The sequence below is a fragment of the Microcaecilia unicolor genome, chromosome 12 (assembly GCF_901765095.1).
Source record: "Microcaecilia unicolor chromosome 12, aMicUni1.1, whole genome shotgun sequence".
NCBI lineage: Eukaryota > Metazoa > Chordata > Amphibia > Gymnophiona > Siphonopidae > Microcaecilia > Microcaecilia unicolor.
This window is the reverse complement of record NC_044042.1, coordinates 31,166,895-31,311,073: the sequence shown is the minus strand read 5'-3', so window position 1 is coordinate 31,311,073 and position 144,179 is coordinate 31,166,895. Positions and strand designations below refer to the sequence as shown.

General features: G+C 44.4%; 1 protein-coding gene across 1 annotated transcript; it reads left to right on the top strand.

The window, feature by feature from the left end:
- Positions 1 to 50,262: 50,262 nt before the first annotated feature.
- On the top strand, positions 50,263 to 120,577 carry USP2 (ubiquitin specific peptidase 2). Its single transcript, XM_030221301.1, is given in 15 exon segments — positions 50,263 to 50,359; positions 61,275 to 61,774; positions 61,777 to 61,880; positions 61,882 to 62,017; positions 83,653 to 83,703; positions 89,183 to 89,306; positions 90,333 to 90,444; positions 90,790 to 90,900; positions 96,370 to 96,434; positions 97,486 to 97,589; positions 97,710 to 97,790; positions 100,323 to 100,401; positions 110,225 to 110,332; positions 110,550 to 110,670; positions 118,346 to 120,577. Coding segments are annotated over 14 exon segments (1,743 nt in total). The 5' UTR covers positions 50,263 to 50,359; positions 61,275 to 61,315; the 3' UTR covers positions 118,434 to 120,577.
- Positions 120,578 to 144,179: the final 23,602 nt, after the last annotated feature.

Below are 144,179 nucleotides of genomic sequence, written 5' to 3'. Positions count from 1 at the left end.
TCATTCTGCCTCGCCTCACCCTATGCCTGGAACAACCTTCCTGAGCCCTTACGCCAAGCCCCCTCCCTGCCCATCTTCAAGTCTTTGCTCAAAGCCCACCTCTTCAATGCTGCCTTCGGCACCTAACTCTCACCTTTCAGGAAATCCAGACTGCCCCAATTTGACTACCCCTATCGGACTGACTATTCACTTGTCCTTTAGATTGTAAGCTCTTTGAGCAGGGACTGTCCTTTATGTTAAATTGTACAGCGCTGCGTAACCCTAGTAGCGCTTTAGAAACGTTAAATAGTAATAGTAGTAGTAGTAAGATGGAATATATTGAAATTAAATGGAAGTAAAATTAGACTCTCCTTTCATTGGGGCACTTGGAATCATATCTTCACTTCATCTGTTTTGTAGAAGTTTACATTTTAGATACACAAATGGATTATTCTGGTTTTTTGAGCATGCTTCAGGGACAAGTGGTTTTATAAGTCAAAATAATAAAAATAAATATTTTGTTTCATGCAGATCTCTCATTGGTTTAAACATAACTAAATGGACTTTAAGCCCCTAACGCAGTACACTGGTTTTCTTATGTTTTGTTCTTGTGATGACTTATACTGTGCCAAAACTGAAAACTCTTATCTTTCTTTCTGGTGGATAATAAATGGAGCTCATTGTGAACACTATCCACACCCTAAACGGTCGTTTTGTGGCTGTACATGAGGAATAGTGATGCTGCATAAGTAAATATGTATTTTTGTTCCTAGTCATGCATCCAAAGGTTATATAATCCTTTCATGAAAGACAGTTAATCATTTAACTTATTAATGAAACATAACCACAAAGGCATAGTATGGTCACATTTTCAATATGGTAATACTAGAGCCCAGCTAAGGAGCAGGTTATTTTGAGTTAGTCTTCACTTGACCAAACTTGCTTTCCTTGTACCATCACCATCCAGTTGTATAGGCAGTACCTTAAAAAGTGGAGGATAAAGGATTTTTTTGTACATGTATATCCCACATTATCCCAAGCAAACTCAGGTTCAATGTGGCTTACATTTGAAAAGACAATGAGACAGAATAATAGAATTCAATAACATCATGGGAGCAAGTCAATGGATGTGTCTGAAACATTTAACAAAGTTGAGATTAGCAAATATACCCACCTGGGCATTTAATAATCTGTCCTTTAATGATGCTGCATGTTCAGAAAACATAGACATAAGTATAGAAAGCTATCAAACATGATCACATTCACACACCTGAACAGGCATCCATACACACATTGCAAAAATAAACAACTTCAACAGAATACATCCAAAATTTATTTTTTATTTCCTCTTTTCCATCTTTCAAAATTCCAGACAGCAGCTATACAGATCAGTGGGACCCAACGCAGTCCAAAACTAATAATGTCAGAAACATCAAAGTTTATATCTAGTTGTTCAACCACCCTTAGGTTTCGTCCTTGGGTTTAAAAAGCAATACCGTGGGCATGTAATTAAAACCATCAAAGTTTCAAGCAAATGCCTCAAATATGTAATACTTGGTAGCAATAATGAAACAGGCAGCAAACAGATTTATTTTCCACTGAAAATAATTAATTTTGTATGAACTTGGCAGCTAATAGTGTGCAGCTTGCATTTACTTCCAAAATGGAGTGGAGGAGTGGCCTAGTGGTTAGAGCACTGGTCTTGCAATCCAGAGGTGGCCAGTTCAAATCCCACTACTGCTCCTTATGATCTTGGCTAAGTCACTTAACCCTCCATTGCCTCAAGTACAAACTTAGATTGTGAGCCCTCCTGAGACAGAGAAATATCCAGAGTATCTAAATATAACTCACCTTGAACTACTACTGAAAAAGGTGTGAGCAAAATCTTAAATAAATAAACCAAACTTTAAGTAGATATAAATGTATACAACAGAACTGGCACATTTAGACTGACTCTGAATTTCTGCATGAAGGTAGCTCTTCCCTTGTTGTTCAATACCTCTCTTTTAAATAGTAGTAATAAAAAAAATATCAAATGCATTTCTTTAATATACCACTGCATTTCACAAAACAAAAAGAAGCATGTTCCCACATACCACCTTTCTCTTTTGATCTAAGCACAGGAAAAAAAAAGATTAAAAAAAAAGTTTAAAATAAAAACTGTAGGTTGAGCACCTAATTCTCATAACATGATCTCTGTTTCGTTGGCCCTTTACTAGGTGAAAATATCTCTGCACGAAAACGCCTTATAGCGAATCCCTATAACCAATCCCTCAAAATGACACACTGATAACAATTTAGAAGTAATTACTACTCTAACCGATAAAAGGTTATTCTGTTCTGATGGTTCCTCTGTTTAGTGTATACCTGTATGTTGCACAAGCCGATTTGTTTCTGTAACTGAGATGAAATAAAAATGCTACCAAGCATGCGGCAGCAAATTGTTTTGGTGTCACCAATGTGATGGCTGTGGGGGTGGGGGGGAGCCAGCTCAACTTTTTAGCATAATGCCGTCTCCTGTCATAAAACCTCCTTGAGATGAGATACCAATGCATAACAAACAGGAAATGATGTCATCATGCCCAGTGTACTTCCTCTACTCAGTTCCAGATATGGCTGATATCAAGAGGAGGATCATGACCTTTGAACATATTATAATAGTCTGTGGTGTTCAAAGTACTAGGTCGAAGTTCTTAAGTAAAAGTAAAAATAAATGTATATTTTAATACTCAAGTAAAAGTAAAAAAAATACAGTGAAGAACACAATAAAAAATATTTACTTAAGTGAAAGTAAAAAAAGTTATTGCCTAATATAATACTTTTTGAGTAATAAGTAAAAGTACCACAACTACAATGAATGCAACTATTGTTAATGTCTTTATCCCAACCACTTTATTGCTCTACAATTCAATTCCCTTTGCTTTTAGTAAAACTAAGGACCCTGCTTACTAAGCCATGCTAGCGTTTTTAGCAAACGCTAAAATTAGCGCACACTAAATGCTAGAGTCACTCATATGCTCCTATGGGCGATTCAGTGTTTAACACGTGCTAATCATTAGTGCGTGCTAAAAATGCTAACGCGCCCTTAGCGCTGCTTAGTAAACAAGGCCCTAAATTTTTGAAAATGATTGTCACTCATGCAAGTGTGTTTGTGAGTCATTAATCCAGCACAGCTAAAAAGGTTCAACAACTGCACTAGCAGAAAGTGGATTGTTCAGTCTGTTATCAATAGAAATCAAACAAAATAAAACATGGGGAAAAAAAAAAGATGATACCTTTTTTATTGGACGTAACTTAATACATTTCTTGATTAGCTTTCGAAGGTTGCCCTTCTTCCTCAGATCGGAAATAAGCAAATGTGCTAGCTGACAGTGTATATAAGTGAAAACATTCAAGCATTACTATGACAGTAAAATAGATACCATTGGAGATTCTACATGGAATGTTGCTACTATTGGAGATTCTACATGGAATGTTGCTACTATTGGAGGTTCTACATGGAATGTTGCTCCTATTGGAGATTCTACATAGAATGTTGCTATTCCACTAGCAACATTCCATGTAGAAGGATGCGCAGGCTTCTGTTTCTGTGAGTCTGACGTCCTGCACGTACGTGCAGGACGTCAGACTCACAGAAGCAGAAGCCTGCGCAGCCACATTGGTGATCTACAAGGGCCGACTTCTACATGGAATGTTGCTAGTGGAATAACAACATTCCATGTAGAATCTATAGAAATCAAACAAAATAAAACATAGAAAAGAAAATAAGATGATGCCTTTTTTATTGGACATAACTTAATACATTTCTTGATTAGCTTTTGAAGGTTGCCCTTCTTCCTCAGATCGGAAATAAGCAAATGTGCTAGCTGACAGTGTATATAAGTGAAAACATTCAAGCATTACTATGACAGTAAAATAGATACCATTGGAGATTCTACAAGGAATGTTGCTACTATTGGAGATTCTACATGGAATGTTGCTATTCCACTAGCAACATTCCATGTAGAAGGCTGCGCAGGCTTCTGTTTCTGTGAGTCTGACGTCCTGCACATACGTGCAGGACGTCAGACTCACAGAAGCAGAAGCCTGCGCGGCCACATTGGTGATCCGCAAGGGCCGACTTCTACCTGGAATGTTGCTAGTGGAATAGCAACATTCCATGTAGAATCTATAGAAATCAAACAAAATAAAACATAGAAAAGAAAATAAGATGATGCCTTTTTTATTGGACATAACTTAATACATTTCTTGATTAGCTTTCGAAGGTTGCCCTTCTTCCTCAGATCGGAAATAAGCAAATGTGGTAGCAGGTAGTATATATGAGAAACAACAAAGCATTACTTTGACAGTCTGACAGAGTGGGAGGGTGGGGGTATGCATGGGGACATCAAAGCATTTCATTGATATTCTAACAGAATGAGTGTTGGTAGGTGAGAGGAGGGCAACCTTCGAAAGCTAATCAAGAAATGTATTATGTCCAATAAAAAAAGGTATCATCTTATTTTCTTTTCCATGTTTTATTTTGCTTTCTATTGATAACCTTTAAGAGTGGACTAACACGGCTACCACACCTCTCTACTTCAGTCTGTTAAAAAGCTCTTTAAAATCGGGACAGGTTGCAGTATTACTGATGTCTCCTGACTGGATCTGCAGGTTATGATCAAGGAAATCTCTGAAACACTTGACTTCCATATAGCAAAGAGTGCTTTATCATCATTATCGTCGTTATCATCTGCATTAGAAGTAGTGCTATCTAATTCATCACTTCCATCTTCATCTTTATTTTCATTATCATCGTCATGCTGCCCAAGTACAAAGAAGGCTTTCACAAAGTTGGAATCATTGTCTGTTGTCGTTCTAAACATTTTCTGTCTGATGGCAAACTCTATCTTCGAGAATTGATGCAAGAACATCAAATGTGTGGGAACCCTTCAGTCTTAATGCCAGACAAGCAGACTTCCTCCCTATCAATCCAGTGGACAGATACCCACGGGATGGCGAGCAGTCTGTTGTGGTAGTGACATGTCTGCTCACCAAGAATTGCTACCAGCTTCAACTTCATCTCCACTTTAAAGTGACCCAACTCATCAGTGTTCTGTTTGGCTGGAGACCACTAACCAGTTCAACAAGCAGGCAACGCCACTGTTCTTATAGGCTATACTCACTAAACAGCAACATTTCAGATGAGATGATCCACAGTTTGCGTGACAGGGTTTGCAATAACAAAATCCTGTGCCCAGTTTTGCTGTTTCATTTGGTTTACTGAGGAATCATTATTTACATCTCCCTTCCGCTTTTACTTTTTACTGCAAGCATCAGATATAACTGAGTAAAAGTAGTAAAAATTGATGAAATGATTACTTCAGTAAAAATAAAAGCAACAAATGTTATCTTGTAACAAAACTTTTACTTAAGTACAGTAACTAGTTACATTTACTTAGCCCCCCCCCCCCCCCCCCCCCTGCCGATATTCAAAAGCATTTTACTGGCCAGGATTAGCACCTGGCTGGTTAAATACCCCATTACTGGCTATCTGCCAGTTTTTTAGCCCCACTTTAGCGGCCATATTGGGTTGCATGAATAGGTGCAGTGGCGTACTAAGGGGGGGCGGTGGGGGCGGTCCGCCCCGGGTGCACGCCGCTGGGGGGGATGCTGCGGCGCGCGCCTGTGGGCTCCGAGTTCGCTATGCTAACTTCGCTGGTTCGCTGCAGCTCCCTCCCTCTGCCCCGGAACAGGTTACTTCCTGTTCCGGGGCAGAGGGAACTGCAGCGAACCAGCGAAGTTAGTGTAGCGAACTCGGAGCCCACAGGCGCGTGCCGTGGCACCCCCCCCCCCCAGCGGCGTGCACCCAGGGGGGTGTCATTTTGCTGGGGGGAGGTGTCATTTCGCAGGGGGGGGGCGCATCGGCAATCCGCCCCGGGTGTCATCGAGGGTAGGAACGCCACTGAATAGGTGGGATATCTTTGGCCAGTTAGAAGTTAATCGGCTAAGTCTGAATATCAACATAGCCAGTTATCTTCTAACCACCAAAGAATCAACCAGATATTCAACGCTGGTCACCGGAAATGGCCTGGCATGGAATATGTGGGTTTAGCCTCTTAGTTACTATACAACACTGTGTAAGTTGCTTGAAGACAGGGGCTATGTATCACCCCTTATAAAGATGGTTTCTTTGGATACGCAGTGCCTTAGCATTAAAACAAACCACAATAAGTTCTGTTCGGCAAAAGCAGTGGATATATGTCTGCTGGAAATTTGGTGTGGCTCAAATGTGAGTCCAAGTCATACCTGTAGGAGAAGGCATAGACATGATGAAAATGGGTTATGCAAAACATAGGAGACACATTTACACAATGACTGGGGGTGCTGAACCCATCAGAAATTACCCATACTGGCATTTGCTTGATATTGTGAGGATGCTCAAGCACCCACACCACTGTCAGAGTTGGCGCCTACGATACAGAACATCCTAAAGGCTGGCAAGGGGCATAGACAGCTGAACTGGAAAGGGAAGAAACAGGAGGAGGAGGCTAAAAGGAATGCCTAGTTTTTATTTTTGAAATCCACATAAGACCATTTTTGCTAGCTGGCGGAATATAAGTTTCATTTGTATTGTATTGTAAGGGCAGGAGAACCTGCTGCAGTTAGAAATAATAATGGGTTGGAAAATGAAAAATCTAGATGTGTGTTTATCTGTCAAACACTGTACTGCACAGAGACGCAGTGTCCGTGCCTCAAGACTCGTATTCTTAAACTGAACAAACAGAAGTTAAGTGACCGACCCTGCGTGATTAGGAAAATGAAAGTAGGCCTTCAGCCTGGCAGCCCTCTGCACCCAGCACTGTGACAGGTCAGGGGAGAGGAGATGAATTGGAAAGGAAAGGAAATAAGGCAGTGGGGAAAGTGCTGATAAATACAGTGCGTGTGCTTCTTAAGGACAGATTCTCAGATTAAACTTTAATACATAAATTATATGCGGCTCTGGAGCTGCAGTTCTCCTTCTCCTTTTCCTTTCTGAATCAATAAAAGATGGGAGACAAGTCAGTAGCTGCAAGGTAATAAATACAGCAGTGAATAAGGATCTGCACAAACACAGTTACAAGCAGACGCATTCATCCAAACTATTCATCCAAAAGTTTATAGACTCCCAGGAAGTACAGTCATTGCTCTGAACATGACACTGAACTAAACCACCAGGCAAGATGCAGCAGGGCCTTTTAATATTGCAAAAGATTGAAAAGGAAATGAGGAGAAGAGCTCAGAGCCAACAGTCCCCACCAGTCATGCTCCACACGTCCTTCTCACAGGTCTTTTTCAGATACTTCTCAATCTCTGTTTGGATTATACTTCTTCCATGTAGGGAGTGATTATAGGTAGAGAGCAGAGACAGCCTACAGAGTCCAGGAAAGAATCTTAATGGGGAGACTAGGAAACAAAGAACCATGGAGCACCACGGAAACATCCGTAAGAATATTTCAGGCCTATGCAGATATTTACCTAGGAGACTGATCAACAGATGCCATAAAGACAGTCCAGCTGATATTCAGCTGGCGGCAGTCAGCGTTTTTATGTCCACTGCTAGCTGTATTCCCAGATATTTAATGCCAGGCCATGTCCAGGCACCAGCATTGAATATTCACCAAAACTTATGTGGTTAAGGGCTGACTATTGCTTTTAACCGCATAGGACAGAACTTCTTTTTATGTGGCACAATTTACGCGGTTATTATATGTGGTTAAGGGCTGAATATTGACGCTTAACCACATAAGCGCCAACTCCACCACTGGAACGCCCACTAGTTAGCTGGTGTCGGCTCAGGTGCTAACTGCAGATATTCAGTGACACTAACTGGTTAAGTGCCACTGAACATTCGTGGTTAGCCTCAGACAAGTGATTTAAATTGTAAGCTCTTTGAGCAGGGACTGTCTCTCTATGTCAAGTGTTCAACGCTGCGTGCAGCTGGTAGCGCTATACAAATGTTATTAGTAGTAGTAGTAAATGACCAAGAGCCTCTCCGGACCATTTAGACTCCTCTGAATATCAGACAGAGTATGAATTGTAAGGAGCAGGGATGTATATTAAAGCACAGGAAGCCACTCTTCCTGCTAGGCAGCAGGACAGAGTGACACATAATGCCTTCCGACCAGGCACTTGAATATCTTGAAACCATATCCGAGATCACGTTGATGCACTGCAATATCCCCAGCCACTAAGAGTGGTGCACAGATGTGTGCAGAGGATAAGCACAGACTGTGCCGCTCCTCCACAGCTAGAAACTGTTTGGTTCTCAGATAACCAGAATAGGCAAATTAACTAAGTTCTTAGACCAAATGCATGTAAATATACCCAATACATAGTACTTAAAACCAGACCTATGTACAGCTCTTGAGTAGCACAGATGCCTAGCTCCAGTATACAATTTGTAATCCCACCACATAACATGTGTATTAGGCAAACACATCTGTCTAATGTTTATCTTTTAAGAGAAAATATATGTGCTTATTTGTATCTTTTTAAGGACCATCAGAGATGACTTGTGAACTCTTAAACACTGACAGCTCATGACCCACCATAGTTCGTCATTGGTCCATTATTCTTATTTGATTCTTGCAATCAAAACGTGGGATCTAATTTAGCACATATTACCAATCATTACATTTCTTCTTAAATAGCTCAACTGTATGGAACACTTGTCTTAGAAGATCAGGAACCAGCAGCCGACACGGTCCATGTTTCACCAAACTGCATCAGGGAGTTGGTTTTCTTAATGTTCCATGTATTTTCCTCTAAGCAGTGTAATGATCGATAATGGGGCTCTTTTTCAAAAAGAGAAAAATGTCTTAAAACAGCTTCAAATGTTATGACCAGTCCTATTAGAGCAGCAGGCAGGTCCCTGGAGTAAAGGCCTTTATAGTGGTGTAGAGTTGGGCAGAAGAAAGCCTCAGTGGGGTACAGTAGGTTTTTGGTGGGTTTTGGAGGGCTCCCCATACAACACTGGAGTTGCTGAAACGTCATCTGTCTGCCATTTGCGGGACATAGACCATAGAAGTCCTGTTGACCTTAGCTCCGATTACTCTTGCTCAACATAATACCTCGTCATGTTGTGCTGCCATCTTATCTCCATTTAGGCATCCCCTGTGTCTATCCCACACATTTTGTAATATGCTCACTCTTTTTGACCGTACCGTCTTTTCTGGAAAGACGTTCCAAGCGCTCACTACCCTCTCTGTGAAAAAGTATTTCCTGATGTTACCCTTAAGTCTACCTCCCTGCATGTCCTCCATTTGTACTGGTCCTATGTCTCTGGAAGAGGTTTGTTTATATAGTAATACCTTTCAAGTACTTAAATGTCTGTATCATATCACCTCTCTCTCTCTCTCTCCTTTTCTCTAGCGTACACATAGTCAAGTCCTCCAGCCTCTTCTCATACGTCTTACGGCACAAACCCTGTACCATTTTTGTCACCTTCCTCTAAACTGCCTCAAGTCTTTTTATGTCCTTGAAGAAATATGGCCTCCAATACTGGACACAAGATTCCAAGTGGGGCTTCACCGACGACTTGTGCAGAGGCATCAACACGTCCTTTCTTCTGCTGGTTACACCTCTCTCTATCTAGCCTAGCATTCTTCGGGCAACAGCCACCACCTTGTCACATTGTTTCGCTGCCTTATTTTATTTATTTATTTATTTTATTTATTTATTGCATTTGTATCCCACCTTTTCCCACCTATTTGTAGGCTCAAAGTGGCTTACAGAGTGTGGTTATGACATAATCATTTCGTGTTAACAGGTACATTTCTTATAGTTTGAATGTTGGTAAGAGAAGATAAGCATAGTCGTTTCATTATGACAAGTACAATTCTTGCTGTTTAAAGATTGGGTAAGGGAGGATAGCCAGGGAAGTGTTAGGTAAGTTAGAGGTGAGCTGTGGTAACTGTGTGATTTGTTGAAGTAGTTTGTAGGCTATGTATTTTCCTTGTAGGCCTTTTGGAAGAGATGAGTTTTCAGAGATTTGCGGAAGTTAGTTACTTCGTTAATAGCTTTCAGGTCTGTAGGTAGATCATTCCACATCTGCATGCTCAAGTAGGAAAAGGTGGTGGCGTGTGTCAGTTTGTATTTCAGTCCTTTGCAGCTGGGGAAGTGCAGATTGAGATATTTGCGGGATGATCTTACCGCGTTTCTGGGAGGCAGGTCCACAAGGTTTAGCATGTAGATTGGGGCGTCTGCATGTATAATTTTGAGGTCCTCAGACACTATCACCCCAAGATCTCTCTCCTGATCCGTATGTGTCAGTCTCTCATCCCCTAGCACATACCGCTCTTTTGGATTTCTACACCCCACGTGCATCATTCCCCCCACTTCAAGTTAATATTTGAACTTAATAAGAGAGTTATTAGTTTAGCTCCAGTATACAGCAGGCCTAGAGGGAATGGCTGGCTGGCAGTGGCTAGGAAGAGAGTTGCCACCTGACCTAGGTCAGCACTCCAAGCTTATCCAGTCCTGGCTTTGTCTTATTGTATCTTGGATTGTAATTACAATTTATTTGAAAGAGACAGGAATACAGATTCTTAGAAGCAATGGGCTAAACTAGATCTAAATTGACCTAGACAATGTGGCATCCCTAGCTGTAAAGGGAAAAGCCTGAAAAGTCAGACTCAAACCAGAAATCCAGGGCTGGATTTATCTGTAAACTAGGACCTCACACTTCATTAGCATGGGAAACTATTAATCTAATATTTACTTCCTACCTAATTTATGCGGTGTCTCTTAAATGTTACTGCTTAGGCGTCAAATACACCATCAATCTGGCCCTGCAGGGACCAGCCCTTTCCCCCCCAGGCCTGTGATATCTGGTGATGGGTGCTGAGCTGAGCCACTGTAATAAGAATATTGAAAAGTGAAAGCCAGATGGAATGCAGGGCTTCAGTATGACTGCAGAAGCATGTGGGTAACATAGGAGATGATAGCATGGCAGGGAGGGCATTGGGGTCACGTTGAACATGATAACAGTGTGGCACAGAGGTATGCATCAAAGCCCAGCCACGCATAGGGAGAGGCATGTGCCCCACAATCAGAGACTAATGTGCTGCTCTCTCAGGATGTGTAAGGAGCTCAGACTGCAACATGTTCTGTAACTCGGCGTAACCACTTCAAGGCTGCAAAAAGAAAGGAAATAAGAGTTCTGCATGTTTCACATGAGAAGACGCCAGTACCCCAGAGAGGGCAGAGCTGGATATGTGCTTGGAATAAAGATGGCAATCTCCCTGCAGCTAGCAGGGAAGAGTGGAGAAAATGCTTAACAGGGATTAGGCAAGAAAAGAATCAAAGTATTTCATGGCTCCGGGGGCACTTGAGAACAATAGAAGTAGACACAGAGAGCTGGACATCTATGCGTCTGCCCACTGCCCTATCATAGTAACATAGTAGATGACGGCAGAAAAAGACCTGCATGGTCCATCCAGTCTGCCCAACAAGATAAACTCATATGTGTATACCTTACCTTGATTTGTACCTGCCTTTTTCAGGGCACAGACCGTACAAGTCTGCCCAGCAGTATTTCCTGCCTCCCATCACTGGCTCTGGCACAGACCGTATAAGTCTGCCCTCCACTATCCTCGCCTCCCAACCACCAACCCCTCTTCCCCCACCTGCTCCGCCACCCAATTTCGGCTAATCATACTGCTAATTGCCACTGTGCTGCTTTTTCATAATCTGAACCTCTATATAGATTTCCCCAAGGGCCAACAAAGTACTGGGGACAGTGTGTATTACTGAAAAAAAAAAGTCTTTTTATCTTTTTCTTTGATATATTTCATTTTTGTTTAGGAAACCCTCGGTGTGTAACAGTTCTGTGGTGCAGCCCTAACTGGTGGAGGGGGTATTGTTTGAGTGGGAGATTAAGGAGATGCATCTACTGAAATGGAGCCTATAGAACCCGGTAGCTCTGTGTGATGATTGATTTATTATCCAGATAAGTAATGGACTCATATCCTGATCTCGCATTACCTTTTTGATTTATTGCTTGGAGTTGGAGTCACAAGAACTTTGAATGAAGACTGGAGTTTCAGTATTGTGCATAGTGTCTTTTTAGATCATCATTATTATTCACTGGATGTAGCACTTTGCACTGATCACACTGGGATGGTGTGGAGCCTGTAAGGCCTAGGATACACACAGGTATATGCTGAGGGCCCCGTTTACTAAGGTGAACTAGGAATATTATGGACATTTACATGGTTAGCGTGCACTAAGCATTAGTGCACGCTACAAGCTCTAGCACGGCTTAGTAAACAAGGCCCTAAGTAAATATTGAGCGTGGCTTTCATTATTTCCACGATATGACTCATGTTACACACTGAGGGTTTCCTGAACAAAATTACTACTACTACAAATCATTTCTATAACGCTACTAGTCGTACACAGCGCTTCACAATTTAACATGAAGAAAAGACAGTCCCTGCTCAAAACAGCTTACAATCTAAATCAGGACAGACAGACAGGACAAATAAGGGATAAGGGTAGGACAGACAGATAGGACACATAGGGAAGGGATTATTGAAGAGATGAAGACAAGATAAAGGTTACGAGCAGGTGACAAGTTAGGACCCCATGCATACCCCCACCTTCCCACTCTGTCAGACTGTCAAAGTGATGCTTTGATGTTTCTCTTATATATACTATCTGCTACCACATTTGCTTATTTCCGATCTGAGGAAGAAGGGCAACCTTCGAAAGCTAATCAAGAAATGTATTAAGTTATGTCCAATAAAAAAGGTATCATCTTATTTTCTTTTCCATGTTTTATTTTGTTTGATTTCTATAGATTCTACACGGAATGTTGCTATTCCACTAGCAACATTCCATGTAGAAGTCGGCCCTTGTAGATCACCAATGTGGCCGCGCAGGCTTCTGCTTCTGTGAGTCTGACGTCCTGCACGTACGTGCAGGACGTCAGACTCACAGAAACAGAAGCCTGCGCAGCCTTCTACATGGAATGTTGCTAGTGGAATAGCAACATTCCATGTAGAATCTCCAATAGTAGCAACATTCCATGTAGAATCTCCAATGGTATCTATTTTACTGTCATAGTAATGCTTGAATGTTTTCACTTATATACACTGTCAGCTAGCACATTTGCTTATTTCCGATCTGAGGAAGAAGGGCAACCTTCGAAAGCTAATCAAGAAATGTATTAAGTTATGTCCAATAAAAAAGGTATCATCTTATTTTCTTTTCCATGTTTTATTTTGTTTGAGTTCTATTGATAAGTTAGGAATTAAAAGCAGCATCAAACAGGTAGGCCTTTAGCTCGGATTTGAAGGCGGCCAGGGATGGAGCTTGACGTAATGGCTCAGGGAGTCTATTCCAGGCATAAGGTGCGGCAAGGTAAAAGGAACTTAGTCTGGAGTTAGAAATGGAGGAGAAGGGTACAATTAGGTGAGATTTGAAATGTATCAAAGAAAAAGATAAAAAGCAAACTATTTTTTTCAGCAATACACACTGTCCCCAATATTTTGCTGGCCCTTAGGGAAACTTTTGTAGAGGTTCAATCATTAGGGGTGTTTCCGACGGACTAGGTTTTTTTGCTAGTTTGAATCTTCATAATCTGAACCTGCCCTATTTACCCACCACTCCAATAAGCTGCTCCTGGGCACTGTCATCCCAGCTTAGTTGGACACGGCTGGGATTTGCTTTATAAATTTCCATTTACATGCAATCCCCATTTTTCTAAGAGTTAAGAGAGGGGGCTTACAGCCTCCGATTGGTAACTTAGAGAAGAGATACAATGTCCTTGGGATACAGTTCATCTCACCCTTTCCTTGGCTGCCCTCTAAAGGATGGTAACATGGAGACCAGTTCTCAGGCTTAACCCTTAGTTATATTCACAGATATCACATTCTATCCAGGCTCCATTTCAGCAGACCACCGCCTTAATCTCCCTCCACCATCAAGGGCAGCACCACAGAACTGGAGAGATGACATTTTATAACCAGACAAGGGTTCTGAATTCTTTCAAAATCTGCCCCAAACAGAGTACCGAGTGAAAATGATCCCAAAAAATCCACAATTTATTTTATTTTTATTTATTTATTGGCTCACATCTTTTTTCATTTGTAGCTCAAGGGGAGTTACATTTAGATACAAACATAACCTAAGGAGACTGAAGCATGGTCAGATTTCCCTGTCTCACACCCTAATATCCAGTCCCTCCTCCGCAAAACACACCCTATATCTGTTTCCAAGTACAAGTCCTGGGACTAGAATACAAGATATCATCTGTAGGCAGAATAGGGCTCCCTCCATATAATGGCCAATCCTAAATCCAAATAACTCTAAAAATGTTAAGCCTTATCCCTGACCTGGGGAGGAACTATCCTCTCTCATCAGTACAGTCTCCTCACACTCCCTGTACCATTGTTCACCAATGCCCCCCCCCCCCCCCGAAAAAACCCCCCCACAAAACAGTTATTTCTTGGTACAAGAGGGGAAGATGTCAGCAAAGGCTATTCAGGCCATTGTATTATTGTATGAATTCTTTTTCGATTGTCTCTCGGAATCTGTCTTGTAGCAGTATAAAGAAGAAAAGTTGTTTGTTTTATTAAACTTGTATTAGCAGTGCGACTGCCACCTCATTTTGAAGACGCTGTACCAACAAACTAGTCTCTCCAAGTCTGCAAACTTGTTTTTTTTTTTAATTCTTATTCTTGTCATCCATATGACAATAAAATCACTTTTTTTTTTTTTCCTTTTCTCTGAAAGAAGCCGAATAGCTTCTCAGTAAGTTCTGTCTTTAGCTTCACTTGTTCTGCCACTGCCACATAAATCTCCTGCAAGGAGACTGTATTGACCTGCAATCTCATTAATAACCAAAGAAGGCTTTTTTCCTTATAGGATTCATAAGCCTCTTTTACATTCCATGAGAATGGTTCAATGCCTGTCTATTATCATTGTTTTTCTCCTTCCAAAATCCACTTTCAGAGTGCTGTACCTATCTTATTGGCAACTGAGAACATTAACGTATCTCTATTATAGTATCAGATTTCATCAATTCCCATCCTCCATTATGTCATCAGAATACTTCCTGCATGCAACTAATTCAGGGCTCCTTTTACCAAGCTGCTGCAAAAGCGGTCCTGCACTGGCATCAGCGTGTGTTTTTGATGTGCGTCAAGGCCCCCCTTTTACCACAGCGGGTAAAAAGTAGAGCTTGCTTTTTTTTTAAGAAACGGCCATTTAGGGGGGAGCCCTTACTGCCGGGTTGGGGACCCCCGCCAGCAAAGGTATTTGTTTGTGAGGAGGCGAGGCGTGACGGTGGGAGGGGGGAGGAGCGACACTCAAAATGTGCCCCCAAACTCGGGCTCTGGCCCCCTCCCACCGTGAGGTCTGGCTACGCCCCTGTCTTTTGGTACTTAGAGTTAACCAGTATTCAGAGGTTGGTACCCGGTTACCTCCACAGCTAAAATTTGGACAGTCTTCTTGCTCTCCTAACTTTAACTGCTTACTTAACAGGTTAATAGTGTGAATATGGGTTCTAACTAGTTAAGTACTGGCTCCTCTCAGGCTCCGCCCACAGACCTAACTGGACCATGCAGGGCAGGTTAGTGGTGATCAGTGGCAGTGTCTGGTTAAGTGCTGCTGAGTATCAGCGTTTAGGCAGACGCAAGGGATTTAAACAGGCACTTCTCCTGCCCAATTAAATCGCTTTAAATATTGGGCAGGTAAGTTTTACATGTAGGTGGCCTGCAAGAACTGCAATTATAACTTGAAATGTCCAAGTTATCTGGGGATAGTCAGCAGCGCCACTTAAATGGATAGTGTTGCCAACTATATGTATGATTTGAAACCGTCCAAGTTACCGTAGGTATTTCATATGATACATTCTCCAAGTGGCTGAATAACGAACTCATACTGTACCTTTACATACCCACCTTGAGCTTTGATGCGAAAAGACAAGCAATTACATCTAAAATCCAAATCCTCATAGGACTGCAAGAAGCAGGCATGGATAAAAATCAATGATGCCCCTCAGACGCAGTTCTGGCTACTGCTTGTTTATTTATTTGTTACATTTCTTTCCCACATTTTCCCACCTATTTGCAGGCTCAATGTGGCATTCGCCATCTCTGGTAGAGAGACAGATACAAAGAGTTGTTGCGGTCAATTGAGGTTCATGTGTTGTAGACACATTAGGAATCGTAGAGAGGAAGAGTTATGCAGAGTCTGTAATGAGCTTTTGTTTCGTTGTGTTGCAGGGTTTAGGTACTTAGGTTGGGTCGATAGGGTAAGCCTTTTTGAACAGATTGGTTTTTAGTGATTTCCGGAAGTTGAGGTGGTGGTACATTGTTTCTCATTGAGTACCCCTCTCAAAAGTGAAGGTCTCCAGCAGAACCTTCTTCAGGGGTTCTTCTGACTTTTAAGAGTCCAGATATTCAGCGCCTAAAAGCTAAACAAGAAATGCATTAAAAGGGAAGGGAAGGATTTTGAATTTAGCTCATGCCAGAGGTTCAAGGTGAGTTACGCTTCCATACGTTCTGGGACAGAGAAATATCGGAGGGCTTACAACCTGAGGGGCCTTTTTACTAGACAGTGCTAAGTCCCGATGCATGTTTAGCACGTGAAAAGAGGCTTAGTGCAAAACACATTAAAGCATTATCTGGTATTTTGCTAGTCTGAATGCGGTAATCACATCATTTATTTTTTTTAAATATTTTCAGGAGGGGGTGGAAGCATTATCCAACTAGCGCATTCATATTATCGCTCTCTAACTGGATAACACAGACAATGCAGGTGCACTTACTGCCGCCTATTGAGGAGGTGCTAAGTGCACCCACATTCATTTTTCTGCAAGTCCCACACGCTCACGTGGCACCTGCAAAAAGCAAAAATCTTTACAAAGCCCTAAATTCTGCTGCATTAAATCTAGTTAAAATGCAGTCAACTGATATTTGAATGTGTTTTAGCAAAAGGGCCCCTAAGTTTGTACCTGAGGCAATGGAGGATTAAGGCAGTTGCCCAGGGTCACAAGGAGAGGCAATGTGATTTGAACCCTAGTTTCCCTGCTTCTCACCTGCTATTCTAATCATTAGCCTACACCTCCACTCCCATAAAAAGATGTTGCCACATATTTTTTTTGCTTCTTGTTACTTATGAACTCTTACAAAGATTGCTCTGTTTGCTTTTGCTCTCTCTCTCTCTCTCTCTCTTTCTCTTTCTAATCTCAGGGATTTTGTATGTAGAGCTAATGAGGGCAGCACAGTTGTTCCAATGTTCAGGCCTTTCTGTAATAGTGTACCACATTCAGGCACCGCAAGCCTTCATTAGTCCAACTGTTCTCAAATAACCCCTACATGGATGGGTGCTCGATGTCTGCAAATTTTGTTTGCAAGAGTGAAGCTCCCTCTTTTCTGGTACCTTTTTCCTTGTCTTCCAGTTTTCTGCTTAGCCTCCCTCATGCTTGATGCTCCGCAGAAACAGTGAGCAAGAGTCCTTTTATTTCAGTCAGGTTCTCCCATTCCAACTTCTACTGAGGCCGATGACTCCACATATGAATTAATCTCCTCCCCGGTGTCCCATGCTTCACGGTTGTAATCCATCCCCTTGACCAGGTTTCAGGAGTCAGTGCAACAAAAGGGAATGTTTCACTAGTGATCCATAGCACTTTCTAGTTCCCACCTGCTGCCTCTTCCTTTACCCAAGTTTTTCCTAGCACAGCTTTTTATTTTTCCTGACAGAAGTTGCAGAACATAAAATCCTTTGGAGACATCCCTGCATTGCCTGTCTCATTCCATCCCATCCCAAGCGGCCCTGACTTCTCCAGTTGTGTCTGATCTGAGTTCTGGCACCTATACCTTGCTTCACTTACTCTAGGGAGCCTGTGGAGTTGCTGTATCTGACTAACAGACTGCTCCCATCCTTACAGACGCAGAACCACCTCCTCAGAAAGGCCATATGGCTGCTTCTTGGCTCTCTTTCTCCCTCTGTTGATCCAAACATATGTGGAGATTTATTCATTAAATATTTGTTTGCATAGGCACAGAATGGAGGTGGGGATCCATTTTGAATAATTCCTTTTAACTTCTTAACTTTTTGCCTGTGCTTGGACTACAAGGTGTACAACTTCTATGCCCATGTTTCTATGCTTTCCAGGACTGGTCTTTGAGTATTTATGCTGTTTTCATACATTAGGAAACTCTGAGTGCCACTAATATAAGCTCCAGCTAATAATTAGCACAGCAGCTTCAGGATTTAGGGTGAGCAAGACTATTAAGCACAGTCTGGAAATCCTCAAATACGTGTTTTTCCTGGGCAGCGAGACACATATCAGAGAGAGTGAAATCTTAATAATTTAATCTGCTCCAGCTGCTGCTGCTTTTATTTGCAAGGACGGGAGAAACCAGCTGTGGAGATCAGTGAAGAGAGGGATGTTAGAAATAGCAGAGACCATCTCCCATGATTCTGCAGCTGTAGGAAAGGCCACAAAATCCAGCCCTCACTCTGGGGTTGAACTGCCCCCACGGAATCATCACAGGAAGTAAGCAGCTGAGCCGCGTTGGGGAGGTGGCAGCTGGCTGGCTCCCTTTATTCCTTTACTATTTGATCTCCTCACCTCCCTGCAGTGATGACTGTGGTGTAGTTAGGTGGCCACAAGGGGTGGATTTTGAACAAAAACAGTGCCTGTGTGGATTTTAGAAATGTTACAGCTAAAAAAAAATAAAAGGTGCCTATTTTACAAGTCTGCTCCATCTGACATGAAAACCTAGCTTCACCCCTGAGCGCTGGCAAAAGGAAATGGTGAGTGCTGCTGACATCACAAGCCTTGGGCATCGTCTTTGCTACCCAGAGACAACTGCATAGGCAGTGAAATGGGGGAGCTACTGGGCCATGGCCTGATCAATACTGTGCCCAAAACATTATCAGCAACTACAGACCTTGGGGAAGGACACAGATTGTTTTGTTGAAGGGGCCAAACAAACCAAAGTGTTGTGCTGCTTCATTCCCATGTGATATTCCACCACATTTGTCTGGATGAGACTCATGCCTGCATTTCCTCTGTGGTCAAACCTCTATGTGGAACTCCTTACTGGCAGACCTGAGGCGTATTGTGGGTTTATGAAGATCTAATCTGATTACAGCTATGATCTGTTTCTTATATTCATCACATATAAATATAGAAACATAGTTTGACCGTAAGTAGGCATTAAATAGTCATTCATAAAGGAGGAAAATGCCTCGAGAAGCACCTCTACCGTATGTGAACTGGCAGAGGGCTAGGGCTTCTTCATCATAGGCTAAAATACCTCCTTCTTCATTAAACTCAACTGTTTAACACACGAGGAGTATTTACGGCCGCCATGTTGGATGTGTGATTGTCCTTCATGCAACCGTCAGCAGACTGAACGGATTGTAAGTCGAGGTATGTGTGGATAGACCAGATATGAGGAAAATTGTTGTTTTAATATTTTTTCTCCTGTTTATTTGGCAGCACGAGATCAGTGGTTCTGAAGCAGCAGAAGGCGAAACGGGGCCTGTTGACCACGATCCTAGCTGAAGAGCAAGCCCGCCTGAGTTAAGTAAAAAAGTTTTGAATGTGACAAGGCAGTGCTTGGTTTTGTTTTTTGTGTTAAACAGTTGAGTTTAACGAAGAAGGAGGTGGAGGAGTGGCCTAGTGGTTAGGGTGGTGGACTTTGGTCCTGGGGAACTGAGTTCAATTCCCACTTCAGGCACAGGCAGCTCCTTGTGACTCTGGGCAAGTCACTTAACCCTCCCATTGCCCCATGTAAGCCGCATTGAGCCTGCCATGAGTGGGAAAGCACGGGGTACAAAAAAAATGTAAAATGTAATGTAACTTATGGTGAAACTGTGTTTCTATATTTATATGAATTGATTTGAGGAAACCAGTTCCCCTCTTATACTTATAGTTAATCTTATATTCATCAGACATTCAAGACTGATCATTTTATTTAGATTTTATGTACACACTTACTGCAGCTTAAAAAGGCTTACCATGGGACATGCTCAGGCATCCTGTGAATGTCCCAATCTGCACGCTAAAAAATATTTTTTTATTTTATCACGGAGGGGGCTTGTCTGGGGAGCAGATAGCACACCTACATTACCACAAGCCGATTAGCACAGGCTTAGCCGGTGAACGCTTACCACCTACAAAATAGGTGTAAGTGCTCACATGGTAATATTTTTTAATGGCCACGAGCTTCCAAATAAGTGATACCACATTCAACAGCTCTATGCCAATTGCTAGTCATTCTGCCATGGTTTTTTGAATGCCAATAATGTTTTTTGAAGAATGATAGCACAATGGGAAAGAAAGACATAATTGAAAATTTATATTAAACAAGTTATAAAGCACTGTTTTTTGGTAGGAGGGATTTTTTTGGTTGATTATTTTAGTCACCAGTGGGATTTATTTATTATTTGGTGTTGATATTTGATACCATATCCCAGTGGCAAATGAGACCTTTTCCCCCATTAGGTAAAAAGTTTCTTGTGTGAACACTGTGTCTACGTTTTGTTGAGTTTATCGTTTTTAGAGAGTGGACTATTGGGAGCCATTGTATATTCTTTAAATATTAGCACATGGCCGTTAGAAGAAATAGAAAATCAGCCATTTTACCGCTGCAGTAAAAATGGCCTTAGAACACGGGGAAAACCCGCATAAGGGTGTACTAAGACCACTTTATACCACAGTTTAGTAAAAGGACAGTAGTGTCAGTGCCTCTGGACCTTTAATAAGAAAACAAAGATGTCAAGGGTGGGTCATCCCAAAGAGAGATTTTTCATATGGTGCATCTAGAATATAAATCTGGAAGGATTTAAGTGCAGTGTTGCTTTGTAAATTAAAAAAAAAAAAAAGCAGTATGAAATGATATTTGCTTTATGGACAGAGTCAGGCAATGTGGGACAATATTCAAGGGACTTTTTCTCAGTAGCAAAAGGCATGCACATGCAGAAGGGGAAGGGCGAGGCAGTATGCAGGAAAGTGTGCTCATGTTTTTCTTCTCTTAGGGTTTATCTCATGAAAACAGTGATCAGATCAGTGCACTGGCACCGAGGCCCCAATGCTCAAAAGTAAACACCAGCACTACAGGCCATTAGTGCCATACCAGTGCTGGTATTTACCTGCACAGAATGTTCAGAGGCCTGGAGCATAGGAACAAATGAGCACGAAGACAAACAATGCAAGTAGCATGCTCAGGTAAAGGAGGTCATTTTGTATTCCTCCCCAATGCTCAGAAAAGAGCTCTGAAATAAAACTGCCTTACCTGCTAGGTTGGAGCAGACATTAGGCTGTTGGAAGAGAGGATTTCTCATTATGCTCATGCTTCTCTCATGATTCTTTCTGCAAAATCTGCCGGTTTTGATTGCTTTTGGAAGCAAAAGAAGTCCGTGCAAGCCCTTAAGCGCTGGTCATGAAAAACAGCAGACCTAAGCGAACGCACACATTGGCATCCATTTCCTGCATCTAAATTTAACACATTCATGCTAAAAAAAAAAAAAAAAAAAGAGTAAAATGCCCAAAATGAAAACACACATTGGTGTTTGTATGCTGCGTCTAAATGTAAGCGTCCAAGCTAAAAAATAAAAGTTTAAAATGCTTATGTTTAGGCTACAGAAAACAGGTGCCAATATGTACTTCACATTCGGGTTTTACCAGGTGCATGCGCACAGCAGCCGAGCTTACCGCGGAACTCTTTCGTGCATGCGCCAAAGCACCATCCTCCCACTGAACTCCCTAACGCTCAACACTGTGAGCATGCCTATAATTGCATCTCATTAGCACTGAGCATTAGGGTGTTTTCTTCTGCACTAATCCGAAGGTATTTTTATGGTGTTATTCAGAACAGCGCCGGAGTTTTCAGCATCGGGGCTAATCATGAATAATAGAAGGGGCTCAGAGAGAGTGAGAATAAGAGAGCTTTCAAATGAGTGTGAGAAGAGGTTCAAAGAGTGAGAGAGCCATCAAATGAGCGTGACACGTTAGAGAAGAGGCTCAAAGAGTGTGTTTGTATGTGTGAGAAAGATTTCAAATGAGTACGACACATTCCTAATGAGAGAAGAGGCTCAAAGTGTGTGAGAGAGCCTTCAAATGTGTGGCACACTCTTAATGAGTGAGAAAAGAGGCTCAAAGTGTGTGAGAGAGCCTTCAAATGTGTGGCACACTCTTAATGAGTGAGAGAAGAGGCTCAAAGTGTGTGAGAGCGCCTTCAAATGAGTGTGACACATTAGAGAAGAGGCTCAAAGAGTGTGTTTGTATGTGTGTGAGAGAGATTTCAAATGAGTATGACACATTCCTAATGAGAGAAGAGGCTCAAAGTGTGTGAGAGAGCCTTCAAATGAGTGTGACACACTCTTAATGAGAGAAGAGGCTCAAAGTTGTGTGAGAGAGCCTTCAAAAGTGTGACACACTCTTAATGAGTGAGAGAAGAGGCTCAAAGTGTGTGAGAGCCTTCAAATGAGTGTGACACACTCTTAATGAGTGAGAGAAGAGGCTCAAAGTGTGTGAGAGCCTTCAAATGAGTGTGACACACTCTTAATGAGTGAGAGAAGAGGCTCAAAGTGTGTGAGAGCCTTCAAATGAGTGTGACACACTCTTAATGAGAGAAGAGGCTCAAAGTGTGTGAGAGAGCCTTCAAAAGAGTGTGACACTCTTAATGAGTGAGAGAAGAGGCTCAAAGTGTGTGAGAGAGCCTTCAAATGTGTGACACACTCTTAATGAGTGAGAGAAGAGGCTCAGTGTATGAGAGCCTTCAAATGAGTGTGACACACTCTTAATGAGTGAGAGAAGAGGCTCAAAGTGTGTGAGAGAGCCTTCAAATGAGTGTGACACACTCTTAATGAGTGAGAGAAGAGGCTCAAAGTGTGTGAGAGAGCCTTCAAATGTGTAACACACTCTTAATGAGTGAGAGAAGAGGCTCAAAGTGTGTGAGAGAGCCTTCAAATGTGTGACACACTCTTAAAGAGGGAGAGAAGAGGGTCAAAGAGTGTGTGTGAGAGAGAAAGAGCGCCTTCAAATGAGTGTGACATACTCCTAATGAGTAAGATTTGGCATCTCTGAGTTACGTACTCATATGGAGAGATGCAGCATAGGGGAAAGTAGTGTGGTTTGTTTAATACAAAACAAAAAAGCTCTATGATGTGGACTTGATGCTACTAAAGTTTGATTTTGTGTTACTATAAGAAAATTAAGTATTTTTTTAAAGTATTGTGGATTGTAATACATTTAAAATTGAGAAATAACCAAAACTAAGGTGACACCTTTTTTGTGGGACTAGCTTAATACATTTTTCACAAACTTTTGAAGGCAGAATCTTCATCTTCAGATCACAAATGAGCAAAGATGATATCAGAATATATAGGTGAAACAAAAAAAGAATTACAATGACAGTTTCTCAGAGAAAGGTAGGGATGGGTGGGTGATCAGATGGTAACAAAGCAGAATAATTTTATGGTTTATAATCTGATAGGAAACTCAGATTCTCATTAGGTCCTGTCAGGTGGGTGTCAAAATATTTCATCATCTTAACTTTGAAGGTCTTATGTTCTTGGGATTGTTTTAAAATTACCTCTTAGCATTCTGATCATAATATCATTGATGCACTGCTCAGTTTTTGAAAAAACGCTCACCCACTGTGTGAGTTGATTCTTGTCTTTAGCATCTGGCCCATCTCCCCAGTACAGCATTCCTTCTTCACATTTTCTGTGTTGAATAATGTATACTACATTTCAGTATGAGTAGGATCCCCTTATGCTGAATATTTTTCCCATATGGGTAACTGTGAGGGTCCTGTGATATATGTTGGCATAGTTTGCAGCTTGGTATATTGCAGGGACTTAAGCTATTTTCTTCTTTTGGAGCCTTTGTTGGGAGTTTGCTTATCTCTAAATTTTGCTTCAGATTTGGTAGCTGTCAGAAGGGCAGGCACTGGTGGAGATGGAATATCTCTTTTAATAAATCATCCACCTAGAGTAGTGGCTGTAGATCTTTTATGATTCCTCTCAGTTTGTCCAGTCTGGATTCTATGTCACTATAAGATGGACTCTCTCTGAGATTTTCTTTTCTTTATGCTGCAGTAGGTTTCTTCAGGGTGTTTTAAGGGAAGAGGCAATCTTTTTGGAGACCATTTTGGGGTTGTAGCCTTTTTGTTCAAAGGATTCAGTCAGGATTTTGAGATGTTTATCTCTGTGTCCTGGGTCCAGTGGCGGCCCTACCATTAGGCCACCTGAGGCAGGGGCCTCAGGTGGCACGCTCCAGGAGCAGCACTCTCCTCTCCCTCCTCAACCCTTTCTCTTATTTATTTCTTTTCCAAAAGGCGGCAGTGGCTGCGATTCCCATAAGCTGCCCTGCCACTGGCACCAGCCTCATCTCCCACTGCGGCCCTCCTCTTGACGTAACTTCCCGTTTCCTCAGAGGCCAGATGCAGTAGCGGCTGGTGCCAGTGGCAGGGCAGCCTACGGGAATCGCTGCCGCCTTTTAGTGAAAACAAAGGTAAACATGGGGAAGGGGGGAGATGCTAGACCAGGTGCAGGGGTGGACGGCATCTCATCCCTGCCTCAAGCAGCAGATTGCCTTGGGCCACCCCTGCCTGGGTCAGAGCATATACAATAGTATCATGTGGCTTGGCTGTGTATAAAGGACCTTTTTTGTAAGTGAAGAGTAGAAGTTGGAGTTGTGGAAGTAGCTGCATCTGTCAGTTGGTTTCCTGTACATGTACATATGTTTGTATGTAGCCCTTGTTGATAGAAACTGTGATATCTAGAAAGTTAACTTTTTCTGTGAACTAGTCAATTTTGAATTTGATTGAGGGATAGGATTAATTCAAAGAATCATACAATTGTTTAAGAACCTCTTTTTCCTCAGTCCAAATCATATCAATATACCGGTAATATTTAAGGGGTTTGGTATGATATGTATTCAAAAATGTCTCTTCTAGTCCTGCCATGAAAAGGAGTGTGTCACACTCATTTGAAGGCTCTCTCACACACTTTGAGCCTCTTCTCTCACTCATTAAGAGTGTGTCACACATTTGAAGGCTCTCTCACACACTTTGAGCCTCTTCTCTCATTAAGAGTGTGTCACACATTTGAAGGCTCACACACTTTGAGCCTCTTCTCTCACTCATTAAGAGCTACTCTCTTCTCCATAGGAAAAAAAAATCAGGTATTCCTTGAGTACCAGGAATGCACCAGGGAAGGGGGGGGGGTGGACCTTCATAAACAGAACTGGATTTCCCAGAGGGGTGACATGGGATGCACCTAATTGGTCTCACTTCAGTTCTTGAAGGATATTTTTAAAACATCCAGAGCTGGACACTCCCTGGCAGCTGATGGCTTAGTACCTACAGGCCTCTGCTGCTTACTTGGCCAAAAATCTCCATGCCCTACTTGGCTCTTCATCTCTTAGATCTTCTCCTTTGATTAGGTCAACTTGGTCTAGGACAAATCATCTGCTTGTACAAGACCTAGCCTATGCTGAGAAGAGGCAACTCAGCAGCCTGAGCCCCACAGGGCTCTCTCAGCACTCCTCCAGTGCTGACAGCATCCTTCCCCAAAATTCAGGAGGATGCACCCACTGACCAGTGATGGAAATGCAGTCCCATCCTTAATTACATCATCTTAGGTTCATAAACATGTAGGAACAGGGACTCCAGAAACTGGAAAGCCCATAGGGGAAGATATTGGTGTCCTGTTGCACATAGGGTCGAGAAGTCCAAATGAGAGAGGAGCAATCCAAAACCATGACAGAATTTAAACATGTTTAGAACATACAAAGAGATCAGTGTTACAATCAGGTAACAGATGAAAGAAGTGGAGGTATCAGGCAAAAGAAATGAATGAGCACATTTAAATGTACTCCATGATATAAAACTGTAGAACACTGATTACCAGGCTAGTCTGGAGCACCCTACTGCCTCCTTTCTACGCAAATCTGGGTCCTGCATATGCATTGTGGGATCATGAAAACCAGGCTGGTTGGGAAATATTCCCAGACAGAATTGAGAAACATTGCTGTAAAAGGCAAAAAAAAGAGGGGGAAACATAAGCCAGTGCACAGTCACATCAAGCAGCTTCCTAGAAGAACAGAACTGGAGAAACTCTTGAATAGATTGGACACATCTGTAGAAATGAAAAGATCAAAACAATGAATAAATATGTCTATCTCTGGTCCTGGGAGGGAACAACTTGATACCCTCAAAAATGATCCAACAGAATGTTACTGTGATGCCTCCTGGTACAGATATGACAAGTTGGCATCCTTATCAAATGTTTTGCCACACAACACTGGGACAATTCTTGGCAGTGTTGATTGACATCCTAGCGAGAGATTTCCAACCACTGAGTACTCTGGTTTCCATGTATTACAGGATAATGTCAGGCCCTGTGAGTGAAGAAGTAACACTGCTGTCTTGTCAGGGGCCATATTGCACCAGGATCAGTTATAACTTCTGGATGCCTTGATTAGGTTGTGTCCTGCTTTCCAGCACCTCAAAATTGTAGGAATGATCTTTGTATCTTTCTGTCCCACTCCTGGTACTCACACCAGGGTAGAGGGAGGCAACCCTCCATTGCCTCAGGTACAAACCAGCAGGGGCGTAGCCAGATGATCAATTTTGGGTGGGCCTGAGCCCAAGGTGAGTGGGCATGGAATTCTCCCCCCCACACACACACAGTCCCCCTCTGGTTTGCTCCTCTCTCCACCCCTCCCTGCCCACAAACCCCAAATATTAAATCCTTGAGCTGACAGAGATCCCCAAACCCTGCCAGCTGAAGATTTCTTCCTCCTCCTTGAGCAGCCAGCACTCTTCCAAATGGCAGCCAGCAGCACTGGCTTCAAACTGATGCTGCTGCTGGCAGACCGTGCATGCTCAGTGCTTTTCCATGTGCAAAAACTGAGCATGTGCAGGAGGGCTGGTCTCAGCGCCAGCTCAAGGCAAGTGCTACTGGCTGACATTTGGAAGAGCTCTGGCTGCCCAAGGAGAGAAAATCATCAGCTGGCAAGGTTCGGGGATCCCCACCACCACAGCAAGTGTGTAACAATTTTGGGTGGGCCTGAGTCCAAAGTGGGTGGGCCCACCCAGGCCCACCTGTGGCTACACCACTGCAACCCAGATTGTGACCCCTCTAGGGACAGAAAAACACCTAATGCACCTGAATGAATACCACTTTGATAGTTTGCAGGCTTGTGAACAGTATGTCAAAATTTAAAGCTAACTAAATACTATAACTTCTATGGACCAATTCTGCCCTCTCCTGGAACATAGCATAATTGCAGCATCTATGAGTAGAGTGGCAGACTTTCAACCCTAGATTTCTGCAAGTGCTCTCTTGAGATGAGTCTTATTTATACACTAGTAAAAAAGTCCCGTTTCCGAGAAAATGAAACGGGCCCTAGGCTAGCAAGGTTTTCGTCGATTCTTCTGTCTCCCCGCCCCTGGCGCCACGCCCCCCCCCAGAGTCCGTCACCGTTCCCCCCTCCCGATGTCACCGCAGCCACTGCACCCCCCTTCCACCCCCACCCAGGTCATCGCTGCCGCCGCAGCTCCCCCCCTCTCCGTCCGGCCACCCACCCAACAGACCTGCCGAAACAGATTATTTTAAGAAGCAAGACGGCACCGCAGGCAGCAGGCGTTGGCTGTACACTCTGAAGCCGCTCCTCCTCTCGCCTGTGACATCGGTGTGCTCCTCTGGGTTCCCCAGCAGGGGCATTGACTTCAGGCTAGAGGAGGCGCGGCTTCAGAGTGTACAGCCAATGCCTGCTGGCTGCCTGCGGTGCCGTCTTGCTTCTTAAAATCATCTGTTTCTGCAGGTCTGTTGGGTGGGTGGGTGTTCGGAGAGGGTGGAGCAGTAGCAGCGATGTCCTGGGTGGGTGTGGAAGGGGGGTGCAGTGGCTGCGGAGTCATCGTGGGGGGTGGAGCGGTGACTGCCTCGGGGGGGCGTGGTGGCAGGGGCATGGAGAGAGGAGAATTGCGGGGTGGCTGGAGGGGGGTAGGACACTTGTGCAGGCCTGGTGGGTGGGCGGTCGGAGAGGGGTGGCCAGCACTGGGTCTTGTGTCCTGAGGAGGGGGCATTTTTGCAGGTTTTTATTTTTTTTGTTTTTGTATCGGACGGAGGGGGGGTGCGATGAGATTTGCTCAGTGTCAGTGCGCCGCCCTCGACGTCATCACATTGACGCGAGGTTGGGGCCAACACTCATGGGCGAATTTGGGTTTCACCACCATGCAGTTAGAACGTTGGGAGTTGTGGAGGCTTCATAGAACATTAGGGTTGTGAATTATGTCTGGATGGGGCATGGCTGAGGGCGGGTCCATGAGTGAGAGTGAGTGGTGCTCACATCCTAGCCTACCAACAGTACAGGGCTTCAGTGTTTCCCTGCCACAGAGTGAGCTTCAGAACGTTGGAGGTGAGAATTATTTATACAGATAGTACACTATGTAGTTTCCTTCACTCCCCTGGACTAGACCCAGGTGTACCATCTGTCGCCATTTGCTTTTGTTGCCCTGAGCTCAACACTTGAAATTAGGCTACCACACTTCATAGAGAAAGGCAAGAGCAGGTTGTCATCTGTACTGAGGGCAACGCTGCCTCACTAAGCTGCCTTTTTGGCTGGCGAGAGCTCCATTCCTATTCACTGTTTTCCTCTTTAATGACTCCCGGTCTAGCACAGGAGACCCTCTATTCCCAGGTGGAAGCAAGCCAAAGACTTAGAAGATCTGCCAGTGCTTTCATCTGCTCATCTGTAACATAATTGGTACCTCTAATCATTGCCATCATGGGCGCTGACCTGTAGGGGTACCACAAGGGTCGATACTGTTGCTAGTCCATTCAGTATCTACTCAAGCTACTAGCTGAGATGATTCAGTCAATGGAAACTCAGTTCTACATTTATGCCGATGACGTGGAGCTACTCATACCAATTAAACCAGATCTACAGCCCTGAATAAACTCATTATCTGTTTAACAGCAATATAAGTATAGGCTAAAAACAACAAACTTTGCCTAAACCTACTACTACTACTTAACATTTATAAAGCACTACCAGGGTTACGTAGCACTGTACAATTTAACACAGAGGACAGTCCCTGCTTGAAGGAGCTTACAATCTAAAGGACAAAAAAGTACAATCAAATTGGGGCAGTCTAGATTTCCTGAATAGATGAATAATGGTTAGGTGCTGAAAGTGACACTGAAGAGATGGGCTTTGAGCAAGGATTTGAAGATGGGCAGGGAGGGGGCTTGGCGTATGGGCTCAGGGAGTTTATTCCAAGCATAGGGCGAGTCGCGGCAGAAAGGGCGGAGCCTGGAGGTGGTGGAGAACGGTACTGAGAGGAAGGATTTGTCCCAAGTAAAACTGAGCTCCTGTGGGTCCCTGACACAAGTGGTCACATACCTGACATCAAAATCTCTTTTGGGAGATATGAACTCCCCCTTACATCACAAGTCAGGATACAGCTAGACTTAACACTTATGCTGATCCCTCAAATCCAAGCAACTTTCAGGAGCTGCTTTCATTTGTGGCAACTATGTTACCTGTCTCCATATATTGAGAAAGCAAGTCCTGCCAAGGTAGTTTACATCATGATAACATCCAGACTAGATTACTGTAATGCCCTTTACACTGGTCTGACTAAAGAGGGTTGCTCCCCCCTCCGAAGGGACACCACCTTGTAGTGGTGAAGGGGCTTCTGTGTTTCAATGAATCAGAGGGCTATGCTGAAGGGTTACCCATATCAGACAGGCCTCTGAGGAGAAACCAGACAAAGAGTGTCCCAAACTAGGGAGAGTGGAAAGATGGTGACCTGAAGTCGTACGCTCAACGGCCCAGCTGTCCTCTGAAGTTCTGTCTTTTTTCACTTGAAATTTCCTCTCTGCATTTGCAATTACCTTAACTGAGAGGAAGGGGGCAATGGGGGAGTCAGCCACCGATGACCAGCGTTTTGTCCCCTGTGCAGCAAGTGTGGGACCGCTACGCGACGAGCTGCCCACAGATGATTGGGTTGATGAGTCCTTTGATTAGCGCCAGCGGAGCGTCGATGCTCTTGGATCTGGAAACAACTTCATCGCTCCCGAGTCATTTAACCACCATGTCCAAAGGAGTGGAGGAGTGAGTTAGGAGTGTATGCTGAAACGGAAGTCGTTTACAGCTGAACCCGTGCCGGCGGTGCCACTCCTAAACCCGTAAGAGCTGTCAGCTTGGAGTTTTTGGATCCCGTGGAGGTTACATTGAATATCATCTGGAAGGCGCTCCAGGACCTAACGGTGGTAGTAAATAATTTTGCTTCAGATATAATCTTATTAGTGAGCCACATGGATAATCGAATCGAATCCTTTGAGAATGAAAAATTGATACAGCAAATGAAGTTCTACAGGAGTAGGAAACGGTTAAGATTTTGAAAATGATAATAGACCAGAAAATTTTGAACAAAATGAATATTATTACAGATGATTAATTTCGAGATTGTTGTTTTCCCAGAGTTCCGGGTTTGATTCCTAAAGTTTTTTCCTCTGAAATGATTCCTCTTAGTATATTAATTCAAAAGGAGTGAAGCCTGTGAAACTGGGATTACCTTAATCAGTGGGAATTGGATTAGAGATTCATGTGTTTGTATTGCTAAATAATTTCTGGTTTTAAAAGAGAAAAAAAATGAAATCAGGTGTATTATTTCCACTAATATTGGACAATAAGTATGTTTCCAACTAAATTAATTGACTATACACCCTCTTGGGTTTGAAGAAGCCAACCAGACGATCAATGTGGAATAATGATTCAGATAAATAATAACTGGGGATAATCAGGTTAATACCACGTTTTCTTTGTTTACTGTCGTTTAATCGATCTCCTTGTCTTGTTCCACTCTCCCTATTTATTTTGTGGTCTAAGAAAGAGAAAGATTGTATATAGTCCATTTATCTAGTTGAGATAGTTCTTGTAAAATGAAAAATTATAAATAAATGATTTTTAAAAAAGAGGGTTGCTCCATCTCCAATTGATTCAGAATGCTGCAGCAAGATTGATAGAAGGTGTAAGCAACATGATCATACTACATCATTTCTGCAAAAACTTCACTGGCTACTAGTACAATACAGGGCTAAATTTAAAATTCTATCTGATCTTCAAGGCCCTTAAAAGAAATGGGCCAGAGTACGTGAAACACCTCCAAGTTTGCTAAGGTCCTCCCAAAGAGTATCTCTAGTCACACCCTCTCCAAAAGAACATCACACGATATGACACCCGCCAACAAACCCTCTCCAGATAAGCCCCCGCACTCTAGAATGCACTCTCCAAAAGGTATCTAAAGCAGGGTTGTCCAATCTCAGTCCTCGAGGGCTGAAACCCAGTCTGGTTTTAAGGATTTCCCCAATGAGTATGCATGAGATCTATTTGCATGTACTGCCTTCATTGTATGCAAATAGATCTCATGCATAGTCGGTGGGGAAATCCTGAAAACTCAACTTAGCGAGGGCTGAGGTTGGACACCCCTAATCCAAAGGGTCATGGATTTGATAGACCACTTTTCTGTGGTACAACCAAAGCAGTTTATGTATATTATATGCAGTTACTTCCCTCTGTTCCTAGTGGGCTCACAATCTAAATTTTGTACCTGGGGCGATGGAGGATTAAGTGACTTGCCCATGGTCACAAGAAGCTGCAGTGGGAACTGAGCCCGGTTCCTCAGACTACTGCACTAATTATTAGGCTACTCCTCTACTCCACTCAACTATCTCAACTTCAGGAAGCAGGTAAAGCTCTTCTCCCAAGAAGCAGACACTCACAAAAACTAACACTGGCTGCACCTACCCTAGCTGAGATAATATTCATGCAACTTTCTTTGTCAGTCCCTTTATTTTCTAACTTCTGCTACTTACTCTCTCTCATCAGTCTATACGTTCCACCTGCTCTTACACCTGCTTCTGCCGTCTATTAAGATGTTTTATTGTGTACTAGTAAAAGAGGCCCGTTTCAGAGCAAATGAACCGGGCGCTAGCAAGGTTTTCGTCGCCAACACCCCCCTCCCTCCCTCCCTGGCCAACCCCTTCGTTGTTCTGCCATTGCTCCGCCCCCAACGTCATGACGTTTGACGCGAGGGCGGGGCCCGGAGCGATTCCCCCCCCTGCCTCCCTCCCTGCCAACCCCTTCGTTGTTCTGCCATTGCTCCGCCCTCGAGGGCGGGGCCCGGAGCGATTTTGGTGGCTTCACCACCACGAACCTTCGAACCTTTTTGAAGGAAGTCAGGGCTTGGCTTCACTGACGTCAGTGTCCTCAGAACATTGAGGATGAGTTTTATTATAGTAGATTGTTTGGCCAATCTAAATAGCATACTATACCATACTATGTACTTTTGTTTGAATGTTTTTACTGCTGTAATTGTCTATTGCCTATGTTCAACTTATTCTTGCTGTATCTCGCCTTGGGTGAATTTCTTCAAAAAGGCAGTAAATAAATCCTAATAAACTCTAATCACAATGTTGTTAAACCAAAGCCAGGCCTGGATCTAAGCATAGTCAGCACAGGCAACCGCCACCAGTCCTAAATTTTCAAAGGCACCAATAATGTCATTGCAGCCATGTCTCAGAGTGGGCAGTGGCAAAAACACTTCAAGACACTAGGTGGGGGCTTGTGTTCCAGCATGTATGCCCCTCAAAGGACTGTGGCAGCCTCACCTCTCACACATTTCCATGGTAGCAGTAAGTCCCTGGGGAAGGAGGTGGGAGAGGAAAAGTAGAGCAGGTCCCTTGCCCTGCAATGTCTATTTGAAGAGTTGTTGCTGCAGCTGTGGACACCTGCTGAAGACTTGAAAGGTGAGGGGGACACTCCAGTGATTCTGAAGGAAGAATTCATCTGGGGAAGGGGAAGGGAAATGGGACTTCATATACTGCCTTTCTGATGTTTTTGCAACTACATTCAAAGCAGTTTACATATATTCAGGTACTTATTTTGTACCAGGGGTAATGGAGGGTTAAGTGACTTGCCCAGAGTCACAAGGAGATACAGTGGGAATTGAACTCAGTTCCCCATGATCAAAGTCCACTGCACAAACCAATAGGCTACTCCTCCACCATCATATACTGTGATGGTTTGGGAGGAGAGAGACCCCCCCCCCCCTCCCCGCTCCCAGTGCCTATGGGTTCATGTCTGGCTCTGAACAAAGCACTGGCTTATTTGTGAGCCAATCTGTCTGCATCCTGTTTTGCCATGTTAGAATTATTAGGATGGTACGGCTATGCTGGTTGTCCTATTTTACTGGTATTTTGTACCTTTTGTGTGTGATGTGTATATGAAATATATTCATAAAAATGATTAATAAAAGGGGAAAACCAGTACCTATACCACCTGGGCTTTGCCTGATCACGAGTATGTGTGAATGTGACACTCCCATCGCGCAGGAAGAGGCGAGGAGCCTACAAAAATGCTAGCACTGCAGCACTAGCATCAGGTGTGTGGCCAAAGGGGCGTGTCACTTAGAAGTCCAGAGGAGGTGAGAGATTCTGTTCATAGTGGCACTTGGTACTCTGACACACATATCTTTTTGAGAGATGATCTGTTTTTTAAGAGGCTTTTTCCTTATTTATTTATTGTTACATTTGTACCCCGCGCTTTCCCACTCATGGCAGGCTCAATGCGGCTTACATGGGGCAATGGAGGGTTAAATGCAGTACGTCAGACTCACAGAAACAGAAACCTGCGCAGCCTTCTACATGGAATGTTGGACACTAGCAACATTCCATGTAGAATCTCAAATAGTAGCAACAGAATCTCCCATAGTAGCAACATTCCATGTAGAATCTCCAATAGTATCTATTTTACCCTGCGCTTTCCCACTCATGGCAGGCTCAATGCGGCTTACATGGGGCAATGGAGGGTTAAGTGACTTGCCCAGTCACAAGGAGCTGCCTGTGCCTGAAGTGGGAATCAAACTCAGTTCCTCAGTTCCCCAGGATCAAAGTCCACCACCCTAACCACTAGGCCACTCCTCCACTCCACGGCTTTTTCCTTACCGTTTGTTAGTATATATTTGCATAACAGACTCCAGAGGAAGGCTTCACAGCTGAAACATGACCCATGTTGGGTCTACAATTTGAACTTTATCACTTTTTTTTAAATAAAGGACTTTCGTGCTGTCATCCCGGTCTATTTGTGTGGTCATTCCCACCCCTTTTTGTTCTGCCTGGCTCTGTATGTGGGAATGATTTGGTCCACTGCATCGGGAACTTCTAGCCCTTCATCTGGTCAGGAAGTCTTCCCTACTTCTGGCATAGGATTCATTTACCTATTTTACCTCTGAATCCTGGACCTAAGGAGCTGGTAAGAGTGGGATAGAGTTACTTATAGTTTCTTGAAGTAAGGTAGTGACCCCACCACCCCTGACCCCCTCCCCCATTTATTCCTCAGTGGTTCCTGCGAATTTAGGGAATGTATCTGATGGATATCTGGAGGGTGTTTTCTACAACAGAATCACTACTATGGAGCTCTATGACTCAGTCCTCTGATTTCTAAAGAGACTGTGTCCAAACTTGAGGACACGGACAGTAAAGTGGTATCTATTGGAGTTTCTTTTGACATCTTTAGAATTGCACGTTCATATTTTACAAGCTTCTGGACAATTTAGTTATACATCATAAATTAGAGGCTTTGGGGAATTTGGCTAGTGTTTAAGAATCTAACTTCCTTAATTTTCCTGTGCTTTGATCACTTTCTCCTGAAATATGCCCTGGGTATACCTTGTTTAGAGGAGCTGGCTTAGGAGGTATGAAATCTGACCATGCTAAACTGTTTTTACATGAACTACATTGGCTTCCTGTTTGTGCCAGAGCTGAGTATAAAGTGTTGTTGTTTGTATTTAAGATATTGTATGGGTTATGCCCTACTTATTTAGTTGCAGTACTATCGCTACATCAGTCATTTTGATTATTGAGATCTTCAAATGAATTGCTTTTGATACCTTCATCTCGTTTTGCCTATTAGTGAAAACTAGAAATAGAACTTTATTTGGTAAAGCTCCCGATCTGCAGTAAACAAAACAGCAATACTAACAGACTGGATCACAGCGTAAGACCTCGATCTACTTTTCATCAATGAAACTTGGATTCATGATCAAAAGGACCCCATAATCCTAGACCTATGCCCTCCAGGATACAAAATTATACACTGGAGCAGAAAGGAAAAGAGAGGTGGAGCATCGCTCTAACCTATCGATCCCACATTACCACTGAAACCACTGCCGCGTCCATGACACCACAACTTGAAATTGCCTCAATCAGGATACATAACAAAACCCTTCACAACTATCTGAATTGCATCTTATTCTACAGACCCCCAGGTAATTGGAACGAAGCCCAGACTAATTTCATGGACTTCATTTCTAACACATGTGCAACTAACTCCAACGTACTAGTATCAGGAGACATTAACCTTCACCTAGAAGACCCAAACTCAACCAGCCCACGGGAATGTAAGCAATTCCTCAACTTATGGGACCTTAAATGGCCTCAAATGCAAGCAACCCACGTAAAAGGGCAAACACTCGACCTACTCTCACACAAATTCTCACCAGACCAGAACTTAGCCATAACAGATCTTAAATGGACAGAAACACCTTGGACTGATCACTACAAATTAAACTTATCCCTACACTGGCGGAAGAAAGGATTACACCAAATACAAGAACGCACATCCTACAGCACCAGAGGTAAAATAGACACATAATCATTCTGGCAATCGATATACAACAAGGAATGGTCAGCACAAATGAACTCCACACATTACCTCGTGGAATGGGAAAAAAGATGCATATGTATACTAGATGATATAGCACCAATACAAACAAAAACCTCACGAAAGCGCAGCACAACCCCATGGTTCAACGACAAACTGAAAAAGCTAAAGACAGAATCCAGGAAACCCAAGCGTGCATGGAGAAAAAACAAAAACGAACATACACTAACCACGTGGAAACAATCACAAAGAAAATACAACTATGCGATAAGACAGACCAAAAGATCATACTATAGAACTCAAATAGGGACAGATTACAAAGACATGAACAAGTTATACAAACTTTTGGACAAACTCATAGACACTAACTTGGTCACAACATCGAATACAGACATTCCATCTGCGAACGAACTCGCTAAGCACTTCAAAGAAAAAATTGTCAATATACGCAGTACACTACCTCAGAATAACACCAACCTTCAAGCTTTCTTAATGAGCTGGACCCAAACCCAGGAGAATACCCGGCTGACCGAACTTGGTTAAACTTCACCAACCTCACTGTCGATGCAGTTGCCCAGGCGGTCAGCAGGTTCTCCACCACCCACTGCAAACTCGATACCTGTCCCAATTATCTAATGAAATCAGCCCCAGACCGTTTCATAATAGACCTCACATCCCATATAAACTACATGCTTCAACAAGGACTGTTCCCTAAGGAAAAAGGCAATAATATCTTACTCACACCGATACCTAAAGACACCAAGAAAAAAAACAAACGAAATCACTAACTACCGTCCAGTAGCATCTATCCCGCTGACAACCAAACTGATGGAAAGCATGGTAAGCAAACAACTTACAGAATACATAAACAAATTCTCCATACTCCACGAATCGCAGTCTGGTTTCCGACCCCTCCACAGTACAGAAACAGTACTAGTCACTCTCCTAGCCAAATTCAAACAGGAAATAGCAATAGGCAAAAATATCCTCCTCCAATTCGACATGTCTAGTGCATTCGATATGGTAGACCATAATATGCTAACTGAACTGGATCAACAGTTTCCTAACTACAAGAACATATCAAGTAAAGTCAAACTCAAACATCTCATCACCGTGGAAAGCAGATTGCAGAGTACCACAAGGATCATCCCTCTCTCCCATCCTCTTCAACCTAATGATGACCCCACTAGCCAAATCCTTATCCAACCAAGGCCTTAAACCTTTTCTCTCTGCAGACGTTACAATATACATACCTTTCAAATCTAAACCGTCAGAAATCACCAACGAGATCAAGATCAGCTTGAACATCATGGACTCCTGGGCAAAGGCATTCAAATTAAAACTCAATAAAGAAAAAACACACTGTCTCATTCTCTCATCCCAACACAGCGCTGCCCACCCCACAACTATTGATACCTCAGACTATTCCCTTCCCATCTCAGACAGCCTGAAAATCCTCGGCATTACCATTGACCACAACTTAACACTAGAGAGCCAAGCCACAACCACAATAAAGAAAATGTTTCACACAAACGTGTGAAACAATTCTTCTCGAGGGGAAATTTTGCAACATGTTATAATCAAAGGTACTAAGCCACGCGGACTACTGCAATGGAATATACGCGGGATGCAAAGAACAAATCCTAAAGAAACTGCAGACTGCTCAGAACACGGCAGATAGGCTTATCTTTGGTAAAACACGATTTGATAGTGCGAAACCCCTCCGCAAAAAACTACACTGGCTTCCAATGAAAGAACAAATTGCTTTCAAAATCTGCTCACTGGTTCACAAAATAATCCACGGTCAAGCTCCAGGATACATGATCGACTTGATCAACCTACCAACGAAAAACACATCAGAATCAGCAAGAACATACCTAATCTTCTTTTCCCAAGATATAAAGGACTCAAATACAAATCAACATATGCGTCCAGTTTTTCCCACATTAGCACAGAACTGTGGAACACGTTACCAAAAGCCTTGAAAAATACGAATGACCACCTAAACTTCCGGAAAAACCTAAAAACTCACTGGTTCAAAAAGGCATACCCCACCGATCCAACATAAATGCCCAATCTCTGCAACATAACATGACTAAATCACGGTACAGACTGGACACAAATCTTCCGTTGCACGATCCCCAATGTGGTTGCGCCATATTAGCTCTATTGCACGATCCCCAATGTGGTTGCGCCATATTAGCTCTATTGAACTACTTAACCACAACATCGCTTTGTATTTGTCTACACCGGAGTTCGCAAGTGCTGCTCCAGAACTATGTAAGCCACATTGAGCCTACAACTAGGTGGGAAAATGTGGGATACAAATGTAACAAATAAATCTACCGTCAGGATTAGAAAAATTACAGATTACATGCAATTTTGACGTGCTATAAAAACATGGTTATTCCAAAAATATCTTTAAATTGATCTGACAGGATATTTTCTAATTGATATCTTAGAGGGTGTGTTATGATTTTAAAGTGTGATTTTAGATTGTTTTTATTGTGATTTGTCTAGAATCTGATTTTATTTGATTCTTTTACTCATATTATAACCCTCTTACAACTGGTTTGGATAAGCGGCATATAAACACTGGATTATTATTTTCTAAGAGTTATACTTCAAAAAATACTATTACCCTTAGACTGGAGGAGGGAAACGTGGTACAAGTTGCCACGCTTGATAGTCATGACTTTAGGGGGGGGTTTAGAGACATTTCCGGAAGAGATCACCATTACATCCACTCTTTGGTCTCCTTCCTATCGAAATCTGTAAATTTGCTTATTTTAAAAGCTTGCTTTAAAAGAAAAGGCATAATATTCTATGGCCCCAAAACCCAAAAGGGTCAATATTCAAAGGGGTTTAAGCAGGCAGGATAGGGTCCTGCCCACTTAAAACCCATCAGTGGGCCATCCCCAGATAGTCAATGGTAGTTTACTGCACAGTGCCACTGAATATTGTGACTGCCGTAGCACTGTCTGGTTAGTGCCAGAGTGGTCCATGAGCAGACATTAATATCAAAGTCAGAATCCGCCCATGGCAGTCAGCAGCTTAAAAACCGCTGAATACCATGGGCTGAATATTGCCTTGCAAGAATTTTTCCTGATGTTACTCGTGCAACACAATTATCATCAATGTCAAGCAGTAATCATCATTATTATTATACATGGCACATAATGCAAACAAGACATGTCTGATATCGCTGAAGGAGGAGTGGCCTAGTGGTTAGGGTGGTGGACTCTGGTCCCGGGGAACTGGGGAACTGAGTTTGATTCCCACTACAGCTCCTTGTGACTCTGGGCAAATCACTTAACCCTCCATTGCCCCAGGTACAAATAAGTACCTGTATATGTAAGCCGCATTGAGCCTGACATGAGTGGGAAAGTGTGGGGTACAAATGTAACAAAAAAAAAAAAGTCAAGCTTCATCCAGATCTTTGGAATTATCCAGATATGGTCATGAAGTGTAGCTTGAATCTCACAGCAGAACCCAGAAAGCGAGGGACTGTGGGTGAAGGAAGTGTGAGAGATCCCAAACACTGCAGAACAGGAGGAGGAGCAATGGTGTCCCTTTGAAGCAGTCCCCCCCCCCCACCCTCCTTTTCAAGGCAGTAGCATCTGCTTAAATCCAGACCTGCAAGTCTCAAACTTGTGTTAATTCAACTGTTCTTCCTTAGGTGAGAAGGGACGTGGAGTAGCAAGTTACCTCCAGCAGGTGGTGGTAAAACACTAACATCAGTCTGATTTCTTTGACTGCATGGTACAATCCTTATCACTGATAAAGAAAGGAACAGTTAAATGCTACGCTTTAGGAGCCAGATTGGTTGTGAACATAGAGAACTGGATTCTTTGCAAGCGGTGATACCTTTTATTATAAAAATCTATTGATAATGTTGTATATGCACTTTGAAGACCAACTTGATAAATAGATCATTCCTTCGTTTGTCCAATCCATCACTGAAACATATTCATAACCATTTCCACAAATTTTTTACCTTATTCAGTTCTATTAAAAATAGCTTTCGCCCACAATAAAGCATAGGGGCAAGAAATCAGGAAATATCAAAGCAACAAGAAGAGGAAAAAAATAAAGCTTTTCTCATTCCTATCCCAATAGAAAACTATGGACTTTTCTTCCAGGAACTTGTCCAAACCTTTTTTTTTTACACCCAGATACACTAACCGCTGTTACCACATCCTTTGGTAATGAGTTCCAAAGCTTAACTATTCATTGAGCAAAAAGAAATTTCCTCCTATTCATTTTAAAAGTATTACCATGTAACTTCATTGAGTGTCCCCTCTTTTGCCTTTCCTTATATGGGAGGAGTTCCATTCCCTTTATCATTTTTGGTGGCTCTTCTTTGGATCTTTTCTAATTCCACTATATTTTTTTTGAGATACAGCAACTAGAATTGCACACAATACTCAAGGTGAGGTCACACCATGTAACGATTCAGAGACATTTTAATATTCTATGTCTTATTTTCTATCCCTTTCCTAATAATTCCTAAAATTGTTTGCTTTTTTTGGCTGCCGCTGCACACTGAGCAAAAGATTTCAGCATTTTGTCAACAATGATAGATCTTTTATTGGGTGCTGATTCCGAGGGTGGAACCTTCAACATTGTGCCCCTCAGAGGCCCTCCTGAAAATTTAATAATTAAACACAACAATCATGATTCCATCCCTCCCACAATGATCCTGTAAGATGGGCCTCATATTTTTAAATGTTAAACTTTACTATGGCCCATTAAGTATGCCTAGGAAGGTTGTTGCAGTTGCTGCACAGTGCAGATTACTTCCCTGTGCTTTAGGCCAACCAAATTTCAGGTTCAGTGCTAAGTAGAGAGGTGTGGTAGCCGTGTTAGTCCACTCTTAAAGGTAATCAATAGAAATCAAACAAAATTAAAACATGGAAAAGAAAATAACATGATACCTTTTTTATTGGACATAATTTAATAAATTTCTTGATTAGCTTTCGAAGGTTACTGAAACCAGCCCAAAATCCAACTAACAACATAGACTGCACTAGGCCCACCCAAAATCTGTTGTCTGGCTACGCCCTTGCTGCAAATGTTCTAAAACACCTCTAACTGTGTAATGTCACTTAACTTGTGCATTTTTGGCTGGAACTGAAACTATGTGCTCAACTCCCATTCATTCAACTCTGCCTCCCCCCAACCAAGAAGAACCCCTTCCTGACATGCTCCCCCCTGTCCAACTCCAGGTCCGAATGTTTTTTGGAACTTCTAGCAGGAATCTGAGGAGACTGCAGCAGGAGGTGTAGCCATTTTGAGATTGGAACCAGAATGGGGGAAAGGAGTGAGTGAGTGAGTGGGGCCAAGGTGGTAGGGAGGGGGCTGTTGCCAGTGGGTGGATCCAGGAGGAGGCTCTTTTTGGTCAGGGGGCTAGTTTTGTTTTTTGCTTTGGTTTCTGCTGAAATTGATGACAAGTTTGGTTGCAGATAAGCTCCTGTTTTCGGTCAGACTCTCTACTCTGTGCTTTTTTGTTGGGGTTGGTGCAAAAGTAATTAGGTATGCTTGGTTTACACCCTCTCACCATCTTGAGATCCCACTCCTTTTTGAATACCAGCACCGTTTTTGCTTGCACCACCTCTTTCAGAAGGGCAATGCTAGGCATTCACTATCCTTTCCGTGAAAAAATATGCCGATGTTGCTTGTGCTGATAGGTTAGATCTTCCCCCCGCCCCCCGCAAAGATGCTACCCAGTTCCAGACAATTTTTTTTTTTTTGGGGGGGGGGGAGCAGTGTGAGATTTGTAGTGCCTGACCCTGCCCATCGAAATTAGTGCTGCAGGTCCCATAATGCAATAGAACGGGGGAGTCAGAAATTCAGGACTGGTGAAATCGTATCTCTGACCGCAAAACAAACTAAATCATATAGATGCAAATATGTGGCTTTATCTTTACTCTGTTAACGCCAAATTAATATGATTTAAATATGAAAATGCGTTATCGAATTACCATAGACTTGCGAAAACTTTGAAGTACAATCCACCGCTGAGCTGTCACGGGAAGGGAACCCAGCTAGGAACAGGCTGCTCCCTATGGTCTGAAGGGGGGGGGGGGGGTGGCAATCAGTGGTCATCCATCTTATCTCCTCCCCCTACCTCTACACAACTATCTCACCTGCCTCCCCTAGGCGTCCCTTAATTTCGGCTCGCCTTCTACGCGTCCTTCCCCGGATTTGTTTATGTAGTTACCCGGGCGACCGCAGAAAGGGCGGTTTCTCTTATGACCTCACACACAATTTGGACCAATGATAGCAGTCCATTTGTGAGTACCAGGATTGGGGCTGGCTGCGGAGGTATGCTTGGGCTCGCGGTCGGTGGCGGCTTCATCGTTTACTTCGCGGCTTGATTGTGACGTCAGGTCAGGGCTGGTTTAGGCGGGTTTTCTGCTTCTTCTTTCACTCAGTCCCTCGGAGAGAAGTAGGTATCACGTGAGTGCTGTCATATGACATGTTCCATGAGCTACACGTGTGTTCTGTGGGGTACAAGAATGTTATCTGTCAAAGTCCGAGACAGAGAAACAGAACGTTCAGCCTCTTAATCTTTAAAGGGTGTACTATATTCATGTGTGTATGCAGGGTAGACTGTTATGTATGTGTGTATCAAAGCCAGCTATAATAATTCCATTTGTGTACGAATATTTTACAAAATTCTTTTTTGATTAAGCTATGTATCATGTATTGGCTTTTTTAGGCAACTGTTCCCCCACACTTCATGTTATGTGTCTCATGTATTATTACATGTTTGATGCATGCTCTGTAAGAAGGAACCCACTGACTGCTCTAACAATCAAAAGTATCCCTTATCCTTTTGGATAGCTGGTAATATGCAGGATTACTGCTTCTTGTAAAACACATGACATTTTAAACTACAAGTAATATACAAAACCAAGGGCCATCTGTCATGAAAAGGCATGAGTGGACAACCTTTATATACAGAGGGCTGCATGAACATCATCAGTACTATCCCTAGTGTATCACACACACAAAATTAATAAATGTGCCATATAATTCACTGCCAACAAAACTCAGCGTTGACTGAATGAGCATCTGGCCTGTTACCATATACTTCTGTCTTTCCAAACAGTTGCTAACACTGTTAAACAACTCTTGTCCCACTGTATCCCTCAATAGTTCCACTAAAAGCAAAACTCTGGTTAATGACATTTATGCATCCCGTGGCAGACTATATGTGGCTCACAGCCGCAGGTTGCCCATCACTACTAAGGGGAACCAGAATTTCACCAACTTCAGGAGAAGGGATACTTCACCCTTGGGGCCTGATTTACAAAAGCTTTCCTTCATTTTCTGCCTATGATTTTATAAAAGTATTAAATCATGCCCTTAGACTTGTGAAAATATGGAGCATTTTAGCAATGGCAGTCACTTCTCGCTACCGTCTACATTCTTTCTGTAGAATAAGTTCCATCAGACTCCCACTTAAAGGTCTTATTTTCAGTTTAGCATTGACCTAATTTTGCTTATCTTATCGACTTCTATTATTTATTGTACCACAACCTAGGGCTACTTAATTGTAAGGCTTCTAGGCAAAAGACGCCAAATGAAAAATAAACTGCAAAAAAAAAACATTGGAAAAGATTTTAGAGGGAAGAGTAATCAGTGAATGCAATCTTTAAAGGGGCTACCTACGTTAGTATAGTGTAAGAAAAATGACAAAAGAAGATGGCAGTTGATTCTAGCTAGGGACTTAAATCACTGTATCTAATGGTTAGCGCAGTGGGCAGAGAACTAGGGGACTGGGTTTGAGTCCCACTGAGTCTCCTTGTGACCTTGGATAAGTCACTTAGGGGCCCTTTTAGTCAACCACAGTAAAATTGAAGTTACCATGACATAGCACGGGAATATACTACACGGAAGCTGCACCCAGTGGGGGTGGAACCAGCATTTTCTAACACCTATTTAGGAGGCATTAAATGCTCCAGCCCCTTCCTCTCTGAATACCAGAACCCTTATCCAAACCCTTGTCACCTCTCGCTTGGATTATTGCAATTTGCTTCTCACTGGTCTTCCGCTCAGCCATCTCTCTCCTCTCAAGTCTGTCCAAAATTCTGCGGCACGACTTATTTTCCTCCAAAATCGTTTTACCCATACTAGCCCACTTCTCAAGTCCGCGTACAGTTCAAACTTCTCTTACTGACCTTTAAATGCATCCATTCTGTAGCCCCCCATTACCTCTCCTCTCTCATCCCTCCCTACATTCCTCCCCGTAATCTCCGCTCACTGGACAAATCTCTCTTGTCGTCCCCCTTCTCCTCCACTGCTAATTCCAGGCTTCGTTCCTTTTCCCTTGTGGCACTGCATTATCTAACCATTCTAAGCAAATAAAAATTAACACACTAAGGTGCTCATTTTCAAAGCTAGATGAAAGTGCAACAGAAATGTAATTAGAATTTAAAACTTATTGTTTATCGTTTATTAATTTTCCTATACCGTGTCTATTTGCTGAGCAAGTCAGAATGGTTTACAATATAAAAAATAATCAAACATGAAAAGAACTCCATAACATTATAGGACAGGTTCCCTCCAACTACAAATTCACACAAGGTAAATAAAGTTGATTCAAAGGTCGACCAAACCAATCATGCAAGATAAATAATGTCAGGCATTCTAATGAGTAGCATTTAACGAGTACAATATATCTTCCATATTTCTCACTGCAGATACCTACTAACAAAGGTAAAAAAGAAAATCAGGGAGTGTCAAACACCAATTGAAAAAAATGTGTTTTTAGGGCAGAATGGAAAAGAGAGTAGGATCTTTCCAGCCAAATTAGTTGAGGCAATGAGTTCCATAGAGCTGGTACAAGAAAGTAAAATGCTGAAGGAGTCTTTTACAGGTGTGCTAGCGTTTTTAGCTCATGCTAGAAATCAGCTGGTGGTAAATGCTGAGATGCCCATAGGAATATAAAGATTTTTAGCGTGATCTAAAAACGCTAGCGTTAATTCGGTACTCAATAGGGAGCCAGGGGTTATAGGGGTGTAATGTGCGACTCCTGAAATTACCCTGGCTACTGTGGCTTTGTAAAAGGGGCCCCTTTAAGTGCTCAGAAAGAGTTAATTTGTGTCCAATATTATATAGTGCAAAGTAGACTATTGGGCTCATTTTCAAAAGAGAAGGACGCCCATCTTTTGACATAAATCGGAAGATGGGTGTCCTTCTCACAGGGTTGTCCAAATCGATATAATCAAAAGCCGATTTTGGACATCCCCAACTGCTTTCCGTCACAGGGACGGACAAAGTTCAAGGGGGCGTATTTGAGGCGTGGCAAAGGCGGGACTTGGGCGTGCCTAACACTAGGACGTCCTCGACCCATATTCGAAAGAAACAAGGACGTCCCTGACGAACACTTAGACGACTTTACCTGGTCGTGTTTTTCTTACGACCAAGGCACAAAAAGGTGCCTGAAATAACCAGATGACCACCGGAGAGAATCGGGGATGACCTCCCCTCCCATCCTCAAAAAAAAACATCTTTAAAAATATTGATTGCCAGCCTCAGATGTCATACTCAGGTCCATCACATCAGTATGCAGGTCCCTGGAGCAGTTTTAGTGGGTGCAGTGCACTTCAGGCAGGAGGACCCAGGCCCATCCCCCCCCTACCTGTTACATTTGTGGAGGAAACAGCGAGCCCTCCAAAACCCACCACAAACCCACTGTACCCACATCTAGGTGCCCCCCTTCACCTGTAAGGGCTATAGTAGTGGTGTACAGTTGTGCATAGTGGGTTTTAGGGGGGGGTTGGGGGGCTCAGCACACAAGGTAAGTGAGCTATTTACCTGGGAGCAATTTATGAAGTCCACTGCAGTGCCCCCTAGGTTGCCCGGTTGCTGTCCTAGCATGTCAGGGGGACCAGTGCACTACAAATGCTGGCTCCTCCCACGACCAAATGGCTTGCATTTGGTCGTTTCTGAGATGGATGTCCTTGGTTTCGATTATCTCCGAAAATCAGAAATGACCAAGTCTAGGGATGACCATCTCTAAGGACGACCAAATTTCAGGATTTGGGCGTCCCTGACCGTATTATCAAAACGAAAGATGGACGTCCATCTTGTTTTGAAAACACGAGTTTCCCCGCCCCTGGATGGGGACATTTTGCGAGGACGTCCCTTTCGAAAATGCCCCTCTATCTATAATCCTGTATGGATGGATGAATATTTGAAATACTTTAGCACTAAGAGGCACTAGTGAGCTGTTGAATGAGATAAGTATTTTTTATTTGATACTTTATCTTTACAGCCGCTTTTTTGTACAATGATTGAAGAATTCTTCAGTAGTGCATCTGTATAATGTATGTTTGCACTATATAATGTTTGGCACAAATGATCTCTTTTTGAGCACATAAAAAACATTTAAAAAATGAATATACTGAGCTATTGTCTCTTACATATTATATCCAGCTTAATTTGAAGTGTTTTATCTCCTGATATAAGTTGTTTTTTTGGGGTTTATAATCTAAACTACAAATAAATGCAGTAAATAGCCTAACTACCCAAAAAGAAATACATACAAAAATTACTAATACATACAAATGTCCTGACTACCAGAATAGGGATAATTTAAATTAATAACTTCAATCTAATCCATAATCCAAGCTATCTAACAGCGTATCTGTGACCAAAATCATTACAAAGTATCGTATTCTAATCACTGATGAAATAACCAAGTTTAATCAGCTTATGAAATTTCATAAAACCCTTTCTAATCTAATAGCCCTTGGAAATTCATTCCCATAATAAGAGGCTGAAGCTTTAAAAGTACTTTTTCCTCATCAAAGATAATTTACATAGTTTCATCATTGCAATGTCTGTACAAATATGTTGCAACGATCTCAGAGCATATGGAAGAGGATAGACCAATGGTTCCCAAACCTGGTCCAGGTTTTCAGGATTATCTACAATGAATATTCATGAGAGAGATTTGCATGCAGTGGAGGCAGTGCATACAAATCCCCCTCGTGAATATTCATTATGAGTGTCCTGAAAAACCTGACTGACTAGGGTGCCTCCAGGACCAAGTTTGGGAACCACTGGTATAGACGTTGATAGCATCCCCAAATAATTTTAAACCCAGTAGTCAGCAACTTAAATCTAACCTGCAAAAATATAGGAGGGCAATGGGCTAAGAACCAGGGAAGCCTGGTTTAAATCCCATTGCAGCTCCTTGTGACCATGGGAACGTCACTTAACCCTCCATTGCCTCAGGAACAAACTTAGGGTTATGTTTACTAAGGCACCTTAGAGTTTTTAACATGCCTATAAAGTTAAGGCACGTTAAACACTAATTTGCCAATACATTCCTATAGGCGCATTAGCGTTTAATGCGCATTACTGTTTAACGTGCGTTAAAAAAACGCTAATGCGCCTATAGCGCCTGTAAGTCGCATTGAGCCTGCATTGTGTGGGAAAGCGCGGGGTACAAAGGTAATAAATAGTGCGCCTTTGTAAACACAGGCGTTAGATTGTGAGACCTCCAGGCATAGGAGCCAACTCTGTGGGGTGCTTGAGCACCCCCAATATTGAGAAAATTCCTTGTATGTGTCCAGGGAAGGGTTATTTCCATTGGGCTTAGCACCCCCAATAATTTTGAAAAGTTGGCTCCTATGCCTCCAGGGACAGGGATACACCTACTGCAATTGAATGTAACTTGCCTTGAACTACAGCTGAAAAGGTGTGGGCCAAATCCTAATAAACAGCCAATTTAACTCCTTCAGAAGAGGAGTGGCCCTTTCCAATCTCTTAGGGGCCCTTTTTAGTAAGCAGCAGTAAGTCCACCATGGGCTCAGCGCACGCCAATCCAGATCTACTGCCGGGCTACCACAAGAGCCCAGCGGTAGTTCATAGTAACATAGTAACATAGTAGATGACGGCAGAAAAAGACCTGCCTGGTCCATCCAGTCTGCCCAACAAGATAAACTCATATGTGTATACCTTACCTTGATTTGTACCTGCCTTTTTCAGGGCACAGACCGTACAAGTCTGCCCAGCAGTATTTCCCGCCTCCCATCACCGGCTCTGGCACAGACCTTATAAGTCTGCCCTCCACTATCCTCGCCTCCAACCACCAACCTCTCTTCCCCCACCTGCTCCGCCACCCAATTTGGCTAAGCTTCTGAGGATCCATTCCTACTGCACAGGATTCCTTTATGCATATCCCACGCATGTTGAATTCCGTTACCGTTTTCATCTTCACCACCTCCCACGTGTCTATGTCTGTTAAGGCTCACCCCCATACTTTCGCTTATGGCTCTACATGGTTAAGTGTCCTAGTGGCAACTATAGGCTATAGAAAAGAAAAATTAAGAATAAACAAGCAAACCCCACACAAAGCACCCCTAGCACACCCCATTTCCCAGCACTAGAAAAATATGTCCTATTTTTGTAAAGCCAGAACTTAACTGGTGTGGCGACCGCCTGGTCACTGCTGAGGTTAGCTGGAGAGCCCTTACGCCATCTCAGTGGGTGGTAGTAAGGGCTCCCCACCTTCTATTTCCCAAAAATGGACAGCCTTTTACCTGCTGCGGTAAAAGGGGGCCTCAGCACGCGTCAAAAACACGCGCCGACGCTAGCGCAGACCCCCCTTTTATTACAGCTTAGTAAAAGGATCTCTTAGCTCTTTTAATAAGTTTAGCAACAATATTCTAGATCAATTGTAATCTAGCCAACGAGGAGGAGTCGCCTAGTGGTTAGTGCAGTGGGCTTTGATCCTGGGGAACAGGGTTCAATTCCCACTGCAGCTCCTGGTGACTCTGGGCAAGTCACTTAACCCTCCATTGCCCCTGGTACAAATAAGTACCTGAATATACTATATAAACCACTTTGAATGTAGTTGCAAAAAGCACAGAAAGGCAGTGTGTCAGTTTCCATTTCCCTTACTCACTCCAATATATAAGACAAACTGCAAAAATCACTAAGGCTTGCATTATCTTACATACATTTTTCTCTGATAAATAAGGTCTTATTTGCCTAATCAATCTCAAATGCCATAAAGATCTACATACAACCTTGAAATGTGATTTTCCATAGATAACCGGTGAGTCAGTCTTTCCAAGGCTTTATACAGATGAGGACAGCTAAATTGGCAACCTCCCAAACACAGCAAAACATCAGGAATGCCACAACTACCTCCCTTCACCCACAATGTCTTTAATTTTTTCTGGATTGATTTCAGTGTGCACGCATTGCTTGCACGTTTAGCTGCGTATAGGGCAAGCATTTTCATAAAAAGCTATTCTGTGGGAAAAGCATATCTATGAAAGTGTTGTTGGAAATTACCTTCTAAAAAGACTGGATTTTGTAGATCACTGACCTTCTTTTCTTATACATTATACGTATGAAGAGAGACTTGCTGAACTGAACATGTATACCCTGGAGGAAAGGAGGAACAGGGGTGATATGATACAGATGTTCAAATATTTGAAAGGTATTAATCCGCAAACAAATCTTTTCCGGAGATGGAAGGGGTACGGCTTGGTTAGAACGAGAGGGCATGAAATGAGGTTGAAGGGGGGGCAGCCTCAGGAAAGATGTCAGGAAGTATTTTTTCACAGAGAGGGTGGTGGATGCTTGGAATGCCCTCCCGCGGGAGATGGCGTAGATGAAAACGGTAACGGAATTCAAAAATGCATGGGGTATGCATAAAGGAATCCCGTGCAGAAGGAATGGATCCTCAGAAGCTTAGCCGAAATTGGGTGGCGGAGCAGGTGGGGGAAGAGGGGTTGGTGGTTGGGAGGCGAGGATAGTGGAGGGCAGACTTATACGGTCTGTGCCAGAGCCGGTGATGGGAGGCGGGACTGGTGGGTTGGAGGCGGGAAGTACTGCTGGGCAGCCTTGTACGGTCTGTGCCCTGAATAAGGGCAGTTACAAATCAGGTAAGGTATACACATATGAGTTTGTCTTGTTGGGCAGACTGGATGGACCGTGCAGGTCTTTGTCTGCCGTCATCTACTATGTTACTATGTATAATTACGATAGTGATTTGTCCAGGGGTGACATTGGGCAGGAGTCAGTAAGGTGCTGAGGGACACCAGATGAATTGTTAAGAGAATCAGTGATGCATTTAGGCCTCTGTGTTGGGAGGAGTCAGAGACCTGTGGTACCACACAGTGCTGATGTGTTGGAGTGATTTGTTAGGGAAGAGGTAGATGATGTCAGGTGGGGGTGTGGGAGCAGGCGACAATTGAGTAACAAGGATATGGAATGCTTTTAAATGCTGGAGCAAATTAGATTTTGCTCAAGGAAGAAGTGTGGTCCTTATGACTCCAGAGGATGATGGCTTATTGTTTGACAGTGAGGGCCATAAATCCATGGTCATTAGGGGCAGTTCAGTCTGCGGTTGGGTTAAAGCTGCTTGGCCCTTTAATAGTTGTTGGTGTTGGAATGTGCTGCATGCACAGACTCACCAGTAAGCTCAGAGTGAGCAGCTATATTTATCCTGACAGTAACCTGAGCAGTGCTGCATTACTGGAGAGTCCTGGCCTTCTGCTTATCTTGCCATTTTCCCTATGGGGGGACGAGTGAGGGACAGGAAAGGGACAGAAAGGGCCTGAATGTGGGAGATGCACAGCTCTTTCTCTCTGTCTCTCTGCTTACCACTGGAAGCAGGTTAGTCCGTTGAAGGTTTAATTCCTCCTTTCTGCCTCTTTTATTCCAGGAAACTTGCATGCTATTCCTATGCCCAGCAGGCCCCAGTTCTTGTCCAGGACAAGTTACTGTGAAGTGTGCCTCTCTTTAGGGACTTTATATTCCAACACATGACAGATACAAGGGGAAGAATATGCAAAGGAGTGAGCCTAGTCTAAGACAAATAACTTGGTAGGAAAGGCAAGTGTAGCTAAGTTACTAATTCTTGATGAAAAAGAAAAACATCTCTAGTAGTATCCTTTAATCTTAATACAGAACCTTCATAGCAGTCCTTACCTTAGAGCAGTGGTCTCCAACCTTTTTCTTGTAAATGGCTGCAAAGTGGACATAAGAAAGCGCCAGGGGCCACCAAAATATTATAGTCTTACAAACGTAATTTTAAATACTAATTTTGATTCTACAATGATATGTTTTTTTTTAATCATTTTATTTTGTCTTGGAAATAAAAGAAAAAGAATGTACCAGGGGGAGGTCTTACAAATGTAATATCTTGCATTTTGGGTGGTAAAATCCAATATAATAGTTAAGGACAAGAAAGCAATGTTTGCTCACCTATTTTCAAAGTGAATTATGTGGGTCGGCTCTGAGGTGAATTTTTGTTGTTTTGTTTTTGCGTTACTCAATTATCTTTTTAAAAATCTGTGCACAGGATTGAGCAGCTTCTGGCTGGGAGAATGGTATATATAAATAATCAAATAAAATGAGCAGTGACTAGTTCCTGTGATATTAAAGGCATTATTATATTCTTGGGTTACAGAGCTAGGGATTAGAAGGGACTGTACCTGGTGCCTGTATTACAGAACAAGGATGAGATGTGACTGTGAGTAGAACTGTACCCCGCACTGAAAGGGGCATTAGTTTATTGCTAGCATCTGTTGGAGCACCTGTTTCCTACATCTCATATTGTTAGAGGAATGCCTCATGAGAAATCCAAAATGTATCTCACTTTGAATCCCTCAGGAGGCACATGTCACACTGTGACTCTTTCCTTGTGTTATAGAACTGTGTGTGCTGAGGATGGTTAGCTTATGTCACTGATGTCCTGGTGATGATTTTAATGTCATTTTTCTTACGTTTGGAACAAGTTTGATCAGGCCTTGGGTTTCCTATAATACTGTACTAACTGCCATAGGCCGTACCTCCTGTAGAACCACAGGAAACCAGTGGCCCTCTGCTTCTAAGAACCATTAGCCAGGCTGAGGCACTCTCTGCTACCCCCTCAGGCAGCAAGCCACCATACACTCCTCTCCATCCACCCTCCCCAGCCAGGAGGCTTCAAACTGTTCCCCCTTCCGCTCCTTACTGAGCTGCCTCATACTTTCCTGCTTCCTTTCTTGCTAAAAGCTTGTACCAATCCACCCTTTTCCCTTCCAGGTCACTTCACCCTCTACCATGACTCTCTCCTGTTTTCATGGGCTACTTCACACACTCTGTCCACATCTCTGCCTTACCTATATGTAGTCTTCGATAGAACCTCCTCCGTACCAAGTTGCTATGTAATGGCTTGCCGCCTTGCCCTGACTTTCCCGGCTAGACCTCTGCAGTCTCTCACATCTTCCAAGTCCTATAGAACATAATCCCCCCCCCCCCCCCCCCACCCAGTCAAATGCTAGTCATATAGGAGAAGTAAATTAGTCAGAGGGTGCAACACGGGGACATTAATGAGGCAGAGACAAAGGGTGCAGGTGTGCAAGGCAGTTTTGAGGGAGAAGAGATGGCATTGAGAGGCATCTAACTGAGGGTAGGGTGGTGTTCTGGAGGTGGGGATGATGTGAGAGACAGAGTAACATTTGCATAGAGAAGGTAGAAGGAGAGAGGAGTGAATGTGGAGTAAGACTGAGGGATGGAGGGGTGAGTTTGGGGAGAGGGGAGATGGGGGATTAGTGATGAGGAGGGATGAAGGATGATGGGGATGAGATGATGGAATGGTGAAGGGGAGAAAGAAGTGGTGGAGCAGTAGGAATGAGTAGTGAAACACTGGAGAAGAGACTAGAAGTGGAATGAATGGAAGGGGAGTGAGAAAGGGGTGGCTTAAGGGAGCAAGTAAAAGATAAAAGGGAAGAAGAAAGGTAAGAGGAAGAGTAGGCATTACTGAGGAAGGAACAAAACATAGGTAAAAGGGGAGAGGAAGAGGGAAGAAAGTAGCGAAAGATAAAGAACTACAAGTAAAAGATAATATAATAAGGTAAAGTAAGAAAGATGAACTGGGAAAATATAGCTGACATACAAAACGGGTGAATGATTATTTTGAATGAATATTTTAAAGTATAATTTTCCATTATATTTTTTTCATTTTGTTGTATACAAAAATATGCTAATGAGCTATGGAACACAACAAGCTGCAACACCGAGTCTATCTTTCCCACAGAATGTAACTCTGAGCCTTTAGTACGATTCCTATGGGCCACAGAATTCACATATTGCTCTTCTCCTGGTCTCCGCTTGTTCCAACCTCTTTCTGTCCCCTTACTTCTCTTCTTACCCTCCCCTCCTGTCTTCTCTCCTCTCTGTCGGCTTTTCTTCTTTCCTCTCTTTCCCTCTTTAGTCATTCAGGAGGTTCAGATTTCATAGGTCTACTTTTCAGAGTTGTTTGTACAAACACAACCGCCTCTGACTCCCCTACGCTTGCTGGATCATTTTTTGATCTGATCTTTTGAAATATCAGAAATCTTGGTGAGGAGGTAAGCAGGAATGGTCCAGGTTCTTATGCCACATGGCATATCTGGATAGAGCCTCTAAAATTAGATAAATCCGGGATTACTCCTGTCATTACACTAATGCAGGGACTGCTTTGCGAAGTATGCGCGCTCTGGCTATCTGTGACATGCTTCTCGTAATGTGTGGTCTCTTTTGGGCTCTCTCTCTCTGACATGTCTGTACTTGCTTCACTATGAGATCTGTGGACATAGTTGTTTACACAGCACACAGTATAAAAGAGTTTTTAATCAGGGTCGTTTCTGTGACAACAGAACAACTTGGAGCGTTGGTGCAGCTTCCCATAAAATTGCAGGAAAGGAGACAGAGAAAAGACTACACTGTAGAGTCTGAAGGGTCCAGATCTTGGGAGGCCCAACTTCCTGCAATCCCTGCATCAGCAGCAGAGGGGCATCTGCGTCCTCTTTTCTGTGACTAGGGAATTCACTTTTCCTCCTCTCCAGGAGAAGTCAGATGGCATTCAGCTAGAGTGGATCAATACTGGCAGCAGACTTTCCCATGGAAACTCCCCTGTTCAGTGAAGCAGCCACTTCTGCCCTCAATGCTTGCTTCCAGTGCTGGAGATTCTGCTTCTGGTACCTTCTCTGTGTTCCTGTGGGGGTCCGCTGGAGCTCTCTGAACTGCACTGGTGTAGGTTATTCTACTTCAATGAACTCTTAATCGGGCTTGAGGTGTCTGGGGAGTGGGAAGGGGGATGGAGGATGGAGGGTATGAGGTCCCTGGAAGCAAGGAGTAAGAGCAGAGCGTAACCATATAAGCCAGGTAGTGAGGAGTGGAAGGGAAGACTTTGGAAGTCCCTGGGAATGAGGAATAGTAGAGGAACTGCAGGATTAAAAGTTCCTAGGAGTGAAGCATAAAAGGGAAACTGAACGGTAAGGGTCTATGGGAGCAAGGAAGGGAGGGAAAGCTTGGGAGTAAAGGCCCCTGGTATTAAAACTGGGAGAGAGTGGGGGGGGGGGGGGGGAGGGGATTCTGGAATTGAGTAGAGTTTGTGTAAAGTCTGTTTTAGTATTGGGGTTAGCTTCTATCCATTTGAGACTGTGGTAATAGAAAATGAATTTCTGCTTGTTGTTGAGGAGCTTGTGTTCTGTACTGTGATTCAGTTCATTGTGTGTGAGAAAGATAGGGGTCCCGTCTCCAGTCAGTGTCTTCTGTGAGTGTGTTTATTTAATTATTTATTGAGATTGTTTAACTGCCTTTATGAATTCATCCATGAAACAGGATCAAAAATATACACATTTAACAGCATTAAAATTCAAATAACAGAGATGTAATATGATGTCAGCGTAATACTAATGAAATATCTAATAAGCATGCATTAGAACATTCAGGCAATATAGATATCCTAATTCTTTTCTACAGTACAGCTTACTACATATTAATGAGGGACCAAGTGCAGATATATAGACAAGATGCGTGGTACAGAGGCAGTTGGGTTAAATAAATAGGTGGCTGAACTCAAGTTCTTTGTACAGTTAATCAAGATATAATGAACAGATCTAAGTTACAATGTGTGTAGCAAGCTAGTCCAGGTGCAGCATGAGCGTATAGTTAGTCACCTTATATATTAAAAGCTTGGGAGAATGTCTATCTCTACCTTTTCCTTATTTCTGACTGTCTCATTCTCCCCTGTCTCACTTGCCTCAGTCTTGTACCTGATCTGATGCAAGAATAAGCAATATGGAGCAGTTCTATAACTGGTGCCTCCTTTTAGGAAACCCAATGTCACACAATGAGAAACTGGTCTTTAACTGCATCTAAGTGCCAAGATTCCATTGTAGAACACTAGCATAGAAACATAGAAAATGACGGCAGAGAAAGCCATATAGCCCATCCAGTCTGCCCAACCATATCATCCACCTATCTCTTCCTCCCCTAAGAGATCCCATATGCCTGTCCGTGCTTTCTTGAATTCAGATATATTCCTCATCTTTACCACCTCCACTGGGAGGTCGTTTCACCACCCTTTCCGTAAAGAAGTATTTCCTTAGATTCCTTGAGTCTGTCCTCCTTCAACTCTATCTTACGTCCTCTTCCCTGCATCGGCACACCTTACATTTAAGTGCCCACAGTTACCCTAATAATTGCATACCCCACCGACCCAACATAAAAACCTAAGTTCCTGCGACACTGCAAAACCAAAAACTGTAATGGACATACCTTAACCCTCATCCTCCCTCCCTAACTTCCTCAATGTATCTACCAACGCGGAACCTTCTTTTACCACAATAGCACCTGTATTTGTTCATACCGCAAATGGCGAACGCCGTTGCGGTACCATGTAAGCCATATGAGCCTGCAAATAGGTGGGGAAAATGTGGGATACAAATGAAACAATAATAAATTATCAAATTGCAATTTTCATACACATGCAGTTTGGAATTGGAGACTGACCCCTACAGATCTTGAAAAAATGGATGTAAGAACAATAAAACTCCCCATTTCCATGAAGTAATCTATAAATCTAATAAATCGTTGTAATTCACTAAGGGTCTAAAAAGGATCATGCAAAATGGTTTGGAACAAAGGACAGACCGTTTTCTTAATACAGGCTCCTGCTGTCCAATCAATTGCCGCGTCAATACGTTCATTAATGTGGTAGATCCTGAAAACTGGGACCACATGCTGGATTGCTACCCAATTGTTCACATTGAACTCTCACTTGGTCTACAACATTGGGAAGAAAAATGTCCCTGGATTATTAGGCACAAGAACAGGTGGATTGAAATCGTGTGATCAGTTTCATCACCATAACTTGATGTTTCATGATCTGCATTGTCTCATTGCAACTTCCTAGTTTTTACTTGTCATAATTTACTGCAAAATTGTTCTATGGTAGACATAAACAATTTCAGTTGATATGATTTCCTTTAATTGTGGTCTCAGCAATATCCATCCATGGCACCACATAGTGAAGCCACCTCGTTTAATTCTTTCATTATAAAAGCATTAAATCAAACATACACTTGTTCAAAATAGCATTTACCGATTTATAAACAACTTGTGATCTTGAAAAATCTTTGGCAGAGCCTTTTGTAAATTGTATGGGAGTTCTACGTGTTTGTGTTTATTTAATTCCTGATAAACCGCTCAATTAGTATGATACGATAGAGTGAAGAAAAAACACAATAAATGATATGCAAGAAAAAAATAATAAAAACAAATCAGCAGTGACTTTCCTCAATCCTCTGTGAACACGCAGAAGCAGGAGCAAGGGATATCTCAAGATTAAGTAAAAGCATATTCATATAAAAATATTGTACATTTCTTTTTGAATGCAACCAATGATTGTTCCGATCTTAGAGATGCAGGAAGGGGATTCCAAAGGGAAGGCCCAGAAACACTGAAAATGTTTGATCTAATGGTGTCTAAAATGAAAATACGAAAAGATGGCACCATGAAACGATTTTGTAGCAAGGAATGCAATAATCTGGTAGGGACATAGAGGATCAGAAGATGTGAGAGAGATTCTGGAAAACCAGAGGTAATAAACTAATAAGAGAATTTTAAATGTTTTCCTGTGACTAATTGGTAGCCATTGTTTCTGATGGCACAATGGAGTCACAGGATCAAATTTCCTGGCGCTAGTAATCAGTTTAACAGCCATCATGATCTGGATGTGTATGAATCATGATTGAGCTATTTTTGCAGCGCTTCTTAGGGGCAGTGTCTTTAGATGAGCGTTATTAGACCATTGTATATTTTTCTGGTATTGACTCCTGAGGCAGGCCTTTACGGCCGAAACACAGCTCGTGTTGAGTCGTTCATACCTAACCAGGGCCACCAAGAGACAAAGGCCAGGCCCGGGCCAAACACCCCCTGGGCCCGTGCGCCACCCCTCCTCCCATCCCCCGGGGGCCCCCACCCCGGTCTGCTTACTTGCTTGCCTTCTCTCCTGTTAGATCTGTTCTGCTGCACAGGTCCTACTTCCTTCCAAACAGGAAGTATTTTACACAGGAGATGGGACACAGTAGGAAGAAGGGACCTGTGGCCAGCAGAGTAGAGTTAACATAGTAGCTGTCCTCTGCGGCACACAGGAGCAGGATAACTATGCTAGCAGTGGGCGAGTGCCAGGCCCCCCCTTGGAGCTGGGGCCCTGAGGAATTTTGCCCACCCCCCCCCCCCCCCCCCCCCCCCCCCCCCCCCGTTGGCGGCTGTGTACCTAACCAATAAACTTTGTTGCACCACACCATTGATTTTTTGGGGACTTTTGTTGTCACCTTTGCTGTTTGTGGACAGTATGTATAAACCTGGGAGCTGAAGTAGTAAATGAAGTCCGGTCTGCTCCTTTTCTTGCTAACCATGTTGGACCTTGCAAATCGTTTGCCTTGTTGTTTCCTCGGACCGAACAACACTCCTCTCTAACATCTGAAGCTTAAATTCTAGCATAGACCTCCATGCCAGATGCTGATAGTGTGTTCATGCACTATGCAGCAAAGAGTGCACCCTCTGCAAATAGTGCGTACGAATTGCAAAGACTGCGCACTATAATCAGCAAAAAAAGCGAAAAAAAAACCCCACCAGATGTTGGGTTTGTTCTACTTGTTTTTGTCTGTTAATGACATGCAGTGATGAGATCGGTCATTACAAAAACAGCCCATCCCTGAAGTGATATCCTGCCCTTAATACGCCACACTTGGGCTCAGCCTATGACATCCATCCTTTGTGATTCTGACCTGGCTTTCGTGCATGCAGACAGTTTTGCCATCATAATGAGTTCTTTATCGGGGGCTGAGATTGGATGATGCAAGATTTTGTTTTGTTTTGTTTTAATTTCCAAATTAGAATATCTACCACTAACAAAAGGTAATATAGACTGAGAATTCTGCTTTTATCTCCGGCATCAAAAGTTGCCAGCAATTAGTGAGCCAAGGAATTTGATGACAGGAAGAGAAATTATGCAATCTGTCCTATTACGAATATAATGTCCTAGTTCTAAGCTTTATATAACATCCATCCCTCTCCTTTCTCTGGCATTATCACCAGGAGAGTTACTCATTAAAACCCTTTAACAATATTCAGGTTAAAGTTCATCAGTCGCAAGGGGTGCTGCAAGGAAGGAATGAATTGCATTGGTTGGCTGAGCTGTGTCTGGCAGTCTCGGAAGTGGAAGAGCAGGGGGTGTTACAGGGCAGGAATGAACTGCTTTGGCAGAGCTGTGTATTAGGGGCTGTGGGAGTGCTTGAAGGTGCTAGTAGATGACATTCCAGATCATAAGTAGATGTAGGATCCTGTTTACTAAGGTGCACTAGTATTTTAACGCACGCTAAAAATTAGCGCACGCTAAAAACTCTAGCGCACCTACAGCATGGCTTAGTAAACAGGACCCGAAGTGTTTAGTATATTTTATGAATATTCATGTATATATGACATTTTAACGTAAATTTAATTGTGCTAAATGTCTTTTTACCTTTTCCAGGGGAAAAAAAATCAAGAGAAAACAAACTGAAACTCAAATATCCTAAGATAAACTAGCAGTGTAATGAAGAGTCCAGTAATGATACACAAATATATATGGTCACTATTGTACAATAAAACATGGGGGGGAAAGACCTGAAAACACCCAAACGCTTACTATGATTTCAGCATCTTTCACTGGGGTTGTTTCATCATCATTGGTCTAAAAAAACCTCGTGATATTTTAATTCCATTTATTCCTTTATTCCTTTTTTTTTTGTCTTGTTATTAAAAAAATGTTATAAATTTTAAATTTCTGTTCAAAGGTGAACAGTAATTCTGCTACATTCTTGTTCCTTGTAGTTAATGACATATATGAAACAAAAGTCGATCACTTAACTGACACCCAACAGTGGCCAGACCCGTTTCACTCAGGGGTTGTGCCTCGACATTAAGACATGAAATGATGGTTTCAGTCATTGAAATGATAACAAACCATCTTGCTACTGGCATGTGTTAGCGCGCGCTATAAACGCTAGCATGCTTACAGTGCGGTTTAGTAAACAAGGCCGGAAGTGTTTATTTATTTATTTATTTATTGCATTGTTATCCCACATTTTCCCACCTCTTTGCAGGCTCAATGTGGCTTACAATACATCGTGAATAGTGGAAGCATATAAGAGATATACAATTAGTATTATAAAAGGATCTTGCGTAACATGATAATGATAAAACATAGTAGTAGTTTAACACGCGAACATGATAATGATGAAACAAGCTAGTAGATTAACAAGCTAGTATAGTATTTTATGAATATTCATGTATATATGACATTTTAATGTAAAATTTTATTGTGCTAAATGTCTTTTACCTTTTCCACACATTTGTTAATATGTTAAATGTTTATATCAAAGGATCAGGGGTTTTGGTTTGGGGGGAGGGGTTTTGCTGTAAAACAACTATTTATAGTGCTGTCACTTTAAAAAAAAGAAAAATCTTGAAGAGTAGCACTTTTGCAGAGCTGCCAATTGAACCTCTTTCCCAGACCTTTTGGTGGTCCTGTTTTATAGACCCTGCATCCCAGTGTATTGTAGTATCTGTGGTCTGGTTTCTGCTTTATGAGATCAGCACTGTGGATACCAGAATACATCAGAAAAGGTTGGGGAAGAGGAAAGCCTGGAGCAGCAGCCGTGAGTCTCCCTCTGGAAATTAGGTCGCCTGACAGGTTTGCCTTTGAGTGTTTTTTTTTATTGTGTGAGCTATTGCAGAGTTTCTAATGTGAGTCAACCATGTCATAAAATTTTATGGGCTAAAGAGAAAATAGCATACTACCACCCAACAAGAGCTGGGCATCAAGATTATGGGTAGTGAAGTAAGATGTTGAAACATCCTCAGCCAGGTAAAACTAATTCCTGCTATGCAGTATTGGAGACTATCCTGCTTATAATCGAACGAGAAAAACGCCAAGTTCGACCTAAATCGGGAGATGGACGTTTATCTCACAAAAACGAATAACACGGTATAATCGAAAGCCGAACTTGGACGTTTTCAACTGCACTCCATCGCGGAAGCGTACAAAGTTGACGGGAGCGTGTCGGAGGCGTGGTGAAGGCGGGACTGGGGCATGGTTATCACCCGAACAGAGATGGGCGCCTTTCGCCGATAATGGAAGAAAAGTATGCGTTTGTAGCTAGAATTTAGGGCACTTTTCCTGGACCCTGTTTTTTCACGAATAAGGCCCCAAAAGTGCCCTAAGTGACCAGATTACCCCAGAGGGGAATCGGGGATGACCTCCCCTGACTCCCCCAGTGGTCACTAACCCCCTCCCACCACAAAAAATGATGTTTCACAACTTTTTATTTTCACCCTCAAATGTCATACCCACCTCCCTGGCAGCAGTATGCAGGTCCCTGGAGCAGTTGTTAGGGGTGCAGTGGACTTCAGGCAGGTGGACCCAGGCCCATCCCCCCCTACCTGTTACAATTGTGCTGCTTAATGCTTAGTCGTCCAACCCCCCAAACCCACTGTACCACATGTAGGTGCCCCCCTTCACCCCTTAAGGCTATAGTAATGGTGTAGACCTTGTGGGCAGTGGGTTTTGAGGGGGATTTGGGGGGCTCAACACATAAGGGAAGGGTGCTATGCACCTGGGAGCTCTTTACCTTTTTTTTGGTTTTGTAAAGTGCCCCCTAGGGTGCCCGGTTGGTGTCCTGGCATGTGAGGGGGACCAGTGCACTACGAATCCTGGCCCCTCCCACGAACAAATGCCTTGGATTTATTCGTTTTTGAGCCGGGCACTTTCATTTTCCATTATCGCTGAAAAGCAAAAACGCCCAGCTCACAAATTGTCCAATAAAACATGGACGTCTATTTTTTTCGAAAATACGGTTCGGTCTGCCCCTTCACGGACCCGTTCTCGGAGATAAACGCCCATGGAGATAGATGTTTTCATTCGATTATGCCCCTCTATGAGTTCAAAATTCTTTCATTCACAGGTGACCCCTTAATTTGTCTGCTGCCCCCAGCACTGGGCCTGTGTTTGATATGCTGGGGCTTAGGGCAGAAATTAGGGACGGTGCCCCCACAAAGCCGACTGGCAGGCTGTGCCTTCTTCAGCTTCAGACAGGCTTAGGGCCCCCTGTGGTATGGTGACAGAGGGCAATTGCCCTCCTTAATGCTGACCTTGATCTGAACCTGCACTGTGGTATGTTAGCGACATTTTGTTCCCCAACACTAATAGTGATTTCTGACTCCTTTTTTGTAGCTGATGCTTCTCATGGCTTGCTCTGACTCCCGGATTGCAGTATGTCTCAGATCTCCTCTACGTTGAAGCGCTGTACAGATCCACCCTACACCAAGAGCAGTTATGGCAGTTACTCCCCATACACCTCCAACCTCACGTCCTCTTATATTGATCGCGAGAAGCTCGGCTACAAGTCTGGCATCACCAGCAGCTACTTAGGGAACACATCCAAGCTCATCCATTACTATACATCCTCCTCCGAGCAAGACCGGGGGCGATCGCTCCCTCGAGTGGACATTGGTAAGCGGAGTGAAAGCTTAGGCCGAACAAAAGTCTCAACCAGCAACCTGAGTGGGGGGTCGTATCCCTATAGCTATGGAGGGTCTTCCAGCTACCATACAAGCTACCTACAAACCAGTCCCTCCCCGGTGGTGTCATGAGCCGGCGGGAAATCTTCCAGCCAGGTGGACCTTGCTGATAGCATGGCCAGTCTCCACACCAACGATTCCTACTACCCGCACCTTCCAGGAGCCCTCTTCTGAACCGCAGTCGAGTAGATCTGGACAGCTTGCAGGGATCTTACAGGAGCGCACACAAGAGTGACTATAATGAGGTGTACAGTAAGAAAAAGCAGCAACAGCTACAGCCTCCCACGCAGCTCCATCCAGGACTCCTCCAGTCCTGCTTTAAAATCCAGTAATCGCTTCAGCTACTCCTGGGAGAAGACAGACAAACGGACAGCGTCTCCAGCTAAAGAGAGCCTGGTGAGTACTGAGTGTCTCAACTTCCTGAGATGGGATAAGAGGACATTTATAGCACAACATGTCCAAAAGTCTCAGAATGCTATAAAGACATACATCACCCTTCTCATATACCACTGAGCCTATAGTCTCAGATCGGCAGGGTTTTTGCACAAGGTCAGCCCCTAACCTGCTCGATGACAAGAGAGGTCTTGTACTTGCCATTGGGGAAGAAATTAAAACCAGCAGTAGTTATGCAGCGCTAGGAAAAGCTGTTTTAATCTCTCTCAAGGGGAGAAGAATATACATAGGAATTTCCTTCTATTTCTGAGCTGGAGTGAAAATGATAACAGGTTCAAAGCCTTAGCTGGATTAGGCAACTGTGGGTTGAGCCAGTTCATTGCAGTGCATTCTGAGACTGATGGCTTTATCTTCCTCCCATAGGGAGCTTAGTACCACAAGCCTATAATGCTTGTAATAGAAGTTAAGAAAATGTGCTTGAGGATGTGTTCATCTGTCTAGTAATACTTCTTGAGGTATTAAAAGCTGTACTTGAGTTCCATGGCAGCATCCTGGCATCCCACTAACATCTCCAGCAGCCTCATAAAGTCAATAGGTTAACTTCAAATCATCTGGGTAGGCTGTGGGTAGACTTGTAAGCAGACCTGCGTGGTTAAGGCTTTTATGTTATATAACTGTTCTTATCCCTAGAGGAACAGGTTGGGTACTGGATGTCAGCATTTCTCTTGGTGTCCTTGTTGCCAATTTATGATGAAAGGTGTTGTCATACGACTCACTTGTCCACATGGAGAAGCTGAATGTGATGAGGGTTACTCTTTGTATGTAAGTGGGAGAGGGGGGAATTATGTCTTCCTGTTTTCTGCTAAACCAGGGCTTATTTTGAGGGGGTACTGAGCACCGGCACCTTTTCCAATTTCTGCTAAAATTGACCCGTCGTCCCCAAGTTTTAATGAAAGAGCTCAGGCTCTACACACCAATTCTGCCTTGTCATAGGTTCTGTGACTAGTTTGCAGGGGGCCTGGCTATTGTGGGATGGGTCCTTCAGTGATCACCCATGCCTAAAGGGTGGCCTGGGCAGTGGCGTACCAAGGGGGGGGGCGGTGGGGGCGGTCCGCCCCGAGTGCACGCCGCTGGGGGGGGTGCCGCGCGGCCTGTCGGCTCTTCGTTTTCATGCTCCCTTTGCCCCGGAACAGGTTACTTCCTGTTCCGGGGCAGAGGGAGCATGAAAACGAAGAGCCGGCAGGCGCGCGGCACCCCCCCTCCCAGCGGCGTGCACTGGGGGGGTTCTTTCGCCGGGGAATCGGGAGTTCTTTCGCCAGGGGGGGGCGTCGCGCTGTTCCGGGGGGGGGGGGGGGGCGCTGCACCCTGGGGGGCGGGGCGCATCAGCCTGGGATTTGAGTACTGGCACCTTTTTCGCTAGAAAAAAACACACCGGCTAAAACTGTTTCCGCACTGTCCTTTTTCAGACTCCTATTCATTCGCTGGCTGTGGCCATAAATGATTCGCTATGCAGAAGTTGTCTACTACTACTACTACTACTTAGCATTTTCTATTGCGCTGCCAGGGTTACGCAGCGCTGTACAAGTTTAAACATGGGGAAGGACAGTCCCTGCTCAAGAGAGCTTACAATCTAAAGGTAACAACTATGTAGTCAGTGTAGGTATCGTGGAATGGGGAAGGTGGTTAGGCCACCAAAAGCAAGGGAGAAGAGATGGGCTTGAGTAAGGACTTGAAAATGGGCAGGGAGGGCGCATGGCGTATGGGCTCGGGAAGTCTGTTCAGGCATAAGGTGATGCGAGGCAGAAGGGGCGGAGTCTGGAGTTAGCGGTGGTGGAGAAGGGTACAGATAGGAGTGATTGTCCTGAGAGCGGAGGTTACGGGTGGGAACACACGGGGAGAGGAGGGTAGAGAGGTAATGGGGGGCTGCAGATTGAGTGCAACTTGAAGGTCAATAGGAGAAGCTTGAACTGTATACGGTAGCGGATCGGGAGCAGTGAAGCGACTTGAGGAGAGGGGTGATATGAGGGTATCGGTTCATGCGGTAGATAGGACGTGCGGTGGAATTTTGGACAGATTGAAGGGGGGATAGGTGGCTAAGCGGGAGGCCAGTGAGGAGAAGGTTTGCAATAGTCAGACGAGAGGTACGAGCGAGTGGACGAGGGTTCGGGTGGTCTGTTCAGAGGGAATGGGCGAATTTTGCTAATATTATAGAGGAAGAAGTGACAGGTCTTAGCTGTCTGCTGGATATGGGCAGAGAAGGAGAGGGAGGAGTCGAAATGACTCCGAGATTGCGGGCTGAAGAGACGGGGAGGATGAGGGCGTTGTCAACAGAGACGGAAAGTGGGGGAAGAGGAGAAGAGGGTTTGGGTGGAAAGACAAGGAGCCTCAGTCTTTGCCATGTCAGTTTCAGATGCCGGTTGGACATCCAGGCAGCGATGTCTGAAAGGCAGGCCGAAACTTTGGCCTGGGTTTCCACTGTCCCCTATGTCAGCCCCGTAAGCAGCAGAGGGGATCTCTCATTCTGCAGTGCTCTCTGCACATGCCACCGCCCTCCTCCTCCTCCTTTCTTCCCCTCCCCCACACCATCACTGTGTCTGCTCAAAGAGAATAGAAAGAAAAAGTGCAGCGGCAGCCCCATTCTTTGTTCAAGAGACTTTCTCCTACTTGTTGATTCCAGGAGCAGCTCTTAGTACTGGCAGTTCAATTAATTCTTCCCCTTGAAGCTTAGAAGCCTGAACTAAAGTATTTTCTGCTTTGGTTCATTTCTTTGTGTGCCCCAGAGAAACTCCTCTGATGATCCTGATTTAGAACTTCCTGAAAATCAAGGCTGGTTCCAGAGGGGTGCCCTGCTGTGTCCCACTTTCTGTATATACTTCCTCCCATACGTTTACAAACAACGCATCCAGTATACTCCTGATACGTACACACCCACTCCCAGATCTATAGCCCCCAAATATGTGGGTGCCGATCCGAGATGTGCGCCCCAATTAAACTGGCTAAGGAGCCAATTATTTATATTTATTTATGACATTTATATCCACATTATCTAAAACAGGATTCAAGTTCAATGTGGCTCTCACAATATAACAAAAGTAGAGCTGACAAGTCGTTCTGATTACATAAAATAAAGTATATATATATATATATATATATATACTAGTAAAAAAGGCCTGTTTCTGACACAAATGAAACGGGCGTTTGCAAGGTTTTCCTCGGAGTGTGTATGTTTGAGAGAGTGTGTGTGAGAGTGACTGTGTGAGAGAGAGTGAATGTGCGAGTGTGTGTGTGTGACAGAGTGTGAGACTGGGTGCGAGTGTGTCTGTGAGAGAGAGAGTGTGTGTGATTCTCCTCTCTCCCCTGCCCCCCCCTCCAGCCAGCCAGCGATTCTCCTCTCTCCCCTGCCCCCCTCCAGCCACCCAGCAATCTCCTCTCTTCCCTGCCCCCTCCAGCCACCCAGCGATTCTCCTCTCTCCTGTGCCCCCCCTCCAGCAACCCAGTGATTCTCCTCTCTCCCCTGCTCCCCTCCAGCCACCCAGTGATTCTCCCTCTCTCCCCTGCCCCCCCTCCAGCCAACCAACGATTCTCCTTTCTCCCCTGCCCCCCCTCCAGCCACCCAGCGATTCTCCTCGCTCTCCTGATTACCTCCGTCGAAGCGGCCGCGTTATTGAAAGCCCTGCCCGTCTCTAGCCTTCCCTTCGAGTTCGTTTCCTCAGAGTCCCGCCCTCGCGGAAAGAGGAAATGACGTCCTAAAGGGAGCATGGCTATGGGAGGTGTATGGGTGGGTTAGGGGCGTTCCTATGTGCATGCAGTGTTTTACAACAGTATTTCCTGATTCTGGTCATATACTAAAAAAACAACACCATACACGATATATACAAAGCCGAACTTTTATCACATGACTGATTAACTCTCTGAAATTAATGACTAAGCAATACCACTTTAAACCGTATGCTGAATAGGGACTCTATATAGTCGAAGACCCCAATGTACGTTACAATCCAATTCACTAGTTAGGAACCTTCAAGCAATACCATCATGTATTATTCTTTACCATATATGTATGCACAGGATGTACATATACAACTCGATCTATTCTAACTATGTTATGTTACATGTTTAGTACCAAGTATGTATGCACCTTAATGCAATACTATTTGTAACTCTGTTACCCGGAAATGGCGATGGTCTGCAAGGCAACCGCCATTACGGCAAATGTAAGCCACATTGAGCCTGCAAATTGGTGGGAAAATGTGGGATACAAATGCTACAAATAAATAAATATACAAATGAATGTGCATATAATGGAGGCAATGTATGCAAATCAAGTTTATGCATCTTTATTGTGGATATCCTGAAAAACCAGACTGGCAAGGGGTACTCCAGGACCCGACTTGAGAAACCATATTATAGAATACTGGACATGTGCCCAGTATTGGGCGCTGGGAATTACACTTGGTTTCAGCAGACGTAAGTCCTGGCACCCAAATTTGGGCACTGAAATCAACACTCAGTGCTGTTCTATCAACATTGAGCGCCGATTTTTGAGTGCCATTTACTGAATCTTGCCCCAGTGTATATGTTCATAGCAGTGGCGTAGCTACGTGGGGCTATGGGGGCCTGGCCCCCCCCCCCCCCCCCAAGTTTCTTCTGGGCCTCTGGTTTTGCTGGCGGGGTTCCCCAACCCCCGCCAGCTGAAGCATTCATCCAGCGCCAGTCTTGGTGCCACCATGTTGCCTGCTCTGCTCACTCTTCCCCTCAATTTCACAAAAAGGAGCGTGTCAGACGTGAGGGAAGAGCGAGCAGGGAGGCAAGGCAACGAAGCGGTGCCGAGAATGGGTCTAAATGAAGGCTTCAGCTGGCGGGGGTTGGAGACCCCTGCCAGCCAAGGTATTAATTGTGGCAGTGTGGAGGGGGGCGGTGATGGCAGCAGGGCAGCGGGGGCAGACCAAAATGTGCCCCCCCACCTCGGGATCTGGCCCCCTCCTACCACAAAGTCTGGCCCCTGGTACATAGCACCAAAAGTTCACTCACACAACCTGTATACTTGCATCTTTTCATACCACATGCCCAGCAAAGGTGATCATTGCAGTTTATAAACGATTAAAATAAACTTTAAACATAAACATATAAAATTAAACTGTACTATAATTGGAGTGACTGGATGGTGAGAACGGTCCTGGTTTCTGATGGCTGGGTAGGGGAGAGGGAGGCGTTAAAATAGGAGAGGGAGGAGATGAAGTTGCCTGGTGGATCGTAAGAATCAAAGGTCCACTAGAGAGAAAGAAGATGATAGGGGATGAATTGGGGGAGGGGGATGAAGGGGAAAGGCAGAAAAACTTTCTGAAAGAACCTGGAATGTTTAGTCATAAACCATGGAAACAATGCAGATGTTTGTGGTTTCAAGAATCAAGTTGTAATTTGCTTTATTGTTCTGATAAAGAGATTCCAAATTAAAACATACATAAAACATGCCTCATATGTACATGCACATATCCACTACATGTAAACCCATGTGCATTTCAAATACAGTGTGTATTCGAACCCAGTAAGTCAGCAAGAACTGGTACATACTCTTCCCTGGGATTTTGTGTGTCTAGAATTGGATGGAGCTGGGGTTGTAAATCTCAGATGTATAGAGTCACATAGATTTACCATTTGTTCTGTCGCTGATGCTGACTGCTCAGGTGCCAGGATCTGGTTTGCTCAGGATGACTCTCCCCTTGCTATGGAACACATAGTACACAGCTCATGTGCTACTGTACTTCTCAGAACTGGCTTGGATATCTTTCATGTGACTCTTGTGTTTACTGCTGTGACTCTTGCCAATGTCTCTGTCCTCGCAGAAGGAGGTGAGGTGTGTGCCTGCAGGGTATGTCTTCAGCACAAGGGAGTCTAGGACTAAGCAGCTGATAGCTCAGGCTAGGGGGGCCTGTAAAATGAGGTCCAGCCAGGTGGGTAGGAGGAGGGAGAAGAACAGATGAAAGAAATACTGATTATTAAACTAGCTGCTGCCTCATTTCCTTCCTAGTAGGAAGGTCAAGAAATCTACCCTCAGAAGTCCTGGAGCACCCTTACCAATGAGAACTGGATCTCTGCGGACACCTTCACTGAGTGTCTTACTGTTACATTTATTTATTTATTTTTATTTATTATTTGTAGCATTTGTATCCCACATTTTCCCACCAATTTGCAGGCTCAATGTGGCTTACATTTGCCGTAATGGCGGTTGCCATTTCCGGGTAACAGAATTACAAATGTTATTGCGTTAAGGTGCTTACATACATGGTAACATACATGGAACATAGCATATATGGAACAGATCATGGTATATATATATATATATATATATATATATATATATACCATGTGCGTACATATATAGTAAAGAAGAATAAATTATGGTATTGCATGAAGGTTCCCGAGAAAACCTTTGTACTTACTTTGGATCAATATGCACAAGAAGGTGACACTAAGGTGCCATTCCCTAAGACTTTGATAGTATTTTGTTTAAAGGGTAAAGTATGAAAATTAATGACATAATGGTAGCATCCAGCACGAAAACTGCCCTCTAGTTCTAGAGCTTCCCCTCGTTCTGAAAAGCTCATTTGTTCAGTAATACCTTTCGAGTATTTAAAGGTCTGAATCATTATCTCCTCTGTTCCTCCTCTAGGGTATGCGTAGTTTAGACCTCCAGTCATGTGTCATATGTCTCTGATGGAGACCTCTTAGCATTTTGGCCACTTTACTCTGACTCCGTCCTCTTTATATCCTTAGGGAGATGGGCTCCAGAACTAAACACAGTACTCCCAAGTGAAGCCAAAGCAACAACCTCTACCGGGGCATTACAGCCTCTTCCTTTCTGCTTGATAAGCCTCTTTCTGCCCCATTCTGAGAAAGGGACCAAAGAAAGGAGCAGAGAGGGCCTAGGTTCAAGGGCTAGGGTCTGCAGTGAGGAGAAAGTCTGTATCTGAAAGGGTGGAGAGAGAAAGAGGGATTGAGATCAATATGAGACCCACTGACTTGTATGAGTAATGCCTTGTGGTGCAAACAAGGCGGATTATATATTATATACAAATATTTTCTTTCTCCCTAATAGGCTCACAGGTTTTTTTGTACCTGAGGCAATGGAGGATTAAGTGACTTATCCGGTGCCACAAGCTAGGCTACTCCTCCACTTCTGGGGCAGTGTAGAAAGAGGATAAAGTGACTGAGGTTTATGTTTAGTAGAGTAGGGAGAAAATCCAGATCTGTGTCTTGGGGAAAAAGAGGGTCCATGTTTGTACCTTGGAGAGAGAGAGAGAGAGACCAGAATCTGTGCCTGGAGCGAAGAGAGGGGCCTGGGATCTTCACCTGAGGGGGGGCAGGGAGAAGGCACTAGGAAGAAGTAAAGCGTGAGGTGGGGCAAAAAGAGGGCAAAATCCTGCAGCACAACCTTGTGTGTGGTCTAGGGATGGTAGCGCTGGGTTTGTAATCAGACTTCAAGGACAATCTATACAAAATGGCAGTTTCATCCTTGCCACCTTACTGGGCCTACTGGATGGGCCATTTCAGGCTTTATGTCCAATAATCCACTATGTTACTATAATTAATGGAATGGATAAACCAATTGGGGAGAGGAGTTGAGGGGCCTGCGCAAGGGAGCCATACCTGAATCTTGAGTCCATAATTGTTTTTTTGTATAACCTTGACAGGATAATTTAGGTCTGCTTCACTAAACATTTTTCCCCATAGACATAAAAAAAACAAGCCTTGGTGAATCTCCCATAATACATCTCTCCCAGCTCCCCACCCCCCATCATATTTTTACTTCTCTTCATTTCATCTCACCCCTTCCTCTGTCTCCTCTCCCTGTACCAACCACGTTTCACCCTCTCCCAGGATTGCCAACTTTCTATTTTCTCAGAGCTTACCACTATTTTATTTATTTTGTTAACATGCTCATATTCCACTAATCCAGTCAAAGACAGTTGTACACGGAACTCAATTAAAACATGACAGACAAAACCCAAGCAAACACAATGAGGATAAAACACTTAACTGCAGCCTGGAACCCACATATTTAACCGGCCAAAGACAGGGCTGCTGTGTGTACAGTCCTGTCTGCCCAGTTGGGTATGTGGGCACTGGCACTGCATATCTGCTGCCTCCACCCCAGCACTATCTATACAGTGGCGCTTCCCTCCTGGCCTGCTGATCGGGGTTTAAACAGGCAGGAGCCTTTTCTATCTGTTTAAACCCCTTTGAATATCTACCCCTCAGTTTTTCATATGTACCCTGTCTCTGGGACTTTGGTGTTACATTGCATATCGCCTTCAAAATCTGCACAATGGTTCACAAAATCATCTATGGTGAAGCCCCGAGATACATGACAGACTTGATCGACTTACCAATTGGAAACACATCCGAATCAACACGAACCTATCTAAATCTGCACTACCCAAGCTGCAAAGGACTTAAATACAAATCAGCTTACGCATCCAGTTTTTCCTACATAAGCACACAACTATGGAACGCATTGCCAAAAGCCTTGAAAATGACGTACGACCACCTAAACTTCCGGAAATCACTAAAAAACAACCTGTTTAAAAAGGCATACCCTACCGATCCAACTTTAATGCCTGATCTCTGCAACACAACCAAACTAAAGCACGTAATGGACACAACACAACTCCTCCGTCCTACGATTCCCTAGTGTGGCTGTGCCACATGAACTTTATCTTACCACAACATCACTTTGTATTTGTTCACACCGGAGTCTGCAAACGCCTCTCCGGTACTATGTAAGCCACATTGAGCCTACAAATAGGTGGGAAAATGTGGGATACAAATGTAACAAATAAATATACTAAACCTGAAGCTCAGTGGAGCCCCAAAACTAAACAAACTCCTTCCTCACCCAGTTGCAGTACACAGCTAACTCTCTGTACCTTCACTCTGCACACTAGTCCTGTAATGTTACACTTTAATCAAAAAAGCAGGAGTGGGATTTTGTTGTTCATCCACCTAGGTGGATTACCCGTCCCTACACTTTAATCATATTCAACAAAAAGATCCATTTCCAAATATTTCTCTGCCTCGGTCTTTTATTGTCCTCTTACTACTCTTAGGGTTGTAGGTATCAACATGGGCTACCATTAAGCAGTGTTATTTTACCCAGAGGTTTAGCTAGAGGGGGATGCAAGGGGAGCAGCTGCTCCCCCAAACGGATTTTGAATGAAACGGCACCTATACGGATTGAGCCTGCTGCCTATTTTATTTATTTATTACATTTGTACCCCACATTTTCCCATCTCTTTGCGGGCTCAATGTGGCTTACATAGTACCGTAACGGTGTTCGCCAATTCGGTTGATAACAAATGCAGGTTATATTGAGGCATATTTTCAAAGCACTTTGGGAGGCTAAGTTCCATAGGTTTCTATGGAACTTTGGGAGGCTAAGTGCTTTGAAAATGAGCCTGATTGTGGTCTAATGAGGTAGGTGTGTATCAGGCACCATGAGGGTCGAAGGGAATGTAGATTGTATATTGTCCAGTACGATCATTGGTTGTACTGTGTTGCTGGGTGTGGGGATTTACAGTGGATGGGTGGGGTAAGCCTTTTTGAAGAGGTTGGTTTTTAGTGATTTCCTGAAATTTAGACGGTCATGGATTGTTTTCACAGCTTTTGGAAGTCTGTTCCATAATTGTGCGCTTATGTAGGAGAAACAGGATGCGTAAGTTGTTTTGTATTTAAGTCCTTTACAATTTGGGTAATGTAGGTTTAGGTACGATCGTGATAATCCGATTCTGTTTCTGGTTGGTAGATCTATGAGGTCTGTCATTTGTCCTGGGACTACGCCGTAGATAATTTTGTGGACTAGAGTGCAGATTTTGAAGATGATCCTTTCTTTGATTGGGAGCCAGTGCAGCTTTTCTCAGAGGGGTTTGGCCCTTTTGAATCATGTTTTACCAAATATCAGCCTGGCTGCTGTGTTTTGGGAGGTCTGGAGTTTTTTTTTGTGAGTTGTTCTTTGCATCCCGCGTAATCTGCACGGCTTAGGACCATAGATTGTATTAGGTTTCGAAAAATTTCTGTTGGGAAGAAAGGCTTTAATCGTTTAAGTTTCCAAATTAAGTAGAACATTTTCTTTATTACGGAGTTTACTTGGCTCTCAAGGGTAAGGTTGCGGTCGATTGTGAGTCAGAGTCTGCCCCCACCACCATTTTTTTTTTTACCACTAACTCGGGCTTTTTAGCTCAAGTGCCATTTTATTCATTGAGATCTAGTTACTAATAACTGGAATTAAAAGTAAAATAACACATCTTAACGGGAGCCCACATTGATAACTTCCCTCTTTAGTCATTTCTATAGTGCTGCAAGAGACACAGCACAGTACAGATCTATGTGAGAAAGTCCTGCTCTGGAGTTTAAGACACATATGCAAGACAAACAAGAGACTTCAGGAAAACTTTTTATTCTCCCTCTTGCTGTTCTTTTATGTCATTTTTCTTTTATGATTCTTTCTTGTTCCTTTCTCCTAACTCCTTTATTTTTTCTTTGTTTATCCTTCATGCGTTTCTATATGTTATCAATATTACGGTAAATGTTTTAGTTACTTTTTTATTCTCACTTTCCCACCTTTTTTGCTTTCATATTTCCCCCATCTCTCTCCCTCTCAAAATCTCACTCATATGCCCCTTGTCTCTTGTGTCCCAATTCCTATTTTCTCTCCCACCTTGGCTTGGGAACACTTGGGCACAGCCCCCCCCCCCCCCCCCCCCATGACCAGGGTCTTCTCCCCTTACTCCTTTATAAAACATGAGGCATATTAAATGGTGAAGGAACTAGAGTGATCTGGGAGAAATCAGTGCTGGGCTATTACTACTACTAACTACTACTAACTAGCATTTCTAAAGCGCTACTAGGGTTACGCAGCGCTGTACAATTTAAACATAGAAGGACAGTCCCTGCTCAAAGAGCTTACAATCTAAAAGACAAGCAAACAATCTAAAGACAAGTGAACAATCTAGAGGACGAGTGAACAGTTAGTCTGATAGGGTGGATAGATTGGGGTATTTTATATATCTCGAGTGGTTAGGCGCCGAAGGCAGCATTGAAGAGGTGAGTTTTAAGCAGAGATTTGAAGATGGGTAGGGAGGGGGCATGGCGTATGGGTAAAGGAAGATTGTTCCAGGCATGGGGTGAGGCAAGGCAGAATGGGCGGAGTCTGGAGTTGGCAGTGGTGGAGAAGGGTACTGAGAGAAGGGCCTTGTCCTGTGAGCGGAGGTTACGGGCGGGAACATAGGGGGAGATGAGGGTGGAGAGGTAGTGAGGAGCCATTACAGGTTCAATCTGGTGCCTGTCGGTTCAAGACCAGAAAAGAAAGCAGAAGAGGCCCCTTTTGAAAAAATGACACAAAGCAAAAAAAAAAAAAAAGGGGGGGGAGCAACAAGTGAGGTCCCAACCCTGGGATATTTATTGAAAATTAAACACTGTACAAAGGCCCTAAGAATGACTCGACGCAGCCCTACATTTCGGTGCAGAAGGTGCCTACCTCGGGAGTCTTAGGGACGAATTAATCAATCAACTTGTGTAGTTGTCAAAACAGCCAAACATGTAATGAAAAACACCGTAAAAATAAATAGCGATATCGGGTAATTACAGTGGAAAACTAAAACTTTGAAAACACCGGTGTTCTTGTTGTTTTTTTTTTTTTGTTTTGTTTTGCCTGTCTGTTCAAGGCCTACAGCAGCCCTGGAAACGTCTGCTGGCACATTGGATCAGTCTCACCTGACCACCCCAGGTTCCTACAGCTTTAGCAGCTGCTTGGAATGGGTTACACTTGGCCACCCGAGGTTCATTCATCTCTATCCACCGCCTAAGATGAGTACCCCCCTTCAGTCCGTTCAGAACTCTGCTGCCCGTCTTATCTTCCGCCTAGACCGATATGCTCATATCACCCCTCTCCTCAAGTCACTTCACTGGCTTCCGATCAGGTACCGCATACAGTTCAAGCTTCTCCTACTAACCTACAAATGCACTCAATCTGCAGCCCCTCATTACCTCTCTACCCTCATCTCCCCTTACGCTCCTACCCGTAACCTCCGCTCACAGGACAAATCCCTCCTCTCAGTACCCTTCTCCACCACCGCCAACTCCAGGCTCCGCCCCTTCTGCCTCGCCTCACCCTATGCTTGGAATAAGCTCCCTGAGCCCATACGCCAAGCCCCCTCCCTGCCCATCTTCAAATCCTTGCTCAAAGCCCACCTCTTCAATGTTGCTTTCGGCACCTAATCATTGTACCTCTGTCCAGGAAATCTAGACTGCCCCCAATTTGATTGACTGCACTTTTTTGTCCTTTAGATTGTAAGCTCCTTTGAGCAGGGACTGTCCTTCTTTGTTAGATTGTACAGCGCTGCGTAACCCTGGTAGCGCTTTAGAAATGTTAAATAGTAGTAGTAGTAGTACCCACTTGCATCATGGCTTCTCCTCCTCCAGATGTCTGCATTTCTGGCTTATGAGGGTTCCATGTTTCAGTGTAAGAACTTGCCACAGCAAGATCAGCTATGCTGGAAAACACAGGCTCTATTTCTGAAGGGCCCAGGATCCCTGCTATTATCCCACTGACACTCCAGGAGGAGTTTTCTAACCTCCTGGAAATAGATTGAGGACCTTAGAGAAAGTTGATCGTATTGTATGTACAGCAAGCTGTCAGTCACTGTGCCAGAAGAAAGTTTAAAGACGGTTCTTCTCATCCATGCTTTAGCATAAGGAAACCTGAGTGCATTGGTGTTGGTCACGCAGTAAGTAAGTAGCAGCGACGGGATGTTTCGATAGGCTCTCTTTATTTGCAGCCTAAATGTGGCACAAAAAGTTCCTATCTCCAACTTTACCTCAGTGGTTGAATTTTATGCTTACATTTGGTCATTTCACTATGTTAATGCTGTTAACAAAATTGTTAAGTTGTTTATGTCAAGCTGTACCTGTTGTACACTGAGTTGAGTGACTTCCTTCATAAAGGTGGTTTTAAAAAATCACCAATAAGTTAAAAAGGAAATAATGTTGGCTTGGGCCTTAATCCTGGCCCAGTGTGCAGTCTGCCGCCTGTGAGAATCCTCCCACTGCCAGCTTCAGGGTGCAGGAATGAGCCGACATATGGCAGCTCTTTCTCATTGGAGGAAGGTGAATGGGTGTGGCTCTGGCAGTTTGTAGTTCTTGGGCCTCCCTGGCTTACCCCTGTCCTTGGCGGGGGAGGTACAGAAAAGGGTGTCTGGCAGATCCTTTTCCTCTCTTTTCCCTCCTCTTCCTCCTCCCACCTGGCTGACCTCTGTCTCCAGTCAAGAGTGTCCTGCGGTGTCCGCATCTGCTCTGACACTTTCTGGAGCAAGAGCTGGGAAAGAGCCTGCTGCTACCCTGCCAGAGGAGGCAGAGACTGAGCTGCTCCAGACCTTCCTCTCACCTCAAAGCCACAAGTCCCTGCCAGCCCTGTCATCTGTATGCCAAAGGATCTCCCGGCAACATCAGCACAGTGTCTTCTGATTTAAAGAAACAGCTCTCACCTTCCTAGAAGTTCAGCAGCAATTGAATGAGTGTGAAAGCAAGCAGCTAAAAGAGAGAGAAGAGAGCTGTGAGGAAAGAAGGATCCGACAGGACAGCTTACGGGTAGCTACTCCCGCAATACATTTCCAGATTGCTTTTTAGTGGGGAAGTCCTCGCCTGCCTCAGTTTCTCCAGAATGCGAAATTTATACAAAGTCACTCTGCCCAAGGCTCTTCCTGCCCCCCAGCTGCCCATCTTGAATAAGCAAGTGCAACTGAAAGATCCAGAGTCGGGGTCTGTGCTGGTCTCCACTTTTGTCGGGTTTCTGCTTAATAAGACAAAGGTAAGAGGTACCGGTTTGCATGCAGCAGGATATGGTAGATGGGGGCCTGAGCTATGCATAGGGATAGGAGGGCATGAGGCATAGTAATGGTAAGCAGGCGTAGGAGAAAACCTGTGTACGAGTGTACTGGGTAACGGTAAGCAGGTGTGGGGAATACCCGGGTACAAGTGTACCGGATAATGATAAGCAGGTGTGTGGAATACCTGGGTACAAATATACTGGGTAATGGTGAGTAGGTGTGGGGAATACCCTGGTATGAGTGTACTGGGTAATGGTAAGCGGGTGTGGAAAATACTTGGGTACAAGTGCACTTTGGCTGTGATGAAGAGGAAACTGGTGAGGGTCCACCTCTATAGTATTGCATTTGGTCCTTAGGAGAGCACACCTGACCTCCTGTCAGCCCAAAATGTAATTTAAATCTTTAATGGTATTTGAAGAGAATGAGAAATGCTTTTTACATTTAAATGCTCCTCCCTTTGTGTATGTATGAAAGATGCTGGTTTCTCATTTTCTTTCTTTTGTCTATTATATCAGCAGTTTTTGCCACCTGTACACTCTCTTCTCCTTTATGCATGGGAAGATTGTCTGTTCCAGTCTTCAGTTATATGAATTCTTACTCCAAAAGAGCTTTACAGCTATGTCCCTCTTCCCTTGTACTTCCTTATCTTGGTGCACCCTGATGGACTGTCTCACCCTCTAGGGTTTTCAGAAGGTTATAAGTGTACTTATTAAAGGGAGTTCTCTGTCTCTGTGTGAGTCACTGTAATAATAATTCAGTTTGGCATATGTTTCTGTGAGCACTGACCCTGCTGAACTCTTTGGTTGGGAAGATGTGGAGCAAAAGCTGCAAAATGTATGTAGGCATTGGAACAGGAGGAGAGAACTGGTGGAAACCAAGGAAGGGGGGAGGGAGGCAGTAAAGAAGAGAGAGTCTAGAGACCAGGGGGAGGAGAACAGAGGGGGGAGGGAAGGAGAGAGATGCTAGAGATCATGAGGAGGGAGGGAAGATAGAGAAAGAGAGAGATGCTAGAGACAATGCCGTGGGGGTGGGGGGGGGAAAGGTAAGCTAGGAAAGAGATGCTGGAGACCATGGGGGGGAGTGAGGTGGGAAAGGAGAGAGATGCTAGAAACCATGGAGGGGAGGGAGGGAAGGGGAGAAATGCTAGAGAACATGGGGGAAAGAGAGGTGGGGAAGGAGAGAGATGCGAGAGACCTTGGGGGAGAGGGAGACAAGGAAGGAGAGAGATGCTGGAGACCATTGTGGGGAGTAATGAAATTAGGAAAGAAAAGAAATGCTGGCCACCATGGGGGGATAGAGGGAAGTACTGCTGGATTATGGAATATTAGGGAAAGGAAGCAGAGATGCTGGAAATGAGGGAGGTGGGCCTTGAGCCATCCATTGATTGGGGGGTTGGGGGTGCACATCTAAACATTTGCCTAGGGTATCAAATATCCTTGGGCCGGCCATTTCCAGAGCTTGTCTTTCCACTGCCAACACTCTGCTTATCCTTGGCCAACTCTGGCTGCCGGCACTACATGCTTCCTAAAATCGGAGAGTAACTAACTACTACTTGTTTCTCAAAAGAAATTGGAAGTAGTTACCTGATTTTATCAAGCACGTGATGCCGGCAGCCAGAGCCTGCCAAGGATAGCAGATCAGCAGCAGTAGAAGGACAAGCTCCTGTCGCTGTGCATGGGATTTAAAGGTGCTAGTACTGGGAGGGCTTGGGGCCGACAAGGGAGAAAAGGTTTGGGGCCTGCACATTAGTCTGATGTAGGGGCTGGGGGCTGATGTGAGGCTGAGGATGGTAAAATGGGGCTTATTATGGCAGGTGGTAGGGATGGCAGAAGAGGTCTGATGCTGGGGGGTAGGTGGCAAGAAGGGGTCTGATGCTGGGGACAAGTGGCAGAAGGGGGCTGATGATCGGGCTTTGAGAAGGGTGTGATGTTGGGGCATCAGAAATAGCACAAGGACTGGGGATATGGGTTGGTGAATGGATCTAATGCTGGACTTAGGCAAAGGGGGCTTGGAGGCTGACTAGGGGACAAATGTGGACTGGGGGTGAGAGGAGGGTGCTGAGGGCTTTTGCAGGAGCTGTTGTGGGGGAAGGAAGAGAAGAACAGATACTGGAGTTGGGGATGGGAGAAGAAAGGACATATGCAGGGAAAGGTGAAGATGGTGGAGATGAATGGAGGGGTTAGGGGTGGAGCTGGGCACTGCTGTGAGAAAGTTCACACTTTAAGAGACCCAGGTGAAAGGGCACTGTGCCATCTCACACAGACTGGGCACCCTTCTCTGGAAAACTGATGTTGTAAAAGTCCCAGAAGACACTGTGATCAAAATATGTATTCTCATGCATTAATTAATTTGTACCCCTCCAGTTCTTTTGCTGATATCAGGAGGTGCAGCCGCCAGGGCTGAATCCAGATCAGAGAAATGTACACAGTGGAAAAGCTGTGGCAAGCATTCATCTTATCTACTACTTCTTATCAGCAATGCAGTTGTTACCTTTTATAGCATAGGGTCAAGAGCAGAATTTTGCTTAAACTATATACTAGTCTCTGCTTTTTTCAATGTGCGTGGGATAGTGGTGGAGAGAAAGCATATGTGTGCATGATGTGTGTGTGAAGGGGCTTGTATACATTTGTTGAGGAGCAAGGATTGTTTGGGGGAGGGAACAAGATTTACTTTTGGGATTAGGTACATGTGTGAGTTTTGGAAATAGGGAAGAGAGTTATTACAAGATAATTCTTGCCTGTTCTCATGAACTGATATTCTCTGGCTTATAAAGGCTATGTATGAATGAATAGGATTCCTCCTTTACTTAGCACAGAATCCTAACGGCCCTGTAAAATGCCCCTCTCCCTTAAAAAAAAAAAAAAAAGTGACAGAGGATAAGCTTGACATGGGCTACAGTAGCCAACTGTGAGGAAGCCCGCTTTCCTGGAATCTTGGCTGGCACTGTTCAGAGGAAGCTCACACTGCCAAAGTCATGGATGGCACTGACAGGTTGCACCGTTAGATTCTCTTCTGTACCTCTTCTAAGCCATACCATACCATGCAAGCTTATATCCCGCTAATACCTTGCAGTTCTAAGTGGGTAAGAAGGCAAGACAAACCAGAGCAGACCTCTGGGATGTGATGAAAAGAAAGAAAACAAATCAAATAATTTGTTTATTAGGATTTATTTACTGCCTTTTTGAAGGAGTTCACTAAAGACAGTGTACAGTAAGAATAGATCAAACATGAGCAATAGGCAATTACAGCAGTAAAAATATTCAAATAACAATACAAAGTATGGCACAGCATACTACTCACAATGTCAATATGTAATAGAACATTTTAATTGATAGTGAAGGGTAAAGCAAAGATGTAACATATAGATAGGTAAGAGAGTAAGATGACTAATTTAAAGAAAGTTGCACATGAGGTCAGAGAGGTGGTTAAGTATCTCAGCTAGGGTAGGAGTGGATAAACATGTCCTGCTGCAGTATGTGCAGCCCGTGTCACTCCTTGTGTGTGTGAGTGAGACTAACAAGTTAGTTACTTCTTCCATTAAAGGCCTTGTTGAAGAGCCAAGCTTTCACCTGCTTCCTGAAATAGAGGTAGTCTTGTGTTAAGCGGAGCCTTTCAGGCAATGCATTCCAGAGTATGGGGGCTACTCCGTAGAAGGCTCACTTGCGGGTATCACATCGTGTAATGTCTTTTGGAGAGGGTGTGGATAGTGATAGTCCTTGAGAGAGGACCTTAGCGTCCTTAGTTGTGTGTAGAGGATCACCCTATTCTTCAGGTATTCAGGGCCAAAGGGCCTTGAAGATCAGACATAGAGTTTTAAATTTAGCCCTGTATTGTACTGGTAGCCAATGAAGTTTTTGCAAAAATGGTGTGATGTGGTCACGTCGCTTTCAAATTCTAGGAGTCTTGCTTCTGCATTCTGAATCAACTGGAGCTGGTGCAGGCCCTTTGTAGTCAGACTGTTGTATAGTGCATTGCAGTAATACAGTCTTGATGTTATCATGGTATGCACAACCGGGATAAGATTTACCTTCTCTGTGTAAGGAGAGAGGCAGCATAGCTGTCGAAAATAGTAGAAAGCGCTCTTGAAGGTTGCTTGGATTTGGGGGATCAGAGTAAGTGTTGATTGTGATTTGAGCAGGAGTTTTTACTTCCCAAAACGGATTTTGATGTCGGGTATATATCCACTTGTGTTAGGGACCCAGAGAAGCTCGGTTTTACTTGGGTTCAGGCAAAGTTTGTTGTGTTACGTTAAAACAAATTTCTGAAACAATGAAGTTTTAACCTTTCTTCTAAATATCATATATTTATTTATTTGTTTCATTTGTATCCCACATTTTCCCACCTATTTGTAGGCTCAATGTGGCTTACATAGTACCGGAGAGGCCTTTGCAGGCTCCAGTGTGAGCAAATACAGGGTGATGTTCTGGTAAGATCAACTTCATGTGGCACAGCCACATTAGGGAATCGGAGAACGGAAGAGTTGTGTTATGTCCATTACATGCTTTAGTTTGGTTGTATTGCAGAGAAAATATCTGAGAAAGCTCTTTCCAATACTGAGCAGCTTGGAATGTTAAGGTGAATTTTAGCATCCTCAGTCTCTTTCTACCCTTAGGTGAAGGAAAAGAAAACAATGGGGTTTGGAAACGGGAACTATCGGTCAGATCCTGTATGGCATGTCCTGTGTTCCTATGAAACTCACATGATTGAAATTCTGTGGCTGGCACTACTGAAGACCATAGATATTTTCTGTGGTAGTTATGATTATCACATCATTAGGGTTGGGTGCAGTGGCATAGCCAAGGGTGGGCTTGGGTGGGCCCAGGCCCACCCACTTTGGGTTCAGGCCCACCCAGTAGCAGCATACTTATGATGTGGCTGGCAGGGATCACCAAGCCTTACCAGCCAAAAACTCCCAACAAGTGTCCCTCCTGCATACCTTGTAAGCAGTGGCGTTCCTAGGGGGGGGGGGCGGTGGGTGCAGTCCGCCCCGGGTGCACGCCGCCGGGGGGGGGGGGGGGGGGCGCGCGCACCTGTCCTCCGTTGTTCCATGCTTCTTCTCTGCCCCGGAACAGGTTACGTCCTGTTCCGGGGCAGAGAAGAAGCATCGAACAACAGAGGACAGGCGCGCGTGGCACCCCCCCCCCCCCCCTGGCGGCGTGCACCCGGTGGGGGGGGGGGTTCCTTCGCGGGGGTGTCCTTTCGCAGGGGGGGGGAACCGCGCTGCATCGGGGGGGGGGCAGGGCGCATCAGCGATCCGCCCCGGGTGCCAGCCCCCCTAGGAACGCCACTGCTTGTAAGTAGCAGAACTTCACCTGCAGTGAGCAGTGACATACATACTGCTTGCACCGGCCCCACAGCCTTCCCTCTGATGTATTTCTGCCTAGGCAGAAACAGGAAGTTGCATCAGAGGGGAAGGGTGTGGGGCCAACATGAGCAGTGTGTATTAGTTGCTGCTCGCTGCTGGTGAAAATCTGTTTTTTAAAAGGTATACGGGAGAGGGAGGGGATGTTTGAGAGTCCATATGGCATGCAGGCAAGAGAGGGAGAGACCACATCACTTGTGGGACAAGGCGGAGTTCTTTTGCCCACCCATCTTGGTCCCAGGCCCACCCAAAATTGGGTGTCTGGCTACGCCCCTGGTTGGATGTCAGGCATAAAGAGCCAGCTCTGTGGGTGCTGAACACCACCTAGTACTTAACAAACATCTTCATTTGTGTTCACTGTCCAGGGAGGAGTATTTGTATTGTGTTTGGTACCCCCAGTCATTTTAAATGTTTGTTCCTATGGTGTCAGGTTGTTAAATACCCTCCTTCCTTGTGTATTGCACAGGTTCTTAGTGTCAGCCAAAAGGCCAAAACAGAATCATCATAGCTCAGATCTTATGCTTGATTTTAGCCAAAAGGCTGAAAAGCAATATGAAACTTAATCAAAACCGCTGCGTAGAAAGCGAGGCCGCCTCTTGATGAAGAAAAGGATATTTTATGCAGTGTGATGAAATTCTGGTTTGTTTTGCCTGCAGAAGTGGTTAGGGCTACAATGCTAACTGGACAAGATTCTGGAGGACAACGGTATTGGTTGAGTCTGATTTGGATAACTACTAGGGAAAGTGCTAATCCTGCAATTATCAGCCCATCTCTGGAATTTTAGCCACAAATGCAGAAGTGACTAGAGATGCAAAGGTTATTTTCACATTCTCCTGGATTATTGAGGAGAGAGAGAGTAGTTAGGCAATCAGCAGATGACTGAACTCAAGAGACCTTCTTTCAACCCGACCTTGTAACTTGTGTAACTGTTGGGGGTGGGGAGAAGGAACAGGCACTCCTGAGCACAGGTCCAGAGTTTAGGTAGGCACTGAGAGGGGTCACTGCTTGAAAGAAACTCATACTTTCAGCATGTAGACTGGCCCTGGCAGAGAGCAAGCTCATACTTCCAGAATCTAGACTGGTACTGACGGGGGGCACTTCCTTGAAGGAAGCTCACTAAGCTGAAGGCACCCCGACATAATAGCCCGGAACGTAATAGCCTTATAACAAAATAGCCCTTGACAAAAATAAGAAGTATAGTAAAAAAATCTGTCTCCCTCCCTCTGGGGGTCCAACATACATATAAACATTCATTTTTTTATTTATTTATGACATGTATGTCCCGCATTAGCCCGAGTAGAACTCAGGTTCAACGTGGCTTGCATAACAATTAGAAAAGCATGAACGTGTTCAAAATATATTAACAGAAAGTATAATACATCATATAATGTTAGGCCAGTAAAACTTTGAGTTAGGAACAGATGTAATTAAATACTTAGGGCCCTGTTTATTAAGCCACGCTTTAGGCACGCTAGCATTTTTAGTATGCGCTAAAAATTGGCGCGTGCTAAAAACACCCATGGGTGTTTCTAATTTTTAACATGCGCTAAAAACACTAGCCACCTTAGTAAACAGGAGCAGGGTTGCCAAATAAAAAAATTCCCACACAAAACAGCCCAAAACCCGGCCAAAAACCGCACACACTCCACCCCCGCCGTCATCACCCCCACCCCCGCCGTCATCAACCCCGCCCCTTCCGTCATTACCCCCGCCCCCGCCGTCATCAGCCCCACCTCTTCCGTCATCACCCCCGCCCCGCCGTCATCAGCCCCGCTCCCACCGTCATCGCCCCGCCCAATACGTCACAAATCCCGTCCAAAACGTCACAAACCCCGCCTCTGTTGCCATTAGCCCCACCCCCGCCTGCCGAAAAACCGCCCCAAAACCCGCACAGAAAAAACAAAACAAGCCCAAAAAACCGCAACCCGCCGCGGGCAAAAGTTTCCCGCGGCGGGTTGCGGAAAACCGCCCAATTGGGCGGGAAAACCGCCCATCTGGCAACCGTGAACAGGAGGTATTCTGACAGTGAGCATTGAAACTGGGGTGGCAAAGGGGAGACATACCTTGACTCAAAGCAGCAGCGGAACTCAGAAAGATGCACAGTTGCAGGAGCAGGAGCAAAACAGGTAAAATACTTGAGGGCAGGCCCGTTTTTCAGGGGGCTCATTTATCAGGGGCCAAATTCTGGGCAGGCCCTTTTGTCAGGGGCTGATATGTCTGGGGCTATTTTGTCAAGGGCTTTTTTGTCTGATTTTTTTTTTTTTTTTTGATGGGGCTATTTTGACCAGGTACCTTCTAGGAGACATGAGTTTTGGGAGGGGGGGCATCCCCTCCAAATGAGCTTTGCTTTCTCATCTCATGGTTTCCCTTTTTCTCTTTTTTTTTTTTCCCCACAGCCTTCCAAGACTGTTCAGGGCCTCACAGGTCTCCGTAATCTAGGCAATACGGTAAGTCTGGTATATCCTGAGTGGTGGTCTCTGGGTAAGGAGGAGCAGGAGCAAACAGTACTCAAAAAATGGTGAGCATTATTTCTGGGACCTGTTCAGAGGGAGTAAGGGAGGTGGGATAGCTCTTTTCCCAAGGATATGTGTGAAATACTTTCAGGACAGACCAGATAAAGGTACATTTTTAACCCATAGCTTTAATTTTACTGAGGCATCTCTGCACCCTACAACATAAAATGTTACAAAAAAAAATGTAGAGTACACAGATGCAGGAAGCCACTGTGTTAAATACCAGTGGCTCTAATTGTTCCAAGTATCAAAAATAAATAAATAAAGAGGATTTTTCCTGAGGCTCTGTAAATGAGAAAGTAAAGACACTTTACAGCAGCTTTATCTTTAAATATCAAAGTCAGCAGGTTAGGGGTATGAGATCTGTTCTATAATTGTAAAAGTTCTATAAAGATTGAAGTTTTGGAGGGTTTGTCTGTTCATGCATAGTGGCAAACCAGTGTCCAGGTTCGGGCCTACTGAAATGGCAATGTGATGTTCTGTGTGCTTTGTGTTGACTAAAATGTTGCCTATGCTATGTGACAGTGGCGTAGCCACAGGTGGGCCTGGGTGGGCCAGGGCCCACCCTCTTAGGGCTCAGGCCCACCCAACAGTAGCACACATTTAGCGCTAGCTGCTGGGGATCCCAAGCTCCACCAGCTGAAGCGTTTCCCCTGATGTTAACGAAAATGCTACTCTCCATGATACTAGCACCTGCACATGCTCAGTTTTCAGTACATGCCTGCTGCAGACTGCCAAGGTGGAAAGAAGCGTTTTCCCACTAGCTGAGATATTTTTTTGGGGGTGGGGGGAGAACACTTGGTGCCCACCCACTTCTTGCCTAGGCCCACCCAAAATCTGTTGTCTGGCTACGCCCTTGCTATGTGGTATGACCATTTTATGTAAGAATATGGGGTCCATCCCTGCTTTGTTCTGTTGGATAATTGTATTTTCTTTCAATAAAGACTTCATACAAATAATACAAAAAAATATATATATCAAAGTCAGCCAAAGGCAGTTTCTTTTTGACCTATATCTGGTCAATATTCAGCTGGTAGTGGTCAGTATTTTTTTTTTTAAACATTGAGTGTCACTGGCTAAGTTAGACCTGGATGTTCAATGCTGAGCCACGTCCAGGCACCAGCATTGGATATCTGAGTCTGACTGGACTGAACTTATAGAAGGCTGACCTCTAGCAGAGCATGTGGCAGCCATTTTACCTGATGGAGCCGCAAGGGGCAGGAACAAGTGGGAATCGCTGCTGCCAGGGCTACCTCTCTGGGCCACCGGGGATCTAAGGTAGGCTCTAGGTGGGGAGATCTGATCTCTGAGGGGGGTTTGGCAGGAGAGTTCTGATCTCTGAGGTGAGGTGAGGTTCTGATCTTAGGGAGGGGGGATTCAGGAGAGAGGGATCTAATATCAGGGGGATTAGACCATGTTGGGAGAAGTGGGAGAGAGAGGAGTGCATCCACATCTTCGGCTGCTATATGGAAGCTATTTGGTACCAGCATCCAGCATAGCTAAGCAACTGAATTTAGGGCTGTTTATATGGAGTGTAGGAGTGGCCTAGTGGTTAGAGCATCAGTCTTGCAATCCAGAGGTGGCCAGTTCAAATCCCACTGCTGCTGCTCCTTGTGATCTTGGGCAAGTCACTTAACCCTCCATTGCCTCAGGTACAAACTTAGATCGTGAGTCCTCCTGGGACAGAGAAATATCCAGTGTACCTGAATGTAACTCACCTTGAGCTACTACTGAAAAAGGTGTGAGCAAATAAATAAATATTTATTTACTTAGCTACACAGGCTGTGGCACTGAATGTGGCCAGCAGCCTTCATAGTTACCAGCTCCTCACCAACTTCACCCTCAGATTCCTGTCTCCTGCCCACTTTAGAAATCGCCAGTAAGTGTCGATATTCAGCAGCGTCAGGGGCCATGCATTTGATATACCACCTTTCTGTGGTACAACGAAAGCAGTTTGTATATTATATGCAGGTACTTTTTCTGTCCCTAGTGGGCTCACAATCTAAGATTTTGGAGGGTTAAGGGCCCCTTTTACCAAGCTGTAGTAAAAGGGGGCCTGCAGTGACGTCAGTGTGTGGATTTGCTGCATGCTGAGGCCCCCTTTTACTGCAGCGGGCAAAAAGTTGTTTTCGACCCAAAAAAAGAAATGGCCGTGCGCCAATCATAGGGATTAGTGTGCGGCCATTTCTGGAGGGAGCCTTTACTGTCACCTAAATAGGTGACACCTAAACTGGTGGTAACCTTACTGCCGGGTAAGCCCTGGTGTTTCAAAAATTAAAAAATATTTTTGCTGCGTCAGAAATGGCGCTCGCTGGAGGTGGGAACTACCCAGTGGTAGTCCAAATTTGGCGCACGGCAAAGCAGCGGTAGCTCTACCGCCCCTTTGTAAAAAGGGCCCCTAAGTGACTTGCCCAGTGTCACAAGGAGCTGCAGAGGGAATTGAACCCAGTTCCCCTGATTCTCTGGCCACTGCTCTAACCATTAGGCTACTCCTCCACTCCCAGTAAACCCCTAATGCTCGATTAATGCACAGAACAGGCTACCGTGCTGCCACATTAAGAAGTTCTACCATAGTTTGCCTGTTTCCACGTGTTAAACTGCACATTACTGCATTTTTCAGATTTTTTTTCCCTCAGAGGAGGTGGTGTGGGCACGGACCCGTTAAGCAGTTAGTGTGTTACACTTACCGTGCACTGACTGGCTAATGCATAGTTAATGTAGGACCACTTATCGCCTCTTATTTAGTACTGCACATAATGGGAACATTAATACATGACCTGCAATAACAGTGGGAACACCACGTAACATTTTCAGCTACCGTACGGTAAAATCCCAGGTTAATCTGTGGTAACTGCAAATTGCAACACATTTCACTAGAAGAATCCCTGTCTCCTGGATTCTATATAGGTTACCCAAATCTGGGTAGAGATCTCAGATGTGTACGTAAACCAAGTGCTCAATTAGGTGCTAACAACCAATTATTGGCATTAATTGGCAGTAATTAGGAGTTACGTGAGCCCTATTCTATGTCATGCATGCCTAAATTTAACATTAACCTAGGAAATCTTATATACCGTATCAGCCAAAGACTCCAAACGGTTTAAATAAAAGGGGCTATGCCCACAGTAAAAAATGAAAATATTCAGTTGTAATCTGCACTGCTGTTGGTCAAAAGCCCCTCAGAGTTTATGCTGTAGGCTCTTTTTGAATCTGCTGAAAATCTTTAGTCTCAGAGTGGGAGTGTGGAAGGTACAGATCTCTATACTGAGACCCTGTTCAAAACCTGTGAGCAGTTAATTTTCCTGAACTCCTCAGGTACTACTCAGGTAGTGAATAAGTGTTTAGTTAGTTTAATATTGATTCCTGTTTAATTTACCTGTTATTCTTGCCAGTTACACCTTTTCTTGTTCATCCATTCACTGTTCTAACTAGTTATGATAATAAATCAATTCATTTATTAGCTGTGTTTGTCCTGGACTGACTAAGAATCCTAGTGGTTTGTGTTTTGGATCTGTGGGTGCTTTCTAGGAACTGTGGGACCCCTGGAAGTGTGGTCGCAGTGTCCTTAGAAACCACTGGGGAATTAAGTTGCGGGTGGGAGACTTGCCCAGAGGCAAGCATAACCCAGCAGGTGGGAGGAAGGGTATGCCAGAGTAGAGCATGTGCACAGATGATAGTGGGCCTAAGCAGTGCTGGGACAAATCCTCTAGGTGGCCACAGGATTAGCCCTAGGTGGGTGCTAGGCGTTTCTTGACAAACCGAGATACCAAATTTGGTGGTGGTGGTGGGGTGATGCAAAAGTTGGCTCAGGGTGCCACAGTCTCTTTAGCTAGTGCTGGTTACACAGGTAAGTTGTAGAAACGCCCATAATCCCCTCATGCTCCACCCACATATGTGACTATCTCTGGGAAAAGGTGACTAAAGTCTTAGATAAAATGTTGAGAATGACCGTTTTGTCGTGAGTTTATAAGCGGTCTGCAAAAGTTACATGTCTGAACTTCTGTAACATATTTATTTTTTCACATAAAAGAATGGGGTTTGGACTGTTGCATTACAAATTGTTTGCTTTAACATAATTAATTAAAACCTCATTTTTTTGTTTCTGTTGACTTTTGTCGCCTTTTCCCAGAGAAATCACATTTATTTATTTATTAAGATTTATTCACCACCTTTTTGAAAGAATTCACTCAAGGCGGTGTAAAGTAAGAATAAATCAAACATAAACAATAGACAATTACAGCAGTAACAATATTCAAATAACAATACAAAGTATGGCATAGTATGCTACTTACAATGTCAACACAATATGTAATAGAACATTTTAATAGACAGCGTAGGGTATAAGCAAAGATGGAACATATAGATAGGTAAGAGAGTATGAGGAGTTAGCAAATAAGGTGACTAATTTAGAGAAAGTTGCACATGAGGTCAGAGAGATGATTAAATGTTATCTCAGCTAGGGTAGGAGTGGATAAACATGTCCTGCTGCAGTATATGTAACCTGTGTCACTCTTTGTGTATGTGTGAGTGAGACTAACAAGTTAGTTACTTCTTCCATTAAAGGCCTGGTTGAAGAGCCAAGCTTTCACCTGCTTCCTGAAATAGAGATAGTCTTGTGTTAAGTGGAGCCTTTCAGGCAGTGCATTCCAGAGTGTGGGGGTACTCCGAAGAAGGCTCGCTTGTGGGTATCACATCCTGTAATGTCTTTTAGAAAGGGTGTGGTTAGGGATACCCCTTGGGAGGACCATAGTGTCCTTGGAGGTGTGTAAAGGGTCATCCTGTTCTTCAAGTACTTGGGGCCATTTCCTTTGTGCACCTTTGCAGGTACACGCTACAGTACCTAGGTGTAACCGTATAGAATAGTGCCTAGTGTGCATGCACATTTGGGTGTCTCTGACACACGTATGTGGCATGGGAAAGCGTAGGCACCATGTTATAGAATTGCCCTTCACGTGTATAAATTGAATTCTATTAAGAACATGTGCGCATTGCTATTCCATCCCCAGGAGATTCAGATTCCATATTGTACATGGGCTGTTGTTGACCTGCATACTAGAATGCAGATTTATACACTTGTTTAGTTTTTTTAAAGAGCCATTTTCTGCTTGCTATACACATAAAAAATATAAAGTTTCCTCTATAGTAACATTCATAGACATGCCAACACTTAATACACATGCTAACATCTATTGTTGTAGCCATAGGAGCCAACTTTTCAAAATTATTGGGGGTGCTAAGCCCAGTGAAAATAATCCTTCCTTGGATACATACAAGGAATATTCTCAATATTGGGGGGTGCTCAAGCACCCACAGCACCCACAGAGTCGGCTCCTATGGTTGTAGCATGCATTCAGACATTGTGTGCTGTGATCCTCCCCCATCTAATGCCATGTCTGTCTTTTCTGTTTTCTAGTGCTTTATGAATTCAATCCTGCAGTGCCTGAGTAACACCAAAGAGCTGAGGGATTATTGTCTGCAGAAATCATACTTCCGGGACCTGAGCACTGCTCGACGCACTAACACTGCTCTCATGGAAGGTAAGGATGCTGATAGAAGGGAGCTGGGAAGCTGGGAATGAAAGCTCCATCCATCTATCCTGATGTTTTCTTTTGTAATTTTAGTTGTACCACCCAAATATCCAAACAGGTCATGTAGTCATTTTTCCCCAGTAAATAGCCCTTATGCTGCCCCAACGCAACCCTCCACTTCCACTGCACAGCTTGTAGATCTCCTCCCAGCCCACCTCGTGCATGTCGCCCCCCCCCCTCCAAAATCGCCAACCCCCCTCTGCTACCCTCCCCTCCCCCCCTCCCAAACCGCCCTCCCGAAATCGCTAACCTACCTACCCCCCTCCTCCTCTTACTGGGTTCCGGCAGCAGCAGTGAAGAGGGAGCAGGCTCGGCGAGTCTGCTCCGTTCCCTTCTCTTCACTGTCAGCTCTGACTGTGGTCCCGCCCTCATTTCCTGTTTCCGCAAGGGTGGGACCAGAGTCAGAGCTGACAGCGAAGAGAAGGGAAGGCAGCAGACTCGTCGACCTGCTCGCCCTTCACTGGTGTCGCCGGGACCCCGGTAAGAGGAGGAGGGGGGGTAGGTAGGTTGGCGATTTCGGGAGGGCGGTTTGGGAGGGTGGCAGTCTCAGTAGGTTTTCCATGAGCGTTCGAGGAAACTGCCTGGGCCCGCACTGCACAGCCAATCAGAAGCGAGGCACGGTCGCAGGCAGCCTCATGGAATGTTCATAGAGCAAATTATTATATAGGATGTACATATTTTATTTTTGTATATTTTCTTATAATCTGGTTTGTACTGACTGTAATAAAGTGGAATATCAAATTGAACAAAATAAAAACTCAAACAAATCCCATCTATTCTGTAGTCACATGTACTGCTCTCTCACATGCTTCATCCTTAGAAACAAAAATAAATCTTGTCCCCTTATATCTTATAACTTCCCTTCTTTTTAGTTGTTGATCAAAGAAATCCTCATGAAAGCTCTTATAACATCCTCTTCCTTTAGTGACCAAGAGAATTCCCATGACTTTTTGTCTTGTCTGTGACTCTTTCTAGCATTTGCACATTTAATACAAACAATGTGGACTTCATCTGCCAATGAAGTGGTGAGTCCATCAGAATTCAAGACCCAGATCCAGAAATATGCTCCCCGCTTTGTGGGCTACAAGTGAGTAACACATAGACTGTTTGAGAATGGGCCAGGTTTGGGAGTGGGAGTACATGGTATTAATGGAGAGTGTTCTTTGGAAATGCTGATCTATATTATTTCCCTTTCTCCTTATTTGTTTTCACCTCACTTTCTCCTCTTCATTCTCACCCTATTCTTTCTTTTCTCCGTCTCTTGCCCCTTCTTTTTACACTCTCTTTCTTATTCTTGCTGTCTTTCTCTGTTTGTCGTCCTTCCCCTATCAACCTCCCTGTTTTTCTCCTTCCTTCTCTGCGTTCCTTTCATACCTCCTCCTTTTCTACCCTTTTTTATTTCCATCCTCCCTCTATTTCCTGCTTCCCACAGTCAGCAGGATGCCCAGGAGTTCCTGCGCTTTCTCCTGGATGGACTTCACAATGAGTTGAATCGTGTCACAGTGAGACCCAAAGCTCCCTCTGGCGACCTTGATCATCTCCCGTAAGTGTCAGAGGCAGAGACTTACTTGCAGGCTGATAAATGACAGGGTTCCTCTTCAAATTCAGCATTTTGTTTGTAGCAGCAGAAACATTTTAGCTGAAATGTTTCTGGCATCATTCATGCTGTCTTAGTTCGGTTAAAAATGAAGGGGGTTGATATTTTGCCAGTATTATTGTTGATACCAGCGACATTAGAATTGTGCTTTGAGGTTTGCACATTAAGACTTTTTCTTCATCTCAGCCGCATCCTGAAGATGTGTAAGCAAGTTTAAGATCACTCTATTTGAGAAAGAGTTATGAGATCAGATACCTGAAGAAGGCCCCTGGCCGAAACACGAATTTGTGTAGCGTCGAGTTTTTTTATTCAACAAAATAAAGCATTTTACACCATCAAAGATTCACCTTTTGGGACTCCTCTTTGTTACCTTTGCTTTTGTTTTTTCTTTTTGGAGTTTATATTTAGACATTTCATCGGGGATCAGTGGGGTAAGGTTGGGAGAGAGAAAAGCAAGACTAGGTATGTCATTGCTCTGAATGAAAAATCTTAAATATAAACAAGGATGACCCACTGTTGAGGCAAACAAATAAATATGAAAATAGAGCACGTTGTGTTTGAAGGAAGGAAAAAGCCTCAAGGAGCTCCAGACCATCTGGTCGAAAGAGCTACAAGCGATCAGTACGCTCTGTTCCTCATCATTGGCTGAAAAAACCTTCCCCCATAAAATATTATACAAAAATGTGCAAAACTACACCCCACTAACTTCAGGTAATAGGTGTTCAAATGTCTACAGAAGCATTCTCAGTTCAAAACTTTAGAGTAGAGTACTTAGCTTCAGTGCAGTCGTCTGTCCTGCAGTCACATACTCTGCTCAATTTCTGGGAGTCTTCTGATAAACCTATTGCCAGATAGTGGAAAGACTCGTTGGCTCAGTTTAATGGGAAAGACCCTCCCCAGTTTTGCTTCCTTACTCCAAGGTTAATGCTTCTGATTTCAACAGATTAATTTTCAAGCCTGAAGAGCTACCATACAATCGAAAATGTTCGATTAATGTTTGGAAGGATCTTCTAGGCTCAACGATGTGGACCAACAAATTGTTTGCAAATGCTGCTATTTTAAACTCCTTTTGCCCAATTTTTACCTCTGGTATTTCTGTATTTTGTTCACCTCTCAAAGGAAAGAGTCCAATGTCAAGACAAATAATAGGGCTGCCACTTGACCCCCTTATTGGGTTCTACGTTATATATTAAATGTTTCTGATAACATTCTGTTTACCCAGATTGCAGCTTCATGGGATGAATAAAACACTGCAGTGTCTCCCTAAAGTGTTCTGTTATCCCATATTTCTTTAAAGTCACAAAAATATATTCCCAGTGTACTCTATTGACTGTCTTCTCTACCTCGAAACTAATCAGCAGAGAGGCTCCCTCCTTATCCCTGGCCTGTTCTAAAGAGGTCAGAATTTTCCGTACATTTTTAACTGGATACCTCTTCCATGCGAATCCTGCCTGATTGGCACAAATTATGCCTGCTTTATTATCAGTCTATTGACCATTATCTTTGTAAATAGCTTGTCCTCAAAGCTAAGCAGCGATATTGGATGATAGGATTCTGGCATCTGCAGGTCCTTTCCTGGTTTAGGGAGGACCATAAGTACATAAGTATTGCCATACTGGGACAGACCGAAGGTCCATCTAGCCCAGTATCCTGCTTCCAGCAGTGGCCAATCCAGGTCATAAGTTCCTGGCAGAAATCTAATTTGTAACACCATTCCATGCTACCAATCCCAGGGCAAGCAGTGGCTTCCCCCATATCCATCTAAATAACAGAATATAGACTTTTCCTCCAGGAATTTATCCAAACCTTTTTTAAACCCAGATATGCTAACTGCCGTTATCACATCCTCCAGCAACGAGTTCCAGAGCTTAACTATTAAGTGAAAAAATATTTCCTCTTATTTGTTTTAAAAGTATTTCCATGCAGTTTCATTGAGTGCCCCCATGCATAAGTGAACAATCGATTCCCCTCCAGCCGCTTCACACCACTCAGGATTTTTTAGACCTCAATTATATTCTCCCTCAGCCATCTGTTTTCCAAGCTGAAGAGTCCTAACCTCTTTAGCCTTTCCTCATATTGGAGCAGTTCCATCCCCTCTATCATTTTGGTTGCTCTTCTTTGAATCTTTTCTAATTCCGCTATATCTTTTTTGAGAAACGGCGACCAGAATTGAACGCAATACTGTGTTCTCTGATGTATCATCTTATTGAAAACTGTTTGCATTGCTAATAGTTGGGCCCTATTTGACTCCATTAGATTAGTCCTGTAATGTTGTCTCTTACTTCTTATCAATTCTCTATCCAACTTCTTCTCCTTATCTTTCCAACGCTTATGCTGTTATCTCTTCCCTCAGGACAGCCTTTACAGTTTCCCAGTATAAAATAGGCTACTTTACATGCTTGTGATTAAATGTTGAAAACTCTTTCCATTTTTTAGATGTTCTTATATAAGCACAAAGGAAACTTCAAGTGTCTTGACTCCTGAGCCATTTTTTTTCTTATTTCAGTATCTACTCATACTATTGCACAGTCAGATATTTCATAAGACCCAGTGGTCACTGCTCAAATTTTGGACATCATGAATATGAACAAATAGTCTATAGAAGATTGAGTTGAGTACTCTGGATAGATATATGCAGTTCATTTCACTAGGGTGTAACATTCTCCAAATATCCAACATGTCTGATAACTCACACATTAGAAACACTCCCTTACTTACATTTATCTTCTCTTTGTCTGGGTTGTTGGAGTCATATACTATATTAAAATACCCCCTTTATAATAAAATTTCTCCTTCAAATCCACAGAGCAATCGGTGAATTTTTCTAAAGACCTGCGGTTCTTGTTTATTCTGGGCATATAGGTTACAATGCAGTCTCTGTCCTTCCACAGTCATGTGCACTATAATATATCTCCCTTCTGGGTCTGCGACATTCTGTAGTTTGCTATTAGAATCCTTTACAAAACAAGATGTCCACCCGCATCTTCTTTGTGCCTGATGTAGCCCCTTTCACTTTCTCCACCCACCACCTTTTTAACTTCGTTTGGTCTTCATCACTTAAATGAGTCTATCGAAATATGACGATTTATTTACAGGAGTGTTGGAAATGTTATCTAATGGGATATTTTGTCATATGGTTTATTTTTATGTAGTAAAAAATCCCAAAATAAAGATATATAAAAAAAAGAAATATGACTATTTGACTACCGAGGCATCATTCAGACTTTTTGACACATAATGGAGGACAAAACTCCTGCTACGCTCTATGATATATACCTAACAACGAGCTTCAGGTTATTTCCTCTAACAATGTCAGATTTTCAAATATTTTCCTCCCTATAACCTGAGATGGTCATTCCAACCACCAACCCCATTTTTGATCCATCCATATTCGCCCCGTTGCTTCCCTTGCACACTGCATCTAACACCTTTCCCCTCCCCTCCTCCACCCCTCATGCCCTATTTCCATTTCACCATCTCCCACTCCAGGAGAAGTCATGCTTTAATTGTCTGACCCACCTCCCTATCCCTTTCCATATCCTATTGCCTTGTTTCCTAACCTTTTCTTCCCCCAGTCCATAGCTCTTACCCTGGTATATTTCCTTGTCCACTCCATCCATCGTATTGTCCCCCCAACCACCAACATCCACTGTTGGACCTCACCATTCATACTAGAAGCCTTAAATATTACTGTCACTATCCTACATGCCAGTCACCACTGTATCCTTTCTAGGTTTATCCCTCCAATTCTTCAGTCTAGTAGAGGGGAAGGAGTTCAGTTTATTTTGCCAAATTAGACATTGCTGGGGTCCTTTCAAGTCTACCCAGGCCTCTGACGCTTCCTCCGGGGTTCCGATATCCAAATTCTTCACTTAAAAAATTGTCAGTTTTCCACAGCATATTAAATGAGGGGTTCACAATCATAGTCCATCACAGCCTTTCTTCTGTGCTGTCCTTCTGGCTGGGCCCCACTGTGTTCCTCTCTGGCCTCCCGATTCAGCCATTCAATCCAGTCTTTTGCTCCTTTTTGTAAATACTTGTTACTCTCTCCAATGGGTTATTCTTAATTTCACTGGGTAGAGGAGCGCAAACTTTATTTTTAAGGTGATCAGCCTGGAGCATAGAGGTGCAAACTCCCTCCTCAACACAAATATTCTGTATGAATAATCTTGAAAGCACAGTTCCTTCTTCCCTTTATATTTTCAAAGTCTTTCCACCTCACAACACCTCACAACACATGTAAGATTTCCATTTTGTGAACAAAATTCAGAAGTTTCAATATTACCACTCTGGGCCAGTCTGAACTGTTTCTTCTTGGGTCTACTCTGTGTGCCTGTTCATTATACAGTGGGCCGACCTGGCTCATGTTTGCAAACGCTGTCCAATCCAAGTCTCTAGAAATCCTCGCAGCTCCAGCTCAGCCACCATTTCAGGAATGCCCACTAATTGCATACAGTCCCTCTCTTCTTCTGCCAATCTTGCCGTTTTCCTCCATCTCAGCCAGCTGTTGCTAGTAGGTACCAAAATCTGTCCTGAATCCTTCTGGTCTGTAATGCATGATTTCCAGATTCTTGAATACAAGCTGAAACCTTTTGTCCAGTGCCTGATCTACTGCCACTGTTGCTTCAGTGGTGATTTTCTGATCCAACCATCAAGGAAAACTGACTTGACTGCTCTGCCTTCTTTGGATCCTGCACTCCTTGTCTCTCCTCAGGGGTTTCACTGACATTTCTCTTCTATGTGACCCCAGCCTGCAGCTATCTCTTCCCGTTTACCTTCCAGCCTCTCTCAGATCATTTTGAGGAGGGTTCAGTTTAACTGAGGAGGAATCAGGGAAACAGCTTGGACCTAGGAGCAAGATTTGTCACCTCCCACTCCTGCTTATTGTGTCACATGACCTTCTGAATATCTGGTTTAATAAGATCTCCAGTGGCTGAATGTTGATCCTGAAGTTTTTTCAACGGGTGGGGGGAGGGGAGTCATGTACCTGAATACAACTCGCCTTGAGCTCAGATTTGGAAAAGGCAAGCAAATAAATCTAAACATGAAAAAAATCCAAATTCAAAATGGTTTCTGTTTCCTTCTTTTCTTTTAGTGGAACAGCAGCAGCCCACAATTATTTAGGAAACTCCCTACAACACAAGTACTCTTAGGCTGGCTATTACACAGGTAGAAGTGAGGGGGTTCCATCCCTGTGTGTACTGCATCCCATTGATTTATGTCCTGTGCCTTCAAAAAGAGGAAGGGGGCCTCATTTGCAGTGTATGTCATCCCATGGGTACATGTCTTGTATCTGCAGGAAGAGAGGAAGGATTTTAAGCTGCCATGAGATAATCAGTTGCTTTATCTATCTCCAATATATGAGGCTGGGACCTAAATTGAAAGGTTACTGATAGGCTCTTTGTCCTTCCACAGGGACACCGAAAAGGGAAGGAAGATGTGGCAGAAATACTTGGAAAGGGAAGACAGTAGGATTGTGGGTAAGTAAATGGGTGTAGGGTGGAGAAGATTGCTTATTGAATTGTTAGTATCAGAGTTCTATCCAATGCGAATCAATCTGCATGTTGCAATATCAGTTTGGGAACTGTTGAAGGCCCCTCACCTGTGCACTATACCCTTACCTGTATTCACCTCTTTGTCTCCTGTGCTCTTTCCCTGTATATCCTTAGTTTTGGTCCGAACGTGCTCATAGGTAGAAATACCTACTATAAGTTCAAGTAGCCACTGCCACTGGGCCTTAGAGAAGATGAGAGGCAGGAGTACTGGCAGAGGAAAGGGGAAAGATGTGGGCAGGAGAGAAAGAGGGGTTGCAGGAGGGAAGGAGACAATGGGTGAAGAGATTAAAGAGAACTGGGGCAGAGGAGAGAGAGGGAAATGACTAAGGCATGAAGAGGGAGAAGCTAGATGGGATGAGGCAATGGGAGAAAAGACTGAAGAGAAGTGGAGCAGAAGAGATACAGAAACTAGACTGAGACATGAGGCTGGAGGGATGGAAAGCAAAAAAAAAAAAAGCCATGAAAATATAAAAGGCAAACAATGAAATAAATCCTAACAAAGTAGACCAAACAAAAAGGGAATGATTTTTAAAAAGAGAACTAAGGTAAATTGTAAGAGGAAAAGTCATTTCTCTCAGGCTTCTAAAAATTTTGACTGGCATCCAACTTTTCTAAATATGTTTCTGTCGCTGTTTGCTCTCCCTCACATGTACATATCCATCTGCCTTTGTTTCACATTTGTGCTCAGTGCCTTTACCTGTCTTCACATATCTACTCTCCCTTTATCTGTGCTACGTCTCACTATAGCTGAGCTCATCTCCCTCTCTCTCTTACATCTGTTCTCTTCCCCGTCATATGTAAGCCGCACTGAACCTGCTATAGAGCGGGGTATCAATGCTACAAATAAATAAATATCTACTTATCTCTCTGGTTGCTCCTCCTTCCCAGATGTCTTTGGGGAAAGAGCGGGATATAAATGCTACAAATAAATAAAATAAAATATCTACTTATCTCTCTGGTTGCTCCTCCTTCCCAGATGTCTTTGTTGGTCAACTGAAAAGCTCACTGACGTGCAGCGAGTGTGGTTACTGCTCCACCGTCTTTGACCCCTTCTGGGACTTGTCACTGCCCATTGCTAAGGTATGCTATGAAAGAGGGTCTCCCTGCTTCTGGTTCATCCCTCTGCTTCCCATTCCAAACCACCTCAGCACCCTGTTGCCCCTATATAGAGTTACTGATGATGTCTCTTCCTTCTCGCAGAAGGGGAGTTCTGAAGTGTCCCTCATGGACTGCATGAGGCTCTTCACCAAAGAAGACATCCTAGATGGAGATGAGAAACCAGTAAGTGTCTCCAGAGGAAAACAAAAATCACAGAGCTTCTAGCAGTCTTGCTTCAGCATGCTTTAATTGCACACACATGTATCAGCGTGCACACAACTGCATAGACACCTTCAGTCAGGGTTTTACATTTACACAGTTGCATGTATTGAAACTCCATCGCATACATTGTCCCTCACAGGGCCGTGCCAACACAGTAAGCGAGGTAAGCACGGCAGGAGGGTGCCATCCTCTGGGGAGCGCCCCGCCGCACCATGCTTGCCTCGCCCTCCTGCTCCCATGTCCCAACTGCCCGCCCTTTTCTCCCCCCCAACAAGATCCCTTTTAAATTTACCTCCATCCGGCAGCGAAGGCGCAGCGTCAGTGAAGGAGGCAGCGCTCCCGACGTCTCTACTAGTCTTCCCTTCGCTCAGTGTTCCGCCTTCTTCTGATGTCAAGGAAATGACATCAGAAGAAGGCGGGACATTGAGCGAAGGGAAGACTACTAGAGACGTCGGGAGCACCGCCTCCTTCACTGACACTGCGCCTTTGCTGCCGAACAGAGGTAAATTTAAAAGGGATCTTGGGGGGGGGGGAGAAGAGGGCGGGCAGTTGGGACATGGGAGGGCAGGGGAGAGAGGAGCGTGGATGGGAGGGCAGCGATCATTTTCACGGGGGGAGCGGGCGCGCGCCAACTGTTCATCTGCGGGGGGGGCCCTGGGGGCGCCAACTGATCTTCTGCAGGGGGGCGCCACAGACCCTTGGCACGGCCCTGGTCCCCCACACACATAAAATCACAATTCATACTCAGAAACATACATGAACATACAGGTATGCACATATTTATGCAGTTCAGATTGTTAAAAGGTTATTGGCATGACAATATGTGTGTTTGTTGCCATAAAGAGCTAAGATTTCAAAGATTTAAGCACTTTTTGCAAAGGTAAAAATATAATCAGCACTCGTAAGACATTCAGAACTGGATAGGTAGAGGGCATTTTTGAAGACATACTTGGAATCTACATTCATACATTTCGGGATAGATATTCTTCCAGCGGTGCTCAGCAATTTTTTTGGCCGCCACCAGCTTGATCTCTGGATGTTCAGTGCCGGGTCATGTCCAGGTACCAGCACTGAATATTCAGGCATATGTGACTGGTTAAAACGTATGTGGTTAAATGCAATATTCAGCTGTTAACCACATGTGAACCTCATAAAGAGGTCCTTTTACAAGGGTGCGCTAGCATTTTTTGTGCGCGCTAAAAATAAGCGTGCACTAAACACTAGAGATGCCCATATATTTCCATGCCTCACACTTATGTCCAACTTCTTTAAATACAATTTTACAGGTTTATTCATTAACAGTCAGTAAGATCATGAAAAGATTTTTTGTATATATATTGGATCATCAGAAACACGTGCACATAACCATTTGGCTAAAAACTTTGAGCCAAGCATTCAGTAGGAGAGGCACGTACTCGTCATTAATCCATTTTTGTAAATTCAACTTTTAGTCCATCTTTTATTCTCAATATCATAATGATATTTTTCATTTTTTTAAATAAAGAATTGAAAAATATTGAATCCTTGGCTCAAAGTTTTTAGCCAAATGGATATCTGCACGTGCTTCTGATGATCCAATATATATACAAAAATCTTTTCTTGATCTTACTGACTGTTAATGAATAAACCTGTAAAATTGTATTTAAAGAAGTTGGGCACATGTATGAGTGATCGATTGCCCCCCTTCATGCGATTGAATGTGGAGTAGTGCATTAAGAACTATAGTGCATATATTTCCATGAGCATCTCTAGTGTTTATCGCATGCTAATCATTAGCACGGGCTAAAAACGCTACCGCGCCTTTGTAAAAGGAGAGGGTAGAATAAAGCATGGAAATTGTTTCACAGAGTATATGTCAGTAAGCTGGGAAGTTAGCTTGCAGCTAACTGGGGAGATTGATATTGGAGCTATGGGGGACAGGGGGAGTAGTAGTGGGTTAATAGAAAAATATTTAAATAATTGGGGGGTTTTAATGTTATAATAATTTAAAAATTAAAATTGGAAAAAAGGTCAGTGATGGTGATGGAGTAACTGGAGAGGTGTTGATGTGTTTATGACTATTACACAGTTATTGTACTCAAAAGTTGTATGGCCTTGATAGATTAAAAAACAATATTCACACGTAGTATGCAAAGGTATCTTACATTTGAAAATCATCTTGTTTGTGAGGCTTAAAAGTATATGTCATATTTCGGAAATTACTGAAATCTTTTTTTTATTTAAACATTACCTGATTTAATGATTTTTATGTTCTGTCTTGATTTTTGATTTTTTTTGTATTGTTAATTTTACTTGTTATGTTTATTTTTCTGTTATAATATTCCTGGATATGCCCAGTCTCTTTGACTTGTAAGCCACACTGAACTCAGGAGGTATGTGTGGGATATAAGTATCCTGTAATGTAATATGCAAAATTTCCCAGTTAGGTGCTCTATTGGAAATTTACTCTCAATGTAGTAATAGGCTTCTAGTGGTTGCTCTTGTGTTTTTCAGACATGCTGTCGTTGTAAAGTCCGGAGGAAATGCACAAAGAAATTCACCATCCAGAAGTTTCCAAAGATCCTTGTACTCCATATCCTTTTTTCTTATGCCTTAGAAAGAGGGAGAAGAATAAGCGAATGTGCACATACCTATAAGAGTGATAGTACAGACAAAATCTGTAAAAATGTTGATAAATATTGTAGACAACTTTGACCTGTCTATCCATACACCATATATACATGGGAATTTCAAAGAATACTATACATGGGTGGATAATGTATGGACAGATACTGTATAGGTATATGGATGTATACTGTAGGCTGCATTTTCATAAACTGTTCATTCCTTCACTTAGGGGTCCTTTTACCAACTTCGGGAAAAAGGGCCCTACGCTAGCGGCGGGGGCTGTTTTTCCCGTTCGCCAGGGCCCTTTTTATCACAGCGGATATAAAGACCCCAGGTACACATGGCAATGCGGTAAGAGAAGTCTTACCGCATGGCCATGTGATGGGGAGCACTTACTGCTACCCACTGAGGTGGCGATAAGGGCTCCCGTGCTAACCCGGCAGTAACCAGTCAGCACGTGGTGATGCCTGATTACCAACCAGTCAGCACGTAGTGATGCCTGATTACCGCCGGGTTACCGCCGCGCAAACCATTTACGGGGGTTTTCTTTTTCCCCCGGAAATGGCGTGCGCTTGGGCCGGGACTACCGCCCACGTTGGACTTACCGCTGCTCTGTAAAAGGGTCTCATAGATTCCTAATTTTTTAGGTTCCTAAATGTAGGAGAATTTTCAGCTGAACTTTAGTCCCCCAATATTTTAATTCGCCAGGAACAACGCCTGGCCAGTAAATAGCATTCAGCTGGCTAACCACTGATATCCGAGGGGAGACAGCCGGTTATCTCAGCTGAATATTCACGGTTACTGCATTGGACTAGATTCTATATATCACACCTAAATTGGCACCAAAAAAGTATGCCTAAGTGTATTATATAAAGTATATTTTATAGAATATGCCTAAATTTCGGCGCGGTTTATAGAATATGCCGAGTGCCTGTCTGCATGACTAAATTTAGTGTTGGGCAGTTATGCCAAGTAAAACTTGGTGTAAATGCCGATGCCTGTATTAAGCACAGACTGGGTGTTTTCTATAGGAACGCCCACAACCCACCCATTCCACACCCACTTTTCAGCTATGCACCTTAGAATTTACATGCATCACTTTACAGAATACGCTTAGACAGTTATGTATGTAAATTCTAATTAATGCCAATCAGTGTCAATAATTTCTTATTAAGTGGCGATTATCGGCGCTGATTAGCTTGGTAGCTAATTAAGTTGTGCACACAAATCCATAGTACGACCAGATTTGTGCACGCAATTTAAGTCACGTGGTATAGAATCCGAGCGATAGTGGCTATGAAGTTATATCGCGCATATTCAAGCATTGGCCAGCTAAGTTTAGTGGGCAAATTAGACCGCATAAATAGCGTTAATTTAACCAACCAGCACTGAATATTATTCAGCCAGTTAAGATAGAGCCAGCTAAAAAAAAAAAAAAAAGATATTCAATGCCGTTCACTGGATAGGGCCCGCATTGAATATCTAGGATCAACGCTGACTGTGGGACTTATGCGGGCTGCCTCCTGCTGGCTGAATATCGGGCCCTAGGTGCCTAAATTTTGGGCTGCACAAATAGAGAGGGTAATACAGCATACACAGAAAGTATACAAACAAAAAAAAGCTACACTGGGCCTTCAAGACTGGGACAATTTAAATTCTTTATTAGTGACCCACTAATAAAGAATTTAAATTGTCCCAGTCTTGAAGGCCCAGTGTTGCTTTTTTTGTTTGTAAATTTTGGGCTGAAAATTTTCCTAAAACTTGGAAACCTAAGGGGTCCTTTTACTAAGGTGCGCCGAAAAATGGCCTGCACTGGTGTACACGCGTGTATTATACGCAAACAGGTCCATTTCTCAGCGCACCTGCAAAAAAGGCCTTTTGGCCAAAAATGGACGTGCGGCAAAATGAAAATTGGCGCGCATCCATTTGGGGCCTGAGACCTTACTGCCACCCATTGACAGCGGTAAAGTCTCACGCATTAACTAGGCAGTAATCATCAGCACGCATACAATGCCGATTACCACCCAGTTAGCGCCACGTGCTGGCTTAGCAGATGCACATGAGAAATGCTCTGCTTCGTTCACCTACATTATATTCCTGTCCTAGGTGCCTACGTTGAAACTTGGCACTAAACCAGGGATCAGTGTTCAGCAAGTATGGTGACCAGATTAAGTTAAATATCAGTACAAGCATTTAAGTTAATTCATATATTGAGCACCATTCTCTGAGTAAGTAGCCACACTGAGTAAATGGATAATATAGTCACCATGCTGGCGCTGTCTACTTAGTTTAAACCTTCTATTTGGCAGACCTAAATTAAACGTATAACTTATTGAGATAGCAGCTGAATATCCCCACTGTCTGGATAACATTTTCATCCATCTCCCTTTCCACAGCACCCAGCTCTGTGGGTGCTTGAGCACCCCCAATACTGAACGAACTCCTTGACTGTGTCCAGTGAGAGACCCAACAATTTTGAAAAACTTGGCTCCTATGCCCCTTTTTATGGATAATATTGGCCCATTTAATGGCCTAATACTATCTGTATAACTTTAAAAATATGTATATAGATAGAGCAGTTATGCATGCGTTGTTCTCTGGCAAATGCATAATTGTTTTTGAATGTTGGCCTGCTAACTTTGTACCACAACCTGAACAGGGCACCTAGGCTATCAAGGCACATAGGACATATGTTGTGCCTGTTTTATAAAGCAAAGAAGCAGATCTGGATTTTATTCACTACAATAGATAAGAGAACCAGATGCCCGACACAGGCTGTGTTTCGCCCATTGCAGTGTTGCAACTGGGGCAAAAAGAGCACGTGGAGGGGCGTTTTCGAAAGGGACGTCTCAAGTTTCGATTTGGACGTCCTTGCAAAACGGCAAAATTTAGGGGCGGGGAAACCCCTATTTTCGAAACAAGATGGTTTCGAAAATACCGTCAGGGACGTCCAAATCCTTAAATTTCGCCATCCCTAGACATGGATGTTTCTGATTTTCGGCAATTTTCGAAACCAAAGACGTCCATGTCAAAAACGACCAAATGCAAGCCATTTGGTCGTGGGAGGAGCCAGCATTTGTAGTACACTGGTCCCCCTGACATGCCAGGACAGCAACCGGGCACCCTAGGGTGCACTGCAGTGACTTCATAAATTGCTCCCAGGTACATAGCTCCCTTACCTTGTGTGCTGAGCCCCCCAAACCCCCCTAAAACCCACTACCCACAACTGTACACCTCTACCATAGCCCTTACAGGTGATGGGGGGGCACCTAGATGTGGGTACAGTGGGTTTGTGGTGGGTTTTGGAGGGCTCGCTGTTTCCTCCACAAATGTAACAGGTGGGGGGGCCTGGGTCCTCCTGCCTGAAGTGCACTGCACCCACTAAAACTTCTCCAGGGACCTGCATACTGCTGTGATGGACATCTGGACTTGTTTTATACAGGCCAAAATCCAAAACACATACAGACATATTTCTCAATAACAAAATGTAAATTTCAGTTCAAACAATTTTAATCCACTCAGAAAACATTTGGGACCAATGCTCAGAAAATACAGAGCTCCTAAATTTATGCAAAGGGGCCCTTTTACAAAGCGGCAGTAAGCCCAATGCAGGCTTACTGCTCGCTAAAAGGGAAATTCCACCGGGCTACTGCAGCAGCCTGGCAGTAGTTCCCACACCCAGTGCACACCATTTCCGGCACTACAGAAATATTTTTATTTTTCTAGCGCTGATGTGTACCCGGTGGTAATCAGACAGTGCCGCTCGCTGCCCGGTTACAGCCGGGATAGCACGGCAGCCCTTACCAGATAAGACCTTATTTCTCCTTCCTTATCATCCCCAGACATTTGGAGCAAATACACCAGTTTCTCTTATGGTCAAAGCAGAATCAAGTATCTAGATCCTCTGTTTCTTGTTCTTTCCTGCAACTGAAAAATCTGGGAACTTAGGCATTGACTCTGGAGGCTATCGGATCTAGTTGAGGGGCCCCCTTAAATGCTTCTTTGGACAGCTCCAACTCTCTCAGATTCAGAGAGCGCCTGCTGAGAAAGTCTGTCTGGACATTTTGAATGCCAGCAATATGAGCTGCCGAGAGAGTTAGCAAATGAATCTCTTTCCACTGAAGAAGGAGATGAACTTCATATGCTAACGCCATACTTCTTCCCTGCTTGTTGATATAAGTCACCATTGTGGTATTTTCAGAAAATACCCTCACCAGTTTGTGGTGGAGAATGGACACAAAAGAATCACATAGCCAACCAAACTGCTCTCAGCTCCAGGTGACTGATGGAACGGGATGTTTTTACCAAAGTCCACTTCCCTTGTGCTATTTGACCCTGGCAATGGGCTTCTCAGACTTCCATCTGTGGCTGCTACCACCTATTTGAATGCTTCCAGGAATACATCCTGCAGAAGAATGGGAAAATGAAGCCATCAGTTAATGCTGCTTCTGGCCTATCTTGACCAAGGAAGTCTGACTTCATAACTCTTGAGAGAAAGGAGACCAGCACTCCAGCAGAAAGGATTGTGAAGTCTGTCTGTGAGTACAAGCACAAGGCACAGTCCCTTTAGTTGCTTCCATCGAACCTAACACTTGCATATAGTTCCACGCTTGAGGAGACTGCAACCACAGACGATTGGTTTGTAGATTCAAAATTTTCAAAACTTGGTGTTGGAAAGAAAGTTCTCCCTCCCTTGATGCCTCACTTGACTACCAAACACTTCATGGTTTGTGAAAAATGAGGCCATTATGACCATCGCTTTGTACAAAAATTCTGGGAGCTGTCAAAAGGCATTGCCTAAAATTGATAATGTATGTCCAATATTGCAAGCCTCAGGAACCTTTGATGGGGAGGCCAAATTGAAATCTGAAGATACACCTGCTTGAGGTCTAAGGCTGACAAAAATTCTCCATTTTGTACTGAAGCTATTAACCAATCTTAAGGTTTCCATACAGAAACAAGAGTGTTTTCATCTTCAATTTACCGCTTTGAGATCCAATACTGGATGAAACAGTCCCTCTTTTTTGGGTACTGCAAAATAAATAGAATATCTTCCTGTGCTTCAGTTGGCTCTGGGCAAAGTCACTATCGCTCCCAGTAAAACATCACTGCCTTTGCTGGAGTATGACAAGGGGAGATGACAAAAGAATCTGCGAGTGGGCAAGAAAACTCCAGTTTGTAACTGTGCTTGATCCATCTAATTTTTTTTTTTTTTTGAGAAAGGAGCAGGAAAACCGACATATACAGAAAATAAACTCCCACATCAATCCCCACTACCCCAATCAAAGAAAGTGAAAACAAATGAGAAAAGTGCAAGTATTAAATTATAAACCCTAACTCACCCCTGCAAGCACATTAGACCTTAGAACAGTGGCGTCGCGAGGGCAGCTGACACCCGGGGCGGGTCGCTGCTGCGCACCCCCCCGGGTGCAGCGCGACGCACTCTCCCCCCCCCCCCCCCCCCCCCCGCGAGAACATACCTGAAAGGTGGTCAATCCGCCAAGTGCAGCCGCTGGGGGGTGTCGGCGCCTCGCTGGTTCCTTGCTCTCTCTGCCCCGGAACAGGAAGTAACCTGTTCCGGGGCAGTGAGAGCAAGGAACCAGCGAGGCGCCGACACCCCCCAGCGGCGTGCACCCGGGGCCCCACCGCCCCCCCTTCCTACGCCACTGCCTTAGAAACGTCAATTTTATGTGCAATAAAGTGCTCTAAATGCATAGGATCCAAAGAAAACATATTTATTTATTTATTAGGATTTATTTACTGCCTTTTTGAAGGAATTCACTCAATGCGATGTACAGTAAGAATAGATCAAACATGAGCAATAGGCAATTACAGCAGTAAAAATATTCAATAACAATGAAAAAAATGGCATAGTATAGTATTTACCATGTCAACACAATATGTAATAGAACATTTTAATTGATAGTGAAGGGTATAAGCAAAGATGGAACATATAGATAGATAAGAGAGTAAGAAGAGTTAGAAAGTAAGGTGACTAATTTAAAAAAGTTGCACATGAGGTCAGAGAGATGGTTAAATATTATCTCAGCTAGGGTAGGAGTGGATAAACATGTCCTGCTGCAGTATGTGCAGCCCGTGTCACTCCTTGTGTTTATGAGTGAGACTAACAAGTTAGTTACTTTCATTAAAGGCCTAGTTGAAGAGCCAAGCTTTCACCTGCTTCCTGAAGTAGAAATAGTCTTGTGTTAAGCAGAGCCTTTCAGGCAGTGCATTCCAGAATGTGGGGGCTACACCGGAGAAGGCTCGCTTTCGGGTATCACATCATGTAATGTCTTTTGGAGAGTGGTTAGTGATAGTCCTTGAATTGTTATCCCTTGTGACCAAACATTTACAGGGAAATTTTAGGAAGAAAGTTCCTTGAACTGCTAAAACCATAGGCTTGAGCAGAAGAAAGGCCTTATGTCTCATTTGTGTTTGTCTGGACACATCGGGGAACATTAACATAGTTTGACCACAAAAAGGTACACTTTTTTTTTAAAGAAAGATTTCAAAATCAAGAACTTTTTCTGTACAGACAATAATGAAACTAACGGGATAGCTCTTTTACGTACAGGTTCTTGAGAAGACCTTAGAAATTTTGACAAATCAAGACTATCTGGAGAATTTAATTACAATAAGAGTTTATAATGTTTGACTCATCCAGAGTAAGTTGCAGAACATCCTTCAAATAAATCTTAAATAATTCTCTAGGAGATTTTAAAAAAAAGTGTTACAGGAAAATTTAGCAGCCACAAATTGACTGCTCTAGAAGCATTTTCCAGTGTCTCTAACTGTAGGTAAATTAACAGGTTATCTTTAGTAGATACCACGACTACAGACTGGCATATATTAACCTGCTTTTCAACCATTTCCAGTTTCTTCTCAGCATCAGAAAGTCTACTATCTTGTTCAGAAAATGTAGCGGATACTTCCTCTGTACATTTACTATACAGTTTCAGATTTTCTTGTAAATTCTTGTCCATTCTGGTAATAGCCAATAATACATCTTTCAAAGATATTTCTTGTGAAACCAGGGGAATATCAGTAAAAGATTGCAGAGAATAAGGAACAGGATTAGGTACCTTCACATTCAGAGTCCCAGCCACTCCCTGCATAATATTTGAAGAACCTCTCCTGTCTGATGGAACATGGGAGGGTGTCATGAAAGCTTTCCACTAAGCACAGGTTGTGGAGGCAGGGTTCTTACCTCCGGGGAAAGTGAGGTCTCAAAGGGAGAAAAAGACGCCGATTGGGAATTCTCACTAGGCACTGAAAGTGCCTTCAGATGTTGGTCTGTAGGCCCCTTCACAACAATAGGGGTCATTGCTTTCCTCTTCCTCAGAGCAGAAAGAATAACATTCTTTACGTTCCTCAGGCTCCAAAGGGGAGAGGCAGGCCTCTTTGGTCACACCTCTTCAGGCACGTGCCCATGGCCACGTTCCACTGTAGGGACACCTTGATGTACGATGGAAAAAGGGCCTCCTCTGATGACACCAGGTGCCCAAAGGTATCCAGCAAGTTTCCTACACCGCCTCACAAAGCTCCAGGTAGCTCCCGAAGAACTCTGCAGTAGGGACACCTTGATATACGATGGAAAAAGGGCCTCCCCTGATGACACTGTGAGCCCAAAGGTGTCCAGCAAGTTGTCTGCACAGTCTCACAAAGCTCCAGGTGGCTCCCTGCTTGATCCATCTAAGATCCACTTGTCTGATGTGATCTGGGTCCATTCCTTAAAGAACTGCATCAGACAACCTCCTAATCAACTATCAGATGAATGGACCTTCAACCTGCCACTGTTGAAATCTAGAGGTACCTAGAGCTCAGTTTGCTTAGGAGATTCCTTTCCAGTCCCCTCCCCACCCAAAAAAAAAAGACTGTTGGGACTGAAAATGAGAGTGCTGAAAGGAGAAATAACAAGATGATCTATATTTCCTTGATTCTTTAAACCTAGGTTTAGAGGAAGAATGCTCAGAAAAAGATTTTATCCTATTTTCCAGCAACCTATGAGTGGTTTGGATTAATCCACATCTTTTACCAGCTTTTCAAAATTCTCCCCAAATAGTACCTTACCTCTGAAAGTAAGCCTACTAAGATGCATTTTCAAAGCTACATCTGCCTGCCAATTATGTAACCTCAACAAAAATCGAGCTGAAACATAGATCACTGTTCTTCCAGCAGATATCCTAATGAGGTCATAAATAGGATCAGCTATATATGGTAAGCTAAACTAGCTTCCATATGAGCCACTTGTGCAGTGTTTCGTTCCTAACGAATCATCAAGCCCAAGTTGAACCCAACAGAAACGCACCCAGAGACATAGGCATTACACACAGCTCCTTGAAGCCCTAGTGCCAAAACTACAAAGGTTCACTTTAGTACAGATTTCAGTCTCCTATCCTGCTTATCTTTTAAGGCCAAGTCCCCTTCTACAGAGATAGTAGTCATTTTGGTGAAGGCATATATTGCATCTACTCTAGATTGTTTACATTTCTCTTTCTCCTCAGACATCAAAGGATATAACTTCCTACCCGAAGCCCTGCTTTAAAAGATTCCCATTCAGCCAAAATGATAGCTTGAATTGCCTGATGTAAAGGAAATGCTTTTGAAGGCTTTTAATTCCCTCCAGGATAGGATCACCCACAGAAGAAGCCTCTTGAGCTGATGTAACTGAAATACGTAAAGCTTCCAGGGATTTTGCAATAACAGCAGGAAACACATCTCTTTTAAATAAAAGTGCAACTGAAGGATCACCTCCTTCCCCAACAGGAATCTCACCTTCTTCAAGAGATTCTTCAGAAATAAAAACACCAAAGACACAGACCTAGCTTCTTCAGAAAGTACTCCAGATATTACTGGCTGAGTATCTACATCATCCAGGAGCTCTAAGCAACGCCTCTTAGAAAATGTACACCCTTTTGGACTAAAATGGTAGAAGGAGGAACCAAACTTCTCCATCCTACTGGAGCTTCTTTCATTAAATATGCATTGTGAAGCAATAAAACAAATTCAGGTGAGAATGGCATCCCTGCTCACAGGGAGCCATGAAAAGTGCTCATTGAGTGCCCTGGTCTTTCTTGTGCGAGAAGAGGCAGAAAATTCTGAGTTGCTGTGGATTCCATATTGCTGTGCCCCGGCTCAGCCACCATTGTTTGTTGAAAGAAACAACAAACTGAGACTGAAGAGCATTGGTCTGCGATGCTGGAAATGGTGAGTTTTTGGCTCCAGCGGCAGGAGAATTACATGACATGCTACTATTGTTTGCTCAACACTGATGGCTTTATTGAAGGCATTTTCTTCTCTAGCTTGCTCCGGTGTTGGTTTTCTTTGTTTTCATGTCATTGACGCCTTAATTTTTTAACATCAGCAAGAGGTTATATTGTCTCCTGATGCAGGCTTTTTAGCCAAAACATAGCAACCATGTTGGGTCTCTTTAATAAAGGCTGATTTTATTTGCACACTTTATGCCCCTGACGCATCCATGTCCCTCCCCTGGCCATGTCCCTTTTGAGTTGCACACGAGACAATTTAGGCATGCAGTAAGTCCTAAAAAGTGCAAATTAATGTCAATAATTGATTGTTAACGTCTCATTAACTAATTAGTTTAGGTTCAGGTCTGCCTAAAACTAGATGCTCTATGCCTGTGTGCCGCCTTTGTACATGTGTACACCCTTGTGTAATTTTATAAGAGCTCCTTGCTCCCTTTCCTCTATCCCTCCATTTCAGGGTACTCCCTGGCTTCTGATTTTTGCTTGCATCTTGGACTTTTCCTTGACTACAGTCTTTTCCAAATCTGAAAAGATTCTCTGAGGCCAGAATCCGAACTAGCAAACTCTCCACCTTTGTAAACTTCCCCCTGAAGGACCTGGACCTGAGGGAATTCTCATCAGATAGCAGTGGTGAGTTTGTGCCTTTGTGCAGGTGGATAGAGAAAGGGAGGTGTAGACTAGGGGGGGGGGGGGGTTGAATGGAGTTCTGCCTTTCACATTAGTTTTCACCAAGAGGAAAAATGAGTTAATTTGGCTTTGTACTTAATAATGCTGAGTAAAATGGAGTGAGATGCTCAAGGTCTCAGTATAGACTTTAACATTATCTTCCTTGTTTGTTGTTCCACAGCCCATGCTGTCTATAATCTCTATGCAGTCTCCAACCATTCTGGCACTACCATGGGTGGACATTACACAGCATACTGCAAGCACCCCTTGTCTGGCGAGTGGCACATGTTCAATGACTCACGGTAAGATGGCAGTCAGCCTATTGATGACTACATGGGATGCTCTATATCTGTACGCATCTCATTTCCCACACATCCAGGGCTGGCCTGACCACTAGACTGACTACTGGTTTGCCTGGGGTGGAACAACTTTGAGGGAGGGGCAGCACCACTGTGGTAGTCGCCGTCATTAAACAAGAGTTAGTCTGGCCAGCGCAGGACCTTAGGCACCCATGAGGCTGAGGCCTGCCATGCTCTACCCCTTTCTGAAACAGGAAGTTCATAGGGAACAGGACATAGCAGGCCTTGAGCATTTTCAGTTGGTTAAGACACCGCACCAGCCACACAGATGATGGGTGAGAGCCGCAGGCCTGGGGTGACGCAACGACAGAAAATGTGAGAAGGGTGAGAGAGACTTGGTAAGGGAAAGGGAGGGAGAGAAATGCTGGACATGTTGAAGGGGGAGGGTATGGAAGTGAAGGAGAGGTATTGGACATGGGGTTGGAAAGGGAATAGTGTCAATATCAATTTATTGTTTGTATACTGCTGTATCCCCTAGAAGGGTTCACTACAGTTTACAGTAGATCAATATTCAATTTGCATAAAGTTGCAGCAGCGTATTGGTATACATTTTACAAGAGATTGTGATCATTTTGCAGACGTTTTACAGAAGACTGTTAAATCTGCGAGCACATTTATAGGAGTTACAACAGCAATATGCGAGTCATAGAAATTTGACTAGTTTACAGGCGCTATTAACCAGTATCATTAGATGGATAAGTCAGTTTTGTGTAGGACATTATACCTGGTGGGGGGGTAGGGAAGGAAAGAGGCAAAGCCAGACAACTGAGGGGCATAGGGAATGGGAGAGGCTGAGCACTTGGGGATGGGGAGAGAACGGGAGAGGCTGGACACCTGGAGACAGAGAAGGGAAGAGAAGTGGTGATGTGATGGTGGACACTTAAGGGGTAAGGGAAGGGGAGATGCTGGAGATGGGAAGGGAAGGGGTGATGCTTGACCCAGCAGGGGTAGGAAATGGAAGGGGAGATGGATATCAGGAAGAAGGGGCACACCTAGGGCATCAGATACATTTGAACTACTCTGCACCAGGGGCGTATCTGAACTGCGGCGGTAGGGGGGGCCAGGGCCAGAGTGAGGGGGCACATTATAGCCCCCCCCCCCGCCGCCGCCGCCATTGCCGATCCCCCTCCCCCCAGCCGCTACCATTGCCAACCCTCCCCCTCCGTTGCTCGCTTACCTTCGCTGGCGGGGGACCCCAACCCCCGCCAGCCGAGGTCCGCGTCCTCCTGCCGCTGCCGCTGCCGGCTGCCTTTGGTGCTTTCATTTGTCCATTGAAGCTGGCGCCAACTAAAGTTTCTTTTGACTCTGACGTCGCTGCACGTTGTACGTGCAGGACGTCAGACTCAGAAAATGTTTCTGAGTCTGACGTCCTGCACGTACAACGTGCAGCGACGTCAGACTCAAAAGAAACTTTCATCGGCGCCAGCTTCAATGGACAAATGAAAGCACCAAAGGCAGCCGGCAGCGGCAGGAGGACGCGGACCTCGGCTGGCGGGGGTTGGGGTCCCCCGCCAGCGAAGGTAGGCGAGCAACGGAGGGGGAGGGTTGGCAGCGGTAGGGGGGTCCAGGGCGAAATCTGCGGGGGCCCAGGCCCCTGAGGCCCCACGCAGATACGCCCCTGCTCTGCACACTGTGATTTATTAATAGTCTCTTCCTGTGATACTTTTCATCTGTATTTCTCTATCACCCTCTTCCTATATCACACACTTTGTCTCCCTTTATGTCTACCCCCCACAAATCTCTGTCCTCTTTCTGTACAACCATCTGTCCCCCACAACTCTTCTCTCTGAAGAAGAGGTCTGTAAAGACCCAAGAGCTCATGTGCCACAATAGAGCTTTTCTTGGTCTACTATAAGGTACAAGCAGGCCGCATGAGTGTGGGGCAGTGCTGGCCCAATAGTTATTGCCAGCCCTTAAGCAAAATCAGAAAAGCCAGCAGCAGGCTGGGGCCTTGAGGAAAAGCACATATTAAAGACCTGCCATGCCCCGCCTCCTCCAAACAGGAAGTTCAGAGGGGGTGGGATGCAGCAGACCTTGAATGTGCACGTCAACTGAAGGTCCTGTGTTGGCAACTTTTACTTTTGTCAATGGCTGGACTGGTGGAGAACAGCAGCGATGCAAATCTGAGCTCAGCTCAGGCAGGGAAGTTGTGGGGGGTGGGGGGGGGGGAGAAAACCAGTGCAAAAAAAAACACTCGAATTTCCAGGTTTTTATTTTGGTGGACAGAAGTTTTATAACTGGGAAACATAACTAACTTCTGCATGCAGAGTATTAAAGAATCAGAGCGAATTTATGTTTAAATCTTTTTAGTGAAATTTCAAAATAAAGAAACATGGTACAACTTAAATTTGAATGACATCAAACATTCCAACAATGTACATGGATAATTAACCAGTTACACTTTTAGCTAAAGTAATCCCAAACCTCAACCCATCCCGACCTCCCTGTAAAATCATGACCTATTATGGTGAAAATCATATATATATATATATATATATTTTAAAAAATACCCAACAGATAATCATCTGAATAGCTAGAATTCCATGGAGAGATTTGTTTCTGATATCTCTCGGTAGAAAGGAAAATATCCATCAGGGATCCATTAAGGTTCTTCTCAGTCTATGATCTTTCACCTAGTTCAGCTGGAGAGAATTAAGCAAGACTACAGGCTCTAGGAGAGAGAGATTGTATAAATGGTTCCCATATTGATAAATCTTTTTTACATCTGTGTGCTAGACAAGCATTAGGCTTTTCCATTAACATCAGTTGATGCAGTCTGTTGCGCCGATTCCAGTATGCTAGAGGGTCTCCAGACTTGAGAATGACACAAGGACAAAGCTTGTCTCCGTCCCCACCCCAGGATGGGGTTTGCCTCTATCCCCATCCCCGCAGGTTCTGTCACCGTCCTCATACCGTCCCCGCGGGCCTTGTCTCCATCCCCGCCCTGTCCCTGCAGGTTCTGTCCCCGTCCCCACCCCATCCCATGAGCTCTGTTCTTATCAGCAGAAGCCTTGAACACTTATGATTTTATATTTAAATCTTTATTAAAGTATAAAAAGAAACAATATGCTGTGCAACTGTTTATAAATCACAAATAGAAAACAATAATAACAACGAGTAACTATAATAACCCTTCCCCCTCCCACCCTCTACCTTTCCAACCCCAACAATAGCTGACGTCTACTACCGCGAGGAATCCTAATCCACCCTGTTAAAATGTCCAGGGGTACAAAATACAACCTGTTCTGTATGCCATACTGGGGAGAAATATGCCCTTTGAAGCACTGTTATGATTTTTTAGTCTGTGGATGAATAAGTCATCTCAGGATTCAGTCTAGCTCTCCTGTCTTCCACATTCCTTCCTGCAATAGAAGATGTCTTCTTAGAAGATGTTCTGATAGCAAGAATGTACAGCATCCCCCATGCACATTTTGCTAGTCATGGCCAACACGTTTGCTTGTTTTTCCAAAAAATCACAATTCATCATCTGCATCACTCAAAGTAAGACACATTGAGCCTGCAAATAGGTGGGAAAATGTGGGATACAAATGTAACAAATAAAACATAAACAGTCCAGTTCATTAACAGGCTTCAAAGTAGAAAATGACACGGAGACAAAGTTTGGCCCTATCCCCGTCCCATCCCTGCGGGCTCTGTCCTCACCCCATCCCCTCGGGCTCTGTCCCCATCCCCATCCCTGCGGTTACTGCAGGTCCCTGTCCCCGTGTCATTCTCTAATCCAGACATCCACACCTTGAGGATAGTATTTTTGCCAATTAAACACGCTTTGCGGATAAGTTGTTGGCCGCACATGCTTTGCAATGTGAACATCTCAAGTCTATCTAAAAGAAATCCTATTACTATAAATAGAATCCTCGATTCCAACAATTGTTCCAGGAATCATACAATTGATTTCCAAAAAATTCTTACACCAGCACATTCCCAGAAGGCATGATAAAAGGTATATGGAAATTGAGCACTTTTTTTTTGCAAAGTGGGGTATCTATGCCTCCCATATAAAAAAACAATTTATGTTTGAGGGATGTAGGCTCGAGAATTATCCTGAATTGACATTCATGTAATTCTGCATTATCTACCAGAACTGGTATTCTTGATAGAGCAAAATTATATTAAAAAGAGAATAATAAAATGCCATATTTTTCCTGCAAAAATCAGTTTAAACTGGAAATGAAGAGCCTTGCCCCAGCATTTGTTGGCCCGAGTGTAGATTCCATATAGCCTGGCTATGTGTCTTCCTAGCTTCTGGCTTATGTAATACCATCAGGCAGTTGTAGCACAGGAGAAGGGTAGCATTCATGTGCTCCCAATGAATACTGGGATGCAGTGGAGGGATAAGGGAAAGGGAGATATTGGATATGGTGGGGGGGGAGAAGGACATGGAGAAGAAGAACCTTAAGACATCCTTGGGGGGGGGGGGAGCACGACTGAAGGTTCACCTAAAGTGAAAAAAAAAACATAGAAGCAGACACAGTGGATAGAAGAAAAGAACTTTATTAGTAGATCAAATCATATAGCACCCAACACAGCCGTGTTTCACCCTACATGGGCTCCAATAGGGCAAAACATTACTTTATGGTGTTATAAGAGCACTTCACCATTAGGAATTACAATATCTCCAAGCACCGGAGGAGTCACTGTCAAATTAATGTTTTGCCCCTAATGCAGCCCATGTAGGGAGAAACATGGTCATGTCAGACACTATATGATTTGATCTACTAATAAAGTTTTTTTTTGCTCAATATTTTTATTTTCAAAATAAATTAACAACTTGCACATATCCATTACAAAATAAGATTAGATAAATGGGAGGGAAATTATAAACATCATATCCCCCCCCCCCCCCCCAAAAGCCTCAACTTATGACAACATAATTTTCCCCTTCCACAAACCAGCTCCCTTCCAGAAAACACCATCCCCCACCCTCACCCCATGCTACTCATGCTCTAACCCCCAACTCTATTAGATTGTCCAATGAACTGTTCAGGACAGTCTCCCCATAACCTTCCCATCTCCCACCCCCTTCTCCTAACCACCCTCCCTTCAACCAAACTTCTCCTCAACATATCATCTCCCATAATCCCCCCACATCCCATCAAATATGAGCTAAACAGTTTTGAAGTCTATCCCAATCTCGCCTATGAGGCAAAAGCAGTCTTTATGTTGAGCCGTGAGGCATTCCATCCAAAGTAGCTGACCTAGCTTACATTTCCACTCCTCTAAGGTAGGAGGTGCTGTGCTCCTCCAGTGCACCGCTATGAGGCATTTTGCCGCAGCTAACCCCCACCGCAGCATCTTGCTCTCCCACCAGAGGGCCCATTCGTTATGCAATCCCAACAGGCAATCAGTAGGATCACAAACCAAAGAAGTCCCAAGCACAACTGATATGGTTTTCATCACGCCCAACCAGAAGGGGACTATCAAAGCACAACCCCACCAGATGTGTAAAAATGTACCCATCTGAACCTTGCACCAACATAGTGGGGAACATGCTCTTCAATCTGTCAGGTGTATTGTACCAACGAGTAAATACCTTGTAAACATTTTCTTGCACCAGCACACACACTCAAGAATTTTGGAGGTGATGGTTACTCACCTGAGGCACTTTTTTTGTTTTTAAGTGCTGACAGTGACCCACCTATTTAGGAAATCTTGTCTTTTGGACAAGTGAGATTAGCCTCGTCTCTTCCAGTTTATGCTGATACAAGGTACCACAACCTGTAAAGATTCTAACTTTCTTCAGGATCAGTTTGGCTTATTGAATTCTTTCTTCCTACAGCCCTGTCTCCTATGTCTCTTCTTTCACCCCTCAAACTCTCCCACAATGTACTCTTCTCTCTTTTAACGTTCTTCCTCTCTCTCTTCTCTTCCTCTTCCATTGAATCATTTACCATGCTCCTAATCTGTCCTCCTCTTTTACCTGAAATTCAAGACTCCTACTAAAGTGTGTTAAGTTTCAGGCTTAGGGGGTCTTTTACTAAGCCGTGGTAGCATTTTTAGCTCATGGTAGAAATCAGCTGATGGTAAACACCGAGACACCCAGTATATTCCTATAAGCGTCATGTCGTTTACCACCAGATGATTTCTACTGTGAGCTAAAAACGCTGCCGCGGCTTAGTAAAAGACCCCCTTAATGTACTGTAAGGTGGAGGAGTGGCCTAGTGGTTAGGGTGGTGGACTTTGGTCCTGAGGAACTGAGTTCGATTCCCACTTCAGGCACAGGCAGCTCCTTGTGACTCTGGGCAAGTCACTTAACCCTCCATTGCCCCATGTAAGCCGCATTGAGCCTGCCATGAGTGGGAAAGCGCGGGGTATAAATGTAACAACAAAAAAAACCACAGACTTTTAATGACTGTCAAGCCCAAAATTAACACTGTATTTAGAAAGGACATTCCCATGTTTTTTTTTGTAGGTCGTGCATTTTAACATTCACATTACGCAGAAGCAGTGTCTCCTATGTAGGAGGCAGTAAGTGGTGCCACGTTAACTACCTTAATATGTTAAGTGTGTTAGCCAATTTGCACCCAGTAAGTGGAATGCACTACTTAGATAATGCTTCCACATCCGCTGTTTGCCCATGCCATACCTCCTGACAGAAAAATTCAGTAATGTGTGGTTTAACACGAGAAACAGGCAAACTACTGCAAAACCCCTTGATGCAGTTGCGCTGATTTATTGACTTGATATACCGCATTATACAAGAATGCATCAAAACTGTGTACAGAATTAGTATAATAGACAATAATACAACAATTAAAAATAACCAAACATAATACATTAACATCGAGATTTCAGAAATAGTCCAATATTGCAGGCACTAATTAACATATTGACAGCTGCCCATAAACACTCTTAAAAAGCCAGGTTTTCAAAGCTTTTCGAAACGTTAAGCAACTAGTAATGCTTCTGATGTCTTCTGGCAATGGATTCCACAAATAAAGGCCAGAACAACAGAAGGCCTGATTCTTTGTTGAGGACAGTTTAATCAAAGATTTTAGAAAAGAGTACCAACAAAGGGATTCCCAAAAAATGGCCTGTGGTAGTGTGGGCGCGTTTATCGGACACATGCTGGACCATTTCTCCACCGCATCTGGAAAAAAGGGTTTTTTTGGGGGGGGCGGGGGCTAGGAAATGGACGTGTGGCAAAATTAAAACCAGTGCGCGTCTGTTTATGGCCTGAGCCCTTACTGCCACCCATTGACTTAGCGGTAAGGGCTCACGCGTTACCCACGCAGTAACTGTCCAGCACACACCAACTGCCAATTACTGCCTGGGAACGCCCCCATGGTAGAAAATAGAAAATTATTTTCTACCATGGGTTTTTGGTACACGCCAGACTCGGAATTACTGCCAGGCACACGCGCTAGCCAGGCGGTAATGCTGATTTGACGCGTGCTGCACATGTGTAGGCCCTTACACACCTTTGTAAAAGGGACCCGAAGTTTGTTGAGATGACCGTAACTGTTCAGTGGTTGACATCCTTTAGTAGAAGAAGCCCCTTAGTTTTTCTCCTCACTCTTCTCTTACAAGTCTCTCTTTCTCTCATTCCATCCTTTCTTTTGCTCCCTGTAACTCTGTTTTCTTTATTTCCCACCCACAGAGTTACCTCCATGGCCTCCAGTCAGGTACGAAGTAGTGACGCTTATGTACTGTTCTATGAGCTCTCCAGTCCATCCTCTCGTATGTAACGCCCCCCTCTTGAGCAGCTGAAACACAAACACTGAACAAAGAAAGGAGCAGCGATGAGCCAGAGAAGAACAGGAGAGACATCTTGCCTCTCGAGGGAACTGATGATGAATCTTCAATGTAAAGAAAGAAGAGAGACAGATAAGAAAGAAGTTTCTCATAAAGCCAACAGAAACAATGGGGAAACAGAGCCCAGATCCTCTCAAGTCATTTACTGTTTTGCTGGGGGAGGAGGTTTGATGTGTGTGTGTGTGCGTGTGTGCGTGCGTGTGTGAGAGCTTGTGTGTGAAATAAACAACACCAGCATTTTGGAGGGTGTACCTTCCATGTCCTAAGTCGGAGAAGGATTTGGTGAATTTGAAAGGCCTCACGCACTCCACTGAAGCCACAGGTGGACTGTGGCATCTATAGAGGAGAGACTGAAACTGTACAGCCACCTCCTGGAGTACCCCCTGCTGTCTCATTGTGTACGAATGCAGGCTTGATGCAGGCACTGTTAATGCAGGCCACAAAGGGCTTCCAAATAGAATAATAAGAATAATGTTTAATAATACTCTTCAGCTCTTGAGAACTCATGAAGGTTAACTCTGTGATAGCTTTTTTTTTTATAATGCATAAGTATTATAAATAACTGCAAGGCTGTGAGTGTGTGTACTTAAAAGAATCTATATAGAGAGAGATGCCGAATATTATATAGAGGAGATGTACGTGTGTGAGTGTTTATATATGTATAGATATATGTATATATCAGACGAGCACCTTGTGTGAAGATTATTTCTAAACACTTTTTTATTTAAAGATCTGCTGCCAGAACTCAGATATTTCTCAGAGACAACAGCAGAAACTTCTTGCATGTTACTGACTGCTGTCAGCAGCTTTGCTGCCACTGTTACAGGGACTTTCTGTGCACTTGCAACTGTTAGAGGAACTTCCTCTGCGTTTTGTGACTGCTTTCGACAGGCATCCTGTGACTGCCAGAGGAACTTTCTGCACATTGTGATTGCTCTGAACAGCCTTTCTGCAGCAGGCGCAGGAACTTCCTGTGCAGTTGTGACTGCTCTCAGTGACTTTTACTATGACTGTTACAGGAATTTCCACATCCTGGAATTTAGTTTATTCTAATAGTTTGTGCCTTGAAAATTTGAGTGAAAGAATAGTGAGCCAGGCACTTGTAATTGTCTTCTGTTTGATGTATAGCTCCTGTCTCTCTCTTCTGTGTGATCCTGTCTGATGTGTTTGTCTGTCATGTTATGTGTCGCTCTTTCCTGTCTGTGTGTCTTTATCATTGTGCCTTGCTGTCCCTTCCCCACTAATCTCTTTTTCAGGACTGTGTGTAGGTCAGTGCCTTTGTGTTGATGGTCTGGTTTACTAAGTGAATGAGTTCCCTGGGACTGGAGAGATCCGGTGGGGTTGAAATTCTTGCAGGAATGATGAGGAAAGGAGAAAAGCTGCCTCCTCGTCCCCTAAGCCTGATTACAACAGGATGTCAGGGACACCTGATCCATATTATTTCTGGCAACTCTCCAAGCCCCTAAGTAGTTCCATAGGACTCATGAGAAGCACCTCCAGGGGAGCATCTCATCGCCTGAAATCAAAAGTGTTGGATGTGCAATTTTTACATGAAATGAGGTATACATATGTCTCAGTACACTGCTGTAAGATCTTCTTCAATGCCAGACTGTTGTTTTGATACTTGACTACGTTGCTGCTAAAAAATTATCTGATTTATAATAAGCACATTAAACTTGTTTCTTACCAAGCGTACATACAACACTTTTATTGTCAGGTAACGATCTGAGCTTCCATTCTGTAAAAGGGGAGGACATTGCACTCCCACCACTCCTCCACTGTTATTCATTTCAGGAATGCTGCACAGACACCTGACCACATTTCAGCCTCAGTAGAAGCCTACTGCAGCCACAGATGATCAAATATTTTCTGTTTAGGACCTGCAGCCTAATCAAATGCTGGTACATAGGCTGGAGCTTTACAATGACTGCCTGTTTACTGTGTAAGCGAGATGGAATGTACCTCTTTAACATGTATAATAGGAGGTCTCCATGTTTAGAGTCTGATGTCTGCAGATACTGGAAGCTGTTTGTGCTATGCAGTATTTATATATACCTGTTAAAAAAACATTGAAAACATGCTGCTTTGTGTGGTTATTCATCTCTGATTTTTTAAACATTCTTCCGCTGTTCTTTATTCTTTTTTTTTTAATTTGTAGAAGTCTTTATTAAACTTAATGATACAATACAAAGCATCGTCTTCACAGTACACTGCAATACGAAGACACATATAGTCCAACAAGGCAAGCGTACCAAGCAAGAAAAATAAAGTAACAACAGTTTGTCAAATTGTATCAAGGTTATAACAATATCCAATAGTCCTTCAAGGTTTTTTCGGTTTTATAAAGTGACCCCCCCTTCCCTGAACACCTCCACCGCCCTAACCCCCCCCCCCCCCCCCCCCATGAACCCGCCAACCCCCACCCTCTCTTCTCCTCTGGTACTCCGTCCTGTCACTCAAACCAAGTACAATCACATATATAGCACAGCTTAGTTATCCATCTGGCCAATGAGGGAACCATGGGCGACTTCCAACTCTACGCCAAGGTTACTCGAGCAGCATGTAAACTCGCTCGCATCAGAAGCCACTCATGCCATTTAAATCCCTCCGGTTTTTACCCAAGCAAGAAAAATAAAGGATGCCACCGCACAGCCCTACCCAGCCAAAGCTGGAGTCGGAATTGCACTCCCAGTAAGCCTTTGCCTTTGGACAGATCCACCAAATATGTCCCATAGTCCCTACTGCCCCACAGTTCCGCCAACAACTCTCCGTCACCTGTCCAAACATACGGTGCAAGCGCACCGGCGTGAGATACCAACTGTAACAGCATTCTCCTTCATGGCCACCGATCTTGCGAAACTCAAAATCCCCTTCTCCAGTTTCAGCCATTGCTCATCAGGTAAGGTAAAATCTAATTCCTGCTCCCACCTCCTCCTGTGTAATAAAGATGGCTTTTGACGTGCAATCAAGGAAGCATACAAAAAAGTTATCAATCCTCGTGTACTGTGAGGCCTCACGCACAGCTCCTCCATCGGGTGAATCTCTCATCTCAAGCACCCTACATAATTCGGTCCCTTCAGAAAGTGCTTCAATTGTAAATAGGCATAATAATCACTAGAGTGAAGCTTATAGTCTTCCAGTAAGGTCTCAAAAGGAACTAACTCTTCACCCACATGCAGTTGCCCCAACATATCCAAGCCAGAAGTCGCCCAACGCCCGAATGGCGTACAACCCCATCCCGGCCCAAACAAAGGGTTGTCCACTATTGGTGCCAAGCCAGAGACCGGGGGCTGTCACTCTAAGAACATATGGTCCCAATAATAAAAAGTAGCCTGTACAGCCGGAGGAAAATGGTCAGCTGTCCTCTATATTTATTTGGTAGCCACATTAAATGCCCAAGTTTTCGAGTACCCACCATTGCTTGTTCCAGGCGCACCGAGAGTTTATGATCTTCCCCCTGAAACCACTCAACCGCTGAGCACACGTGGGCAGCACAGTAGTACCAGAACAGGTTAGGCACCCCCAGTCCCCCCACCTTCTTACTCCTGTAAAGCATCGCTCTCGGCAGGCGCGGTCTCTTCTGATTCCATATGAAACGGAACAAACGGTCCTGTAAGCTGGACAAAAAGGCCCTTGACAACTTAAGAGGGATAACCTGGAATAAATAAAGTAAATGGGGTAGAATATTCATTTTAATTGCAGCGATCCGCCCCAGCCAAGAAAGCCCTATATGCACCCCCCTGTCAAAGTCTCTATACACCGCCTTCTGAAGAGGCAGGTAGTTTACCACAAACAACTCAGACAAAGTCTCAGGTATCTGGACCCCTAAATAAGTAATAGCAATAGACATCCATTTAAAGGAAAAAGATGTCTTCAACGCCTCCATCGTCTGCGGCGGCACCCCCACCTCCATTCCCATGGACTTACTTGCATTTAATTTGTATCCTGACACTCGCGAGTACATCTCTATTTCTTTCATCAGGTTGGGTAAAGATGTTAAGGGGTTAGTCAAGGACAGGAGCACATTGTCCGCAAATAATGCGACTTTATACTCATGCCCCCCAACCTTCACTCCACTTATATCCACATTTTCTCGGATTGCCGCCGCCAACAGCTCCATTGCCAAAGCAAATAGCAGTGGGGACAGCGGACACCCTGCCTAGTGCCCCGGCCCAACTCAAACGCCTTCGAGTTTCCACCATTAATTCGCACACACACCTGTGGTGACGTGTAAAGAGCCTGAATCCAGGTCCAGTACACCTGCCGTATCCCAATTCTACTCAGGACCTTGTCCAAATGCCCCCAGTGCACTCGATCGAAGGCCTTTTCAGCATCCAATCCCAAGAGCACCGTTGGCCGGGCTCTCAACCAAACTGCATAAATTAAGTCCAAAGTTCTACGGACATTGTCCAGAGCCTGCCTCTTTGCCACAAATCCCACCTGATCTGGATGGATCAGGTTAGGAAGCATCTCCCCCAAACGATTTGCTAGGACCTTGGCCAAGATCTTTACATCAGTGTTTAAAAATGGAGATAGGGCGATATGATGCACATTCAGCTGTGTCTTTATCAGGCTTGGGTATAACCGCTACCCATGCCTCCATCATAGACCTGGGAAACAGCTCCCCCTCTCTTACTAAATTAAGGATCTTCACTAAATAGGGAGCCACTTCACCAGCAAAGGTCTTATACAATTCGTTAGTGAAGCCATCCAATCCGGGCACCTTACCCGTCGGCAATGCTTTGATGACCTGTAAGACTTCCTTTAATGAAACTGGAGCTTCCAACTCTCTTTTTTGCAAGTCCGAAAGGACCGCCAAGTCCCGAGCCTGCAGGAATTTATCAATTTCCCCAGTCTGTACGGCAGCATCCTCTTTATACAAAGTTTCATAAAATTGGGCAAAACGCTCCCTGATCTGAGCAGATTTATATAATAGGCCCTCTCTCCCATCTTTCACTCTCACAATATGTCTAGCTACTTTTAGCTGCCTAAGTTTCGTGGCCAGCAGTCGTCCAGGCTTATTCAAGCATTCATAATACACCTGCTTCAATCTGGCATTTGGGCAAATTGCAGGCTCTCCTCATGCAGCGCATTCACTTCCAATCTCGCCTCTTGTAGCTTTCAAAAATCAGATATCGAGCCCGAGGCCCTGTACCTACTCTCTAGTTCAGCCACTCTTTCCATACATTGTGTCAGACGCTCTCTATGAGCCCTATTTCTTTGACTAGCACATTTAATAAAGTAGCCCCTCGAGACCGCTTTAAAAGCATCCCAAATGGTGCCCAGGGACGGCCCCGAATCCAAGTTGAGAGCAAAGTACTCCTTCATAACCGGAAGAAAGTTAGCCACAATGTGTGGGTCTTGTAGCAAGCAATTGTTAAATGTCCATCTTCGGTCTCGTTTTTCCTCCCTCAAAGTGGGAATTATGGCCCAAGTTGGAGCATGGTCAGAGATAGTAATATGACCAATGAAAGCGTCTTCCCCCCCCCCCCCCCCCCCCCCACACTTCCAACACAGTTTTATCCAGAAAGACATAGTCTAGTCTGGAATATGAAAGGTGCACGAGAGTAGAAGGTGTAATCCCTACCCCTGGGACGCCCCAGCCTCCACCCATCATACAGGCCCAGACCTTCCACCAGATTCCTCAAGGCCTGGGAAATTTTATAGTCAGTCGGAGCAGGAGGAACCTATCTATCCATCCCAGGCTGCATAGTGGCGTTGAAATCTCCCGCCAATAAAACCTTGCCCCGAGCAAAATTCTGGAGGTTCCTTTGGAGGCGCACAAAAAACTTCTCCTGCCGCTCGTTGGGCGCATATACACTAGCCAAGGTGAACTCCTCCTGCTCCAACATAACATGTAGAAAAAGGAACCGCCCCTCAGAGTCCCTCCTCACATGCAAGAGCTGTACCTGTACATCTTTATGAAATAGAATGGCTACCCCTCTCTTCTTAGTGCCCTTTGCATCCGAAGCACAATACACTCCCGGATACAACTTAGAAGGCAGTAGGCTCTCATGTCGTTTTAACAAATGAGTTTCCTGCGGCTTCATCAAGCGTAGTTCACTCTGAAGAGCATGTCGTTTATATGGAGAGTTCAGCCCTTTTACATTATAGGTGAGTATTTTAAAATCTACCATAGAACCTGCACTGAGCTGCTCTCATGATTGACAAACTGAGAGTACCTTGCAAATCATCTATACCTTTAAAAACCCCCCTCCATATCGCTCCACCCTAGCCCTCCCACAGCCCACCCAATACCACCCTACAGCACCCAGCCCCCTAGATAGCTCCCTATCTCCTCCTCCCCCCCCCCCCCCCCCACACAACCTCCTCTAGAAAAGGACATGACGCCCTATCTAGGATATATTAGAGAAAGAGCCCACAAACCTGTACCAACCACCCAAAACCTATCCTACCCACAACCCTCATTCCAATTTATACCTTAACACGCCAATCAATGTGAACCCCCTCCACAACTCCAGGTTGCCCACACATCCATTCCCACCCCCCATTTCCCCCCTCTCACTCATCTATTCATACATCTCCCTTACATCTAATTTGCAAATCATGTGACTCAAACAGGATAACAGGAACCATCACTCTGCAAAAGTGGCCTGTATAACAAAAAATAGTGAATAATACATTGTCAATAAGACACTATCTGACATTCTCCGAGGACAAGCAGGCTGCTTGTTCTCACTGATGGGTGACGTCCACGGCAGCCCCTCCAATCGGAAACTTCACTAGCAAAGTCCTTTGCTAGCCCTCGCGCGCCCGCGCGCACCGCGCATGCGCGGCCGTCTTCCCGCCCGAAACCGGCTCGAGCCGGCCAGTCTTCTTTTGTCCGCACTCGGTACGGTCGTGTTTTCGCCGTGTCGAGCCCCGGAAAGTCGACCTCGCGCGTCCAATTTGTTTTGAGCGTGTTTTTTTCCTTCGGGAAAGCTTTACCTTAGTCGGGAAGTGCTCCGGAAACCCCTCGCCGGGTTTCGTGTAAATCCTCCCCGTACTTCCAGCTTTTTTGCCCCGGTAAGTTTTCTTTCGTCGTCGGGGAAGGCCTCTTTTCGGCCTCGGTCGAGATTTTTTCTCCCTCTAAATTTGGTGCTTCAAATTTCGCCATTTCGGCTTTTGATTTCGCCGGCGTGATTTTTCCGCCCATGACATCGAAGCCTTCCAGCGGCTTCAAGAAGTGCACCCAGTGCGCCCGGGTTATCTCGCTCACTGATCGACACTCGTCGTGTCTTCAGTGTCTGGGGGCCGAGCACCGCCCTCAGAACTGCAGTCTGTGTTCCCCTGGTGGCGGTGAGCCCTCGGGTGGGTCTCCTCCTACCCTGAGGGCTCCTGCGGTACAGCCCCCCCGAGATCGACCTTCTTCAGTCTCGGCCCCGAGGAAGCGACGGCTGGATTCGACGTCCTCCTCGTCGGTGCCGGGGAGCTCCGGTGACATGCTTCGGAAGAAATCGAAGAAGCATCGACACCGGTCTCCTCCCCGTGTCGGCACCGAGAGCTCTGGGTCGCCGAGGGAGTCGGCACCCAGCAGGCATCGGCACCGAGAGGACCGCTCACCCTCTGTTCAGGAGGTGTCGATGCGCTCCGCTCTGGACAGCCCGGAACAGCCTCCATGCCCGGAACAGGTACTGACGTCGACGCCTGCATCGACCTCTCAGCCTTTCTCTGCAGCCACTCTAAACGAGAGCCTCCGGGCCGTTCTCCCAGAGATTCTGGGAGAGCTGTTGCGCCCTACCCCTCCGGTACCGGCGGTGCTTGCGCCACCGGTACCGTCGAGCGTGGCGCCGGCTGGCCCATCGCCCAGGTTGAGGTCCCCGACGTCGGTACCGCGTGCGGTGCCGACCGCGGCCACCTCCCAGGAAGGCTCCCCGACTACGTCGGCGGAGGGAGCTTCGCCGATGCGGGCGAGGGAGTCTACCTCTCGACGCCCCCATCGTGGACGGGGTTCCACGGAGTCGAGCAGGGCGAGGTTGCAGACACAGGTCCGTGAGCTTGTGTCTGACACCGAGGGTGAGGCCTCGTGGGAGGAAGAGGAAGATCCCAGATATTTCTCTGACGAGGAGTCTGCGGGTCTTCCGTCTGATCCCACTCCCTCTCCTGAGAGACAGCTTTCTCCTCCCGAGAGTCTGTCTTTTGCCTCCTTTGTCCGGGAGATGTCTACGGCCATCCCCTTCCCGGTGGTTGTGGAGGACGAGCCCAGGGCTGAAATGTTTGAGCTCCTGGACTATCCTTCTCCACCTAAGGAAGCGTCCACTGTTCCCTTGCACCATGTCCTGAAGAAGACATTGCTTGCGAACTGGACCAAGCCATTAACTAATCCCCACATTCCCAAGAAGATCGAGTCCCAGTACCGGATCCATGGGGACCCAGAGCTGATGCGCACTCAGTTGCCTCATGACTCTGGAGTTGTGGATTTGGCCCTAAAGAAGGCTAAGAGTTCTAGGGAACATGCTTCGGCGCCCCCGGGCAAGGACGCTAGAACCTTAGACTCCTTTGGGAGGAAGGCCTACCATTCCTCTATGCTCGTGTCCAAGATCCAGTCTTACCAGCTCTACACGAGCATACACATGCGGAACAATGTGCGACAGTTGGCGGGCTTGGTTGATGCTCTTCCCCCTGAGCAAGCCAAGCCTTTTCAGGAGGTGGTCAGGCAGCTGAAGGCGTGCAGAAAATTCCTGGCCAGAGGAGTTTATGACACTTTTGATGTTGCGTCCAGGGCCGCTGCTCAAGGTGTGGTGATGCGCAGGCTCTCATGGCTGCGTGCCGCCGACCTGGAGAATAGAATCCAGCAGCGGATTGCGGACTCGCCTTGCCGTGCGGATAACATTTTTGGCGAAAAAGTCGAACAGGTGGTAGAGTCTCTCCACCAGCGGGACACCGCATTCGACAAGTTCGCCCGCCGGCAGCCTTCAGCTTCTACCTCTACAGGTAGACGATTTTTCGGGGGAAGGAAGACTGTTCCCTATACTTCTGGCAAGCGTAGGTACAATCCTCCTTCCCGACAGCCTGCGGCCCAGGCTAAGCCCCAGCGCGCTCGCTCTCGTCAGCAGCGTGCGAATCAGCAAGGCCCCGCGGCTCCCCAGCAAAAGCAAGGGGCGAGCTTTTGACTGGCTCCAGCAGAGCATAGCCGACATCCAAGTGTCAGTGCCGGGCGACCTGCCTGTCGGAGGGAGGTTGAAAGCTTTTCACCAAAGGTGGCCTCTCATAACCTCCGATCAGTGGGTTCTCCAAATAGTCCGGCAAGGATACACCCTCAATTTGGCCTCACAACCTCCAAATTGTCCACCGGGAGCTCAGTCCTACAGCTTCCAGCACAAGCAGGTACTTGCAGAGGAACTCTCCGCCCTTCTCAGCGCCAATGCGGTCGAGCCCGTGCCATCCGGGCAAGAAGGGCTGGGATTCTATTCCAGGTACTTCCTTGTGGAAAAGAAAACAGGGGGGATGCGTCCCATCCTAGACCTAAGGGCCCTGAACAAATATCTCGTAAAAGAAAAGTTCAGGATGCTTTCCCTGGGCACCCTTCTCCCCATGATTCAGCAAAACGATTGGCTATGCTCTCTGGACTTGAAGGATGCCTACACACACATCCCGATACTGCCAGCTCACAGACAGTATCTGCGATTTCAGCTGGGCACACGCCACTTCCAGTACTGTGTGCTACCCTTTGGGCTCGCCTCTGCGCCCAGGGTGTTCACAAAGTGCCTAGCTGTGGTAGCAGCGGCGCTTCGCAGGCTGGGGGTGCACGTGTTCCCATATCTCGACGATTGGCTGGTGAAGAACACATCCGAGGCAGGAGCCCTGCAGTCCATGCAGATGACTATTCGCCTCCTGGAGCTACTGGGGTTTGTGATAAATTACCCAAAGTCCCATCTTCTCCCAGTGCAGAAACTCGAATTCATCGGAGCCCTGCTGGATTCTCGGACGGCTCGCGCCTATCTCCCAGAGACGAGAGCCAACAACTTGTTGTCCCTCGTCTCGCGGGTGCGGGCGTCCCAGCAGATCACAGCTCGGCAGATGTTGAGATTGCTGGGCCACATGGCCTCCACAGTTCATGTGACTCCCATGGCCCGCCTTCACATGAGATCTGCTCAATGGACCCTAGCCTCCCAGTGGTATCAGGCCGCTGGGGGTCTAGAGGACGTGATCCACCTGTCCACGAGTTTTCTCGAATCCCTGTATTGGTGGACGATTTGCTCCAATTTGACTCTGGGACGTCCCTTCCAAATTCCTCAGCCACAAAAAGTGCTGACCACGGATGCGTCTCTCCTGGGATGGGGAGCTCATGTCGATGGGCTTCACACCCAAGGAAGGTGGTCCCTCCAAGAAAGCGATCTACAGATCAACCTTCTGGAGTTGCGAGCGATCTGGAACGCTCTGAAGGCTTTCAGAGATCGGCTGTCCCACCAAATTATCCAAATTCAGACAGACAATCAGGTTGGCATGTACTATGTCAACAAGCAGGGGGGCACCGGATCTCGCCCCCTGTGTCAGGAAGCCGTCAGCATGTGGCTCTGGGCTCGCCGTCAAGGCATGGTGCTCCAAGCCACATATCTGGCAGGCGTAAACAACAGTCTGGCCGACAGGTTGAGCAGGATTATGCAACCTCACGAGTGGTCGCTCAATTCCCGTGTAGTGCGACAGATCTTCCAGGCGTGGGGCACCCCCCTGGTGGATCTCTTCGCATCTCAAGTGAACCACAAGGTCCCTCAGTTCTGTTCCAGGCTTCAGGCCCACGGCAGACTGGCGTCGGATGCCTTCCTCCTGGATTGGGGGGAGGGCCTCCTGTATGCTTATCCTTCCATCCCTCTGGTGGGGAAGACTTTGTTGAAACTCAAGCAAGACCGAGGCACCATGATTCTGATTGCTCCTTTTTGGCCGCGTCAGATCTGGTTCCCCCTTCTTCTGGAGTTATCCTCCGAAGAACCGTGGAGATTGGAGTGTTTTCCGACCCTCATCACGCAGGACGAAGGGGCTCTTCTGCATCCCAACCTCCAGTCCCTGGCTCTCACGGCCTGGATGTTGAGGGCGTAGACTTTGCCTCTTTGGGTCTGCCAGAGGGTGTCTCCCGCATCTTGCTTGCTTCCAGGAAAGACTCCACTAAGAGAAGTTACTTCTTTCATTGGAGGAGGTTTGCCGTCTGGTGTGACAGCAAGGCCCTAGATCCTCGCTCTTGTCCTACACAGACCCTGCTTGAATACCTTCTGCACTTGTCTGAGTCTGGTCTGAAGACCAACTCCGTAAGAGTTCACCTTAGTGCAATCAGTGCATACCATTACCAAGTGGAAGGTAAGCCGATCTCAGGACAGCCTTTAGTTGTTCGCTTCATGAGAGGTTTGCTTTTGTCAAAGCCCCCTGTCAAGCCTCCTACAGTGTCATGGGATCTCAATGTCGTTCTCACCCAGCTGATGAAACCTCCTTTTGAGCCACTGGATTCATGCCATCCGAAGTACTTGACCTGGAAGGTCATTTTCTTGGTGGCAGTTACTTCGGCTCGTAGAGTCAGTGAGCTTCAGGCCCTGGTAGCCCAGGCCCCTTACACTAAATTTCATCACAACAGAGTAGTCCTCCGCACTCACCCTAAGTTCCTGCCAAAGGTCGTGTCGGAGTTCCATCTGAACCAGTCAATTGTCTTGCCAACATTCTTTCCCCGTCCTCATTCCTGCCCTGCTGAACGTCAGCTGCACACATTGGACTGCAAGAGAGCATTGGCCTTCTACCTGGAGCGGACACAGCCCCACAGACAGTCCGCCCAATTGTTTGTTTCTTTTGATCCCAATAGGAGGGGAGTGGCTGTAGGGAAACGCACCATATCCAATTGGCTAGCAGATTGCATTTCCTTCACTTACGCCCAGGCGGGGCTGGCTCTTGAGGGTCATGTCACGGCTCATAATGTTAGAGCCATGGCTGCGTCGGTAGCCCACTTGAAGTCAGCCTCCATTGAAGAAATTTGCAAAGCTGCGACGTGGGCTTCTGTCCACACATTCACATCCCATTACTGCCTGCAGCAGGATACCCGACGCGACAGTCGGTTCGGGCAGTCAGTTCTTCAGAACCTGTTTGGGCTTTAGGATCCAACTCCACCCCCCGAGGGCCCTGTTTGTTCTGTTCCAGGCTACACTCTCAGTTAGTTGGTAAATTTTTTAGGTCAATCTCAGTTATGGCCTCGCCGTTGCGAGGCCCAATTGACCAATGTTGTTGTTTTGAGTGAGCCTGGGGGCTAGGGATACCCCATCAGTGAGAACAAGCAGCCTGCTTGTCCTCGGAGAAAGCGAATGCTACATACCTGTAGAAGGTATTCTCCGAGGACAGCAGGCTGATTGTTCTCACCAACCCGCCCGCCTCCCCTTTGGAGTTGTGTCTTCCCTTGAAGTGTATTGTCTTGCTACATACTGGACTGGCCGGCTCGAGCCGGTTTCGGGCGGGAAGACGGCCGCGCATGCGCGGTGCGCGCGGGCGCGCGAGGGCTAGCAAAGGACTTTGCTAGTGAAGTTTCCGATTGGAGGGGCTGCCGTGGACGTCACCCATCAGTGAGAACAATCAGCCTGCTGTCCTCGGAGAATACCTTCTACAGGTATGTAGCATTCGCTGTATTCTCAAGTGCCCTTTCTGGCATTCTTGGACTTGCTCGGAACTCGTGTCCACTTTTGAAGTTTAGCCTTCGTTGTAGTGGCTATTGCTACTGGTGGGGCATCCGTTGATACCAAGCCCTCTGCACTTGGATCCTCCAAACTTCAGCATAAGAGTGAATTCGATGCAAACGACCTCCCGCCGTAAAACAGAGGGCGAAAGGAAATGCCCAATGGTAGGGAATCTTGTTTTTTATGAGGACATCTAAGGCTGGTTTCATTTCACAGCGCAATGTTAGCGTATGCAGTGACAGGTCTTAAAACACCCGAACTTGGGCTTCATTATACTCAATGTGCTGTACTTGCCGCTTCCGCTGCAACACCTGTTCCTTGGCGCTAAAAGAAGAGAAGCAAACCACCAGATCTCTTGGACGGTTAACCTGTCGCTTCCCCAGCGCTCGATGGCGATATCAGAATTGCCAAGCAGCTTGCCACAAAGCAGTTTAACTATCGTGCCGACATCCTCCTGATCTGCCGCTTCTGGGACCCCTCGAAACCGTAAGTTATTACGGCGTCCCCGATTTTCCAAGTCGTCCACTTTGAACTGTAGTCTGCCAGCACCTGCGAAAGTTAGGTCTCCGTCTCGGTTAGCTTCTCCGCTTGATCATCAACCCGCGCTTCCAACTCTTCTACGTGGCCTCCCATCTCCGGGAAGTCTACGCTCAGGCCCTCCATCTTTTCCAAGATTTCCTCTTTGGACGCTTTTATCTCCTCGCGGATCTCTGTTAAAAACTTTGTTAAATCCTTAGAGATCCCGCGTTTAGATGGAACTTTGCCGGTGTCAGGCATTGACATTGCAGAGTCTGAGTCCGAGTGAGAGGCGGGAGCCGAGGATAGCACATGGCAGCGCGCTGTGTGGCCCCCATGCCGGTCCGAGGGGTGATCATTCTCCCTCCAAGCCATCGCCATATCTAGCAAAATGGAACACCGCAGTCACGTCCTTACTGCACAGGGATCGCTGGGAGGCAAATCTGACATGTTTCTAAGGGCAAATAATCGCTATTTTAGCTATAAAGAAGAGGGTTACGTCAGAGCTATAGACCTAGGCGGTCATCCAGGTTTGTGACGTCACTTCCTCTTCTGTTCTTTATTCTTTTAATCACTATAAAACATTTCCAAAGCTCTGGACTAAAGCACCTCCCCTAGTACTGCCTTGTCAGCACTGGAACAATAGCACTGCTTCTCAAGAGTATTTGCCCTGCAGTGTCAGCACTGGAAGGACCTCTTTAGTGATACTTTACCATCCCTACTACTGCTCTACAGTGTCAGCATGTGAAGAATAGCAGCACCAGTACTGTGGCAAATACTCTAGTACTCACTGCCACCTCAGTATTAGAATGACATCACTTACAGTACTGCCCAGCAGTGACAGTACTGGAAAGACAGCATATTGAGCAGCTTGCCTTGTTATACCATGCATTACCAAAAAGGGGTAGAAGTGACCACTACCACAAATTCAAAGACCACAAGTTTCAAGGGAGTGCTGTTAACAGGGCCGGTCTAAGGCAGGGGCAACGGGGGTGGTTGCACAGGGCCCCTTGCTCCTAAGGACCCTGCATCTTCGGCACATCTGTCCTCCTATCTCGGAACACCTCCTTGCTCCGTACATTAATGTGCATCTACATTTCAGTAGAGAGCATCAGAGAGTGGCAGCGATTTTTATATCCCGTCAGCTGCCAAGCCCAGAGCCTCCTCGCTGCTCCATCCCGCCCCCTTTTGATGTCACTTCCTGGTTCTGCAAGGGGCAGCAGCGAGGAGGCTTTGGGCTTGGCAACTGATGAGATATGAAAACTATTGCTGCTCTTTACTGAAACGTGCTGGATGCACATCAAGGTATGGGGTGAGTGTTGGATTATTTGTAGTAAATAATTAGCAGATTTTAGTACACACAGCTTCAGCTTTAGAAATGTTAATTTCTTTCTTCATCTCTCTCTCATTCACCCCTGAATAATTCACTGCTGAGTCACTTTAAAGTTGAAGTAACAAAACATCTGTTTACTCACAGTTTGCAGTTAGATTATAATCAGACAGGCTTATATATACATATTACTATACATTTGTATTATCAGCTCCTTCCATGTGCTTAGATGGTAATGGATGCTCACACCACCATAGATCCTCTCAGGTTAGGAGAGATCATGAGCTCCATGTGCTCCATGTGCTGCATGTGCTGTGTCTGCTGCATCTAACCCCCACAGGAAGTTGCATAGCAGTGTGACCTCTCTAAGTAATTCACATCAGAGGTCACAGAGTAATCACAGAGAAATAATAGGTGACAGGCAATGCATGTAAAATACAATTACATTCCAACAAACCCCTTCTCATGCATAACTGTCATGCAATTATTTATTCATACAAAGTCCAAGCTTTATACGCAGATTCACAAAATGTTCTCTGGGTAACGGTTTGGTCATGATGTCAGCTGTCATCTCACTGGTGTGACAATAGTGTAGACTGATGACCCCTTCTTTCACCAACTCTCGCACGTTGTGGTATTTCGTTGCGATGTGCTTGGTGCGTGACTGAACCTTGTCATTCTGTGACAGTCGGATGCAGCTCTGATTATCTTCCATTATCTGGATTGGTCTCTTTTCAGCTATTCCGAAATCCAGCATAAGTTTTTCAATCCACATCAGTTCTCTGCACGCTTCCGATACGGCCACATATTCAGCTTCTGTAGAAGACAAACTCACAATACTTTGTTTATGACTGGCCCATGAAATTTGTACATTTCCATACATAAACACATATCCACTTGTGGATTTATAATCAGAATGATCCCCTGCCCAATCTGAATCACAGTAACATATTAGTTTTGGATTACTATTGGCTGAAATCTTTAATTTACAATCAATGGTACCCTTTAAATACCTTACCATCCTTTTAACTGCAGTCCAATCTGATTTGGTAGGTGAGCTGACCCTTCTGCTCAAAATTCCTACTGCATTTGCTATATCAGCCCTGTATGTGGTAGCTAGATATAAAAGCTTACCTATGACTGATCTATATTGGATGTTATCTGGTAAAGGTTCTCTTACTGTTTCATCCTTCAGAAAATCAGTGATCATGGGAGTGCTTACAACTTGGGCATCTTGCATACCTAAACTTTCAATAAGCTCATTTATTTTTTGCTTCTGGCTTAGAAGATAAGAACCATCATTTTGTTTCTCAATTTCTATACCAAGATAGTATGACACATTACCCAGTTCTTTTATCTCAACATTCAGGTTTAAACACTTTACAATGTCCTTGTACTCTTGCTCACTTTTGCTTGCAATGAGCAGATCATCAACAAAAGCTAAAATGTATGCATATTGTCCATTTGTGCACCTAGTGTACAAACATTTATCTGCTTCACCTTGCTTAAATCCTAAATTTGTCAATATTTCATGCAATTTATCATTCCAACATTTTGCACTTTGCTTTAATCCATAAAGACCTTTGTTTAATTTACACACTAGCTGTCTTTGTTTTGTATTTATGAAACCTGTTGGCTGTTCCATGTACAAGTCTTCAGTTATATCTCCGTGAAGAAATGCTGTTTTCACATCAATGTGGTTGACTTGCATGCCTTTTGAGACTGCAATGCTCAGAAGTGTTCTGATTGTCGTGTGTTTCACTACAGGTGCAAACACTTCATCAAAATCTTCTCCATATTTTTGAAGATATCCCTTTGCGACTAATCTGGCTTTATACCTTTCCACTTTTCCTTGTGCATTCCTTTTTAACTTGAATACCCATTTGCATCCTATAGCTTTCTTGCCAGGAGGTAATTTTGTAAGAATCCAAGTATTATTTTTATCCAATGCATCAATTTCTTCTTGTGCAGCTTTATGCCATTCAGCAGCTTCTTCTGCTGGCATTTTCTCAATCTCATCCCATGTTAAGGGCTCTTGAGCTTCTGCTGACTTTGTTAGGTAAGACAGTCTTGGGGGTGGAACACCTTTGTTTTCCCTGGATGAGCGTCTGACAACAGGTTGGTCTGACCTTTCCGCATCATCTAAATCTGAGAGTTCTTCTCCAATTGATTCCCCTTCTCCAACTGTACTGTCTTCTTCAATGATCCTTTCTGTGTCTGCTTCCTCTGCCTGTTCCTCGTTAGATACAGATGAGTTGCTTTCAGACATCTGCCTTGGTATGGCATTTATATACACTGGCATGTCTATTATGGTTCTAGTTTCATATTCTGGATGATAAGGCTCATCTGGGATAATCCAGCCTTTATCAACCCTTTTGTTTTCATCAAAATATGTAACATGTCTTATGCCAACAATGCCAGTTTTCAGATTCAAAATTCTATATCCTTTGTGTCCTGGAGCATAGCCAACTAAAATGCCCCTTTCTGTTGTGGAATCCAGCTTATGCCTTCTTTGCTTTGGTACATGAGCATATGCTGTACTTCCAAATGTTCTTATGTGTGACAGGTTTGGCTTCCTACCATGCCATGTCTCATGTGGTGTGCGCTCAGCGCCTTTAGTTGGCATTCTGTTTTGTAGGTACACTGCTGTGAGAATGGCTTCCCCCCATAGTCTTTTAGGGAGATTGCTATCTGACAGCATACATCTGGTCATTTCCACAAGTGACCTAAATTTTCTCTCTGCAACAGAATTTTGCTCTGGTGTGTAAGCTACTGTTGTGATATGCTGAATGCCTTCTTGTTCTAGAAATGTGCGCATGCTTTGTGAAGTGAACTCACCACCATTGTCAGTCTGAAGAACCTTTGGTTTTCTTTCAAATTTATTGCTCACCATGGCTACGTATTTCTTCAGCATGTCTGTGACTTGACTTTTTTCTTTCAGCAAATAGGCCACACAATATCTAGAGAAATCATCCAAGAATATTAGCACAAATCTGTTATTTCCCAATGATGGGATATTAAACGGTCCACATAAGTCACTGTGTATTAAGTCCAGTACTTTATTACTCCTATTTCCTGTGTATGCAGGAAATGAGGGTCTCACACCTTTTTGAGTAACACAGTCTATGCATTTCTCCATTTTACCAGCATCTGCACTTATCTGAATGCCGGTGGCCAGTTGCTTACTGTAAAGATCCTGGATCACCTTAAAATCACGATGTCCCAGGCGGCGGTGCCAGATTTCCAGACTACATTTACCATCATTCTTCCTTACTTGCGCCATATGTGAGGCTTCACCTGAAATGTTCAGCTTATAAACATCATTATGCATAAAAGCTTCAGCATACACTTCATCATTTTTAGAGATTGTGCACTTACTGTTTTCAAAATGAATCACAAATCCCTTCTTATCTAATGTAGATACACTAAGCATATTGCAAACTGCTTGGGGAATATACAAGACATCACTTACAGGAATTTCTTTAACTTCATTAGACACTTTGCATTTTAAGAATCCAATACCTTTTGCTTGGATCTTAGCAGTCCCTGCGTTTGCAGTTTTAAGAATACCTTCCCCTGGACACATTTCCTGAAAGAAATCCTTACAATTGGTTAAATGGCATGTGCTCCCCGAATCCAAAATCCAAGTACTTTCATTTGAATTATTATTTACCATAGTCAAAGATTTTTCTGCCATTAGAAAGCCCTTGTGTTTATCTTTGTCCTTCATACATTTCCTGGTTTGAAAATTCTTTAGTTCCATTGGCTTAGGTGAGCTAGAGGGAGTGTTTTGTGTTTCCTTACACCATTTAGATACATGTCCCTCCTTTCCACATGAGTAGCAAATCAGCTTGCCCTTGGGTGGAGTTTTCCCATAGCTCCGCCTTCCTCTGTTCTTTGCCAAGAAATTTGTTTCATTTCTCTCTGACTTGCTTTGAGAACACATCTCCTCAGAATCATTTATTATGCATTCCTGCCTTAGTTTTGATGTTGTCTGTTCAAAAGATTGCCCTTCAATGGCCTCATTTACAGACCTAAAAACATCAAACTTCTTTGATAGTGAGGTAAAAAGAAATGCTCTTTTCAATGCATCACACATGGGAATTCCAGAAAGTTCTAACTTTTGAAATGAAGACATAAGATGCATAATGTGATCATTACATTTACTTTTATCCCTTAATTTGGTTTCATTCAACTCTGCCAACCAAATTGGTTGCTGCTTTGCATATGTAGTTGCATACATAGTTCTCAGTTTATATAAAATGTCCTTTGGTGTATCTTTTCCCTCCACTAATATGGCTTGTTTCTCTGAGAGAGCTTCCAAAAGCATGCACTTCACATAATAGTTTGCATTGTCCCATTCAGCCATATTTTCATCTGTTCTGTCTTGGTCTAAGCATATATTTAATCCTTTTGCTTGAAGGAGACATATGAATCTTAATTCCCACTGCTGATAATTAAACTCAGTTAATTTAGGCACCTTGAGAGAATAGAACAATGGTGAATTTCTTCCCTCAGCCATTTTCTTAGCCTTCTGTCTGCTGTGTGGGGGGAGAGAGAGACAGACTGAATCTTTCCTTTAAAACTTAAGAGAAAAATGTGGCCTTTTTTTCTGCCTGGTAATATTTCTCTTCTTTTTCAATTCCTGGACCCTGGGCCCATAACCCTTTTGTTGGATTATTTGTAGTAAATAATTAGCAGATTTTAGTACACACAGCTTCAGCTTTAGAAATGTTAATTTCTTTCTTCATCTCTCTCTCATTCACCCCTGAATAATTCACTGCTGAGTCACTTTAAAGTTGAAGTAACAAAACATCTGTTTACTCACAGTTTGCAGTTAGATTATAATCAGACAGGCTTATATATACATATTACTATACATTTGTATTATCAGCTCCTTCCATGTGCTTAGATGGTAATGGATGCTCACACCACCATAGATCCTCTCAGGTTAGGAGAGATCATGAGCTCCATGTGCTCCATGTGCTGCATGTGCTGTGTCTGCTGCATCTAACCCCCACAGGAAGTTGCATAGCAGTGTGACCTCTCTAAGTAATTCACATCAGAGGTCACAGAGTAATCACAGAGAAATAATAGGTGACAGGCAATGCATGTAAAATACAATTACATTCCAACAGTGAGATGGGGTCCTGAGAGCTCTAAACCTCATTTTAAACTCTGATAAATTATGGCTTATGGTTTTGGGTGGGGGGCCCCACTGAATTGGTCTGCACAGGACCCCAGAATTGCTAAGATTGTTCCTGGCTCTTAAAATATTCCAAAATCTTGGTATGGTTGTAATATTTGAGTATTCATTATTACCTTTGGGGAATTTAATGTCGAGGTAATAGGTTTGGGGGAAATAAAGAAATTACTTTGTTTTATAAGGGAAGGCTTGAAGTTACTAATTAAATCAGTATTGAGTTCTATCTGGAAGTTAAATGCCAGTTTGTATCACGCTTTTTTGTTCATATAAAAGATTTATACATAAATGTTGCACAAATATAGAGGGGTGGGGTGGGGATCAAATGTTAAAAGTGGGATGACGGACTGTAGCAATTTGACTTTACTGAGTACATTCTCATATTTGAATATCTGTATATTTAGAATGTGGAATGTGTTTCATTTGAATTGTCATCAATAAAAATGTTGAACCATAAAATATTCCAAAATCTTTATTCACCAGTAATCGATACAGGGTTTTGCCTGTATCAATTACTGCTGAATAAAGATTTTGGAATATTATAACAGCACTCCCTTAAAACTTGTGGTCTTTGAACTTGAGGTGTTGGTGACTTGCATCCCTTTTTTTGTTTGCTTGCTGCTTCTTTGTGTAAGATTTTGGATTCTTCTTTTGCTTGTTTATACCATGCAATTCCACCATTATGACAACAGTCTATTCGGTGCTTTCTGTACTCCTGCTCTGCATGTCTTGCAATAGAAGGACAGCACAGCCATGTCTCTCCTAATACAGCTCCACAGTATCAGCATTGAAGGGGCAACAGCTTTGGTAATTGAGGGGTCCTTTTGCTAAGCAGTGTTAGGCGCTAATTCAGCTTAAAATGACGTACCACAGGACGTGCTAAAGCATGCTGCAGTAACTGCCAGATTAACATGCATGTCAGGGGGTGGAAAGTGGGTGATCATGTACTAATCAACACAGCTACATTATCATGCAGCTCGGAGCTGGCGTATGGTTTGCCGCGGCCAGCAACCCAAATTTTGGCGCGCTGGCCGCTGATCATTAGCGATGAATGCGCTAAGCTCTGTTTAGCATGCATTTGCTTGCTACTCACACAAAGAGCCCTCGAGCACGTTGTTTCACACACTCGAGGGCTCTGATCATGCGGGTTTAGCAAACACCAGCACTAGTATGGCGCTAACAGCCTCTAGCGCCGGCGTTTGCTTTTGATCATGAGGGTATAACTGCTTAGTGAATAAATACCACGCAATCCCCTTACCACCTACAAAACAGGTGGCGGTAAACGCTCACACAGTAAAATGTTTTAATGGCCATGCATGAAATGAGATTGAAGGGGGGCAGACTCAAGAAGAATGTCAGGAAGTATTTTTTCACAGAGAGGGTGGTGGATGCTTGGAATGCCCTCCCGCGGGAGGTGGTGGAGATGAAAACGGTAACGGAATTCAAACATGCGTGGGATAAACATAAAGGAATCCTGTGCAGAAGAAAGGGATCCTCAGGAGCTTAGCCTAGAATGGGTGGCAGAGCTGGTGGTTGGGAGGCGGGGCTAGTGTGGGCAGACATATACGGTCTGTGCTGGGGCTGGTGGTTGAGAGGCGGGACTAGTGCTGGGCAGACTTATACGGAATGTGCCAGAGCCGGTGGTGGGTGGCAGGGATAGTGCTGGGCAGACTTATACGGTCTGTGCCAGAGCTGGTGGTTGGGAGGCGGGGTTGGTGGTTGGGAGGCGGGGATAGTGCTGGGCAGACTTATACGGTCTGTGCCAGAGCCGGTGGTGGGTGGCAGGGATAATGCTGGGCAGACTTATACGGTCTGTGCCAGAGCTGGTGGTTGGGAGGCGGGGTTGGTGGTTGGGAGGCAAGGATAGGGCTGGCCAGACTTATACGGTCTGTGCACTGAAGAGGACAGTACAAATAAAAAAAGTAGCACATATGAATTTATCTTCTTGGGCAGACTGGATGGACCATGCAGGACTTTTTCTGCCGTCATCTACTATGTTACTATTTAATGGCAATGTTAGTGGTAAAAATGGCCGTAGCCTGCTGGAAAAACCCATGCAAGGGCACTCTAAGGCAACTTTTTACCGCTGCTTAGGACCCCACAGTGCTTGCCCTGATGCAGTGGTTCCCAAGTCAGTCAGGTTTTCAGGATATCCACAATGAATATTCATGAGAGAGATCTGCATGCACTCCCCTGGTACTACGCTCGGAACAGACAGCACTGCAGCACTTCTACTTTTTGCAGTGTCAGCATTGCAAGGATAGCATCCTCAGCACTGCATTGTCTCCCTTGCAGTCATGTTATAACACGCTGCCTATATATGAAAACCAGGAAGGTGCCTATTTGTAAAGACACATAATAGAGATATGCACAGGGATGGGGGAGAATGGCAAATCCACAGTGTTGGTAATAAAACAGTCATTAATATCGTGGGGATGGGAGGAGATGGATCCAAAGTGAATGGGGACAGGAGGGGATGGATCAGAACGGGATGGGGACCAGATTATGTCCCCGTGCACACCTCAATTCAGAAACTTGAAACACCAACACCTCAGCTAAAATTTAATAAATAAATAACTACTACTACTACTACTACTACTATTTGACATTTCTAAAGCGCTACTAGGGTTACGCAGCGCTGTACAATATAACACAGAAGGACAGTCCCTGCTCTGAGAGCTTACAATCTAATGGACAAATGTACAGACAATCAAGTAGTGGCAGTCAAATAGGTTCCTTGAGAGGTATCAGGTTAGGTGCCGAAGGCAACATTGAAGAGGTGGGCTTTGAGCAAGGATTTGAAGATGGGTAGGGAGGGGGCTTGGCGTAGGGCCTCAGGAAGTTGATTCCACGCATAAGGTGAGGCGAGGCAGAATGGGCGGAGCCTGGAGTTGGCGGTGATGGAGAAGGGTACTGAAAATCAAAATCAAAAGAGGAGTCCATGTAATAATACAAATATGTTTTTCTTGCATATTTAACAAAGTAAAGCCTATTGTGTTCAAATTTAGCAAGTTTTATGTTTTGTTTGAATTTACAAATCTTTTAAATGCAGGTTGGGTACATGGATGGGGTAAGAAAACTGTGAGAATGGTGAGGGGATGGTACCAATGGGAACTGAAAAGAATTGATGGGGGATGGTGAGGGGACGGTGGTAGTATGACATAACAGAAAAGAAATGATTCGGGACAGGTGGGGATGAGGACCAGATTATATCACTGTGCACACCTCTAACACGTAGGTTCCTATGGGGCCAATGAAATGAGGTGTGTTAAGCTTTGCACACAATGTTATGCATTACCCTGGGTGCCCTTTGTTAAAATGAACTCAAAGCATAAACTGTGTGCAAAGACTCCAGTAGACAGTGCACAGCTCTTTAATGAAGATATTAGCTATTCAATGTAGGTGCAGAGAAGTGCACAGAAGACCGGAAGGCTGAACACAGAGTTTTCTAACACTGGGGCTTCGATTCCCACTTCAGGCACAGGCAGCTTCTTGTGACTCTGGGCAAGTCACTTAACCCTCCATTGCCCCATGTAGGCCGCATTGAGCCTGCCATGAGTGGGAAAGCGTGGGGTACAAATGTAACAAAAATAAAATAGATACTATTGGAGATTCTACATGGAATGTTGCTATTCCACTAGCAACATTCCATGTAGAAGGCTGCGCAGGCTTCTGTTTCTGTGACAGACTCACAGAAGCAGAAGCCTGCGCAGCCACATTGGTGATCTGCAAGGGCCGACTTCTACATGGAATGTTGCTAGTGGAATAGCAACATTCCATGTAGAATCTCAAATAGTAGCAACAGTGGAGGAGTGGCCTAGTGGTTAGGGCGGTAGACTTTGGTCCTGGGGAACTGAGGAACTGAGTTCAATTCCCACTTCAGGCACAGGCAGCTCCTTGTGACTCTGGGCAAGTCACTTAACCCTCCATTGCCCCATGTAAGCTGCATTGAGCCTGCCATGAGTGGGAAAGCGCTGGGTACAAATGTAACAAAAATAAAATAAACATAAGGGTCTGAGGAGTAAAAGGTTAGCTCATACTTCTGTGGTTTCATGCCTGTTTCTTCCCTTTACTGTGAGCATACTGGACCAAGCTTCATTGAAGGGGATGGGTACAAAAAAGTGGGTTAAGAAATTGAGGGGAGGGGTGCTGGTCTGTGTACTGCAAAATGTGTTTAGCAAAACAAAATTGTTGCACCCAGGGGTTCTCAAGCCTCTGCCTCCTTTGAATCACACCATCAAACTCCTTCAAATCATCGGATTCCTATTCTCTGGCTTGTGGGTGTAGTTTGCCGTTTGTTTAAAGTTTTATCTAAGTAAGGCAGAATTTGTCAGGAAAGGCAGGCAGTATTTTGTTTTGCTTTGGGCTGCTAGGAAAGATTAGCAGCCAGTGAGACTTTAATTTCCAGATGTGATGTGATGTTACATTTATAGATTGCTTTCCTTGGATGCAATGTTGCATTACTGAAACATGTCTAAGTGTTGAAAACGCTCCTCCTAGTATCACCAGGGCACATTCCATTAGATCAGTCTGGGTATCCTCTGCAGAAAAAGTCCAGGCGTGAGGAGGAATCTGTGGAGCTGTCACTTGGAGAAGACACTACAGGTTGGCCTTAGCCATCAGCAAGTAAACTCTGTGCCCCCTCCCCCTCCTTCAGCGTAGGTATTGGCCACTGGAGCTTGTACCAGAATAGAAATTTTCCTTCCACTCACTTTCCATTCTGTTAACTGCAACAGTCCCGAGACTGTCCCTGCTTTTTCCTGGCTAGTTTCATTTCATTTAATTAAGGTCCCTGTATTTTGTGATACCCTTCATGTACTGTGTTTGATCACTTGAACTAGGGAAATAGTTTCAAATGTTTCATTAAATCACCAGTTTCAAAACTTGGGCTGGGAGAAAAAGAGAAACACATACAGCTGAGGCCTACAGCAAGCCATTGCTTTTTTTGATTCACATATAAGGCCAGCACAAAGCAGGGTGGAGTTTATTTATTTGAGATTTTTGTATTGCCTTTTTGATTAAATTCACCCAAGGCAGTGTACAACAAGTATAATCCAGACATTGGAAGTAAACAATTACAACAGTAAAATATTCAAATAACAGTACACATTTTAGTATAGTAAGCTAGTAAGCTATTTACAAAGTCAACACAATTCTTATGAAACCAGTTTGATTACCTTTTCTTCATCTTGTTAGTCTCACACACACACACATACTGCAGCGGGACATGTTTATCCAGTCCTAGCCTAACTGAGATAATATTTAACCATCTCTCTGACCTCACGTGCAACTTTCTTCAAATCAATCATCTTACTTTCTAATTCTTCCTACTTTCTTACTCATCTATATGTTACAACTTTGCCTTACCCTTCACTACCAATTATAATGTTCTAGTACATATTGTGTTGCCATTGCTAGTATAACATGCCATACTTTGTATTGTTGTTTGAATATTATTACTGCTCTTATTGCCTATTGCTCATGTTTTGTACACCGCCTTGAGCGAATTCCTTCAAAAAGGCGGTAAATAAATCCTAATAAATAAATATTGCTGTCTCTCTCTCTCTCTCTCTCTCTCACACACACACATTGTAGGCCTCCTTCTTTTTCAGACCTGTCTCTGGTGGATCTCTGTCCCAGAAGGTCATGTTATCCAGATGTGTTTTCACAATTTCAGACTTGAGTCACAAGAAAACTTCTGCTGCGTTAGCTCCGCGGTACTTCCTAAATAGTGAGCGGTAAGCCCGCGTTGGGCTCAGGGGCATAGCCAGACTTTGGCGGGAGGGGGTCCAGAGCCTGAGGTGAGGGGGCACATTTTACCCCCCCCACCACCACCACCAATAACAACAACTTTGACCCCCTCTGCCGATGACCCTCTCAACCCCCCCTCCCACTGCTAACCCTCCCCCGCCATCGCCTACCTTTGCTGGCATGGGACCCCAACCCCTGCCAGCTGAGGTCCTCTTCTTCCTTCATTCTGTTTCTG